The sequence below is a fragment of the Pelecanus crispus genome, chromosome 17 (assembly GCF_030463565.1).
Source record: "Pelecanus crispus isolate bPelCri1 chromosome 17, bPelCri1.pri, whole genome shotgun sequence".
Classification (NCBI taxonomy): domain Eukaryota; kingdom Metazoa; phylum Chordata; class Aves; order Pelecaniformes; family Pelecanidae; genus Pelecanus; species Pelecanus crispus.
Window position 1 is genome coordinate 4,360,588 of NC_134659.1, and position 139,511 is coordinate 4,500,098.

General features: G+C 55.1%; 1 protein-coding gene across 1 annotated transcript; it reads left to right on the forward strand.

The window, feature by feature from the left end:
• The first annotated feature begins 20,076 nt into the window (after positions 1 to 20,076).
• Positions 20,077 to 63,562, forward strand: GRM4 (glutamate metabotropic receptor 4). The gene is made up of 10 exons (XM_075722220.1): positions 20,077 to 20,595; positions 29,706 to 29,922; positions 42,387 to 42,522; positions 44,928 to 45,082; positions 45,402 to 45,542; positions 51,457 to 51,657; positions 52,584 to 52,720; positions 53,301 to 54,236; positions 60,044 to 60,290; positions 63,513 to 63,562. The coding sequence occupies exons 1-10, from the start codon at positions 20,077 to 20,079 to the stop codon at positions 63,560 to 63,562; spliced, it is 2,739 nt and encodes a 912-aa protein (XP_075578335.1).
• Positions 63,563 to 139,511: the final 75,949 nt, after the last annotated feature.

Below are 139,511 nucleotides of genomic sequence, written 5' to 3' on the forward strand. Positions count from 1 at the left end.
GGTATACGTGGGTGATGGCAGCCCGGCCGTGCAGGTGTCGCATGTTCGCGCTGTGCAGCACCCTTTGCGCGTAGCGCGGGAGGGGACGGTCCCCACCGCAGCCGTGCGTGCGTGGGGTGTTAGGCCGGGGAATTGCCCCAAATATCTTCCTCCCTTTCCCCTCCTGGCCTGAAGGGAGCCCGACGGGGCCGGATCTGTCCCGCTGCACGGCTGCAGTGAGGACGGCTGCCACAGGACGGCACTGGTGGCTTTCGCTGGAAGTCGGGGATGCGAGCTCTGCAGCCCAGATTTGGGACTCGAGTGCTGGGGCGGGGAGCGTGGGCTGGGGCGTGTGGCAGCCTGCGGGCCCGGCTGGGGGTCCCGGGGGCCGGCAGTGCTCCCGTGGGACCCATTCGTCCCCGCTCCCAGCCCTGGCCAAGGCTGGCCTTTGGTCTTTGCTGCACAGATTTCTCCAGATCATTTTTCATCACTCAGTAAAAATCAACCCACCGTGCTCAGCCCCCCCGCCTCAAACACCATCCCCTGCTGCTGGGGTGCCCTCTCCCCCTGGGACCCCTCAGCCCCCTCCTCTCCTTCCCCACCGCCGAGCCCCCTTGGAGCCGAGCTGTGCACCCACCCTCATCTCCCCCCTTGTCCCAGGGGATGGGGGCTTTGCTGGACCTTCCTGTGCCAATGCACAGGAGAACCCCCCTGGGATGCCTTGCCAGGAGCTGTGCCCCCCTGGCACGGCTGGAGCACCCGGCTCAGGGTGAGGTTTGGCTGCTGAAGGCAGGCTTGATGGCAAAGGCTTTTTTTTTTTTTTTTTTTTTAATTGGCTTATGGTGTGAGGAACTGTGAAACCTGGGCTGTGTTTTATTACAGCGCATATTGCACCGGATGAGATGGGAGTAATTAAATGTGCGCTGCTGCTTGGCCCCACTCGAGCAAGGGCTTGTCCCCGAGCAGTGGCGGTTAAAGGACCCCTCTGTCACCAGGCTGGGTGCTCTGCTTCAGTGTGGGTGTCCCCGTGTGCCCTGCTGTACCTGCCAGTGGCTGGGGAGATGTCCCCTCCAAGCCAGCGGTCCCCAGACCTGCCCACCCCAGGGCTTTGGTGCCTGGGTGCTGCTGAGCACATCTGGGTGCCAGAACCTCCCGTCGGAGCCTGGCCTGAGCAGGGTTTGACTTATTGCCTGGGAATTGGTCAGGTTATGGGTGAGGATTTTTTACTAGTTAATTTTAATAGCTAGGTCAGAAGAGTTTCTCTGTGGGAAGCTGTTCTCTTGGCAATAAAAGCATCTTTGGCTGATGGTGCTGACCCTAAATGCCACTGAGCATCCTGCAAGGGCTGAGGCTTCACCTGCTGTCGCTTCAGCAAAGCCACTGCCAGCAGCTTGTGCCGAGCTGATGCAAGCAAAGGAGAAAAGCGCTGCTGAGGGGAGGCTGCTCCGTGCTCCCCGGCTGCTGCCAGGCCGAGCACCGGAGCCAGCGAGAGGTGATGCCACACTGTGCCATGACTGGGGGCCTGGGCTGGGGACATGGGACCCTTGCTGCCCCGAAATGCTGCTCAGAGGTGAGCTCCTTCACGGCCGGCTGCTCCCTCCATGGCACGGCCCCTCCATCCCACACCCTTCTGGGCTCCTGGGACTGGACATTGTGGTGCTGGGAAAGACAAAAAGCAAGCAATAATAACAAAAAAGGGTTTGAATATCGTGCAGCTGAATGGGGCCATGGCCCCCTGCCGAACTCTGCAAATGGAGCAACATATGAAGGAGCCCTTAATGAATTGACCGGCGTCCAAATTGCGAGCAGAAAGAGGCAGGTAGGGGCTGGGGGGTGCCGTCCGCAGGCGTGTAACTACAGGCACGTTGGGCTGCGTGTGTGCGAGGGGTGGTGGACGTGACTGGGATGGGGCTGGATCGGACCTGGGGTGATGCTGGGGGCTATGGACCCTTCTGGGGTGGCTTTGGTGCAAAGAGATGCAGCCATGGGGATGGGGAATCTCTTGGGATGCCACTTCCTGGTGCAGCATCCAGCCTACCTCTTCCCAAGCCCTTTTACACCTCTTCCAAAAGCCACTTTTTTGTACGGGTGGGGACACACTGATACTGGCGGGGGAGGCCCTTCCTGGCGCGGCCCCTCTGGTTGCAGCACCCGATCGATGAGGAACATAATTACTCTTGCAAAGGCAAATCCGTGCCGGCCTTGACTGCTTGGTCGTGCTCCAAGGAAGACAGTGTTTCCTTGCAAAGTATGAGGCCATGAATATTTTATACCCGAGGAGGATATTTCTTTCAGGAGGTTGTTGCATGAATTATGGAAAAGTTGGGAGGAGAAGATGGGTATTATTTTGATGGGGTCGGCTCCGTGGTGGAGGCTGCCCCGGTACCATGGGGCTTTGCTTGCCCGGGGTCCCTTTCCCTGGGTGGGGGGCAAGGTTTGCCCCTCGCCCCCAACTACAGCAGCAGGCAGGGGGTGCTGGAGGAGCCCTTGGTGCAAATCCGTCCCAATTTGGGGTGGTTTGCTTTCCAGCAGAGCAGGCTGGTGCATGCACAGTGAATGGGGCAATTTTTGCACGGGGTCGGATGTGGGACGAGTGCCTTAACCGCTGGCTTGGAGGCCTTTGAGAGGGGTGCAGCGGCTTCCCCGGGCGCTTGGAGGGGAGAAGCAAGGCAACGGCAGCCTCGCTGGCCCGCTCCATGCTCTCCTCCTTGCTTTCCCCCACCTCCTGCCTATCCTTGTGCCTGGCTGGGGGCCCGAGATGCTGATGCTCGGCGGTGGGCCCCTCGGGCATCCCCCGGCTTTCCAGCCCTGGCCCCTCCCCGACGGCTCGGGGGTTCTTTCTGGCTAGGAGCTGGCGATGTGCTGCGCTCTGCTCAGCCCTGTCCTGCATCCTGGGCGCTGCTGCTGCTCTGCTCCGGCACAACCGCTTGGGAAGGACAAGGGGATTAACTCTCTGCACCATCAGTGGCTTTCATGTTAGTTAATACGTAAAGATTTTCCTCTAATTGTCCTGTTGGTGCAGAGGGAGTATGTGCTGTCTGGCTGTCACAGTTAATTTTAACACCAAATGTGCTCTCTCCTTCCTTTTTCTCCTTTTTTTTTTTTTTCTTTAAAGAAAGCATTTCCAGCTGCCCATGATCCCTGCCAGTGGAAAAACCCCTCCTGCATCCAAATGGAAACCCAGCTGGAGCAGTCTGCCCCCCTCTCCTTGGGACCCCCCCATGCCAGGGTTGGGGGACAGGGCTGCATCCCTGGGATGTTGCACTGGGGACAGGGGGACATCTCTGGCTTTCAAGAGAAAATTGAGGGGGGAGAAAAGGAAGGTTGGCCCACGGGAGCTGGGCAGCATCGCCAGGACCCCCAGCACCTCCAAGGCTATGTGTGGGGGTGACTTTGTGCCGTGCTGGGCTCTTGCTGCAAGATGAAGCTTTAAAAACAGGATGGGAATAAAAGCGCCCACTCATTGCCCTCAGCCCTGCTGCAAATGCAGGTGGAAGTGGCTTCTGCTTGGTGCAATGTTTAGCCTAAAATACACGGCTGCGCTGATGACACTGGCGTGTTGGGCAGCTCCATGTCTCGGGTCCTGCCCTGCATCCCTCCAGGGCTTAACAACTCTCGTCGGCCGCATGTCTTTGCAGCAGGACAGCGGCTTCGGCTAAATCTGCATCACCAGCATCCCCAAACCTGTACTCCTGCGGGATGTGGGGTGATCTGAGCACGGGTGTGATGAGTTTGAGCCGTCTCTGCACTGGTTCAGGCGTAGGTCCTGTGCTCTCCGGAGCACTAGCAAAAACAGGCGCTGAAGGTGCACAAGGAGACATTTCCAATGTAACATTGTGCCTTGGCTCTTCGTGTTTCTGTATTGTTTAGACCCAAAATCCAGAGTAATCGCTTGCCCAAAATAGCCTCTGGCTGCTCAGCCGCGTCTCTGGGCCAGCGCCACGTGAGCCTGCTCTCTCTGACATGGAGCAACTCCTCCAAAACCATTAAATCTGTCACGGCTATTTCATTTTTAAGGACTGTTTGAAGGGTTTTAGCGTTGAGGAGGGACGGCTGGATGTCAGTGGGAGGTGAGAGCAGGAAGGTGCTGCTGCTCAGCGTTAGCCGGAGAAGCATTGATGATTCTTTGTGCCGGGGCCAGATCCTGCCCCAGAGAGCTGCTTGTGGGACAAGAACCCTGTCTTCTCCCTTTTCCCTTCTTTTCCCCATCAGCTTTCTCAGGAGGGTGGGAGCAATGTGGGAGGGGAGGAGGGTTGGGTCCATTTTCCAGTTTTCTTTGCCTCTGGGTGAGGTCTGGCGTTTTGCTCAGCTGCGGATCCAAGTAGGGAAGGGGGAAAAAAATTGAATCGATGTGTTTTGTCAAAGCGTTTGCATGTGTGTCCATGGACGGCTCTGACACTTTCTGTCTGGAGATGTCCCAGCCTGTCCTATGCTGGTAGCGGGTAAAATAACTGAGCTTTTTGTGCCACCAGCTCAGCTGCTGCTCATGTGTGAGTTAGATCCAGCGAATTAGGTACCGGTTCCTTTTCATCCTCCTTTATAAGACATGGCTTCCAACTGGGAGAGAACCAACTCACCAGTTACACTGAGGGCATCAAACTGGAGAGCACGGCTGACAGCAGCCCTTGTGCTCTCCAGCAAGCAGCGAAGCGGGGTGCAAGCCTGGGGTGCGAGGCTCCCAAATCCCTTCTCCATTCCCAGCGTGGCAGCAGCCCTCATGCTCTCCAGCAAGCAGCAAAGTGGGGTGCAAGCCTGGGGTGCAAGGCTCCCGAATCCCTTCTCCCTTCCCGGTGCGGCCGTGCCGGAGCAGCAGCCACAAGAGGGAGGCAGGACATCGCCCAGAGGATGGAGCTGGCTGAAGGCAGGAACAGCGGGGTGGAAAATCCCCATTTGTGGGAGTTAGGGCTTTGCTGCGGCTCCCCGGGGAAGGGCTGCGAGCACAGGGCTTGGTCCCAGATGGGTATAACATGGGGATACAAGTTATGGGTCGCGCAGGGAATAAATGCAGCCCAGGTGACGCTGGCAGTGCCGAGCGGTTGCAAAGCGTGCAGTGAAGTGTCGCGCCATCCAGGCAACCTGTGCTGGATTAGCGTTGTTTCTATCACAAAACTGGCTTTCTTATTTAATGGAGCAAAACTCCCCGTTGCTCACGAGGTCGGTCCTGGGGGCAAAGCCAGCAGCTTTTCATTGACTGAGGTCTGAGCCCAGCTGGATCCATCAGTGCACTGAGCTGTGCCAGCCTCTGCTCAGCACTGGGGTGCGATGTGGGTGCCGAGGGGCCGTGGGGTGGGTGGGCCTGGTGCCGAGAGCTGTCTCCTCGCCGGTACTCTTGCCGTTAGGTGGAAGTGTTGCAGAGGAGAAGAGCGCTGGTGCTGCCCGACGCCGGGCTCGGAGAGCGGCGAAAGCCAGGCATGAGTCCTTTGTCCTCCTGAAATATGGAGGCAGTGAGGTACAAAGGGGAATTTTTAGGCTGGATACATTCAGGAGAGAGGAATAAATCCCTGGCAAGAGGCTCTAATGCTGCATCTGGAGGAGGTTTGGCCAGGGGTGGGTATTGCCACGAAGCAGTGGTGCCTGCCGCTGTCCTCGGCCGCTGGCGGAGGAGCGGGGCCGGATCCCCAGCACTTGCTCCGTCCCCTCAGTGCTGCCATGGAGTTGGTTTTTTTTTTTTTGGGAAAAGCCCACAAGCCCAGGGCAAGTGCCCCCTTGGCGGCCTCCAGCAAAGAGGCAGGTTGGGGTCTGGTTGCTTGGCCTCGAGCAGGGTTCTGCTGGGGGTCCTGCATCGCCTGGGGGGGACGCGGGCGCTGGGCAGGACTCTGAGCTGCAGCAAAGCCAGCGGTGGGGGCTTGGCAGCCCCCAATGTGGGCAAGGGGCAGCCGGAGGGGCTGCCAGGGAGCTGGCGCGGCCGCAGCAGCCTTCCTTGCAAGGAAGAGGAGGAGTTGTTGCTCCCAGCCTGCAGCCGAATCATCCCTCTTTCATTGCTAATTCCTCCCTGCAAGCCCGGATGGGATTTTTTTTTTCCTCCCCGTTTCTTTAAAATGCAACTCCTTCCATCAAAATCTGGTTAGTCATGAAGCGTATAATGAGTTTTATATATATTTAAAATGGTCTGACATTCGGCATCCCATTATCCTCACTCCTCGAGAGAAACATGGACTCGATGTGTGAATGTTGATCCAATAAGAGCGCAGTCAGTACCATTTTCGCTCTCTGAAATATCCATATCTATTACCCATATTCATGTGCTGTTTGTGTGTAGGAGTCTCTTTCTTGTGGAAAGAAATCCAAGGCCGTTTTTTTTTTTTTTTTTTCCCTTGGCCCTGTTATTTACGTATTATTTTTGGGCAAGCTGAATTATTTTGTCGCTTGGTTTTCTTTTGCAGTTGTGTTTATTCCTACTTCCTTCAGTAAATCCCATCTCCAGCTCTGATTGCCCAGCACAGGAAAGCTTGGTGGCTTTTTGCAAGCAGCTTGTGTGATTTCTGCTGGCAAATGGCTGGGGGGGGGCTGAGCCTGGGTCACCCCGCTTGATCCCGAGCCCAAACACCCTACAAACTTCCAGCAGAGCTTTCCTCATTCCCCATCCTCTCTCTCTGAGGCTCTTCTCTGCCTGACATCAGCAAAAACCTTCTCTTTGCTACAAAAAAACCCTAAGCAGCAGGCCAAAAGTGTCAATGTGTTCTTCTTTCTTTCTTTTTCCCTCTTAAATCCTTCTCCTCCTCTTTTCTTTGCTTGCAAACCAGCCTTTCGCTTCCTCCTGCGTCACCGGCACTGAGCAGGAGCCCTCGACCTGCCAGAGCCCTTCGCTGCCGCTCCTCCCGTCCACGTTTCTCTCCCAGACAAGTGGGACACCAGAAAAACATCCTCAGCTCCCCGCCGCCCTTACCCTGCAAACATATTTTTCTTTAAATACACAAGAAAATAGCTGTTGCTGGAACTCCTGCATTTTAATTGTGTAGATATTACAGCTAATTACAGTTCTATTAATATTTCACTTTGAATTAAAGATTTATTTTCCCCACTCTTCTATCCAGGAGGGAATTAAATCCACACCCAAAGCAATTGCAGGTGCTGGAAATGCAACCTGCGGATAAAAAGGACCGTGCGTGGTTCCCGTGCCTGGGTCTCTTTGACACGAGTGACCTGTGAAGAGGAAGGAGGTGGTGTTGGCTTGGCCATAAATTATTCAAAGCCCTTCTGCACAGCCGAGCTGGAGAGTCCAGTCCATAAGATGCGGTTTTATGTTTTCCTATACTAAAAAAAAAAAAAAAAAAAAAAGGAAAGGGCAAGCAGCATGTCTCCCTGATGGTGCTCGGTGGCTTTAGCAGTGGACACGGTGACCTTCCTCGCTGGAGAGGGGCCAGGGCGCTGGGAGGCTGAATGCTACGCAGCCGGAGCCGGGCTTGTCCGGGAGACAGCCGTGGGCTGAGCGGGCTCAGGGCACGGCAGAGCCTCGTGCCCGGGGGTGCGCAGGTCCTGGACGTCCAGGGAAAGGCTGCCGGTGGCCTTGGAGATGCTGGAGCATCCTGCAATCCTTGGCTGGACGTGAGCACGGAGCTGGGAATTGGCTTGGGGCGTACCCCTCCAACCCTGCCTCTGGGACGGGAGAGGCAGTGACTTGTTTAGTTCCTCTTGTTTTGAGCCTGATGAAGTGGTATTGATCCTGCGGAGGATGGTACTGCATCCATTTGCTGACGGTATCGAACTCTCCTGGAGTATTTGATCGTGTTTTGACCCACGCGCCGAGAAGGAGCGCTGGCCGCAGCAGCGACCTTTGCGGGATTTGCCGAACCGCTCTCAGGGTAACCCTGCACGTGGGCTGCTTCCCCGGTATCGCTGGGGCATCCCCCGTCCGTCCCCGTGCCCTCCCACCCGTCCCCCTCAGCCGCCACGGCGTGGCCTTTCCCGTTGTGCCAGGGGAAGCTCGGCAGCATTGGCCTGAGCCAGATTTCCAAATGTTAATTGTGTTTTGATGTTCTCGATGGTTACATGAGTGCTGATGATATTTTGGCTTCTGGCTGATGATGGGGAGAGGCGTGTGAGAAGGGGAGACGTGTGGTCCATGAGGCTAGGAGAAAAGCAGAGAGATGCTGCCAGCTGCAGCCGTGGCGGCAAGAGCATTCCCCGTGGCAAGAGCATCCCCCAAATCCCTGGGACTCAGCTCCCCAAGACTGGGGGGGTGTTGGGTGATGGTTATTTTCCATCAGAGCCAGGGGAGCGGTGAGCACCGAGCATCCCTCAGTGAGCACTGAGCGCTCCCCAGTGAGCAGGCTGCTGGAGCAATTCAGGCAATGCTTCAGCCCAAACTTCTGTGTAATTTAGCCCAGGCATCTTCTCCCAGCGACTCCTCGGGACCTGGGCAAAGCAGAGCCTGCTGGCCTGGTGTCCTCGTGCCCGCGGGCACAGCCCTGCCCCGGTGCCGGGAGACCCGAGGCTGTGAGCAGGATGCCCTTGTTTCTCCTCGAAGGCAGAGTGCGTCTTAGAAATCCCCTGGGAGCCGAGGGCTTCACCCAACCCGGAGCAGAGAGCTTGACCTCAGGGTGCCTCTGCGAGCTGCTTTTGGCAAAGGAGTTTGTGCCCGGCTTGTCCTGCAGTGGTCGGAGCCCCCGCAGCCCTGCCTTGTGTGTGACCCATGAGTGTGGGCCACTGGCTGGTGCCTCTGGTGTGCCCTGAGGCTCTCTCGGGCTTGGGGCAGGCGTGGGGCTCCTCTCCTCCCAGGGGCTCGGTGGCCCAGGGCACCGGTGGGTGCAGACCCCCCTCCTGCCCATGAATCTCGGCCCTACACCACGCCAGTTCAGATAGCCCCCGTGGGTCACCACTGGTCCCAGATGTGGGCCCTTGGTTGGGTCCCGGGGGGCTCTCCCAACCCCACTGCAGTGTTTCAGCTGCTGCTCGTGGTGGGGACAACGTGGCTCCTCGGCGTTTGGACCCCCCACCGGCTGCTCTGCTCCCTGCGCAGAAGGGCTGGGGCGAGTCCTCCCCCCCTGAGAGCCTTTTGGAAATAAGTCACGGACCCCCAAGACAGGCAGGCGCTGGGTGAAAGCCGCTGCCCTGGAGCCCTGCTCGGGGACGGGAGGGTGCTCCTGGTAGGGTGGATCGCAGCTGGGAGCTGGGCTGTCACCATCACCCACCCGTGTGTGTCCCCTCCCCATCAGCCACAGTGCAGAGGTGCTTTCGCTTCCACTCCTGGCATCGGTGCTGGTGTGGACGAGGGCTGCACGCGGGGTGTGCGTGTGTGGGGGGGCTGGATGGGGCTGGCCCCCCTCCTGGGTCGCGTTCCCCCACATCAGAGCGGAATAACGATGAGAACCACTCCGGCTCTCTCTGTAAACGAAATCACTGCAACAGCTCAGTCTCTCCGCAGGAGACGGTGCTCTGGGCATGATCCCGTGAGCATCTGAATCCACGGGAATATCACCACTTATTTTAATGGCAGGAGGGCGGCTGGCCAGCTTTTCAGGCGCGTGCATCTCGCTGGAGAGCACACATAGCTCCTTCAAAGGCCTGGCCAGGGCGTTGTGCTGGCAGCTGGGCAGCCCTGAGTGCTTCTGGAAAACCTGCTCGTCTCCAGCCTCCTAACCAGGATCTGGGCGACAGGGCTGCGATCGGCAGCCTTGAGCCCTTCGCAGCGGCACCCGTCCTGCCTGGGACCTGGCTGAGCCCGCACCAGGGCTGGCGTTTTGCTATTCCAAGCAAGCCACACAAATGAACCCTTAGGGAAGGTGAGGCTGGAAACGCGTGTTAGAAGGGCTGTGCTTTGCTTTTTGATGCTGGAGGGGCAGGTGGAGCTGCAGAGAGCCCTCCCCACAGCCAGGTCGTGTCCCCCCCCGGGGTCCCCGTGTGGGCTGGGTGCTCTCGCAGCCCCGGCGTGCAGGCAGGTGTACTCCCTAATCGCTCCGGTGAGCGATTATCTCGCAGTCATTACCGTGATGGATCGGAGCAGTTAATGTGTCAATGGCCATTACTAGGGGGCTGTGTTTTCTCTGGATTAATGAATCGACACACCATGGCAGGCTCCTTGGAGCTGCCGGGGTCTGGGGTGGTGGTTTGGTAGCAAAAGGAGGTGATGCACGAGCCGTGTGCCACGGGCACATGTGCGGAGCCGGGCCGTTGGCATCGTTTTGTGGGAGGCTGATGAGAAGGGCAATGGTTTGAGGCGACGTGGCTCTGGTGAGAGCCTCCTCCCTTATCACTGCCCCGTGGAGCTGCTCCCACCACGGAGAGGGGAAATTTGGGGATGGCTGTTAGTGCACGCAGTGGGAGCCGGAGCCTCTCAGCAGCCGGGCGTGGGGGGACCCTTCCTGTGCCCACGCCACACGCCGTGCTCCTTGCAGGGTCTCGCAGGGCTTGGCAAAGGCTGGTGTGTTTGCACCCACGGGAGCTGTCGTGGGCCTTCGCTTCCGCAAACGCTGAAATTGGAGGGTGCGACCTGCGGGAAGCTTTTGGGCATCGCGGGCTCTGGAGGCCCGGACGCCTGTCAGTCCTGCTGCTGCGTTCATGGCCGCGGTGACGGCTGTAGGTGATGGGCAGGGATAGAAGGAAAGGTCGAGTACAAGCAAAATGCGCCTCGATGCCAAGGCCCGGGAGGGGAGAGGTTCCGGGGCCAGCGGGCCAGCTCCATCCCTCCTCCCGCCGGCCGGGGCTCCTGCAGCCCTTCGTGCCCGCTGCTGCTCGGCGGGGGGGGGGGCTCGGGGGGCTGCTGCTGCCGTTCCCCCCCCGCCGGGAGCCGGGGGCGTGCGGGGCGGGTGCGGGGGGTCCCCCGCCACCTCGGCGGGGCGCGAGTGCTTTAAAAGGCTGGCGAAGCCGGCGGCGGGCTTCCCGGCGCCTCTTCATGCAAAACTTCCCCGGCCCCGGCCCTCCTCCTCCTTCTCCTTCTCCTCCTCCTCCCCCTCCTCCTCCTCCTCCTCCTCCTCGTCGCGGCTGCGGTGCGCGGAGCGCGGCGGGTCCCGCCCGGCTGCGGCTCGCTCGGCTGCCCGGGCCGGGGCCGGGGCTGGGGGGGCCGCGGGAGCCCCCGCCGCATGCCGCAGGGCCCCCCCGGGCTGCCGGCGCCCCGCCGGGGCCGGGGCCGGATCGCGACACCGGGCAGCGGCCGCAGACGGGGGCGGCGGCGGCGGCGACAACTTCGCGGTGCCCGCGGGTGAGTGCGGGGCGGCGCGGGAGGGGCGCGGAGCATCCCCGGGACGCCCGGGCCCCCCAAACCTCCCCGGCGGGGCTGGGGTGCCCCCTCCCTCCCCTCCCTGCAGCCCCGCTGCTCCCCCCCCGCCTCCCGCAGCGCTCCAGCAAATTTTCCGCCTTTTCTTCTTTTTTTTTTTTTTTTTTTTCGGGTGGGGGGGGCTGCGACAGCGGGGGCTGCAGCAGGGACCCCCCTCCGAGCCTCAGCCCGTCCCCCCGGCTGCCCCCCACCCTCCCGCGGCAGCTCCCCCCTCTCCCGCTCCTTGCATTATTCATCGTTGGGGGGCTGCGGAGCGCTGCCCCTCGCCCCCCACCCCAGCACCGCCCACACCCCACTGCACCCCACCATGGGGGGGGGGGCACGGGGGGACACCCCCTGCCCCAAGTCCCCCCTGCCGCCTTTGTCCCCAGAGGTGCCCGCGGCCCCGGCGTGCGCTGCGGGAGGGGAGCTGGGGGGCTCGTCCGGCTGGAGGGGGCTGCGCAGGGGTTTGGGGCAGCGGGCAGGGGCCGGTGGCCGTGGCCGAGGCGCAGGCGGGTGGCTGCCCTCGCCTCGCCTCGCCGCAGCGGGCAGGGCCCGCAGAGCCCGCCGCAGGGCAGGGCAGGGGGACAGGCAGCCGGTGCTTTGCCCAGGTCAGCGGGGAAGGGGCTGCCCCTTCGCTCTTGGAGGGGCTTTGGGGGGTAAGACCCTTCCCCGGAGCCGTGGAGGTATCCCCGCTTCGGGGCAGGGAGCCCCGCTCTGCGTGCAGACACACGCTCCCGGGCTTGTGTTCCTCTCCGGAGCGCTCTCCCGCTCCTCGGAGCTTTTTGGGAGAGCGGATCTGCGAGGCTTTGCGAACCGCTGGGGAAGTTGGCAGCCGTGGGAAAAAAGCAGAGAACTCTCCCACCGCCTGCTTGGGTGCAGCCCCGCCGCCCTCCTCCTCCTCCTCCTCCTTCTCCTCCTGGTGTGATGAGTTTGCCGTGCTCTGCCAGCCGGGTTATTTTTCTGTGGGCTGCTTCAGGTTCGGGGGGATGCCCGCTGCCTTCAGCGGCGGCGGCTGCGACGGAGAGGCTGCGGAGTGAGTCGCTGCCATCGCCGCTGCCGGGTGACCTGTGGATCTGGGCTTGGCAGGGGAATGGTGCGAAGACCGGAGGGGCTCACCGGCGCTGGCCGTTCGCCCGAGGCAGGGCCCGGGGAGGGAGGGAGCTGAGCCGATCTGTTGAACGCAGCGAGGAGCTCGGGAAAATGCCAAGAGAAGTGCCAAAAGAAGAAAAGCTTATTTCATTCCCTCCCTTCACTGCCTGTAAGCAGGGATTTATCCGCACCAGGGCAGCAGGCGAGGGGTGTGGGGGGACGTGCTGGGCTGGGGGGAGAGCTGGGGCGAGACCCTCATCCCCGTCACCTGCCGCCTCCATGCTGGGAGCCGCTGTCCAGTGGGATGTGCCGAGATCCTGGCTGCTTTTGGCCAGCCTGGCTGAGCCGGGGGGGATGCAGCGCCGGGGGCCGCAGCGAGGGTGGGCTGTCTCTGCGAGGGTGGTGGGTCCCCATGGGCAGCAGCGGGCTCCAGCTGCCCCAGGCTGGGGGGGCACAGGCAAACCCCTTTTGGGGAGGGCAGCGGGTGCTGGGCTGGCGGTGCTGAGCTGCACCCTGGGGTGTTGCGGCAGGGGAGGGGGAGCTTCAAGGGGATTTTTACAGTGGGAACTGAAGCTCAGGTGCAGCCGTGGTCCAGCTCTGCATCCCGGGGACCAGCGTCACCCTGTGGAGGAGCCTGCCGGCTCCCCGAAAAAGGGTGTCACGTGCTTCAACTTTGGCATCAGGCAGGAGGAGGATGGATTTGTCAGCTCAGCCACCCCCTTCCAGCTCTTCCCAGAAAGGCAGCGGCTTGAAAATGTGGCAGGTCCTAATTATAACATACACGAACCCGCTCCCGCCGCCCTCCCCGGCTTCACGCCCGCTGCGGGCACTGCCTCTTCCTCTTGGGCTCCGCATCTAATGGAGGGGTTTCCTCTGCGGGGTGGGCTGGTTCCCCGGGCCCCCATGCTGTGGATGGCCCTGCACAAAGCCTGGCTCAGGACGGGGGTTTCTGCCCCCGCCAGGGCTTTCCCAGGCTGGGTACGGGCAGAGGCTCGTGCTGCCGGACTGCGGTCTTGGGGTGTAGGTGCGATGGGGAGCAGAAACGCCGGGCAGTGCCGCGGGCACCGCTGGGCACCAGCAGTCAGGGCCACGCTCTTGCTCCAAGCCAGCGCCGTCCCAATTTGCCGAAGGTGATCAAAAATTAATAGCGGGATTTTGCTGCACGTGGCAGGAGCGGGGATGAGCGCTGGCTCCTTCCCTCCCTCCGGCCTCTCCCGGCTGGAGCTCTGTGCATTGGCCGCTGGCAGAGCCCCCGCGCCGCCTCCCGCAAGGTGAGCCGCTGCCGTCTCTGCTTGCTCCGTGGCCCGATCCTGCTCGCCTTCCCCTCGCCGCGCCATCCCGTTCTTCAAAGTGAAGGATTAGCTCTGGCCTGCTTTGCAGCGGGGAGGGAGGGGGAAGGAAAGAGCCTGCCTGCAGTTAAGGAGAGATATATATATATATATAAAGGAGATATATACATATATAGCATGATAAAAATTCCCTGGGTCTGATCCGCGCCCCTTTTCTCCGGACTTCAGCATCCTTCGGGGGATGCTCCGGGGCAGCGAGGGGGGTGGCCATACCCGGCTGTCCCCCCTGCGGGGCTCTGAGCCGGGCGCTGGCAGGACGCGGTTGCAGAGGGGTCAAGTTGGCACCTGGCGATGGGCTTGGGCTTATGCAAGCGTTGTAATACCGGTTCGTGCATCAATTGAGGGATCGCTGGGCGGGGGCTGCGTCCTGGAGCGCGTCGGGTGGGGTTTGATGGTAAAATCTGGGGTCTCTGCTCACCGCTGCCTGCTGAGCCACGGCCTTGCTTTTCCTCCGAGCAAATGCCAAGGTACTTGACCTGAATACTTAAGGTTTTGCCTGTTGAGAGACAACTTAACCTGGTGTTCCCTCCCTCCGTGTCTAAATTCTGCTGTACTTCATGGAGCTTTTGCAATTAAAAAAAACCAGGAGCCAAAGCGAAGTTCCCCGTAATCGCTTGGAAGTAGGGAAGAGCAAGCGTGCGCTAATTGGGATATTGTGCTGCGTGCCGGCTGGCCCCGCTTGCCGAAGCAATAGCAGGTGGGGAAAGAAACGGCCTTGATTTTCAAAAAGATGCCAGCGAGCTCGCGGCAGCCAGTGCGGCAGAAACCGTCAGAGCCCTCCCGGTGCCAGGGCTGGGCTGGGGAGGTCTCCTTGGTGGTGGGCTGGTGGGCGGCCGGCTCCTTGGCAGCCGGGGATGGGGTCGTGCAGGTGAGAGCTGCTTGCATCTCCTGGACCGCATCAGCCGCTCAGCCTTTGCCTGGTTTAACAAGCCCCCATGCAGCTGGGTGGGCTCAGTGCAAAACCAGTGAGTGCCTTGGCTCTGAACTGGAAGCCAACAGGTCCCGTGCAGCCGAAGGAGCCCCGTCCTGCCGCAGGCAGAGCTCTGCAGTCCGTGGGAGCGGGGTCTGCTCAGAGAGGGGTGGGATGCTCAGGTTGCCCTGCGTTAAGCCCTGGCTGCAATCTGAATAACTCGCCTCTTGGCTTTGCCTGCTGCCGGTGGTGATAAAGCTGCGGTGATTAGGGCTTAGCCAGCGCTTGGGTTGATGGCACATGAGACGTGAACTCGCCTGCCTGCAGCGGCATGGGCTCCACGGAGCTTATGGCAGTAAAAAGACTTGGTTTTGACTGGGAGTCCTGCGGGGAGCGGAGCGAGGGAGAGAAATGGGCCATTTCCTTCCTTATTCATTTATTTCCCCCCCAAAGGAGGTTTTTCATTGCTGCAAAATCCCTGTGTTGAGGGGCAGGTCTGGGGGGCTCCAACAAAGAGCCCCCCCTGTGCTGTGCAGCTGCGATGGGCCAGGTCTCCTCTGGCCCCAGGGCTGGGGGTCAGGCTGGGGGGCTGCTCTCTTGGGAGCGGTCGGTGCGATTTGGGGGGCCCTCTGGGCTGTTTGTTCTCGGGGCTGCAGCGGCACCAGGCTGGGGAAGGGAAATTTTGCAAACGAAATCCAGGCGATGCGTGCAGGGGGGGTGCTCCAGCTGCCCCTCCTGGAGATGCACCAGCTCTGGGGAGCGACCGCGAGTGCTTGCCTTGGCTCCAAAGCCCTGGGGTGCAGACCCCCGCGGCAGGACAGGCTGCCCGGCCCCGGGGCCGTGTGTCCGGCGGCAGGCGGTGGCGGTGCAGCCGGGGGATGTATCCCAGCACCTGCGAGCATCTCTGGCCTCTGCGGGACGTGGTGAGCCCGGATTATGTCTCGCTGCAGCCCCGCAGGTGCTGGTGCAGCCCTGGCCGGTGCGATGCTTGCAGGGATGCATGGAAGGAGCTGTGGGAAGGAGCTGCAGAGATGAAGCCCGGGATGGTCGGTCCCTGCCTCCAGGCTGCGGTCCCTCCTCCGGGCTCTGGAGATGGTTTTACAGCCGGAGCTCTGCGTGGTGTAGGGGAATTTTGAATCAGTGTTTGATTTCTCCTGCCCAGCTGAGCCCTTGCCCTGTCCCATCCAGGGGCCTTCGTGGACGGCGATGCTGGTGCTGGCCGGTGGCTCGGTGGCATGGCCACCGCTAGAGGGGAGCAGGATGCCACCGTGCAGGACCGGCTGCGTGTCCCGAGGTGCTGGGGACCCGCAGGGCAGGGGCACAGCCCCGGAGCCAAGTGGTGCCCGTGACCCCCTTGGCTCTCACTGTCCCGGAGCGGCAGCAGCCCCAGCACCCGCTTCTGCGGTTCCTGACCCTCGTTAGATCAGTCTGGCTCAGGCTGGGCAATGACTGTGCCCAGGGTCCGGAGATCTGCTTGGTTTGGTTAGTCCTTGCACCGCTTCCCAGATCGCGGATCCGGCTGTGGCATAGTCGGGATGAGGGCGATGGGAGAGGCTCATTCCTCACCGACGTTGCGCTTGTGGGAAGTGGGAGGAAACAGCATCGTTCCTTGCTTTGGCGCTGTGATAAATGCCACGCTGGGCATTTATCCCACCCTGTTTATTACCACCCTCGGGGCTGCGTACCTGCACCTGACTTGTTGCAAATCTGCAAATATTTCTTCCTCCAGGGCGGTGTTGCCCCCATGGGGCTCTGCACATGGGGCAGGAGGGCGGCTCTGTCCCCTTGCCGTGGGTAGGGCTGCTGCCTGCTCCGTGAGCGTGTGCTGTAGGCAGACGGCTCCCCCAGATGTTCATCTCCCTCCAGATGTGCAGGACCAGCCTGACAGTGGAAGGGCTGCCTTGGCAGGGGCAGGAGCCGAGCTCCCTGGGGACGCAGGGGCTGGTCCCACACCTTGAAGGAAGGATGGGCTTCCCTCCTTCTTGCCCTTGAGCTTTAAGGCCTGGGCTCCTGCCCCAGCCCCATGCACTGCCCACCCCTCCGGGCAGCACCCCAGGGCTGGGCACGTCCCCAGCACAGATGGGACCAAGATTTGGGCTGTGTGGGGAGCAGCAGCTTATGTGTGTCCATGGGGATGCTTGGGGCAGGTGGAGGGTGACAGGGGGAAGGGGCTGCTCCTCTCCTGCCCCTTCCTGATGAGCGCTCAGGCCGTTTGCAGCACAGGCTCATCATCGGGTAGTTCAGGCTGCATCTCCCCTAATGATTCAGCGAAGGATTCAAACCAGCTCTCCCCTCCCCTTCCCATTATTTGTGCTTTCTTCTTGCCTGCCGTGATATTTTTACCTTCAGTTCGTTCAGATTATATGATCAAAGGAGGCACAAAGGGGAGAGAACAGAGAGGAAAAAGCTTAAAAGAAGAAAGGGAGAGGCTGTGGGCTCTGGGGGCACTGCCAGCTCTGTGGGAGCTGCCGTGGGCTCGGAGGATTTTCCTGGGAGCAGGTCCACGTGGTGACCCATCGCACCTTCTCTGATGGGCAGAAATGTCGCGGCTCCTGGGGTAGGACGCAAGAAATGACCTGATTTCAGCTGGCATGGGGCTGCGTGGGGGGGCTGCGCTGTTTGAGCATCTCTGGGTCTCCTCATCATGTGCATCCTTGCCACGGGCAGAGCCTGACCCGCTTCCAGGCTGTAGCAGGAGCCACTTTCCCCAGCTCCGCTGCTGATGCACGGGATGTTTTTTTGCAAAGGAGACGGGACCATGTGGAGGGTTGATCCCTGTCCTTGCTCCCCATCCGAGCGGGGCCGCGCTCGCAGGGGCTCTCCCGGCGGCGGGGCGGGCTGGGGCGGGCGGGTGTCGTGCCGCAGCACTCCCAAGCTCCTGCCTTTTGAAGCAAAGAGCTCGGCACTGGGTAATTCTGGTTGCTTAAAAGCCCCAGCTGTCAAAAACGCTTTGGAGATGGCCCTTCAAGTGGCTCCGACGGGCAGGGACGTGCATAATTTATGGAGGTGAGTTGAGGCAAGGGCCTCCTGGCTGGGGCGGCTGCAGAGCTGGGAACCTCCTCCGTGGTGTAAAGGGGCTCGGCACGGCTGGCTCTGGCAGGCGGCACCCCTCGGGGCTGGCTGAGGATCCGGCCCGGCAGGCGCGGGCTCGGATGCCGGGCTCTGCGCTTGAGCTGAGATTAATTTAAGCTGTTTCTTCGCTCTCGCTGTTGCAGCCCATCCTGCTTGGGGAATGCATTTGCCTGCTCGGCTCTCTGCTTTTTGGTGCCTTGCATTAATCATGCGCTGCCCTTGCAGCATCCATCAGCGGCTGCTTGGAGACAGCAGGGTCGGGCTGCGGGGGAGAGTCTTCCCCCAAAGGGGAAACTGAGGCAGGGGGCCGTGCTGCTTGGGCAGGAGCAGCTCCGGGGTGCGGGGACGGGGGTGAAGGGCTGTCCTGTGGCGATCTCAGAGCCAAGGCTGTGGCAGCACCCTGTGCCCACTCGAGGGGCTCTGTGGTGAAAGCAAAAGAGACGAGGTGAGAGCACAGGGGCTTGCGGGAGGATGGTGAGAGGCCAGACCCCCCCGGGCTCCCCCCGGCTGTGAGCAGGAGGCTCCCGCGAGGGTGTGGGGCCGGGATGGAAGGGCTGGGGTGGGCTGAGCCCTCTCTGCCAGCTCCAGCGCTGGCTCTGGAGGAGCCGGCACCTCCGAGGTACGGTGTGGGCACCGGTGTGCTGGGGCAGTGGGGCAGGGTGGCACTTAGCGAGAGCGGGTGGGTTTTTTCCACCTGGTGAAAGGACCAAATCTCACCCCGTGCTGTTCGATGGTTAATCGGGTTCCGAAGGTGCCTCCCTGCCGTGCTGCAGGGCAGGGCTGCTCTTCGATCACCGCTTCTTGGGGGAGCCGGCGATGCCAAAATGGTGCCAGCGATGCCAAAATGGTCCCCGCGGGCCATGCTTGGTGCCAGGGCTGCCAATGCCCCGTGGCCCTTGGGAGGCATTGGGATGCGGGTGGAGATGCGGCGTGTGTGCTTGGCACAGCCTGCGGGCATCACCCAGGCACAGCTCCCGGTCCCTTCACCACGTTTTGCCCCCAGTTTCCCAAGGGACCGTTCGCTCCCTCCTTCCCCCATGGGCACCCAGCCTGGGGTCCGAGGGGCTTTGCAGCCTGACGCTCTCGGCACATGCGGACCCACCGTCCTGGCCACTTTTAATTTGAGCGGACCCTCGGGTTGCTTGCTTGGGGCAGCCAGAAAGCCAAACTTCCCCCATGGCTTAGGCGAGCCCTCGGTGCTGTTGATATTTGCTGCTGGAAGCTGTCGATAACGGATGCTTGCAAGGAAGAAGCTGCTGGTTCAGAAATCAGTGGCCCGAAGGAAGAGCGGCAGGAGCAGCAAAGCTTAGGGTGGCGATTCAGATCCATAACGCCAGGTTTCATCAGTGCCTGGCCACGTTGGCTCTCGCTTAAGACACAGAGCAGCTCCCAGCCCGCTTGGTTTGCAAGTGCGGTGCTCAAGATGTGGGGACTTGTGGCAGGTGATTGAAAAACCCATTGCAAGACAGCCCCCAGCTCCTTCGGCACCTCCCTTGCTTGAGCTCGGCGGGGCAGGGGCTGGGGGATGGCTCGTGTCGTGACCCCCGCCGAGTGCCTGGCAGACGTGGGAGGAGGCTTGGGAAGACCTTCAGCCTCGGCTTGCTTTGCTGGGGACAGGAGCTGAGTGTGGCTGGGCCATCGATGGGGACAAGGAAGGGGCGGGTGGGCGCAGCAGGGGCTGCTCAGGAGAGGAGGGGACTGGCCACGGCTGTTTGAAGAGCAGGTTTCTCCCCAAATCAGCCCAGGGTTTAAATCAAGCTCAGCTTTAAGGCAGCTGCTTGGTTCCTGTGCCTGGCAGTGCCCCGGGCAGGAGGGATGCTCCGGGCGGGCAGGGAGCAGGGCTGGGGGTGCATGTGGGGTTTGACCCGCTCCGAGCACTGTCCCTGCATCTGTCCTGCCACAGCAGCTCCCCGAAAAGGGGACAGGATGGGACGGGTCCCAGGGCCTCCCTCCAGCCCTGGTGCCGCTCCTCAGGGCAGAGTGAGCCGGGGGCCCCTGCACCGGCGCCGCTACCTGGATGCGGATTGGGCTGAGCCAAAGCTGCTGGTGTGAATCAAAAATCAAATATCAAATTAATCCCAAATCTTTTTTTTTTGCAATAACCCCCAGTGCTAATTTCTGCTGGGCTCCCTGATGAAAGCTCGGAATAGCTGATGTCCTCTTCATCCTCCTGCTTAATTTTCTCTCTCTCTCCCTCCCTCCTGTCCTCCCCGCCCCAAGGACTCTGGAGGAAGGACCTGAAACTTTGCTTGGGCTCACGTCTCCGCCGCCACCTCTTCTCCCGGCATAGCCATGCAGAACCCAGCACCCTCCTGCAGCCTGGCTGCCTGCTGCTCCCCGGGGACCGGCATCACCGACGGGAGCCGCTGACGGTGCCGCGAGCGGGAGCCCGCCGGGAGCCATGCCGCCCGCCCGCACCAGCCTCGCTCCCTGACCGCCGCCGGGTTTCGGGCCGTGAGCTCTGCCCCAGCACGGCTTTGGCGATGAGCGGGGGTTATTTTTGCATGGAGCGTCTCTCCTTCTGCCTCCTCCTGAGTGCCTGGAGCTGGGGGTGGGCGCCCGGGGGTGCCGCCAAGCCCAAAGGCCAGGGCTACCCACACATGAACTCCATCCGCATCGACGGGGACATCACGCTCGGGGGGCTCTTCCCTGTGCATGGCCGGGGCGCGGAGGGCAAAGCCTGTGGGGAGCTGAAGAAGGAGAAGGGCATCCATCGCCTGGAGGCCATGCTCTTTGCCCTGGACCGCATCAACAACGACCCTGACCTGCTTCCCAACATCACCCTGGGTGCCCGCATCCTGGACACGTGCTCGCGAGACACGCACGCCCTGGAGCAGTCGCTGACCTTCGTGCAAGCCCTCATTGAGAAGGACAGCACCGAGGTGCGCTGCGTCAACGGCGGCCCCCCCATCATCACCAAACCGGAGCGGGTGGTTGGTGTCATCGGCGCCTCAGGCAGCTCTGTCTCCATCATGGTGGCCAACATCCTGCGGCTCTTCAAGGTAGGGCTTGGCGAGGGGACAAATAACCACTTGGCGAAACCACCGCGTTTATTTTTGCAGCGTTTCTCCATGCGCGCCTCTTCCTCCACGGCTGGGGGTAGGCAGGAGCTGGTGTCTTTAAAACCCCTCTCCTGCCTCCCCTGGGTCCCTGGGGATCCCTTCCTCCATCCCCTTCCAGTGACAACACTTTTAGCAGGAGGATTTTTGTGTCTTTTCCCCTGGCCTCATGGCGAGGGGGGATGCTGATGGTCCCGGTGTCTGTGGGGCTGCGCGAGGGAGGTCGCCTTGCAGGGGATGGATGGGGAGGTGGGCTGAGGATGGGGTGGGGTGGGATCTCTCGGGCTGGAAGGGACCATGAGGGGCTCAGCCCACCACCTGTGCCCACCGGGGCCGTCCCTGGGGTCAGACCGGGTTGCTCAGGGCTTGGTTGTGGTGCATCTTGAAAACCTCCGAGGCTGGAGAGGGTCCAGCCTCCCTGGGAGCTCCCTGAGGGTTTTTGGGCTGCAGCCCTCGCTCCCCTCCCTGGCTGTTACTTGAGGGAGCTTGGCCGGTCTGCGGGAGCGGTGTCACCAGGGGGGTCAGCCCGGGGGGACCTTGGCCGTCCTGCTCAGCACCCTGGGTGTAAGATACCCTTTGCCATCGTATAAGACACGCCGGGCACCTCCCTGCCCGTGGCTGTCACCACGCACTCTGACTAACGCTCTCGACTTGCCTGCCTGCAAGCAGCTGATATTTGGGAGCATTTCAGTACAGACTACCCTGACACCAGCTATGGGGGATGGCTCGCTAAGGGACTGTGGGTTATACCCCCAGAATGTCAGGTCACACCTGAGCCAAATGGCCGGGGAGCCCCGGAGTTGCTGCGTTCACTGCTGGGACGGAGGCAGCTATCGCCGGTGGGCTGCAAGGACGGCTGTGACCCCTCTGTGCTCCAGCCCAGGGGACAGCAGCCAGGCTGGGGACATCTGTCCTGCGTCGCCGGCCCCGGGGGCACAAGCGGGGAGCAGGGTGCTCAGGGCTGCGGTGGGACGAGGGCTGGCTCTCCGTGCCAGCCGCAGGAAAGCCAAGGTGTTTATAATTACTTTCCCCCTCGCTGTGCATTTACTTATCCGCAGCAATGTCCCTGGGCTAGAGAGTGTTTGAACGAGAGCCCCCTCCGCAGCAAATGGCAGGGAGAAACGTAAATACTCTGCACGCAGCAGCAGTGGGAGCCCTGTGCAGCCCCCGAGCAGGGTCCCAGCTCTGCCTCCCCTCCCAGGACCCTGAAACCCCTCGGTTCTGCAGGGCCGATGCTGTTTTACTTTTTCTCTTTCCTTGCTCCTCTTCCTCCGCCGGCCCGGCGTGCTGCGAGCGCCGGGTGCCCTCCTGGGAAGGCTGGAAGCTGTTAGCGAAGACGGAAAAAACAGATCGCTGATGGAGTTTGATTTTTCTGGGTCCCTTTTTTTAAAACATGTTAATGTTCTAGGCAACGAGTGAGAGGGCTATTCAATAATTAAAATAATATAAATTAGAGGGAGCGGGAGGAACTTAAAAGCTATTTGCCAAGACAAAAAAGATTGAATGCTTGCCTCGGAGAGGAGGAGGGAGGCAGGCAGCAGGAAAGGAGGCAGGAGAGTGACAGTCAGAGGAGTGGAAGGTACCTACGTCCTTTCTAGGTTATTATTTTTCATTTCTCCCCCTTCTCCTCCAATTTTGATCCTTGGGCAAAGCAGCCCTGACCCGTGCAGGAAGGGTGTCACCGAGCCCAGATGCACCCGTGCCCCAGCCTTGCACCCGGGCACTGGTGCTGGGGTGAGGGCATGGTGGCCTGGTGAGGGCACGTCTGAAGCCCTGGGTGTCCCCAGCACCTTTAAAATCCAGAGCTGACCTCAGCCCAACGCGACAGTGAGGCGGGTAGAGGATGGAGCCCTCGAAATCCCTGGGAGGGGACGATGCAGGACGAGCTCAACCCTTCCTAGACAGCAGCAAATCCCTGTGTGTGGGTGACGGGGTGTGCAGGCGGGTGGGTGCGGAGTGGGTGCGCTCCCCGGCGGTCCCCAGCACAGGGACATCGTTCCCATGGGAGGTGGGGTCTCACCCCGCCTCGCTGGGCACGGCCGTGTTCCTGCAGTGGCGGGGGCTCGGGGGGCTCGAGGCGGCTCTTCCCCCCCTCCCTGTCACGACCTGAGAGCTGCTGCCGCTCTTTGTTATTCAAATAGTGGGTTTATGGCAGGGACATGCTTAAAATGAAAATAAGGCAACTTCCATTTCACGCTGCTGCTGACCTTTAAGCGCGGGTGACTCCGCTCTGAGGTTCAGCAAAGCGTTTGCTGCTGCGCAGGCGGCTGCCTTTGCCCGTTCCCTCGGGAATGACGCTCAGCGGAGCTCTGGCTCCTGCCGTGGCATCGTGGCACGAGGCGGGTACTGCTCACGTCCCCCTCAGCGCCGGCACCAGCAGCCCTCGGCGTTCCCCCAGCAAGGGGACGCTGGTGTGAAGGGCTGGGAGCCAAAAGAGGGGGACCCGCTCCCGATGCTGGGGGAGGCCCCCAAAAGAGGGGGACCCGCTCCCGATGCTGGGGGGGCACTGGGGCTGCCTGCCCTGGATGGGGCTCGGTGCCATTAGAAATGATGACAAGGTGAGGAGCAAACAGCTTCCCCGGCACCTGGGCGTGCGCTCGCACCCGCGCGCCCCTCGGGTCGCAGGCAGCAGCCGTCCCCTCCCTGTGCTGAGCCCCTTTTCAAGCACGGCTCCCCTCGCCGCTCCCAGCGGGTCTGCATCCCACCGTGCGAGCGCTGCGGAGCCCTCGCTGGGAGGGGGTCACAGCAGCACCCCCCACCCAGTTTATCCCCAGGAGCTTGGAGCGGCCCCATCTCTACCTCCGACCACGCGCGTGGTGGAGGTGGCCGTTCCTGCCCCGGGACGACGCCGACCCCCTCCACGGTCCCTCACCCCATCCCACGCTCCCTTCCTGCGCATCCCGCCTGGCTCCAGCCCGGCTCCCCTCCCGCAGCCCACCAGCCCTCCCCCGCTGGCGGCGAGCCTTGCCCCTCCCTGCCAGGGGTTTCGTCGCTCCCACGCTCCATAAATAAATAACGTGTCCTTCGTTAGATTCCACTGCCTAATTAAAGCTGTACATCAGTGGAACAACTTGCAGATGCGGCATCCTCTGTCCAAGCTGGTTTCATCACTCCTCGTAGCTCTGCCTGCAGAAAAAGCTTCCCCCAGATTCCCGGTCTCGGCTCCTTGCGATAACATCTCTCTGGCGTCACTGTAAGAGCTTTCTGGCACGCTCCAGCTCCTTCCCACCCCTTTCCGCTGCCTTTCCAGCCCCAGCTCTACCCGATTTCTCCTGAGCCACCACAGCAATGGTAGTATCAAAGGAACCAGGTTCGTCCCCTGCAAATGTGATCCCCGAAAAGCTGTGTCAGGGTCTGGGGTGCATTTTTCAACCCCATTTAGAAAGACCTAGGACACGATGGAGTTCGAGTGCTCGGCTGGGGTGAGGAGCATCCCTGGTGAGAGGATGGACTTGACATACGCCGGACACTTTGAGGTGCTTGTTTTCTTCGTGGCAGAGAGTGCAGCAGCTCTTTTTAGCGCAGGGGTGTTGTACAGCATGAATAATTCACCCAACGGAGGATGCTGCCCATCGCGTAGCCGGGCGTGCTCTGCACCTGCAGGCACGCGAGGTTTTGCTGCCTGGGGCCGGGTTGCTGCAGCCGGGGTGGGGGTACAGAGCTGGATGAGGCCCCCGGTGCTGAGCCCCCCGGGCTTGCGTCTGCTCCCTGCCACGGGGGATGCCCCAAAGGTTTGGGGGCGGTGGGATGGGAGGGGTGGTGCGTTTGGCACCACGCTTCCCCATTTAGTAGGTAAATAACCTTCATGAAGTCAGGAAGGTGGAAATCGGCCAGGGGACGCGCTGATTAATCACCCGCTCCACTCCTGCCACTTCATTTCCTTGTTCTTCACTGGGTTTATTAAAACAAATTGCAGCTGCCTGGCTCCCCCGGGCTGCCCCGACCCCGCAGCCCCCGGCCGCGGCGGCTCTCCCTGTGGTCCCTGGGCATGGCTCTGCGAGGAGGAGCGGGAGGCTGAAGGCAGAGGGGATGGCAGGTCCGGCAAGGAGCATGCCGAACGGCAGCGGCCGTGGCTCTCTGCTTTGCTCTCAGCTGTGATGGGAGCTGGTTGGCTTTGTTGTTTTTTTTTTTTTTTTTGGAAAAAGGGATGCAACCACCCTCTGGCAGCACTGGGATTTTCTGCTGGAGCTGCCTCCCCAGCACGGGAAGCCGGGTCCATGGGCAATTAAGAAAAAGTTTTCTTTCTCATCACTGGTTTTACGTCTGCCTCCGGCACCCCCGAGTGAGCCATCTCCTTTCAGCGTAAGCCCACACCAGGGCTGGCCAGGAGATCCTCCCGCAGCTGCCGTGCTTCCCGGTGCTTTATTTCTCGACAAGAGCCAGATTTATTGAAGGGACTGAGAAGCCCGTGCCTGGCCGGCGTCAGCGCCGGTGTTGGAGCTGCCTGATTTACACGCTTGCTTTAACAGGTCACGGGAAAGGAGCGGGCAGGTCGGGGAGTCCATTGCTCCCTGTCCCAAGCTGTGTCCCGTCGAGCGCGGCTGTTGTGTGTCACCCCGGAGCGACCGCCTTTCGGTGGCACCGGAGCTGGGAAACGGAGGAATTTGTTATCAGCCCTGCGTCATGTCGGTGCGTTGCCATGCCTGAGCGATTTGCTTGCCCTGTCCCCCATTTCAGCTGGGGAAACTGAGGCACGGAGACCTGGTGAACAGCCCAGGGTCTGCGGGGTGCGAGGAGATGCCGAGGGCTGGATCCTCTCTTGGCACTGGGCCTGATCCTGTGGCCCCAGGGAAGGGGCAGCAGGCCGGGGGCTGCAGCTCGCTCCGCTCTGCTGACATGGTCTGGCCATCCCCGCTCAGCCCCTCGCTCCTCCAGCCCCTGCGGTGCTTTACACTCTCCCTAATTAAAAGCTGCCATCCAAATGGCTCGATGATGGAAATTCTAATTAAATCAATTCCATCTTGTCGGTGAACCAGAGGTTTGCATAAGATATGCATGAAATTAATAATTATGGTTAGGGAATTAGCTGCTCCCGACCCTGTCTCTGGCGCGGGGGGGCTGGTGCAGGAGCAGCGGGGCCGGTGCAGGAGCCCCTTCTCATGGGGATGCTCGCAACCAGTGTGAGCAGCTCTGGCTGTGCAATGGCCCGTTTGGTTTTTTGGCTCCTTCCCTCCTGGCTGAGAAGGCTGATGTTCAAATTGATGGTTTAAGTTGGAGCATTGCAGCCCCCCCAAGCCTTGGCTGGGGCCGTGCTGAAATCGCCGCCTTTGCCTAATTCTCCCCGATCTGGAGAGGATTCTGTCCGCTGCCGGTAGAGAAAATGCCGCATCAGCTCGTAAGCCAGCAGTAATGAAATGGGTACGCAATCAAGGTGTGTTTGCCGTGCATTTGAGGTTGATCACACCAGCCCATTGACGCAGGGGCTGGGGGGAGCAGGATGAGACCCCCAAGCCCGGCTCCTGCCTGCTCTCTTACCCTGAGGGACGTTTCTCCAGGTTGGGGATGCTTCTAGATGATGCTGACTCTGGTTTTCAGTTCAAAATAAGGGAAGAAGGAGGTTTTTCCCCCCTGCCCTGGGGTTACTCCTGGGTCTTGATGGGACAAAGGAGACTTGGGGTGCTGGAGAGCTGGTCCCACTGATTTCTCCACCACCACCGTGGTATTTATCCCAGGCTGGTGATGAGCCAGGCAAGGCACCACTGGTGCCCAAATATGCAGCTGAGATATGTTTCCAGCTCCCCCTCCCCACCACATCCTTCTTCTTTCTAAGAACCCTGAATTCCCTGCCTGCATTTTGCTTTTATGGACCTAAAAGGCCTTTTGTCTTTTATCTGAGAAAATAGCTGGTGCCAGGAGTTAGGCCATTGTAGACCAGGAGATCAAAAAGGCAGAGGGGAAAAAAGGCAGAAGAAGTCTATGAAACGGTCATTTGGGAACTGGTATTTTATTTTTGCTTCCATCCAAGGCAGAGGAGAGACAGAGAAAAGCTCTTTCCATTTGTTTGTTAAAATACAGCTTCCAGTTCGTAGCCTGTAGATCAACAGGTATTTCCTAGGCTTTGTTTTCCAGCAGGGGTTCAAGCAGGATGGGCACTTGGGGGTTAAATCCAGGCGCATCTGGGCTTGGATGGGATGCTCCCATCTCCAGGGAATAGCTGGGAAGTCTCCATGCCAGTGCCCTGCTGAGGAGGCAGGGAATCTATTTAAACTAAACCACTGTGCAGAGAAAAAAAACCATCGGGGAAAGGATTCTCTGGACAGGCAGGGTTGTGTTCCTGCCCCTGAATCCCCTTTGACGTGGGCACTGCTGCTTTCCATGCCCACTTGCCCTCATCCGCGGGCCCGCTGCATGCATGGCCTCCAGCCCAAGCCCCCTGTGCCGTCCTTTGGCCCGCGCGGCTGCAGGCAAGGCAGGGAGGAGGGAAGGAGCGCAGGCATGGAGCAGCCACCCCCGTTCCCTCCCCAGGATGAATGATTGCCAGAGGAGCGCCGTGCCTGCTGAGCAGAATTTTAATCGAGGCTTGTGCACCGGCTCCCGGTCACTGATACCCAACGAGCAGATCACAGCCCCTCGGAAAGGAGCACAAAGCAGATTGTCACAGAGAGCAATCCTATTTGTGCCTTGATAAGGATTCCTTCCTTTCCCTCTCCCACTCCTTCTCCATCTCTCCCCTTTTTCATCTTATATTTTGCAGGTAGGTAGAAGGGTGGCTGCTCCTTTCCAGGGGCCGTTTAGCATTCAGGTGGAGTCGTGGGTTTATAACACTGGTATCGCATTTAAGAGAGAGAGAGAGAGAGGAGTGGAAGAGGGGAAAATAATTCAGAAACAAAGGAGAAGCAGTGAGATGCAACGGGGGAGCAGGAGCGGAGGAGGATGGGGTGGGTCACGGGGGCCGGGAGGGTTGGGAGACCCGGGAGGGTTGGGAGACCCGGGTGGCTCGGGTGCAAGACCCCCATCCTTGGTCTGCCACTACCCAGACGGTGCTGTGCCCACTGGGACGGGGGCTGCTCCCCGCCTCGGGGCAGGGACGGGTTGGACGAGGCATTGGGATGGGTTGATACTGATTTTTAACCAAGGAGCTGTGGTGGTGAAGCACCATCATTAAGAGGCAGGTACCAAAATTTTGGGCTCCCAGCAGGGTGGCTGGATCTTATAACATGAACTAGGATCCCTACAGACCCCAAGCCTCTCCCTGTCCCCTCCAAGCCCACCCAGATGTCTCTGCTGCTGGGAATTGGCTAATTGCTTAATGGGGAGCGGTGATGGGTGAGGCCAAAGGCAGCATGAGCTGATTTGGGCATCTGGCACGACCCAGGTGCCTCCTGAACCCAGGGGATTATTGGGATCCATTGCAATCCCCCATGGCTCTGGCAGCATCTGTGTTCCTGCAAGCAACAATTACTGAATTATTCCTAAACATGATTAGAAGGAGCAGGAGAGGGGGAAAGTCCTCTAAGAGCTGGGGATTGCTGCTCTGCACCCGCTTGCCCCAAAGGCACAGGGCAGTTTGGGATCGGCGACGCCCTGGGCTGTTCCTCCTCCTCCATTTGCTCTGTCCTGGCAGTAAAGCGGCATCTGAGGGAAGGTGAGAGGGCAGCGGGTGGCCAGACCCTTCCCCGGGCTGTACTGGCTCTGGGTAGGGCTGTCGCCATCTCTGCAGCCATGGGGGGGCTGTACCTGCAATTATTCAACCTGCAGTTGAGTTTAAAACCTCGCCCAGGCTTCGGGCAGGGCTCTGCCAGCCCTTGCAATGTGCCAGGGAGGTGTCGGGCTGCACCCGGGAGGGGTACCTGGGATGGGGGGACGGTGGATGGGGCTGTCCGGGTATTTGGTACATCTTTGGTAGGGAGCTTCATGCTAGTGGGGAGAACCTGCGCTTAGTAATTTATTAAGCTTTTTCCATTTTTAAGATAAATTAGCATCTGTGGGGTGTTTTGGAGATGTCAAGTGCTGTTTAAGTGTTAAGCATTGCATGATCCTCTGGTGCTAAATCATTCTAATGTGCTGTGTGAGGTGTGGCAGCTCTAGTTAATTTAAAGGACTTATTTATGGCTTGGGTGGACAGGACCTCGTGGGGTGGGGTCGGATCTGTCCTTCCTGGGGCAGGAACCCAAAGGGAGACCTTAGCAGTGCTGTCCGGGGCAGGAGCAAGGTTTTCTTTGGCCTCTCCCAGTCTGGGCACATCTGATGCTCGGGAAACCCTTCTGGGGTCCCACTGGGTGTCCCTGAGCTTCAGGTGGTCCCCGAGCCCTGACATCTCCAGGGGCTGGGCCAGCGTGGGCAGCCAAGGCTTGGTACCTGCTTTCCTCGGATGGTGCTGGTCCCCTTCGCCCAGGCAGCACCTAGAGGCACCCACAGCTCTCATTCTGGCCGGCACCCAGGGAGCACGGAGGGGACATCAAAGTAGGCAGGCAGGTGTTGTCACCTGCAGAAATGAAAGCTTGGGATGCTCTGGACCTCTCCCTGCAAGGCCTGGGGCTGCCCGGCTCCTTGGTGGAGCTCGAAGGGACTTAGTGGTGGCTGCTCTGCCCTGGGCTGGTTTCTGTTCTTCCTCAGGAGATCCTGGAGTCCTCCTGACCTGCTGGGCTCTGCCCAGCCAGGCACTTCTGTGGGCAGAAATGTAAAGCAGCAGCTCTGCACTTTCTGATGGTTTTATATTCCCCCTTCCCAGACATTGGTGTGTGTGGGTTTAGACTGGTCTGGAGGGCGCAGAGGAGATGTGTGTCCCGACATGGGTTGGGGTGGTTTTGTGTCTCCCGTAGCCAATTATGGGTGGAAATCGCCAGATCAAAGCCTTTGGGTTGCCACCAAGACCCAGTAGAGCTGATCACCCTCCACTTCGTTGTCTCCCCTCCATGAGTTGCTGGTCCTGGGTGCCGTGGAGCATTCCATGTCTGTCTGGTGGCACGTGCTCCCACCTGACCCATAGTCTTCCTTGATTTCCACCTCCCTCTCCTCCAGAGCAGGGCTTTGGCAGTATGGGCAAGGTGAGGGCATCGCAGTGGGCTGGAGATCACCTCTTTCTCCTGAAACTTTGTCTTTCTCCATCCCAGATCCCACAGATCAGCTATGCCTCCACCGCGCCGGATCTGAGCGACAACAGTCGCTATGACTTCTTCTCCCGTGTTGTCCCGTCTGACACCTACCAGGCCCAAGCCATGGTGGACATCGTCAAAGCCCTCAAGTGGAATTACGTCTCCACCTTGGCCTCCGAGGGCAGCTATGGCGAAAGCGGCGTGGAGGCCTTCATCCAGAAGTCCAGGGAGGATGGTGAGTTGGGGTTCCCCCCGGATGGGGGCTTGGCGTGGGCTTTGGAGCAGCTGGGGCTGGAGGAGAAAAGGCAATGGATGGAAATGGAGGGATGCATCTGGTTGGGCTTCTTGGCCTGAGCTGGGATGTGGTTGCGGTGCATAAGCAGGTTTGGGGGACAGTCCCAGGTAGTGCGGGTTTTGGGGCTGCTGTGCTGATTGCAAGGACAATGTGGAGTCCAGCAAGGATCCAAGCTCTCCAGCAAGGATCGGGACCAGCAATCGCAAGCTGTCCCTGCTCTGCAGGGCAGGCTGCTTTATTGCTGCCAGCTGCTTTTGGAAAGCATCTTGAGATCCCATTCCCTGCTCACCAGGAGACCTTGGATCCGCCGAGCCGGTGGCTGCCGAGCCGGTCTAACTCCCTCCCTCTGTGGCTGAGCCACTGCGCTGGGCGCGTTCCAAAAGAAAAGACTTTTACAAATACTCCCAGGTTTTAACAGAAAATAAAGTTGGCATCAATATGCGCTTTGCCCAATTTTAGTGGAATTATCCCTGAGGGCAGGTGCTTTAACTTGTCTATAGGCTTTGGACAGGCAGGAAGTCCTTGCTCAGCAAAACTCTTTGGGAGGATTTGTCTGGAGCCAGAAAGCGTTTTGCTGACGGGAGCGCTGGGATGCTTAGTGGGGATTAGCAGCCTCGGGAGCAGCGGAGGAGCTGGTGGGTACGCACTGATGGCTGAGCATCAATCCCAGGACCAGCTGGGATGGTGAGGACCCCCGGGTGTTGCTGTCATGGGTGCTGTTACCACGAGCCTGAAGCCCCCCCAAGACCCTGTGGAGGGACCGGCACAGCACCCGGCTCCCTCCTTGCTCCGGCTTTGCTTCGCCTCCGCAGCATCGCGTGCACGGGGCGAGACGGGAGCTAAAGAGTGTTTTCTGAGGCAGTTAAAACCCTGCAGCGCACAGGCTGCTGCCTATTACTGGCTTAACTGTATCTGAATGGCACATTAAGTTCTGGCAAAATCGGTGGGACACCAGCCTATCTGGAGCTAGTCAAACTGTGTTATGGCCTTATAAATGGATAAAGGGAATAAAAACTTCTAGGTGACGAGCTCCTAATCAAAGCCCTATAAATAGGAACAGCGTTAATTCTGTCTCACGCGCGCGCCCTGGCACTGGGAACCGGCTGTGCTTTTAATATGCAGAGAAACCCATCTGGGGATTCAACCTGGAATCTGCTCTTCAGGATTTTAACTTGAAAAGCAGAATATTTTCACAGGGCTGCGGTTTTGCAAGGAGGAGCGCACGGGGATGCTTCGGAGTAGGCGGGTGCGATGCTTGTCATAGAGCTGGGCTCAGGGCGTGCCGCCTGCGTGCCCCGTGATGGGGATGCGGGTGCGAGCGGTGCCTGCGCTGAGCCGGGGTTGTGTCTGCACGCAGCCGGGTGTGACGGCGCGTTGCTGCAAGGGATGGACGGGGCTGCAGACGGGAAGGTGCCCCGGGGCACGCGTGGTGCCCGGCGGGTCTGGGGGAGCTGGATGGGGTGCCCCGCGGGATGGGGTGGCCATGGAAGGGCTGCAGGGCTGCGAGCAAAGGGCTGCGTTTATGGCTCTGTTCACAGCTTCGCCGCCAACCCTCCCGGGGTTTGTAAATGCTAACAGCAGCCCCGTCTGGCTAGTGAGGATAATGAGATTCTCATCTCACTACAGGAGGAATAAGGGAAAGCAGCCTTTTGCCGGGGGGACACACACACACATTTTGCATTATCGTAAGCATTTTTCCACCCAAAAAAGGAGTTTCCTTGCCCGCCTTGGGCCATCAGGTCCTGGGCTGCTGGGACGGCTGGGTGACATGGGGAGGTGACAGTAACACCGGGCTAAGCAGCTTCGTTAGCCCATGTCTGGCCCTGTTGTGCCCTTGTCCTGCAGCAAGCGCAGCTGGAGGATGCTCTCCGGCCCCATCCATGGCTGCTGCTCCCCTGCGGGTCCGGGTGCCAGGCTGCACATGGCCGGGAGGAGTGGGTTGATGTATGGGCACGACTGGAACCCACGCTTCTCCTCCATTAAGCACCAGTAAGGAGTGGTTGTCATGACTGGTGGTCCCACTGCAGCACGAGCACTTCTTCTTTGAGATACCTGTGGTTACCGCAAATTCCTATAACCAGATGGTTAATGATATGACGGCGTAATTGCAGAGTAAACGAGTCTACATGGAGTCGAAATGCGCACGTATTAATCCGGGGCTGAGGCAGTCCTGTAATTTGTGTATCCACATAACCCAACGATTATGTGCATTAGTGATAATTTAGTTATCAAAAAGCATAATTCCACTGTAATTGCAGTATAACAGCGGCATAAGTGCAGCCCATGCGTTATCAGCAGTAACGCTGCTTGTCTGCTTGTGCTGCAGGAATACGTTTATTTGTAAGAGCCGTCATACATCAGCCTGAGCACGGGGCCCCGGGGAAGCGGCTCTCCCTTGGGTGCCAGGGTGGGCTCCGAGCTGCTCCCTAAAGCATCTCCCCTGGGAGGGAGCGCCGGGGGCCGGCCTCGCTGCTTTGCCCGCGGAAGGTAGCTCCACAGCCATGAATAATGGTGCAGTTGGACCAAGAATGTGCTTTTTCTTATTTTTTTTCCCTTTTTTTTTTTTTTTTTTTTTTTAATTTGAATATCTTGCCACCTGTGGTGGCAACTGTAAGGTTGGAGGAAGGCCCAGGCTGTGCCTTCTTCACCTTTCTATCTTCCCCCATAAACAGGGACAGCTCCGCTGACACCAAAAGGTTTTACAGCAGCGCAGAGCCGCTGGGAATGGGTGAAGGATCCGTCCCCTTCTTTTATAGCCTGTTTGTATACGCCTGGCTCTCATTTGCACTTCTCTGGCAGTGTAAAGGGTCCTGCGATTTATTGCTGCTTCGGGGTGCCTCCAGGCTGTCGAAGTGATGTAAAAGAGCTGTCGGCAGACTCAGGATCTGGCCTCTGCCTAGGGTTTGCCAGCAGTTTGTCAAGTGGCGGAGTTTACCCGGGCTGGGGTATTTATGCCGGGGGAAAGAGCCAGCCGACCCTGGGATCAGGGCGAGCGTCTCCCCGCGCTCCTCCCGAACAGCGAGCCGCTTCATTTTTCATGCCAAGCCTGAGTCTTCAGCGTCGGTTTTTATTTCCATCAGGCAATAATGCTCATTGCTGTAGTTAGCAGTTAGCATTCAAGCTGTTTGCTTTCTGATGCATTATCAACTTGACCTTCAGTTTCAATTTTTAGCAAAGCCTCGTGTTAAAGCCTTCGCTGTCGCCGTGGAAAGCGTTTCTGCTCAAGGCACAAACCGATGCCCTCCGCCGGTGGGGGGAGAAGAAATTCGCCCTGGGGACAGGTTATTTTTTGCAGCCGGGGCTGGCCCTGGGCCGCCGAGGCAGACTGACCTGGGAAGGCCGTTACATCTTATATATCGCAATTACTCTGGCAATTATGCTGTTGGCGATTGCTGGGGATTGCACCAATGGCCGGACAGTCCTTATTCACCAGAGTGAAGGTTTTTCGGGTGCAAAGATGTTACGTCTGCAAAGGATGAATTTTCTTTGGCCATATTGAAGTGTTTTAAGTGCTCCCCCAAAGCACCCTGCAAAGGCAGTGTGTCTCAGCTGTATTTACACCTTGACACCAAGGTGCAAGGCAGGGCCAGCAGCGGGGGGTCCCCAGTGTCCCCATCTTCCTCTCCCCTTGTACAGCATCTCCCCATCACCCTGATCCGTGGCATCATTTACTGGATGGGCAGACGCGTCCGCAGCCCTGTAGCTCTGCTTGCGTTGACATCTCTGCTGTCGCTGAGCTCTTAGAGATGAAGGATTAGATTTATGTTTAGGTAATTTAGGTGGTGAGCGCGGCACGTTATGCTGTGCGTCGTAATGTGCAGCGCTCGGTTTTGTGAAGAGGGTAATATTTCCAGCCAAATGCAGAACTCCTTAGTCATGTTTCTGGATCAGTTTTATGCTGTCATTTCCCCCCTCTATTGTTTTATCCTTCATTGAGTTTTCTGTCTTTTTAGTTAAGAGGCTGATATATATTTGAGATGCGTTTGTTCATCCCCACGTGACATTCACGGCCGTCTCTTTCTGGTTTTAATTGAGTTCATTACTTTTGGTTAATGCATCAGGTTGTCACCCCCCAAAAGCCGCTCCCAAGTCTTAAGGCATAAACAAGCATGGAATATGACTTTACAGCAGATTTGTATATGCAGTCCTGGAGGTTTGGATTTGTTAGCAAGTCCTGGTTATTTGCTGGCCTTGGGGATCATCCCATCCTGTGCTCTGCAGATGCCGTCCCCACGGGACAGCGGGGATGGATGGGAGGATGATGCTGGTGGGTACCTGCCCCTGGTACCTGCCCCTGGAGTTTTCCCCCGCCCCAGCAATGCGTGCAGGAGTTAAAGCAAGTGACCTTCAGCCCCGCGACAGCGAGGTGCGATGGGCAGAGCAGGGCTGGCGATCCAGCTCCCTTTCATCCCTGCGGATGGCCGTTCTTGTGCAGTCAGCACTCAATTACCGCGGCTCGCCGGAGGGCTGGTATTTGCTGCCGGCGTCTCGGCTCCCCAGCCAAATCCTCCCAGCTGGCACAGAGCTGGACGTTTTTTTGTGGCACGACGCTGAGAGCCTGAAGGGTCCCTGCTCCGGGGTTTGGGTGAACCTTTTCCTGCAGGTGTTTTCTGGCCGGTAACACCGAGGGTGGTGGCATCTCTGTCCCCTCTGGGGCTTGAATAGAGCATGTCTGAGCAGGTCCTTTCGCAGCGTGGCTCAGGAAGGGTCCCTGGCACCCAGCAGGTCAAAATCATGGTTGTACCCATCCCCTGAGTTTCTGTGCTGGTCTCTGTCATCCCACTCCCTGCACAAAAATCAGTGCCAGCTCCTGCTGGATGTGGCACCTCTTTGTGCTGGACGGGGAGCTGGAGGGACAGGTCTGGTCACTGAGGTTCTGCTGCCATTGCCACTTTGGGTCCTGAAACTCTTGCAGGCTCCTCGGAGGCTGAAACCACATTTCCTGGGTTATTTTCCTATTTCTTTCCCCCCGGTGCTTCTTTTCTTTTTGTACTGTCACACTGCGTACCCCAATACAGCCTGAAGGGAGGCGTGCCTCAGTTTCCCCACCTAAAAACCTTCCCCGCCCTCGAGCTCTTTGCTGGTGGATGCAAAGTGTCCTGCAGGCTGGGACTGGGGAGAGCCAGAGCTGAACTGGGGCTGCTGGGCTGGGAAAACGCTCCATCCAGCCCCACGCCTCACTCCGTTTGCTGGCTGCCATCTGCCCGTAAATAACGCTGCCCTCGCCTCTTCGCCCCGCTCCTTGCTTTGCCGCCTCGCAGCGCTCCCTCTGTGCGGGGGAAGCGGGGAGGGAGGCTGGACAGAGAGAAGCTATTAGTTGTGGTCGAGGCTGGCGCGCGGGCTCTGGCTCGCAGCCCAAACCTGGCCGTCGGAGGCACCTCGAGTCGATATCTCGCTCTTTAATATTTTCAGTGTGTGTTGGGGGGTGCCCGCGGGCTGGTGACCCGGGCTGGTTGTGCCAGGCAAATGCCGGCAGCTCCGTGGAGCTCCTGGCGAGGTCCGGTCCGAGACGGGGCGAGATGGGAGACGCAGCCCCAGGGGATCGGTGAAGCAGAGAGGGTATGCGTTTTCCATGTTGTGGGCTTGGGTTAGGAGAGATGAGATAAATGATTATGATAAATGAGATAAATGCAGGAAAAAGCTGTCTTTGCTTTCCGGACTCACCTGGCACTTCAAGCCCCAGCTCCTGGAGTCATGTGATGGACGGGGGTCTCTGCTGCAGAGAATAAACTCAAGCCTCTGACCGCAGAGCGATGCTCCCTTTGCAGAGCAGTAGATGGGGGAAAGACTGCAAAACCTTGCTATAAACCTCCCCCAAAATCCTAGAGTCTCCTGGCTCTTCCCGGTTCAAGGCTGGAGCAGGGTGAGGGGGAAGGAGATGCAGCCCAAGGGGCGGCTCGCCCGCAGAGGGGCTGCAGGAGCTGGGGGGCTTGACTCGCCCAAGCCCCCGATTAGGTCTTTAGGAGAAGATCCTTCCCATGGACACAGTCTGCGGTGTTCCCACCTGAGTGAGAAACTTGCATTTTCTGCTCCCTGGCATCCCACCCGAGGCCCTAGGTTTGAGCTGAAGACTTGCTTTTTTTTTTCCCCCTTCTTTTCCCCCATTGCAAATTCATTAATTACTGATTTAGCCCGGCAAGGCAGGCAGTTGAAAAGCAGGCGCAAATTGCTCAGATTCATAATGTCTGATGAGATTTCAAAACACTGAAGAGCAGCATTTGAGCCGGTTCCAGGGATGAGGGGAGCCGGTTCCAGGGACGAGGCAGGCGGCAAAGTGCCAGGAGCCTCCGGTGATGGGGACGCAGAGCCCAGGGCACACAAGGAGGGACCCACCGTCCCCGAAGTGGGACCAGGCTGCAAAAACACGGGGGTCAGGGAGCTGCCATCGCTCCTTGCTTTGTATTCCCAGGAGGGAAGGGGCGAGATGTGCACCCTGCAGTGAAGTGCAGGAGTCTACGAGCTGAGATCTGGCTGCACCAGGGGATGCGCTGGGGCTGGTTTTGGGTGACAAAGGCAGGTTGGTGTCCCCAGGCACACCCGAGCTGGTAGCGGAGGCGCTTTGCCAGCGGCGGGACTGGGACTCCTGGGATATTGCAGCGTTTGTGCCAGCTAATCTGGGCATCGCTCTCATTAGGGCTCCACCACAACAAAACGGGGATTAGAGCCGCGTGTGACGGCACCCGGGGTGGCCGGCGCTGCCGTTCTGCCTCAGCTCGTGCCATGGCACGGGGCCGTTTCCCCATCACACCGCTCTCCCCATCCGGGCTTGTGTGCAGGTACCCGTAGGATGTAGGGAGCCTTTTCCAAATTGCAAAGCCACTTGTTGCTGCATGGATGGATGGATGGATAGGTGGGTGGATGGACGGACGGTGCAAACCCTCACCCTGTGCAGGACATCCCGTGCTGTGTGATTACAACAAAGCACACCGGTCCTGCGATGGCACAGGAGCTTTGCCTCTGCGAGGCCACAGAGCCGTGTCCCTAATGACTTCTCCTCTAACGAGTTGGTTCCTGGAGGCTTTGAAGTGCCATGAATAATGAATCCCGGGGCAGGGGAGCAGCCAGCCACTCGCCAATTAAGACTCTGGGCTTGGGAATCTCATTTAAATGGCTGGGGTTAGGAAGGGAAGGCCAGGAGCAGGCAGGGGAGCCATGCAGGTGCTGCTTGCAGAAGCTGGGTTGTGCAGAGCCCGATCCCCTCCTCGGGGTGCCCAGGGCCGCCCGGCGAGCGCATCGCAGCGGAGGGGATGCGCACATCGCCATTCCCAGCATGGTTGAGCCGGGCCCCGCTTCTCCAACGCGCCGAGCCAGTGCTCACCCAGCGCTTCGCAGCAGCCAGCTCTGCGGGGAGCCCCGGCAGAGCGCTCCCTGATTGATGGTGTACGTTAGCGACAGCAAAAGCTTATTATCTACCTGCAATCAAGAGGGCACTTCAGCGTCGCGCTTCCTGGAGCAGCTGCGCTCCCACCGAGCACATAATGGTGGAGATTAAACCCTGACCTGTGTTTGACAACACGCGTTAACCCCACCTTAATAAGGAGAGTCCCCGAGGTCCCCGGCGAGTGGCTGGCAGAGCCGTGGGGATGCCGGCGGAGGCTGAGATCCCGCCGGGCTGGGGGTGATGCCGGTGGGAGGGATGCAGCCACGTGCTTGGGGATGGTGCAGGCAGTGGTTTGCTCCCGGATGGCTTTGCCCTGCCCGGGGTGGGGGTGACACTGTGTGCATTAAGAAGTCTCTGGAGGGCTGAGGACACGGACAGTGCGGTCGCAAAGCGTATCGGAGTAGGCACGCTGGGGCGTCTGTCGTGCCTTGCTCAGGAGTCCCACGTTTCCAAGTGGGTAGGTTTGGGTTAGAGTCTGGTGTCGTTGTGCTGTGGCAGCTCTGTGACAGCAGGTCAAGGGAGGGGATTCTGCCCCTCTACTCCGCTCTGGTGAGACCCCAGCTGGAGCACTGCTGGAGTCCAGCTCTGCGGCCCCCAACATAAGGACGTGGACCTGTTGGAGCGGGTCCAGAGGAGGCCACGAAGATGATCCGAGGGCTGGAGCCCCTCTGCTAGAAGACAGGCTGAGGGAGTTGGGGTTGTTCAGCCTGGAGAAGAGAGGGCTGCGGGGAGAGCTTACAGCAGCTCTCCAGTACCTGGAGGGGGTCCATGAGAAAGCTGGCAAGGGACTTTTTACAAGGGTATGTAGCGATAGGACAAGGGCTAATGGCTTTAAACTGAAAGAGGGTAGATTTAGATTAGATATAAGGAAGAAATTCTTCACTGTGAGGGTGGCGAGGCACTGGCACAGGTTGCCCAGAGCAGCTGTGGATGCCGCATCCCTGGAAGTGTTCAAGGCCGGGTTGGATGGGGCTCTGAGCCGCCTGGTCTAGTGGAAAGTGTCCCTGCCCATGGCAGGGGGCTGGAACGAGATGATCTTTAAGGTCCCTTCCAACCCAGACCATTCTGTGATTCGCTGACACGCTGACAGGCGAGCTTTGCGTGGCTGGGGTGGGTGCACAGGGCTGTTGGGTGGCACCAGGCACAGACCCTTCTGGTTTTGCCTCTGCAGCCAAGGTGGGACTTGGGTGCAGATGCGTCCCCCCTGGCCTGGCCCTCCTGGCAGGAGGGTGGGTCATTTGCCAGAGGACGAGCCCCGGGCAAACCCTTCCCTTTGCAGAGCCGCTCTCGCTGCACGGCCCGGTTTTGCACGGGAGATTTTCCCTCTTGCCCTGATGGGCGTCTGTGCTGAGACCCGCCTGGGCGGGATGGGGTGGCTGCCGCTTATTAACCGGGGTGGGCTCGTTATGGCGAGCTCTGGCAGGCAGCAGAGAAAGGGCTGCAAGTGGCAATGCTGGGCACACTTGGCCACCTCCCATAATTACATCCCTCCCATTTCACTCTCCCTGTCGGTCTCCGCTTCCCCAGATACAGGCTGCTGAATATTTCATCCTTGGCTCTTCCCAGGAGCCTCCCTGCGAAGCTGCTGGCTCTGCCACTGTGGGACCGGGATGCCACTGCCGCAGGGGCTCGGGCCAGGAGCCAAAAGCAGCTCCAAACCCTGGGACTGGGATGCCACCGCCGTGGGGGCTCGGGCCAGGAGCCAAAAGCAGCTCCAAACCCTGGGTCTGCAGCTCCAGGTACCTGGTTGCTGCCCCAGCCCACAGGAGGTTTGGGAATGGGTCCAAGCTGGGTTTTTTGAGGCTTTTTCTTGCTATAAGCACCCTGCATCCCATGCTGCTGCCCCTCAGCGATGGCGTGCGTGGGATCTTGTGTCGGAGCATCCTTAAATTGGGTGCCTGTTTCCGAGCTGTCTCTGGCAGCTGGCTGTGGGATGCTGTCCCGATCCTGGAGGCTTTCCCCACTATTCCTGCTCCTCTTTGGTCCTTTTCCAAAGCTGGGGGAGGAAAGGGGTGCCCGTTCCTCACCTCCTGCCTTCTCCCAGAGTCAGACCTTAGCCCAAGTTGGGGAGCGATGCCGTGCCGTCCCGCCGGAGGAGGGAGAGGGGCCGCCTCCGTGCTTTGATTTCTTGCTTTAAAGGAGTGTTTTGACTAAATGGATTTTTGTGCGAAGACAGTAGGAGCATCAATTGGCAAATCCCCCTTCCCGCTGTGGTGCTTGGGGGCCATGAATAATGCAGGTGCTGAGAGCCTGGGCTGCTGGAGGTGAGCGGGGCTGCCCTGAAACGCGCAGCTCTGCCCACCCCAGCCACCTCTCCCTGACCCCCAGCCCTCTTTTTTTCATTATTAAGAAGATTTCATTAATTAAGAAGATGAAAACGTTAAGCAGTGTTGCCAGCATCGATGCATGGGCTGGAGAAGGGCGCTGTGGGAATGCGGGGCTGCCAGACCCTCCGAGAGCTTTTAGCTGGGTTAGGGTTGTGTTATTTTTAAGCTGGAGAGCCCCACTGAGCTGTAGTAAACTGTAGGGCACGGGCAGACATCTGCGTCCATCCTCAGGGCAGTTTTCTCCAGGCATCCAGCCACTTTTTTGGGTCCCCATCCCCACTTTCCCCTCCTGCCGGCCCGGCCGTGTCCTGCTCACATGCTCCGCGCTCTCCAGCCGCCACGTTAATAAGGTCCTCATTACGTCCTAATTGCCCTTATCCGTTTTTTGTTACATTCCTCGTTAGTTTGATTTAACGGAGCTGCTGAGTAACTTGGTCATTTCTGAATTGCCATCGATTTAGTCTCCTTTCTTATTTATTTATGGGCCTGTCTCCTCTGCCACCTCCTCTTGCCATGCGTACAAGAAGACAGTGCCTGCCACAAGCTCACCCAAGGCCACTTGCTGGCCCTGCGGGGTTTATCCTCCCCCTGTGAGCTTGCTTTTGCTGAGCGTCCTCCAGGATGGGGTCCTGTGTACGCCAGCAGTGCGGGCAGAGCCAACATGGGACGGCCATGGGATCCTGGAGATGCTCAAAGCCACTGCTCAGGGCAAGGAGAATAAAACGCGTAGGGAGGATCCCAATGCAAGGACTTGCTGGGAAAGTCCTGAAGCTGGGTTTGCTCTGGCCATGCTGGGAAGGGGCCGGTGCTGCAGCCACCGTGTCCGTGCCTGGAACCCCCATGTCCCTGTGCCATGTGGTCGTGGGCACCCTCGTGTGCAGGGGCACACGACGTGGCGGGACACGCAGCGTGGTGCGCACCTTCCCGCGCTCACACGAGCCCGGAGCAGAGCATGGATGGCACGGGAGCCTCGCCGTGTTGGTGCTCGGTGGCGCGTGGGTGTGCATTTATGCCAGCCCTGAGCCGTCACTCGTGTGTGCGTGCACGCGCCCATCCCTGCGCCGGGGCTTTTGGAAGGCTCTCGTGTTTGCAAACTGCTGCTTTTGTTGGATTTTCTCCTTTTATTGCCATGGAAACTGTAATTAAGCTGCACGGGCTCCTTAGCCGGAGCCGCTGTCTCTGGCGGCACAGCCGGTGCCACCCTGGCCTGGCTGGGGGCTCGGCAGTGACCGGGGCTGAGCATCCCCCAGGCACGGACGTCCCAGTCCTGCCAGCGCTGCCTGCTGCTGCCTGTCTCGCCTGGCTGATCTGTCTGTCCAGGAGTCTGTTTATCCAACTCCCTCCTCTCCATCCATCTGGCTCCCCATATGGGAAACAAGCAGCAAATTGGCCCAATTTCTTACCATAGGAAAAAAAAACCAACCTGACCCCCCCCCCCCCTCTTTGTGGCTGGGCTGCGTGGGGCCAGGGTGGGCAATGCTCCGGCCATCGGGTATTTGCTGGGAGATGCTGTTATCCCCATCCCTGCAACCTCCCTTGCTGGGTGCTCAGCACCCATCCGATCCCGCCCCCATTGTGAGGCTGCAAGGGGCCGGATTACCCCATTTTCTTCCAGCCCTGCAGGAGGGAGCGAACCCTCCCATCCTGGAGGCTTCCGCCTCGGTGCCTGTCCCCGTCCCTGTCCCACCCTCTCCCTGCTCCTCTCCAGGGCTGTAAGCTGGGAAATCTCTCCCTGCCGTCGTGTGCTAATTACTCTGACCTTTGCTTAAGCGGGGATCTTTTAGTGGCAGGCGAGGTATCAGCCGTGTCATTTACTATGCAAATTGAGACCATCAATTACATCCAGAAGGTCCCACAATGTTTAATTTTCTCTCCCATCTCTCTTTTTATTGGCATCTGCAAAAATGCAGGAGCAGGAGGGCTCTGGCTTTTCAGAGCTGGAGGCTGGGAGCCCAGCAGCCATGTGTGGGGACTCTTCCAATTGCCAGCGTTCCCCTGTCTCTTTTAATTTTAATTAGCTGCTTTTGCAATTGCCCCGTGGAAAGCTGGGCTGGGAGCTCGGCTGGTGCCGCAGGGATGGGGACAAAACCCTTTGCAGGGTCAGGCTGCTGTCGCAGGGGCGAAGGGCTCGTGCTGGGGCAGCCCATCGCCTCCTCTTCCCGTGGGCTGGTTTTGCCAGCGTTTGACCATTGCGTGTGCAGATCCCTTTGCAAAATCCAGTCCTGGGCTGGGAAGGGGTTGGTGCTCGGAGCTGGCTGGAAAATCCTCTCTGAGCCGCCGGGACGGGACCTCTGTGTCTGTCGGGGGGCCGGGGCGTGGTGTGGCTGTGGCTGGAGCTGACAGGTACTAAGAGGAGGGGGTGGAAGGCAGAGATGAGCTGCGGAGATGTGGGATGGGAGGGAAGGCGACGCAGAAGGACTGAGCTGTGGGGGAGAGGAGCGGGTGAAGGCAGTGACTTGGGAGAGGAGGCGTAAGGGGAGGGCTTGGGGACGTGTCCCGGGGGGCTGGGTGGTGGCCGGGGGGCTCTGGGCTGTGGAGGTGGCGTGGTGCTGAGCCCCTCCCTGGGGCTGGGGTGCAGGTGAGCTGGGGAGACCCCTGTTTGCCTGTTGTGGGGCTGAGGAGCCCTGGGAGGGGGGCTGTCCCCAGGGGAGGGGGGCTTGCAGGGCTGTCTCAGCGCTGGGGTCTCTCTGCCGCAGGGGGTGTGTGTGTGGCCCAGTCCGTCAAGATCCCACGGGAGCCCAAGCCAGGAGAGTTCGACAAGATCATCCGCCGCCTCCTGGAGACCTCCCACGCGCGGGCCGTCATCATCTTCGCTAACGAAGACGATATCAGGTGCGGAGGGGCCAGCCTGGCTGCGGGGGGAGGCTGCAGGGTGGGAATGCACTTCAGGGCACCTGCACCGAGCCCGACGTGGGCTCTACGCGTGCTGCGGGCAGGGCTGTGGGATGCTAACGGCAGGAGCTGGGCACTGCAACAGGAGCCGACCGTGCCTGCAGTGTGCATATACATCTGCAGATGTGGCGTAGATGTTTCTGCAGCATAGAGCAGATGTGCCCGCGTAGCTGCCTTTGCAGCGTGGCATGGACACGCCTGCAGTGAGGAGAGGATGCGCCTTGCAGCGTGGCAGGGACGTGTCCGTGGTGGGCAGAGGATGCGCCTTGCAGCGTGGCACGGACACGCCTGCAGTGGGGAGAGGATGCGCCTTGCAGCGTGGCAGGGACGTGTCCGTGGTGGGCAGAGGATGCGCCTTGCAGCGTGGCACGGACACGCCTGCAGTGAGGAGAGGATGCGCCTTGCAGCGTGGCAGGGACGTGTCCGTGGTGGGCAGAGGATGCGCCTTGCAGCGTGGCACGGACACGCCTGCAGTGAGGAGAGGATGCGCCTTGCAGCGTGGCAGGGACACGTCTGCAGCAGGGACCCACCAGAGCTGACTTCAGAGCGGCTGCCTGGCATGTTGCTGCCATCAAGCCACAGCAATACAGAGCTGAAAGGAGGAAAAATCCACTTTCTGTTGGCTTTGGAAACCCCTGCTGTCACGACCCGGCTGCTTCACGCCGCTTGCGAACTGGGTCAGAGCTGGCGTGGGGCCTCGCTGAGCACCGGCCACGGTAGGATCCGGACGCTGGTTCTGCTTTGCTGTGCAGCCTCAGCTCCCAGCGTGGAAGAGGATTGGGTCCGGGGGAACCTTTCGGGGGCCCCCCCCTTACCGCCTTGCCTGCCCGGCGGGGCTGGGGACGCAACCATGCTTTGAGGTGATGAGCTGCTCTGCAGGCAAAGCGCCGTCTTGCAGCTCCCGTTGTTTATGGAGCAGAATGATTCACATGGAACTACCCCTGATTTCCTAAATATCTAATTTATTAATCAGCAAACATTATGTAAATGTGGGTAAACTGCGATTTTAAATCAGTTTACATCAGATGTGCAAACGCTCCGAGTTTCTTTTTTCCTTCCTTAATAGAAATGTCTGCAAACCTGACATTTACGCGGGTGTGTGGTGAGAAACGGGGGATTTACCTCGCTGTGTAAATGGCAAGCCCCATTAACTGGGGTTTGTAAACATTTACCCATCCAAATAGGATTACCTCCCGTGAACAGCGGTTTATGCACACCCACCTGGCACCGGGTGAGCGTGGGTTTAGCCCGGGCATGGAGACGGCCGTGATCCCGACCCTCGTGCCAGCTCGGGCTGTGGAGCCTGGAAGGTGGTGTGCTGCCTCTCCCGAAACGCGCAGGCTCATGCTGCCGAGCGAGACGGTCTGGGGATGCTCGGATTTCTGCCTGGTTCAGATTGGGCACGGATCGCCGATCTCACAGGAACATCCTCGATTTGCCCTGGGGAGACCCTGCCCCGCGTGAGGACCGCGGGCAGCTGGAGATGCTTGTGCTCGGAGCAGGACGTGGGCTTTGCTGACCCCCCTGCGGCGGGATGTGCCCGGAGCTCGGAGCAACCTGGGATGAGCACGGAGCAGCCGGCACGGCTCCCCGGCTGCTTGCTGGCCCTGCGGCTCCCAGAGCACGCCTGCCTCTTCCCGTCTTGTCTCCACTCTCTGCTCGATTTGTATGGGATTTTTTTTTCCTTATCACGCGTTTCAAACACCATCTGGACTTGAAATGATCAGCTCCCGACGGTGGGAGGTGAGTCACAAACCTGCCTCCTCACTGCATGGGGAGACAGGGGGACAAAGCTGCCCTGGGCCCCGCTCCCATGGGGCTGGGAACACACCCAAGCCCCCGAGGGGACAGCGAGCCTTGGGGAAAAAAGAGCCCGGAGGGTCAGATCCAGGAAAGCTCCCAGCCACCTCCTAAGATTTTCTGAACTGGCTGGCGCCGGTGGAGCGTGCAAGCGTGTGCGGCCGAGTGTCCGGCCATGATGAGGGATGCTTGGCAGGACGGACGGCATCTCCGGCTCCTCACTGCTGCTCAGCTGCCCAGTTGAGCCCAGCAGAACCCAGTTCAGCTCTGTCCTGGGCACTGGCAGCGCTGGCTGGCTCTCTCCCATGGTTTGCAGCACTGATCGGAGCTGAGAGCACACACGTGCTCTCCAGTGCTGCCGCTTTTGCTGCCTGCTGCAGCATAACCTGATATTTTTTTTTTTTTTTTCCTAATGTTGGGTAATTAAGGGGGACATATACAAATGCCCTGTGCCAGCATCGCTGCTTCCGTGGGGCCGGACATGAAGCCAGTGCCCCGGCCCCACGGTGCCGGTGAGTGCCAGCGCCTGTTGCTTCTCTCTGCAGAAGGGTGCTGGAGGCGGCCAAGAGGGCGAACCAGACAGGACACTTCATCTGGATGGGCTCAGACAGCTGGGGCTCCAAAATCTCCCCGGTCCTGCACCTGGAGGAGGTGGCCGAGGGCTCCGTCACCATCCTGCCCAAGCGGGTCTCTGTCAAAGGTAAGGGGCTGTGCTCGGTGGGTTCCCTCGGCTCCCCCCGGGGTTGGCTGTCCCCCCCCCCAACAGCATCCCCTTAACCGCAAGGTTTTGGCTGTGAAAGACTCCGTGTTTTGCAGCAGGTCTTCCCTGAGTGGGTTTTCCAGCCTGCAGCTTTGCCTGAGTGGCAGCTCGGACACAAACCCACCACACTCTTCTGTGTCCCTAGACCCCATCACTCACTAGACCCTCCTTCCCCTCTGCCTCGGGAGTTCTGGGCCACGCTAAGCTTCTCTCTGCCATCCCAGAGATTTATCCCCTCCGTCCCCTCTTCCCCGGGCAGGTTTCGACCGCTACTTCTCCAGCAGGACGCTGGACAACAACCGCCGAAACATCTGGTTTGCTGAGTTTTGGGAGGAAAATTTCCACTGCAAGCTGAGCCGGCACGCGCTGAAGAAGGGCAGCAGCATCAAGAAGTGCACCAGTAAGAGCTGGGGGGATGCTGCGGGCGAGCGGGGGCTCGTGGCTGTGTGTTGCTGTATCGCACGGGGTGCACAGGGACGTAAAGGAGATGGCAGAGAGCCCAGGGCAGGTGTTAGGAAAGTTTCGCTTGCTTTCCCCTTACGGCCTTTCAGCTTGGCCACCTCCTTATTGCTGCGGAGCTGCCAGCCCAGCTCAAGGCAGCTACGTGGCGATTAATGCTCTGTGTGTGGCGGTCTGGGTTGTGAGGGTGGGTTTTATTTTTTTTTGGGCTAAGCATCAAAGGCAGGGGGGAATTTGGGGAAGGCTGGAGAAACGCCGGCACTTCTGCAGCGTGGGGAACGTGGGTCATGCAGAGCTGCTCGCCTGCGTGAGCACTCGGGTGTCCGCTGGGGCTGTGATGGCAGCAGCTCGCTTAAAAGCGGACATGATTGTTGCACAGAAATGCTTTTGTGCATCCCGATGTGCTGTGCGTGATCCAGGAAGAGTGTGGAGCCTGCTTGGGTTGTGCGTGTGCGAAGGCACGGTCCCTGTGTGAAGGCACGGTCCCCGTGCAAAGCTCCCAGGGCTGCTCCCTCTCATGCACGCTTCTTGCACATCTCCCTTCCCTGGGCCCCGTCTTCCGTGGGTACAAAACCACGCAGCTTTGGGGGATTTGGGGATGAATTCTGCATTGTTTCACAGCATTTGGACAACTGCCCCTTTCCCAATGTGTGCTTGGCAGAAGCACCGTTTGTGTAAGGCAGGAAGCCACTGGTGCATCCTTGCTCCCTTGCAAGCAGCTCCTGTCTCACCTGAGCAGGCTAAAAGCTGGGGCGGCTGCAGAGAAATGTGGCCAATTGATAGCGCAGGGTCAGGATCTGGCTCTTGCTTAGCCAGCATTGAGGCTGTGGCCACAGCATGCCCATGCCCGCAGGGAGGGTGCTGCTGGGCACCCCACGGGAGGGTGCAGGGGTGCCCAGAAAGGAGGTGATCGCCCCGGAGCACGTGCTGGAGCGGTGTTTGCTCGTGTCTCATTGCAAACCGCTTTGCTGATGTGCCCCTTCGCCGCTCTTTTTCCAGCAAAGCCTGATCCCAGGCCCCCTCCTCACCCCCCCACTGTGCATTTTTTGCCATTTCCAGCTAAAAGAGGCTTGTAGGGATTAATGCAGTAAACAAGGCAACCAGGGGATCTGTCTTGCTGACAGCGCTGCTGCCGAGGTGATGGTTGGAGGCTCAAGGAGGTGATGTTTACTGAGAGATGGGAGAGATTTACTGCCTGCCTGGCACCGGCTGAAGACAGATAATGACATGGTGGCTCGCAGGCTGTGACATGGCAGGACCTGGGGACATTGGCATGTCCCTCCCATCCCCTTGGGAGGGACGTCTGCGGAAGCCGTGGCATGCTGGTGGGTGGATGGGCCTGGCTTTGCCTGGAAAGTTTGATCATTAAGGTTTGGGGTTTTTTTCCCCGCTTTTGCCGCTGAGGCTGAGAGGGATGGTGCTTCCATGTCCTCTCCCTTGCAGGCATTCCCCAAATGTTCAGCTGATGAGTTGGGGACACCTCCCTGTCCCCACGATGGCTTTCCAGTGCTCCAGCTTCCCCAGGTAGTCTTGTGGCTAATGCATAGGCACGAGCCTGGTAAGCAGCAGGGGCATGCAAGAAAACTTGCCTGTGGCCATGTGCCTTGGGTAGCTGAGAACTCCTCACCTTTCCTGATTGCATCAAGAAATCCCCTGGAAATGCACGAGCAGGTCCTGCAAACTGCTGATCTCTTAATCTTCATAGTAATGTAGCATTTAAACAAGCAATATTTCAGGGCCAAAGTATTAGTGGAGGCAGCTGAAACCAAGACATGGCAAATGTCCTAGGAACTGTCTTTAAATTGTCTGAATTTGTCAGCAAATAAATTCTCTCCTGAATGTTTGCTTGGCAGATAAACGGAGAGGGGAAATAACGCACGAGGTAGCAAATAACCTGCCCGTGCGGTTCCATGAGCTCCTGTGTTTTGCACGGCTTATGCAAATGTCCCGTTTGGGGCTGGTTTATAGAGGTACTGACTTTCCCCATGAGCTTCAAGTCTGGGTAGAGCCCAACATGCACAGAGAAATGCCAGCTCTGCTTGCTTTTGCCTCCCAAAAACCAAACCAAAGGGTCCCACCGATGAACACAACAGCTCATGGCTCTCGTTCGTGTATGGGATTGCTGGGAGGAAGGTGAGGGGTGAGGGCTGGGGTTGGCACCAGGTTTTGGGGCAATTCCTGCTGGTAGCTGCTCACGCTATCCCCGAGACCAGCCCTAGCACCCATCAGGACCTGTGTGCTCCATCCCCAGGCTGTCCTGCTGGGACCAGGATCAGGCCAGCACCCGTCTCCCAGCTGCTTTTGCAGCAGGATCTCCTCTGCGTCCTTCCCCACCTCCAGGTTCCCTCCACCGCGCTGCATCCCCCACCCTCCCGCGTTGGGCAGGCTCTCGTGGGGGAGCCAGCCCCTGCTCACGCCTGGCCGGCTGGGCTGGGAAGAATCCTGCCAGCCACCACATCGTTAATAATTCACACACGTGCGGATGCAGACGGGGAGGTGCTGGGGTGCCACGAGTGGAGACGGAGGAGCTGACGGCAGCGCCGGGTTTGCGGGGCCGGTGGGGTGGCAAGGGCAGGAGGACGGGGCACGGCTCGGGGCTGTGTCCCCCCACCTGCCACCCGCACAGGGACCACAGGGTGCTCCCAGGCCCTGCAGGCTACTCTTTTTCCAGGAGGGCTAATTAATGGCCTTCGTTTAGCAGTGCTGGATGGTAACTCTGCTTTGAAGCAGGGCTGGGGATTTCTCTGTGCGTTCACCTCCGCCCAACCGGGCTGTGGATAGATGTGGACTGGCAACGTGGGCGAGGGGGAGAGGAGCTTTTATTTGATTTTTCCTTCTTTATTTGTGCTTCTTCATACGCTTTTCCCTTTCTGTTTTGCTCTCCTTAATGTGGGGTTGTGTTTTTGCGGCGCTGGCTGTTTGCCAGCACAGCGTGCCCCAGCCAGGCCAACGGGGGAGGATTTGCACTGCTCGCCTGGTAGTTAAGATGATAAAAGGCTCCTGTTGACCGAGGCCGGGTCAGAGTGGGCAGGGACGTCCCAGCAATGCCTCTGCTTGGCTTTCCTTCAGATCCTCTGGCTGTGCAAACGGGCACTGCCAGCCTTGCTGCGAGGGCAGCTCAAGCCCTCGTTGCAGAGAGGTGTTTGCAGCGAGCATCCCTCATGGGGAGGACAGGCTCCGCTGCCCGGATGGGCTCACCCAGCCTGAAAACGTGGCGATGGGTGCCGGGTGCTGCTGCCAGCGCCCATGAGATTCGGAGATTCAGAGGTGACACCATCCCCCAGCTCTCCGGAGCAGCACTGTGAGTGATTCTGATTAACTCCTGCTGAAAGCCGGCACCGGCGATGTGATGGGAATTGATGCTAATCCTGTCTCATCCACCACTTGAGAAGATAGCTGCGTCCGTCCTCTGAGGGGTGCCCGCGGAGGCTCATCACGCACTTGAAAATTAATTATCAGCCCTGTAGAACAATGCACGACCCTGCTATTATAATCAGCAGGGTCACATCCCTTCTGCGGCCCTAATCTACTGTGAGTTTGGCGGAGATTTGTCGTCTCCATGTCAGGGGCGAGCCTTGGCTTTCTGCTCCGTGTTGCCCCCTCTGCGCACCAGCCTAATTCCCGTCTGCAAAAAGCAGCTGGGGCTTGGGGCAAGGTGCCTGACAGACAGCCCCGGAGATGGGCAACAGCCCCGGAGACGTCTGCTTATCAGCAATGGCTTGACTTTGGCACCGGAGTTGGCTTCTCCCACTGCGCCGGGCTGACGCTGCTTGCTGCAAGCTGGAGGGCTGTCTGGGGGGAAAATCCAGCCCCCGTGGGCTGTGTTGTCCCAGCGGGTTGTATTTTACTTGCTGGGACCTGTGTGGGATCTGAGGTGCCTGCTAGGAAGCTGAGGAGCCGGGAAGGGACGAGTCCTGGGTCCCGTGTGTCCCCTGGGCTCAGCAGCCTCTGCAGGGCGGCAGAATGGTGCCGGGGGTGGCAGCAGGGCTGGGACATCCCCGCGGGCTCTGCTCCCCTGGACAGTCTATTACACCCTTTCTTTTAATGGGTAATTATCTTGACAAGATAGAGTGGCTTGTCTGCGCCTTGAAAGATGAATGGGGGGAAAGGCCCGAAGTTGAGGGAGAAGATTAATAGCCCTTGTCAATAAAGTGGAAGAAAGGATAACTTGACGGATTTCACATGAGTAATCTCCACGTAGTCCAAAAGCATTTTTATAACTTTGAAGAATGGGCTATAAATTCACCTCCTTGATATCATCTTTTCTTGTTGGTCAGTTTGCTATCAATTTGTTTTAGTGTCTTGTCAGCAGCACGTTTCGCTCTCCGTCCCGGCGCGGGGACCGCCGGGTGCGTGGCTCTCGGGGATGTCCCTGCTCAGCGGGGGTTTGCGCCGCATCCAGTGCTGGCTTCGTCCCACCTTTCCGCAGCGCGGAGGGAGGGGATCAGCAACCGCTGCTTGCCTGTGCCTTTTCTGTCCCCGGCTGCACAGGCTGTGTGTCCTGGTCCCCTGCAGTCCCCATAAATCCCCACCTTGCATCAGGGAGCATCCGTGCACGGTGGAGCCAGAATTAATTTTTGGACACCCTTGGATGGCTTTCTAGGATGCCTCTGCCTCTCCAGAGGATGAAGGCTGCGCCTTCGGCTCCCTGAGGAGCCCTCCTTCCTTTTCGCTGTTGCCGAAGGAGCTGTGGCCTGGCGGGGTGCCCGGCCATGCCACAGAGGCAGCGATGGAAGTGCAGAGGCCGTGGCTCTCTGACGTGGCGTCGCCCCATGGGAGACGCTTTCTTAGCTGTAATTAACAACGTGCTACATTAATCGGTGTCTTTTGCTAAATGATTAACATGTTTCGAGTCCCATTAAGGGCGTTTATGACAGGAGAGGCAGACAGCTGTCGCTGGTAATTGCCAGATCCTTGCAGGATCCTGCAAGCCGGGATGGCCAGGGAGGCTGCGGGGTCAGCGGGGCGGGAGGGTGGCAGGGGGTGACAAGGGGAGCGGGGTGACAGGAGGCTTCGGCAGTGTGACGGAGGACATGCAGCCGGTGATGGATACTGCCTGGGTGGCCCCGTGATACCGCTGACAGGGACTGAGCCGGCGGGAGCTGCTGGCAAGATGAAGGAGGTCAGCCTGGGGGGGTGAGGACGGGACGTCCATCACTGTCCAGCCCGCGTCCCGCTGGGGCACCCGGGACCTGGGAGTACGGGGACGTCCCGTGGCACTGGGTGCGACACCCCCAGAGCTCTTGGCAGTGCAGCCAAGGTGCCAGCACCCACGTTTTCAGAAAGGCATTGCAGGGAGGTCGGTTGGATATTTCCCCAGTTAATATGTTGTTTTGGCTGCACATCACCATCCTCCTGCCTGCAGAGGCCACCTCACATGTCCCAAATCTTCCTGGTGGGCTGTTCAGAGGGGCTGGGGTGAGAGCCACAGCATCCCCCTGGCTGTCCATTCCTGACCCCTCTGGACAAGGGACACACGGGTGATGGGAGGACTTTCAGCTGGCCGAGAGGCTCGAGCCCTGAGCCCTGGCAGTGCAGACACAGCTGATGCCTTGGGCTGGCACTGCAAAATAAATCTGCAACGTGGGTTTCAGTTTGGGAGGAGTTTGGTGGTGTTTGAGATGCATTTCTGCCCTGCTGCTCTTTCCTAGGTAGCATAAGGTTCCTGCTGGGAAAGAGGTGCTCCGGCTGGCTGATGTGTTCATAGTTTTGGGAATGGGGTTGGAGTTTCCGGCTGCTTCAGTCCTGGGGATGAGCGGGTTTGTTTGCAAGGGTTCAGCTGCAGCAGAAATATCCCTGCGGGGCACAGCTGGGACAGCAGGGAGATGGCAGCCCCGCTTTACGTGTATCCGCAGACCGAGAGCGGATCGGCCAGGACTCCTCGTACGAGCAGGAGGGCAAGGTCCAGTTTGTCATCGACGCCGTCTATGCCATGGGGCACGCTCTGCACAACATGCACAAGAACCTCTGCCCCGGCAAGGTGGGGCTGTGCCCCAGGATGGATCCGGTGGATGGCATGGAGCTGCTCAAGTACATCCGCAACGTCAACTTCTCAGGTCTGTCCATCCCCGGGGCGGTGGGGAGGAACGGTCCCATGGGGCTGGGTGTCTCAGGTTGTCCCCTGCTATGGGTGAAACAGCAGCACCCACAATTTATTCGTGTTACCATTTGGCACCCGCCGCACTGCAAACGCAGGGTGCGAAGACGGGGTGGTTTCGTGGCAGATCAACAGATGAGGAGGTCCGAGCTCCCCCATCTCCTGGGAGCCTGTGGAGAGTAACCCGGCAGCAATCCTGCCCTCACCCTGCCGTCCTGCCCGCCCCGCGCCCCCCGGCCTCTCCCCTCTCCCGCTCCCCCCTGCCGCCTCCTCGTGTCGTGGCTGGCAGAGGTCCCCCCGAATCACGCTGCCGTGGCCTTGTCTGTCTTCCAGATCTCCTCTGGAAACTCATCTTTTCCTCTGCTCTATCTCCTTAATAAACATTTTCTGTCTTGTCCTCCTTATTACTTCTATTTATCTCCACTCTGTGATCTCCTTTGCAGTGTCTCTTTTATTTATTTTTCCCTCTTGCTTGATTTTTCTCTTCCTTCCTTTCATTAATGTTTATCTGCACAGTTCACTTGATTTAACTTTAAAGCTGGTTTTTTTCCCCCTTTCTTAAAAGAAGCAGTAACCCGGCTGGTGTAACAGTGCTCAGTGCCCGGCATCACTCGGTGAGCTCCGGCTCCTGGGGGGGTCGGTGGGTCAATACCATAAGGTCCCTGCACCAGCTTGGGTTTGGGATTGGTTTTTTTTTTTTTTTCCCCAATTGCTTCCTCCACCCTGTGCCCGTGCTGGCATCGTCCTGGCAGCTTGCAGCACTCCCAGCAGTGAGAAACCCCGCGCCGAGGGAGAAGCATCAAACCAGAGCCCCCTTCGACACCGTCACCCAGGGCACCCCATGCTGCTGGGTGCTGCAGGTGCTGAGCCCTCCCTCTCTTGCAGGCATTGCTGGGACTCCTGTGACGTTCAACGAGAATGGAGACGCACCGGGGCGTTACGACATCTACCAGTACCAGATCAGGAACTCCACTCCTGAGTACAAAGTCATCGGGCAATGGACTGACCACCTCCACCTGAAAGTAAGGCTGGGGGCTGGCTGGTGCCTGTGGCGTGGCCGCGCACGGTCCGTGCCAAGGGGAAGGTCCTGCAGATTTCTTCTGCACCCACTGAGGCCACATAGGGTGTAGCAAACCTGGCTGGGAGCCAGGGAGCTCATGGGTGCAAAGGTAGGCAGCCAAACTTGGGGGGCGGAAGGGTCAGAGGGGAGAGTGTCCCCTGAGTACCCACCTGGGGCTCAGCCACGGTGACCCACCATCAGCGTGTGTGACCTGTCCCACAGGCTCTGGGCACCCGACTTTTCAGCTCTGATAAGGGAAAGAGAAGCCAGAACAGAGCAAAGTGGGGTTTCCCAGGGAAGGAGGGACTTTGTTTTGGGTTTCTGGTGTCAAATCTTCCCAAAAGGCCAATGGAGAGCTTCACCTTCTCCCTGTCCCCATGCTGGGCAGGGCTGGGGTCCTTCATGGGCCATACTGATGGGGCGAGGGGCTGGATCTGGGCAACGCTGCCGCGGGCAGAGCAGGGCATCCCCCCGTGCCCCAGGGGTGCTCGGCAGATGCGCAGATCCAGCATCAGTGGGGCTGGTGCCATCTCACCCCGCAGGTGGAGAGCATGCTGTGGCCGGGGGGCGGGAGCCAGCTCCCCAGCTCCATCTGCAGCCTTCCCTGCAAGCCGGGCGAGAGGAAGAAGTTGGTGAAGGGCATTCCCTGCTGCTGGCACTGTGAGCGCTGCGACGGCTACCAGTACCAGCTGGACGAGTTCCACTGCAAGCGGTGCCACTTCAATGAGCGGCCCAACGAGAACCACACCAGCTGCACCCCCATCCCCATCATCAAGTTGGAGTGGAGCTCACCCTGGGCAGTGGTGCCCGTCTTCATCGCCATCGTGGGCATCATCGCCACCCTCTTCGTGGTGGTCACCTTCGTGCGCTACAATGATACGCCCATCGTCAAGGCGTCGGGGCGGGAGCTGAGCTACGTCCTGCTGACTGGCATCTTCCTCTGCTACGCCACCACCTTCCTCATGATCGCTGAGCCCGACTTGAGCACGTGCTCCTTGCGACGCATCTTTCTTGGGCTCGGCATGAGCATCAGCTATGCCGCCTTGCTCACCAAGACCAACCGCATCTACCGCATCTTCGAGCAGGGCAAGAAGTCAGTGAGTGCCCCCCGGTTCATCAGCCCCGCCTCCCAGCTGGTCATCACCTTCAGCCTCATCTCGCTGCAGCTCGTGGGTGTCTGCATCTGGTTCATCGTGGACCCGTCCCACTCTGTCATTGACTACGAGGACCAGCGGACTACAAATCCCCACTTTGCCCGGGGCATCCTCAAATGTGACATTTCGGACCTCTCCCTCATCTGTTTGCTTGGGTACAGCATGCTTCTTATGGTCACCTGTACTGTGTATGCTATTAAGACCCGCGGGGTCCCGGAGACCTTTAACGAAGCCAAACCCATCGGGTTCACCATGTACACTACTTGCATTGTGTGGTTAGCCTTCATCCCTATATTTTTTGGGACGTCGCAGTCAGCGGAAAAGGTAAGGGAGGAGGGGAGAGGTCTGGCTGGTGACCCTGTGGGCTGCAAGGAAGGGGGCTGAGAGAGGCTGACATGTCCCAAGCAAGGAAGGATGCTTCTCTGCAGTCCTGCTGGCTTGGGAATCGTGGTGGGAAGCGTTGGTTTGCAAACCTCTTGCTCTACCAGGGAGCAGAGACCACTGCCTCCAACCCTATTTTCCTTTTCCCATTTTTTTGTGGTTTTCCTCACTCTTCCCTTCCTGGCTTTCCTGTTTCATTTACTCCCTTTCCCTCTGGATTTCTGTGCCGCGTTGGCCCCGCTGCACCTCTCTGGACTGGGTAGCTGTGGGCAGCACAGGCTGCTGCCATGTGGGCTCGGGAGGATGAGTCCCCAGGGCAGATCCAGGCCCCCAGCGTCATGAGCACCATTCCTGCACGGAAAAGGGACCAAGCGCTGCACAGCTGGTTCCTTTTCCCAGTGCTCAGTCAGTGATGGAGGCTGGAGAGACAGATCTGCCCTCCAAAATCCCCGAAAGCTGGAAGTAGCGGAGGGCAAAGGCAAAGGCGAGGGAGCAGAGCAACCCCTCGGCCTGTCCCCTCCCTTGCCGGGGCGTGCGGCAGCTTGAGGCTTCTCACTCGATTACCGTTTCGCTGTGATTTTAATTAACACCTATGTGTTTGGCAACACAGACCGCTGACAAATTGCTCAGCTGAGCTGCGGCGGGCAGGGTGGCACAGAGCTGCGGGGGGAGCGGAGCGGCTCCGTCCTGGCGAGGGGCTTGGGGAGCAAGCATCTCCTGTGACTCCGAATGCGACTTTGCGCACAGCGTAGACAAGGCCAGGCCAGATAATCCCAGAGGTGGATTTGTGCTGTGAGACAACCTGTCTGTCTGTCTGTCCTCCCCCCTGTCCTTGGCTCCTGGAGGGTGGTCCTGTGCCGGTACCCAAGGGACCGAGGCCAGCCCGGATGAAGCTCCATGCTCAAGTGAGAGGGATTGAGAGCAAAGGAAAAAAAAAAATCTCATGAATGAGACCCAAATCCCCTTTGCCTGCCAGCCAAAACAAGAATCGCATTTATGTTAAATGCAAACAACTCATGCCTGCCAGCCTGGAGCCGCCTGTGACAAATAAACCTCAGTGTTGCTATTCCCTGGCAATCCCCGGGGTGACCCACCACCCGGATCCCCTCTCTGGACCCATCATGACTGGGATAATTTCCCCCGAGTGTGTCCCCTATGATGCTGAGCTGCTCTGAAGCCATAGGCTTTGGAAAAGGGCCTGGGGTGGTTTGCTGGGGAAGACCGGGAGATCTTTTGTTGTGGACACCAGCGTTTCACACGTGTCCTGGAGAGCTGCCTCTGCTCAGAGCTTGAAACCCTGGAGCTCGAGGAGGCTGGGTCTGCACAGACACCTTTAACCTTGGCTCAACCAAAAAGTCTCTGCCAAGCCAGCCCGTGCTGGCTGGAAGTGTGAAGGAGAGTTAAAGGAAATAAATGGAGCCTTCTGCAGCATTTCCATTTTGATGAGATGGCAGGGGAGATACTAACAAGAAAGCAGGTTTTTTAAGAAATTATTGCAAAACAAAAGCTCCTTTAAAGCCTCCTTAATGTGCTTGGCATACTGTGGGTAATAAAGATGGAAATGATAATGATTGTAGATTATGCGCAAGGTTGCTCACCTCTTCACTGCAGCTTGTCATGGGATAATTTAGGGCTGCCGAAAGCTGGCTGTCAAGCAGCAATTCGACAATAGGCTGTGCCTCACTTCGGGGGCTTGTAATGTGCAGGGCTTCTCTGTTATTAGGCTGCTAACAAGCTGATTAGAGGCAGAAAAAGTGATGTTCCGAACTCCCCTTGGACGCAGCTCTCTTTCTCAAAGCCTGCTGCTGCTGTGGCGTCCGCTGAGCCATACCGGGAGGGGTTTGTGGTGTTTTGGCTCGGCCATGCCGTCGTGGGATGTGAGCTGTGAGTGTCCCCGGCTGTGGCTGAAGGGCAATGGATGCGCTCCAAGGGGCAGCCAGAGGAATTGGGTGCTCCGTACGGCCTCGATGCTTTAGCTGCTGGTTTGCAGTCTTGAGAGGAAAAGGTCAAAAAGGTGTTGTTACGCAGCCTGCTCAGAGGATCAGGCTCTGAGCACGCCCTTGGGATGAAAACTGGGGGTGTTGGCGTTGGCATCACCCCGTGGTGGTGCCGGTGGTGGCCGGGATGCTCCGCAGGGCATCCCCAGGCACTCGCAGGGAGGGATCCCCTCACCTTCACCCTGTTGCTGCCGGGACCAAGGCCCCACTGGGCTCCGTGGTGGGTCAGCACGCCTGGGAAAAGAAAAGCCAGGAGCACTGGCCGGGCCGTTGTTCTCCCTATAGAGCACAGCTGGAGTTTTGCTCGAGTCCTGAGGATGCTACGGAGCAGATCCACACCTCCAAACGCTGCCCAGCACCCCTGCCCCAACCCATCTGAGCCTGCAGCCAAGGCTGCCTCACAGTCTGGAGGAGCTGGATAAAAATCTCCATTTTTATTTTATTTTGCTTTACCTCGTGCCTACAACTTTGCATGGAGGTGGCATCTTATTATAACAAGTCCCCCAAGCCTTTTCTCAAAAGAACCTCTTATCCCTCCCGATCCCAGCGGATTACAGAAATAGCAATAACAGAGGATTTAAAGAAAGAGACAATTTCCTGCGCTGATAAGGCGGCAGCTGAACAGCGGTGTCATTGTCTGCTGCTCTGTTTATCACATTTGCTTTCGGCGAGGGAAAAGAGGGAGAGAGGAAGGAACGAGAAGGACTGTCCAGTGGTTTGTTTAGCAGTGCTGAATGAGGGTTGAGCGGGTTTTTCCTTCCCCGGCACCTGTGGCGGTGCAAAATCTCTCATGGCTGGGCCAGGCCTGGATTTAGGCGGGGGGGTATCCCCATTAATGGCGGAGATTTGCTTTGGGACAAACAGAAGCTGTGCAGGGCTGTGCCTTGAGCCTGGGGCCGGGGCAGGGGGGGCTCATCCAGCCCCGGGGCAAGTCTGGGTGCAGCGCCAGGCCTGGGGACTTGTGCAGGGTCATTTAGGGTTGCTGCGGTCCCTCGACACAGCGTCACCGTCCTGAGTCGGTGACAGGCTGTGTTCTTTGATCCTACCCACGAAGCGGCGGATGCTGCTGAACTGGGAGCTGTAACTTCATTTATAACTGCGGCGCGCACCTCCAAGTGCTCTGGAGGAAGTTCAAGTGTTGTTAATGGCGGGGCAAAGTGGGGTCCTGGGTTGGAAACCTGTTAAGAGAGTAGGAACCAAAATCGTGAGAAATGGTCATTTTTTGATGTGGCAAAAGGTTAACTGAGCAGTGCTTCGTGGCTGTGTTTAGGCTCTGGGCTAAAAATATTTCTCAGCTGAAAAGGGGCTTGCTGCGGCATGGTGCCACGCCGTTGAGGTTAGCGTGGGCTGCAGAAAACGGGGCTGTTTGTGGCAAATGCATCATTAGGGTGAAGGTAGCCACGGTGGCCCCGTAAGACCCCAAAAGTGCTGCAGGGGTTTGAGGAGGACTAAGAGATGGGGGGAGCGTGGGGAGCCTGGAGCTGGTGCGGCTGGGGCTGCCCGGGCTCGCAGCGGAGGGGAGTCCCCGGCGGCGCGGGGGGCTGGAGCCCCGACCCAGGCGCGTAGGGGGAAGTGTGCGCAGAGACGGCTTGTCTGAGCTCAAGCTCAGCTGCTCTCTCCCTCTTCGCCGAAACGCCTCCGAGTCCCGAGGCACGGGTGGGAGTTGCTGCAGAGGCAGGAACTATGGAAATTGCTGAATTGAAAAGTGAGGCTCCTCCGAAAGGCATCTGCTGAGGACCAGGAGGGCGGGCAGGCGGGGGAGCCGGGGAGGTGAAGGGCTGCTGAGCCTCAGCCGTGTCCCACCGGCTGTCACGCCGGTGCCGAGACGAGTGGTGCCAGTCCCCGGGACAGGGGTTGAGATGCCTGGAGTTGGTGTCCCAGTGCTGCCCTCATTCCCAGCAAGTCTGGTCCTTGCAGTCCAGGACACCTGCGGCAACGTCTGGGAGTTTCAGCAGGGGGAAAATAAAAGGAAGAAAAAAAAAAAAGAAAAGAAAAAAAAGAGCAGATATTCTGGCACAGAGATGTGTTTTGACTTTCCTTGATGAAATGACATTTTTAATTTCCAAAAACTGCCTAGATTGACTCTGCATGCATATAGAGAGAAGGTGGAACAAACAAACCAGTGCATGTGACAGCAGTAGGTTTTATTCTGGGGATGAACGAAACTTTTTGGTTGACTCAGAACAAGCTTTGTTGCATTTTTTTTCCTTTTGGGTTGAGTTGAAACACTTTGGGACCTCTGCATTTGTTCCTGAAGCAGGAGAAGAGAGTGAACTGTATCTTTGCATGGTCACTCCTGGGACCCGCAGGTCCTGGGGTGGGCCGACAGCCCCGGCTGGGAGCTGTTGCCTGCAGCTGGCTCTCACGGGTCAGAGCTGCCCCCGTGCACCTTTCCCAAGGGAGCCGTGCAGAGCCTCTGTGCTCAGCTTCTGTCCTTGGCCAACTTTTTGCCCTACTGACTCCAGAAAGTGAGCCCCCAAGTTAAGCACGTGCAGCTGGGGACCCCCTGTCCTCGCTGACGCTGCAGACCCCGGGCTTCCCCTGGCTCCTCCAGGTCCTGCCACCTTGCATGGCATTAAATCCTACACGTGAAAGAACTGCACAAGGAACCCCAGACACCACGCTGTGACTGAGTCATGGGATAAAGTTCAGAAATTGCCTTAAGCCTCCTTCCAAAACCTTGTTAGCAACATGCAAAACAGCCCTGGCATCTGAGCACAGCAGGAAAAGAAAAAAAGGTGCGTACAAAGGCACCCAAAGACCCAGAGCCCTCTCCCTGCTCAGCCTGGAGAGACCCAACAAGTGAGCGATGCGGTAGAGGAGAGGATACTGGAGAGGATGGATACCTGTGCCAGGAGCAGGGATGCTGACGGAGCTGGGATGCTCATGGAGGAGATTGCCTGCCCGGCCTCCCGTGTTGCTCCCGAGGTGGGGATGGGCAGAGGGAGGGGGTCGCTTTGCCTCCCGTTGCTGCCTGCTTCCGATGCCCCCGGCTTGTGAGGAACCTGCCAAACGCTTTCCGTAGAAAAATGGATTATTCTACAGTCAGATTAATGGGCTTTCATTTTGCAAAACATCTGTCACTGTTAGTCCTGGACAGTGAGCGTGAAATTAGTTTTGACTGCAGAAAGGCAACGTCGGTGTGTAATATGTGACTTACATGACAACAGCCCAGGGAGCCAGCTGGGGAATGGGAATTACCTGTTGAAGGGAGATGGGAGAGCCAGGGGTGCCCCGGGCCGGGCCCTGGGAGTGGGTGTCCTTGCTGTGCCCATCACCGCAGCATCGGAGCTCCCGCCCTGCACTGGTGGAGCGTGCTGCGAGTGCTGGGGAGGAGAGAGGGAGGGTGAAGAGGGCGCGGGGGCTCCGTCCCTGGTGATGTTTTTGTGTTAGGATGCTGGCAGGTTGCTGCCGGAGCGTGCATGAGTGCTGGGAGGGCTTGGCATGGGGAGGCTGTGCCAGGGCCCCGAAATGTGGGTCAGGGCACCAGCACAGCCTCCCTGTGTTTGCAGGTGGGGAAAGAGCAAAAGCGAGCTGAAGGCCTCTCCGGGTGCACCTTGGCCCATGTAACAAGTCGAGTCTGATGTTTAAGATCCAATACTGCCAACATTTCCAACCCTGGCTCCCCACCCCTTCATTTATTTAACCCCAACATTTCCATGTTCCCCTGTTTCCTCTCCTCCTTTCCCAGCTGACCCTTCCTGGATCCTACAGAGCCGTGGTGAGTCTCAGCTCGTGCCTTGTGTCTTGCAGATGTACATCCAGACCACGACGCTCACCATCTCGGTGAGTCTGAGTGCCTCGGTGTCCCTGGGCATGCTCTACATGCCCAAGGTGTACATCATCCTCTTCCACCCGGAGCAGAACGTCCCCAAGCGCAAGCGGAGCCTCAAGGCGGTGGTGACGGCGGCCACCATGTCCAACAAGTTCTCTCAGAAGGGAGGTTTCCGCCCCAATGGAGAGGCCAAATCAGAGCTCTGTGAAAATCTGGAAACACAAGGTAACATGGCTGCAGTGGGCCTGGGGAGCTGGTCCAGCCAGGGACCGACATGGTGCTGGGAAGCCCAAAGCCCTGGCTTGCCGGTGGGCCATAGCCGTGTTGTCCTCCGTGGGTGCAAGCAATGCCAGTAGCGCTGCTCCTTGGCAAAGGGACATCTCGGCTCCCTTCTGCCCGTGGCGTGGCCCGCCATCCCCCAGGAGCAAGGCAGTGTGGAAGGGATGCATTCACAGGCTGGGGGCCACTCTGCTCCCCGCCGTGCCCAAATCCACCCCGAGGAGGGAGGTGTGCTGTGGTTATCTGTGCTCCAGCCGGGGCACGAGTGGGGATTCCTGGCTCTCAGCAAGGGGACAGCATCACCTCCTGTCTGCGGGCGGGGGAGATTCCCCCTTCTTTAATTTATTCCCACTCAAGAAATGCCGTTTTCCATCACCACAGCCAAGTAGCTGAGACAGGATGTGTCCTGCCTCCCTCTGATCGGGATTGCTCCTGGCGCTCCCATCCCTCCCCGGGCCTGTTTGCATTATCCCATGGGAAATGCTGCTGGGTGGGTGGCAGGGGAAATAACGCTGCAGACACGCTCACGCCACTGCTGGGCAAGACGCTGGCTGGGGCACACAGAAATCTGCTCAAATACCCAGAGAAGGATCCTAATGTCAGTGCACCCTGAGCGCCCCGAGCTGCTCCCGGGAAGGCTCTGCTCTGGCTGATGGGGAAAAGCGTTCGCTGTCTGCCTGCGGGCTGTTCCCAGGGGCCGGGCTGGAGCTAAGGCTGACGCAGGGACAGAGCCGCTGGTTTCCCCTGGGAAGAAAGGCTGGGGGCTTGGGAAACCCTGGGAAAGTGGGTGCATGCTGGTTCTGTGTTTGGGTTTTCAAAAACAGAGCCTTGCAGGAGGAAGAAATGGTTGGAGCCAGTGCTGCTGGCGTACTTTGAAGAGGGAAATCCCATTTGGGCTAAATCTGAAGGAAACCCTGCAGAAATACAAATGTTCCTCATGTACCAGCAGAGTTTCTGGGTTCCAGTGTCAGTGGGATGGAGACCAAACAGGACTTCCATGGAAAGCCACGATTGTCTTTGTAATCCCACACTTGCTCTCTTTCCAGCCTGAGCTATTTAATATCCCTTGGCATCTCTGTATAACCTCCGTATCCGCATCGCTCTGTGTAATGGCTCTCGCTGGCGGTAGCTCTCTACGCAATATCTCTCCGTAGGCAGTCTCTCTGCATAATCGACTCTTTCATCTGCCTATCTGCATTGCGAAGGGCAGCTACACGCTCAGACCCCCCATGCTGCCTGTGCTGGAGGTGGCTTTTGTCAGCTGCTATCGCAGATCTGTGTGGTCTGTGGTCCTATCCCAAAGTGGCAGTGGGTAGGGGTCCCTCCGTCACCCCCATTTTGTCTGTGCAAGAGATGCCCCACGCAAGGCTGGGGGTATCTGTGGACTTCCCGTGGTAAGGGCTCACTGGGAGCACGCCGGCCCCATCCTGGGCAGCCCCCCGCTGCCAGAGTCCGCACAGCATCGGTGCCGCAGGCTGTGATTCTGTGCACGCGTGACCTTGTCTCCCTCCAGCCACACGCGGCTCCGGGCCAGGGCTCTGCCAGCACAAAGGGCTGATGCTCCCTTTGCAGAAGGGCTTGGAGGCCCAGATGCAGTGAGCACCTCGTCTGGGACCTGAACCCAAATACTCCCATATGTTCTCCTCTGCACTGAGCATCCTTCTCCCCCGCGGGACTCGCAGCAGGAGCCTCTGAGGATCGTACGTGCCAGGAGCAGGGAGAGCTGAGCCTCCCGTCTGCCGCATCTCCGGCTCCGATGTGTCTCGCATGGGGAATACGGGAGCTCAGTGCAAACGGGGCTGGCGGTGCGCTCCTGAGGTGTGCCAAGGCGGGAGCCGGGCTTGGCATCGGTGCCGGGGGCAGGAGGCACGGTGGGGTTGTCAGTGCAGGACCAAGGGGCCGTTTTTCACTCTGTCACTGGTGGGTCACGTATCCTTAAATAAACAACAGAATAAATAATTCACAGGGCTTTGATATGGGCAGATTGGCTATGAAAACATTGCGGCTAACAAATAGCACTGTCAGCTCTAATTTCTTATGGCTTATCTAATTGTTATCTGGGAATACCGGTCTGAAATCTGCAGCAAGGTTCATTTGTCAGCAAGGCACCGAGATGGAGGGAGAGCTGCTGGGCGTCCCCTCTGCGCGGTGCCGTGGGGATGGTCTCCTCAGAGGACACATTGGTGCTGCTCATGGTGTTTTGGGCTTTGCTGTCTGTCCCAGCGCTTGTCCGTGTGTCTGCTGAGCCCCACGGTACCTGGGGACCTCATGATGAGATCTCCACAGAGCATCGTGCCCAGCTGAAGCGCTGAGACAAGCCAGGGTGTTGCAAGCTGCCACTTCCACCTCTCCCTGAGCCGTGGCTGCTGCTAAAAGCAAGTGACGTGCTGCAGCCTCCGAGCCCGAAGGCAGCGGTGCAGCCCTGAGGGGAGCGGGAGGATTTATGGCTATCTGGCGTTTTCCTGGCTCTGGGCCTCGCTGCGGCTCCCCTGGTGTCAGGCTGGGACGCGTGGTGGCTTCGTAGCCATTGCTGCCTCCCCTCCTTGTGTGTTCAACCCCGTCCCGAGGGCCGGTGTGTCTGGGGAAGCTGGAAGGCGGCAGCAGCGTAGGTGCTCTGCTCCTCCGGCACCCAAGCACGGGCACAGGGATCCTCGGTGAGGGACGCAGCTGGGCTGGCTGGCTTTGTGCCACCTGTGCCGGCGCTGGCAGTGCCCTGCTGCTCAGCTCCCGCCGGCCATGGAGCAGCGTGCAGGGGTGTGGGGTGCCCAGCTCGGACCCCAAATCATGCTCTTGCAGGGCTGGGTCAAGCTGTGCTCTTGGGAACGTGGAGCATCTGCGGGTTTGTCTGTAAGAAGTTGCTGAGGGAAGTGAACAGGAGCCTGAGAACACATCCCCCATCACTCTTGTCACATCCTGGGCTCTCTTTTGGGGATGAACTGTCTTTAGAGAGCCCCCAAGGGCTGCCGTGGGGCTCAGCCCCTCTGCCACAGCTCCGTGCCCTGGCAGGGAATGACCCCGAGTGCCAGCGCTGGGCGCATCCATGAGCAAACCCCATGTCACGTCCCCGCCAGCACCTCCTGGCACGACGGCCAGGCCAGGGTGACGGGGCAGGAGCCAGAAAGGGTGGACTTCATTAATGATACATGCGAGGTTTGTCTCTCTTTCCAGCACTGGCTACCAAACAGACCTACGTCAGCTATAGCAACCACGCGATTTAGCTCCAGCGATCGCAATTGCCTGGCATGGAGGGAGGTTGCGGATGCCACGACGCGGGAGGGAGCTGAGTCGCATCGCCCGTCGCAGGATGCTGGAGGGGGAGCTGGACGGGACGGGGAGGTGGCAGCGGGGGGGACACGCTCCTGGTGGGGCTGCTGGGCAGAGCTCCCGGGGAAGATGGCGATCAACAGCAGCAAAAAACAAAATCAAGAAATAACAATAATAAACCACCGACCACCGTGACAATGCATGCCTCCCCACGGAGGAAGAGGAACAGTTGAGCAGGGGGGACGTAGCGCAGGGAAGAGGTGACGGACTTCGGCAAGTCTTCGGGTTTTTTTTTTTTTTCCTGTATCTTGGCAAAAAAAAAAAAAAAAAGAGCCAACAGTTTCCCTTTTCTGGAATTTGTGAGATTGTTTGTGGTAGTGCAGAACCTTCCGTTTTCTCTTTCTTTTTTTTTAATCCTCCATTTTCTTTTGTTCCTGTCTTCCTCCGTCCCTCTTCACTCTCTCTCCCATATCCTACCAAATTCTATATGTTGCAAAAAGGAAAAATAAATAAAAATACATAAAATTTAAATAAAAAACAGACAACAAAATAAAATAAAATAAAACCTAGACTGTGTTCAAAGTGCTGATTTCTATAGGTGGTTAATTAATGTATGTGATGACCATATGGATTGAAATATGTCTGCTTTATGTACTGACCAGTCAAAAAACAAAAACACACAAAAAAAACAAAGTTCAGTGCCTGGATGTTTATGAATTATTTGATGACTGTGTAGAGCATGATCATTTTTATACGAGGAGATTTCTAATAAAAGACCATGGTTTTGCACTCAGCGTTTGCTGTCTTTTGGTGACTGTTCGTTCCAGGCTCCAGGAGGTGACTTGGTTTCGGCTGATGGGGAAGGTGTTGGGTGGCCACGCGCTCCAGGACAGGCCGGGGGCTTGATGCCCTTCCTCTCCAGGCCATCCTGCTGCAAACAGCGTCCTCGTGAGGGGATGGGACGGGGAGAGGAGAGCTCAGCATCACCCTGGCACGGCGCATTTGGGCACACGCTGTTGCCTGCACCGCCCCAGTGCGCAGGGCTTGGGGCAGGGTCTGGGGCAGAAGGGGCTGATTCCTCCTCGTTTGCTCTTCCCCAAGGTGTGGGCTGACGCTGGAGGGATGGAGCAGAGAGGAAGGGATTTTCCAGGGTTATTTTTTTTTCCCCTGTCAGAGGCAGGGCCAGATCCACCCCCCCATCAGGACCAACCTGGGCTAATTAGGGAGTCACCAGCTAATAAAAGCAGCTCTGCCCTTCCTGGGGGGTGGGTTTCTCTTCCTGGTTCCAGCCTGCTCCTTGGGATACTTGTAGCCTGGTGTGCAAGGTATGTGGTTGTTCTAAGAGTCTTGGTTTTGCCTGTTTTGGGGGGGGTTGGTGTGTTGCTGCCGGTGCCTCTGTCCCTGTGCTCTGGGAAAGGCTCTTGGAAGAGGGGGTGGCTGTGCTTGCTTACTGCTGGGTAAGGAGAGGATGGTGCAAGTTCTTCTGGGGAGCAGATGGGAGGTGGGGAAAGGAGGCAGGGGAGGGTGCTGGTGTCTGCCCCAGAGGTGTGGGCTGCCTCTAGCTTTTGGGCAGGTTGTTGCTTCAGGTGCCCAGGAAAAGCGCTTGGAGCTGGCAGCGGTGTCCTGACCTTGCAGAGGCAATGAGGGTGCTGGGATGTCTCCCCATCCCTTTGCGTGTGTTCCTCCTGGCCCAAAGGTGCCCGTATATTCCTTTCTCTGAGCATGGGTGAAGTTACCCCTGTGTTTTGCACATTTCTAGATGTATTTGTGTATTAATTGCAGCTCTGCTCTCGCTCTGGTGGGTCGCCCAGGTTATGTGCCCTGGGGAGGGGAGATCTCGGTGCCGCTTTGAGCACCTTGGGGAGCTTCAGCCATTGATCAGTGCTGGAAGGGAAACACGACTGTTCCCTGCAAGCACAGAGAGGACAGAGCATGGCTTCAAGGCAGGAGTTAGAAAAAAGAAATATAATGAAAAGCTTGAAACTTTGATAAGATCATACTTGTCAAAAGAGCTTCTCAGGAGAAAAAAAACCTGCTTTGTTCCCACCACATCCATCACTGTTGGATTGGATGTGAAATGCCGCCTGGTTCAGAGGGCTCCCAGAAAACCTGAGCTGACGTCTCTGGCGCTGTTTCTAGCTCAGAGATACTGCTCTGCTGTTTTTACAAGCAGCTTTCCACCCCGAACTCTGCCTGATAATGACTGGAAAGGCTGATTCTACCTTAATTACAGCATCCCCCTCCCTCCCCTTGCGGTGTGTCTGTGAGGAGGGATGCTCCGAGTCCTCTGGAGAGGTTGTGGCTGGGGACTGCGTGCTGCTGCCGAGCAGATTTTCAAGGCTCATCTGTCCTCTGGTGGTCTGGGGAGTTCTGCAGGGCACAGAGCAGACACCAGAGCTGGATGGGGTGCAGGAAAGAGGGGACCTGTGGTAGCAAGGTGGTCTACCTGGGTTGATGCTTTCTACCCAGGCAGGACACAGAGCTGTGCTGATCTAACTGCTCTGCTTCAGTAGCTGAATGAAGTATCTCTTTCAAGCGCAAATACTTCTTCACGGTGTTGCTCTTGTTCTCAAACAGTTCTGACTTCAGACTGCTTCTCTAGAAATGCAGCCAGCCCTGGAACACGTCCTGCCAGCCTCTCGGGCTGCCAAAAGGTGTGCTGAGGTGAGAGTTGTGCTAACGCTGTTGGCAGCCTGTGATGCACAGCAGCTCCAAAAGCTGCTGCTTGGTAGGGGGAACGGTGGGGTCTGGGCTTCGCTGGCCAGGATGGCACATCCTAAAGGGGTGCCTTTGATGCTTGTTTGGTGCTTGGAAAGAAGTCACTTAGCTAAACTTTGAAAGTGGTTGCAAGTAGATTCATGTTCCCCTCTTGCATCAGGCCCTATCTAAACACAATAGCTACCCTGATTTCTTGATGGATCTGTCGGAGTGTTAAATCAAGAGAGTCCTCATGTGGGTACTTATTTTGGTGTAAGTGTGCTTTACAGTGATTCAGTCTTATTCCTTACCGACTTTAGCTTAAATGATATAAAGATGCTCTTAAACAGATATGCAAAATATTTGCACAAATCCATCCTCGCTGGTCTGGGAACAGAATTTTAATTGGCCCCATTTTTTCCTCAGTTAAAGCCTACACTTACTGGCACTGTTCCTGTGCGCTGCTAAATAGACCTGCATCCCTCCCAGTGCCGGGTGTGTTTCAGCAGATGCAGTGACCTCTGAACATGGCTGGTTAATTTTATATGGCATTTCATGATACAGTGCTGTTTAATTCTAGACACTTATTTGATTATGAAAGCTAATTAAAAGGGAGCAGTCTATGAGCAATTGAGATGGATGTAGAGTGACATGGATCTAGGCAGGCTCTGGTGCTGATATCTGCGGAGAGGTGATAGCTGCTGCTGGGGCAGTTTTGAGAGCCAGCTGGTGTCTGTTAGGATCAGGTTTCTGCTTTGCTTAATGCTTTTGAGGGCAATTCTACTGCCTGTGGCTCAGCAGAAGAGCAGAGTAGATGCTGTGTGATCTGCTGAGGGAATTCCTAGTTTTATGTACTCTGTGTGGTTTGTTTTTTTTTTTTTTTAAATAAGGTGCCTGTCCTGAAATCGGTGCTGCTGTTTCTCCTCCTTGCCTCCCATACAGCTTAAAAGCACTTGTCTGATTTCCCCTTATTTCTGTGAAGAGTTGTTGAATTTAAATACCAATAATTGCCTGAGCTCCCTGAGTGTCTGACCTGTGTGTTTTTCACTTTTTTTTTTTTTTTTGGTGAATCTGAGAAGTGGGGGGTAGAAACCCAGGCTGGTGCCGCCTCTCTCCATCGCCTGCTTGTATCTCACCCCTCCTCAAACTTTCTGTTGGCCTTAGCTGCTGTTCCCAATCCCCAGCTCCTCTCCCGAGCTCCCTTCTCCAGGGACAAGCAGGAGCTTTTGGGGTCCTGCTGCCCTCCCTGCAGCACGGCTGGGGGCTGGAGCGGGGGGCTGTGTGCGGTCTCATCTGCCCAGCCCTGTGCGGAGCGGCAGCAGCGTGGAGCCTGTCATTAACTCTCTTCTGCGAGAGGCAAATCACAGACTTTAGCAACACAATTAGGTCGGCTCGATAGGAAATGGGAAAACAAAATAATTTCTCTGTGAATTTCTTGGTCTGCCTGCCACCTTGTTTGTCCATAGCATTGACTTGGGGAAAAACCACTCCCTCACCACCCGGGTCTGGAGACCTCCCATTGAAGCCACGGCAAAGCTCCTGAGTAAGCAAATCTGGAGGAAGGGGATGGAAAGACCAGGGCTGGAGGAGAAAGTGGCTTGTTCCTTGCTCTGAGACAGGTCTCCATCCAGCTCCTCTCCCACAGAGCCAGAGTCCTGTTTTGGCCCCAGGAGAGCTGAGTGCTGCTCAGAGCAAGGTGCAACTTGCATTTAGAGCAGAAGGCGGCAAAGCCTGTGACAGATGTTGTGGCTCATTACCCAGTGGGGGACCAGCTCTGCAGCGAGCAAGTTGAGCTCATCTCTGCGCTAGGAAGCATTTCTCCCCATGAGACCTGCAGCCAGCTGAAGCCTTTGGCCTGGAGCATCAGGACCTTGAACTGAATTTTCCTGTGCTGTGGGAAGCCAGCAAGAAGGGTGGAGAGCTGTGATGAGCACATCAGTGCCGCTGAGAAGATGGGTGATGCCTCTGAGTGGTCTCGGGGTGGGGGGCAGTGGGTGCCCCAGAGGGAGGTGGAAGCACCCAAGCCCTGCGGTTGGGGAAGGACCAGTGGCAGAATGGAGCTGGACATGCCGACTGCCTGGCTTCCCCTCGGCGAAGTGGTCCCTGTGGCTGGAGCCTGCAGCCGTGGATGGAGGGGGGTTGTGGCGCAAGTGCGAGGGTCTCTCCCCAGCACCAATGTTCTCTTGTATGGCCGAGCGAGTCAATGGCAGATTGTGTTGAAATCTCACTTCAGCGGCGAAGGCTGCAATTAGCATTTAATGAAGCTTCTTGCTTTTATTTTTAGGTAACCTCCGATTCCCTGACTGTGTAATTTAGTCCTCCATTGCTTGGAGATAATTAAAGTATGTCACTATAATTTGCTTTTTTTAAAAGCCTGTAATTATGTTTTTATTGAGAATAAAAAAGGGGGGGGAGGGGGAAATGAAAACAGTGTTAGGGGAGGAGAAGGCTTTGGATGGGCAAGGGGAATTTCTTCCAGTTTGAAGGCTTAGGTGATCTTTCCAGGATGCTGGGTGGACTGGGGACAGAGGAGGGCTCCTTCGGCATTAGCGTGGGTAATAGCAAGGTGCAGTGTTTCAAGTGGAGGCATGAGAGCTTCGCGTGTCCACAAATCCTGATCGTGCCTGCACGTGGTTTCGCTGCGGCATAACCGTGGTGTGTGCGTGGGCTGCATGAAGTACCGACGACTGCTTCCTCTGCTGCTGTGCCTGTGGTCTTCAGCATTGGTCTCCTTGCAGCGCCCTGGGAGAGGGGGGGCAGACCTGCTCTGTCTGCACCCCAGCCTTCAGCCTCGGGGCAGCCGAGGACGGGCTGAGCCTGGAGCAGAACAGCTGAGGCCTCATCCCTGCAGCCTCCCACTCCCAAGACCGCCCTGCCAAGCCTAGCACGCATCTGCGCGCACTCTGGCTCTTCGTGTTTCAATTGCAGGCATCTGGTCTCCGCGACAAAACATGCTTTGCTGATGCAGGGCTACGTAGCTCACGCTATATGTCCTCCCTGCACAATAACAAATTAACGGGGAGGAATTAAATGTATCTGCCCAGGCCTGGCAGCACTGTGCAGCCTTTGGGGGATGCTCCTTGCAGCCTGGGCTGTACTTGCATCTGTAAAAGCTGCTGCTGGATGTCAAAGAACCTACGTCCCTCCAAATCCCCCCGGCACTGTCTAATGCCGAATGTGCCAGCTAGAGCGTCCTGCCTTGCTCCAGCCCGTATAACGCTGTGCGTGGCCCAGGGCCAAGTGTCGCTGCCAGGCAGCCCAGCGAAGCTGCTTTGCCTGCAAACTGGTCTGAAATGAGAGCGCGGCCATCGCAGGAGGAACTGCTCAGCTACAATTCACAGCCTGGAAATTGGCTGTTTGAGGGAAGTTGAATAACGAATAAATTCAAGATAATTGATTGGCCTGTGGCCAGCTCACAGCCAGAGAGAGCTGAAATGAGGTGGATTGTTGGCTTTTTCTTTAAGTTATTCTCGCTCAAATTTTTGAGCGCTAAGAGGTTACATTTAGTTTAGAATATATTTAATTCATTAAAACGTTGATCTTCTCTGCTGCAGAGTTCAGATCTGATCCCAGGCTTTATTCCTTATCTAAATGCAAAGGTTTCTTGCCAGAAATACAAAGCAGAAAAAAAAAAAAAAAATCTCGGTGCTTAGGAAAAGTGACGTGATGAAGGGAGCATGGACTGGACTTGACTCAGTGCTGGGAACCCACTGTGTCTTGAGCTGATGTCCTCACTGGCATGTGCCTGGTTTTCTTCTTGCCCATGCTGGGGTGCAGCCTTCAAGGGCTCTCGCCCAGTCCCGCAGGGTTCAGCATGTCCTAGTGCTGCACGCAGCACCCAGGGTCCCTGCAGCCAGCTGCTCATGCAGGGTGCTTGTAAGCTGGGATGCTGTGGCGCAGTCCCCTGCGAAACTTCTCTCTGGAGTTGTCTGTTCCTTATGGAGATGGGGCCCAAGTGACTCATAAAGTCTCTTTGACAGAGCACTATCAGGTGAGGGGTTTATGTTCAAGGCTGTGCATCTACCCGCAAGATACCTGCTCTCCAGGTGTCTGAATTGAATGGCACCCCGAGTAGGATCCGTCCCCTGGATCCTTGCAGCACGTTCACGTTCCTCCTTGCTGTGCAGAAATTCCCCCTCCTGAGCGGGGTGTCACACCACCTTCCTTGCAGAGGCTTTGTTATCTGGTGGGGATAACAAAGGGAAGGAACAGCACTTAAAACCCAATAAAACCCACACACCATCATCAGCTTTTGTACTGGTTGCTATGGGAACCCCATACACCGGAAATGCTGGAGTATGCAAATGAGCTTCTTAATTAGTTCTACTCAGTCTTTCATGCTCCTGGTGCAGCGATTTGATCATTAGATGAACATGCCACTTAATTATCAGCAGCTTAACCAAACACAAGCTGGGGTGACCTTTGGGGAGGGCAGGGTGTCTTGGGAGCTGGCTGGTGGCGGAGGGAAGACAGAGGCCAGCGGCTGCACGGAGCTGGGAGTCTTCTCTAGCAGCTTTCGTACTGGCAGGAGCTGCCGGTGTGGTTTCTGTTGCCTTTGGAGAGGAGCAGCAAGCGAGGGTGGGTCTGCGTCTCCAGGCTGCCCCAGCTCTTCTTGGAGAGGGCTGTCCAGTTGCTGGGGGCTCAGCGGTGTGGTCGCGTGTGCGGCCGGCTGAGATGGCGTGGTTAGCTTGAGCAGGAGGACCAAGCTCTTCCTCTTGCTGTGGGGCAGTGGTGGAGTGGAGGGCTGGCTGGAAGACCCGAGCCCTGAGTCCCTCTGAGCCATGGGGCAGGTTGCAGTGTTACCCCGGCTCTGCTGGCCTCCGGGGTTGGGGTTGGGCTTCTTGCCTCCAGTCCAGCGTGCCGGTTTTGCAGAGCCAGATGCCAGCTGGGTGCATGTGTGAGCTCTTGCTGTAAATGCTATGAGTTTTTCACCAAACAAGCTTCATTAATTGTCTAATAACCGGATTAATTAAGGACACTGAAAGTAAACAGCAAGAATGTAATTTGCCTCTGATTGCCATGTAATTGCAGGAGTATGGTCCTATTCGCATATGCAGAAAGTGTTGTTGACAGAAGCAGTGGGACCAAGAATAGCAATTTATGGAGGGCAAGCATGCCCTTGGGGTGTCCAGACCCCTTCAGCCATACTCTTTGCTGCCTTTGGTGCTGCCTGCATGTGTTTTTGTCTGTGGTTTTCTGACTTCTTCCCAATTAGCCAACTCTCCTGCTATTTGTGGAGCTTTCCAAGCTATTTGCTTAGGCAAACATTGATGCCCCAAATAGACTGGCAGATCAGCTTGGGAACACTCTCCTGTGTCCTGCAAGACAGTAGAAATAGCTGAGAAGAAACCTCTTTTTCTCTCAGAGCTGTTCTGCTAAGGGTTAGGACAGCCAGTTCTCTCTTTGACCCTGTTTATTCGGGACTCGGGAATTTTGGTTGCGCTTGGAAGAACTTGCCCTTGCAAGCCCCGGAGAGCTCCCAGTGTCCCAAGAGGAGAACTGAGGGCATGCAGAGAGGAAAGCAGATGCTGTGCAGCTTGGAGGCAGAGCCAGCGACTGAATACCAGAGTCCGAGTCCCACACCATTTTGTGTCTCTCATGTCCTACACCCCTCGTCAGCTGGTCTTTTTTTTCCAGCATTTCTCTCCCTGCAAATGCAGACATCTGGATGGTGACTCATCTTCCAACTCTCTGCCTCCCATTAGCCCTGGGTGAGCTTTCTTCTTGCATTTGACCTTGTCAACAGTAGAGCTGGGCTGCTTGAGGAATGGGAGTGTGTGGTGCTCTGCAAAGATGACTATGCACTCCCTCCACGCATAGATGCACGTGCCCAAAGGGGAGAATTTGCAGGCCTAATTCAATCTTGGAGAGCCCTAGGGTTACATTTTTCTCTCTCCCTGACAGACACGACTTGGTGGAAACCTACAATGTGGAGCGACCTGACCTTTCAGGAACAGACCAGCACATCTATGGCAGGCATGATTTCTAAGTGTATCCATTTCCCCCCTGCCCCATGGTGGTGATGAGGTCTGTACGCTCCAGCCGTTTCAGCCTGTTCTTTGTGTGTAGATGGACTTGGATTAAATCGGTGTGTGTTGTTTGCTTGAGAAAGGTACGTGCTGCTCACTTACGTGTCTTCACACTCAAGCAGGATAAGAAGCAGCAAACACAATCCTTTGAGCAATTGTTTTAGAAGAGAGCTTGCTGGCAAAATGGATGGGGGGCCAGCCAGAATGCTGTTCACAAATATCTGTGAAGGAAAATGGAAACTTGGGACTCCCCCCTTGCCTGTCTGCAGGCATCTTTCTCATCAACTGTTTGTTTCCTTGCAGCATCTGAAGGTTTTGGGCCAGTTTCCCATGGCTTTAAGTGCCATACCTGTCCCAAACAGCTGCCAAACTCCATTCATCACAGACAGTGTTTTGTTTTCTTCTTCTGGAAACTTGAAACGTTTAGAAAGAAATCAAGTTTTCCCTTGAAATTCAGTGGGGAGAGGGGTGGAAGGAAAGCAGCCTTCTGTTTATTTTGCGCTGCCTTTCTGTAAGCTGCTATAAACAACCTGTCATCATATCTCCAGTGAAGCAGTTGAGCAGGCTCCCCAGGTGTCTGTGTTTGGTTCCTTGCCATGCAAGGTCTTGTTAGAGGTGGTGTTTGTTTCTGGTTAGCCACGGACTCCCTTTGAGCTTGAAGAGCAAGACAGGGAAATAGCAACAATTGTGATTAGGGCTTTATTTTGAACTTCCAAAATCTCTATTTCCTGCGGCGAACATCATCCTAGAGCAGCTGGAGGCTGCACCCCACTAATGTTTCACAGTGAAATTTTCAAAGCGACAAACAAGGGAGGCAATCAGCCCCTCCTGAATATCAAGGGGATGTGGGTGGTGATGCCTGCTGTGCCTTTGAGACCTCTCCCATTGTCAGCATGCTTTCTTCAGGAATTGAGGCCAACATCAGGGTTCTGCCACTGCTGTTGCCTGCTTTAAGCTGTATCTGAATGCCTTCAGACCTTCCCTACACCTTGCACTTCCTTCTGGAGCTGCAGTATCACTGCCTCTGTCTACAGTAGGTTGGTGCTTCTCAGTTTTGGGAGCAAGCCTTTGCTCCCTCTGCATGTTGGCTCCTGAAGATCAAGTATGCGGTTGGTTTTGAAACTTAGGAACATGAGGTGGTTGTTAAGGCTTAGCATTGTTCTCGCAGATGTCTTTCCCGCACCACTGTCCCTCCTTTCTTTATGCAGTTGGTGTGAGGGATCTGCAAGAACTTGACCTTGAATAAATGTTGGTGAACCCAAAAGGATGGGCGTGTAGGCCTATTACCGAGTCCTGGCTTGAGTGATCTTTGGTTTTGAGGATACTGAAATTCTGATTTGATTCCCATGTGACCTTGTTCATCTTTCCCTGGTCTCGCTCTTTGAAATCTCTCTCTTTCCAAGTGGGCTCTGTATTCTGATCCTGTTTTTCAAGGCTGGTGGGGAAGCTGCCTCTGGTCTGATTGTCAGTGCTGCTGCTTTTCTATTATTTTTCAGATGCCTTGTGTTTTTTTGGGAAAATAAGATTCCAAACCCTGCTTTGTGATTTTTCTCTTCTCTGTAATTAGATGTAACACTGATCAAAATATGTTGCATTGCACTGCAAGCTTCTCCAGGCAGATGTTTCATCACCGGAGGAGAGATGACTTCATCCTTTACATTTGGGGAAAATTAAAAGAGAGGAAGAAAGAAAAAGGCAAAGGAGAATGTTGGATTTCCTGTTATGTGAATACATCTCACTAGGCTCCAGGGGAGGGATGTGTGAGAGAAGAACCAGGGCCAGGAGAGAGAGTGAGGGCAGATTTTTTTTTCTTTTTTTTTACCCTGATGGCATTCAGATCCTGAGAAATGCACCCCTTGGTACTTATTTTGCTGCAAAAACTGGGGACGGTGGCTGTGACCCACATCGCTGCTTCCCTGCAGCCTCCCTTGGAGAAGGCTTTTCAGCGCAAGACAGGCTATTAGCTCTGCATTTTGACTTTCTGGGGTGCACAGAGCCCCTCAACTGCTGCTACAGCTCTTATATACGAGCTTTGAGAGCAGCTGGGGAGGTTGCAAAGGTGGCATAAAGTCCATTTTCTGCCCTTCAGTGTATGGAAGTCTTTGGTGCGTGGTGCTTTGTATTGATGGTAAGAATGGATTGATTCCCCAAATGTGACTAGTAGAGGAAGGTGGGGAAGAGGAAAAATGTGAAAAGGCCTGTAAATGGCCGTCTGTTTGGGGATGCCAGCACCAAATATCACCACAGCAGAGACTTGGGTTTGGCTGGGGAGAGGGTGAGCATGCAGGGAAAAAATGTCTCCCATGCTGGGAACACCGAGCACAGCTCCTGAAGCTCAGCTCAATAAGAGAGCCATCAAAAGTAAAAATGACAGCAATTCTGCAGTCAATATAATGTGGCTGCAGGTTAAATAAATAATGTTTGAATGATAATAATTGCAAAATGATACTATTTCATCCACCACAAACATGTGGTTAAGCTCTCATTAGCTGGGACTACGAGCTTTGCAGGAAGCACAGACTCTTTGAAAGGAGATCTCTTTGGATTATGCTGCTATAGAAATTCCTGGACTGCTTTTGCAAGTGTTTAATAATGTCTGTGAGTAAGTTTGCTCTTGGGATTCAGAGGATAATCGGAAAGGCCAGCACCCCAAAGTGAAGCTGGATTTTTATTTATTTACTTGAGGTCTGCTTTTTTAGCTTCTCAGGGCTTCTGAAAAACTGAGTTTATAATTAATGGACTATATCATAGTCCTTGAGGTCTGCAGAAAAAAATGGTATATATTTTTAAGTGTTTTTAACATACAGAGTTTTTTTTACTTGTAGATATGTGTATACAGGAAAACTCAGCTACATCTAGCATAGTTTTGTCCGAACTTCAAGTTTTAGCAAAAAGCTGCTCTGCCCTATCCCACCACGTTCCTCCATCGCCGCTTCTTGGTCCCTGTGAAGCCATCCTGGAGCGACACTGTCTGTGCACCCCAGGGACAGTGCTCAGCCCCAAACTGGGGAAACTGGTGTGCTCAGAACCTCGCCAGACAGGGCTGATGTCAGACTTGGCTGCAATATTGATCCTCGCTTAACATAGTAATGAGAATCTGCTTCCCTAATCAGTGAGGGAAAAATCTTATTTTCCAGCCGCTAAAAGGAAATGAGCTTTGTTGAATCATGTTGGATGTGGGGTGGTACGGAGGTGGGTGATGCTGGCTTGGCTTCGCTTTGGTCTTTTTGGTGTGGACAGGAGCCTGTTGTGATCGCTTCGGTCGTGTGGCCTTCTCGTCTTGCCTTCTCTCGTACATCCCGATGTTTGGGGAGAGCCTCCGTCTTGCTCATCCTGAAGCCCAGCTTGGGTTTTTAGGATGAACGCTATCACTCATATTGCCATCTTTGAACTCCCCAGGGCAGGTGATGGCTTTCCAGACCTGCTGCATTGCAGGGACGTGGGGCAGTGTCCATGCCAGCTCCTCAAAGCCCAGCCTTGCACCTCATCTTCCTCATCCAGTGCATTACTGAGGGAGAAAAAAAAGCCTTATTTCCCCTCCATTCCTGGTCCGGGCCTCCCGAAACGTGGGCGAGCGGCCTCTCCTCCCTTCCGCAGCTCTCCCCGGGCTGGGTGCCTCGCCGGACCGTCTGGCTGACGGCAAATTGTTTTTTGATGGCTGACTCGGTATAACTGAACTCAATTTGCCTTTCAAAAGCAGCTAATAGTCGCATTAAAAAATCCATTTTCACTTGTGATTGAATTTGACGGCGGCTCAATCAATAAGCGAATGGAGTGTTTCACAGGCTGTACCGAGCAGGCGTTACCACGGTAACAGTGTAAGCGAGCAGGGCCGGGTGAATCCCCCTCAAACGGGCGTCACCCGGCCCTGTCCCCCAGCCCTGTCACCCTGCCAGGGGCTGTCCCCACAGGTGCCATGGTGGGAAGGGAAGCCCTCCTGGTCCTTGCGGCAGTGATGCCAGCCAAAATTGTCCTCGTTTTCCCCTTCTTTGCCGCTGTGGAGGGGGATGAGGGCTTCGTTGGTAGCTGGACGTGGCCAGCCTGACAGGGACTGGCTGTGGTGCCGTGGCCAGGCCTTGTGAGGGGACGTGGCCATTTTGTGCTGGTGCTGGCACTGCTGGCATGGCCCTCGGGGTGGGGACCTGCCCATTCCTGTGCTTTTCCTTCCCAAATCTCTCAGATCTGGGGAGGAAGGCAGGAACAGAGCAGCCGGAGTGGCTCTGGGGCAGCAGATGAGGGCAGCAGGGCTGGGAATGGAGCTGGCAGTGAGCTGTCCTGAGGGGACGGTTTTTCTGTGGGGGGAAGATAATGAAGTGAGGAAATAGATTTTTTTTTTTTTTTATTTTATTTTTTTTTTTTTAATCGGGTTCATCCGCATTTGATGAAAAATGAACATGGCACTTTGCTTCATGACAATCAGAGTGTTTCCTTTCAGCTATTATTTGCGCTCCTCCTATTGTAGTACAAAACGAAAATGAAATGGTTCAGTCAGGAATTTTGCAATTGTGATTTTTTTTTTCCCCCTTTTTTTTTTCTTCTTTCCAAAGCAGTTTCTTGGGGTATTTTAATTAGAAACTCTCCCCCTGCATGCTCCACAGCAGCTCAGCTTCTTGCTGTCGGTGCAGGGAAGCCTACCTGCACGCTGACGTTGCAGCCATTTTGCTAGCGTGGAGCAGGGGAGCCCACCCGCACGGTGCCACCTGCAGCCGCTTCCAGGCCCGTCTTCACCGCTTTCCTTCAGCCCAAGGGGGGGTCCGCATCGCAAAATTAATAAGCTGCTTTACAACACGTTGGTGTTTTCTCTGCAGGGAGTTTGCCTGAGGCTCCAGGATGCCGTTAGTTGCCTTATATTGCATTTCTAAAGCACATGCAAAGAACACAATCCTGTCTTTGAGCTTATTTCCATAGATTGATCTGCACTAGAGGAAGAAAAAAAAAAAAAAGTCTGTACTGAGTTTGAGCTAAAAGAAGAGGAAAGCCAGGCACCCTGGGCTTGACTTGAGCTGGCAACTTGAGCTCACCCCCGCTGAGCACTGAACGGGGTTGAGCTTTTGCTGCCCACCTGAATTAAATCCAAGTCCTTTGCCTCCCCAGCTCGCTCTCCCGGCCATCCCTGCCACCGCTCCAGACCCAGATGGTTTCTGAGGGCTGCCCTGGACCAGGGAGTGCTCCTGGCCCTGCCTGCCATGGCACTGCATTTCTCACCTTCCTCTCCTTTGGGGTGTGCGCCGCGTCCCGTGGGGACCCGCAGAGCTGGAGGTCAGGATGTGGGGCTGGCGCTGCGTCGGCTCAGCCTCTTCTCTCCCGACATGCTGGAGGTCGTGGCACTCTCGCTGAAGAAGGCAGGAGACTCTCGGAGTTTCCAGCCCTTTTGCAGAAGGCTCCTCACAGAGGAAAGAAGCCATTTCCATTAATTTCGCAGGCTGTTTCCACCACGTCTGTGTTTGCTGCTGCTGGTGGCTGAGGATGATTCTCTCTTCCCACGTTCACAAGAAGAAACAAAACCTCTAACAATGGTGCCTGAGCAATCTGCAGAGCGCTGGAGACAGCCTGGAGGGTCAGGGCTTTGTTTCCTGACAGGTACAGGGCTCCCCTAAACTGTAATTTCATTGTCAGTGGGAGCTGACATGTCTTTGTTTTACATACTGGAAGGAACTGGCGGCAAAGCTGGTTTCAGCGTGCGGAGGGGAGCTGCAGTCTCTTCCGCCTGAGAGAGCACAGCTCCGCTGCACGGAGGAGCCGCTCCGGATGCGACAGGCCGGGCTTCGCTCCCTGCCTGGTGTCCTGTGGGCGATGGAGGGACCCGGTCCCGCTTCCGACTGCTCTGCTCAGTGGCCTGAGCCAAACCGCTGTGCCCCAGCTTTGCCCCCCATATTTCCCCCCTAGGGCAAAGAGTTTCCCCTTGTGCCTGTGCCTCCCCAGAATGGGGCGATGGTACTTCAGGGAAATCGGAAGCAGTTGAGGGGTAAAGTTGGACTCCTTGTCTGCGTCCACTCTGTGCAAGTGGGGATGCTGGCTCCTCTCCTGGGGCGCACAGGGGAGCATCTGCGTGGCTCCCTGGATCGTGCCTGCTCGGAGTATTGATGGGCTGCCTGACCTTTTTGCTGGTAATCAGAAATCTTTCAAAGGCACCGTGTTGTCCCTGTGAAAAGCTGAACTGAATGGGCTGGTAACTGCACTGACAAGATGTGCATGGGGCTCCTGCACTTCCGCTGCCTGCACAAAACTCTCGCGGAGATAAAGCAGCCACCTGACCCAGAGGAAGCCGTGCCTGTGTGTCTATCTGAGCTTTTTGCTTTCAAAGCCATGCCGGGCCCTGCTAGAGAGCTCGGTCTGAAATGGTTTCTCAGTGCTCCTTTTTCCCAGATACAAAGCCGCCGAGGCGTAATAAGCTGAGGGGAAGGCGATAAGCCATTCGGTCAGCTCCGCATGCTGCAGCAGCACATGTGCTGTCATTAGCCTTCGGAAGCTGTCTCTCATGTGAAAGTCACTTGGGAATGAATCGGCTGCTGGTGTAGCTCCTTTGGGGAGATGGCTGTTGCATCCTGGCTTGTCTGGGCTTGGGAGCAGGGAGACTGAATTGCCATTGCAGCTAGACCCCCTCTGCATGGCCAGGGACCCTCAGTGCTAAAGGCTGTACCTAAAGCTGGGGATAGTCTTTATCCCAGAGATGAAGAAACAGGAGAAACAATCCTTTGGAGGAAATGAGGTACCAAGATTAAATGATTTGCTTGAGTTGTGCAGAAAATATAACAACGCTTGGGTGGCGTGCTTGAGGCGGTGATGGGAGCTCTGGGTTGAGGTTTACAATTTGTGATGAGGCTTAACAAGCATTGGCTGGAAGAGCTCAGAGGGAGAAAGCAGCATTGCAGAGGGTGCTAGTGTGGAGCCCTGAACTAAATCTGGTCAGACTGGGTTGTGTCATGTTTTGGGCCAGGCCATCGAAGGCCGGAGGCTGTTAAAGCTGAGAACTGAGCCCAGGTCTGCTGAATCCACTTACGGAAGTTCTGCTCCTGGGTGTTAGTGTTCCCAGCACTGCTGTCGAGATCTGCACAGGATGGGCTTGTGTGAAAAGGGATAAATCTTCCCCTGATGCCAGCTGGCATACCTCCATCAAAGTCAGCGAGGACAAGGGACGTGTTTCCCAGTACAGGGGCTCCAGGAACTGTGGCTGTGGGTACTGGCGTGGCCTGAAGCAGGAGGAGGATACCTATCGCCCACCTACGGTGTCAATACCACAGCCAATTGATTTGTGTTCGTTTACACGAGCAGCCCCAGAGCAAAGTGGGCTTTGCAACTTGACGTGTGAAACGATTTCCTGGCTTACGTGGCTGTGCAATTATTTCCACATCCTTCCCCTTTACGATCGCGTGGAGAAAAGTTAAGTCATGAGACTAGCAATATTATAGAAATAAATTAAAGAAATTAACATGGAAGGAGTGGAAGAAGTTCAGGGCTGAGTTGGCATTATGATTAATTGCAGATCAGTTGTTGCTATGTATGTGTGACAGGGAAGTTGTCTTCCTTGCAGAGGGCTGTGTGCGCACTGATGTGGGGAAGCCTAGAGACAGCCTGGGACAAGCTGTCAGTGAAACAGGAAGGCACTGATCCTGGAAGGCATTTTCCTTCTGTCTTCCTTACTGCTACCCTTTGCTTTGGGCTTATCTATGTGCAAAAGGGCTTCTTGTCCATTAATAGAGCTTCTGAGAGAAATGAGGCACTTGTGATTGGATTCTGTCCATTTATCCTACTCTTTCTACCCCAGTAATCTTTTAACACATTAGCCAATTTGAACTGAATTTGAGAAAAGAATCAAGGTCTTGGAGATGTGCTATTTTGTAACTTAAGTCTTTCTGTTGACTTTTGTTCTTTTTTTTCAGTGCATGCTCCATTTACTCCTTCTCTATCCCTGATAAGGAGCAATAGAAAAAGAGGAGCCAATCACCGAGATTGCTGGGACAGGGACAGTTTTCCTGCTCTAGAGTTGTTCTGCAGCCAGTATGAAGGAGTACTAGTTGCCTGCTGACATCCATGGCCATATCTCAAAGCGATTGATAACCAGGGGTCTGAGAAATAAGATGATCTAGAAATAAGGGTATATTTTTCCCCTCCCTTGTGCTTTTTTCTTAGAGAGCCCTTACCTTGACAGTCACTGCCATAATCTTTCCAACTAAAAACTGCTGACAACTCCTGATCAAGCAGCCCTTGCCTTCTGCCCAGTTGTTTGTGGGATGGATGGCTCACTCTGCAGCCTCTTCCCCTGGAGTTGCAGCCTGTCCTTTTGCCAGCAGAGCCCTTGCAAAAACCCCAAGAAAAGCAATTCCTCTAGGTCACCCCTGCTGAGGAGGAAGAGATGTTGCTAACTATGTCTTGTTCTTCTGTGGAACGCATCAGTCTGTCAGCAAGTGGGTTGGAGATGGTGCCCGGATCCTGAGGAGCAGCATGCACGAGTGGAGGCTGTGCTCCTTCCCTGCGTCCCCAGCTCGCAGGGACGTGCCAGGCTGCGGCAGGGATGTGAGCGTGGTGACTCAAGACTTTGGCACCTGCCTTTTGCACAAAGACTGGCTGCACAGTGCTGCAGAGCTGTGCCGGGGCTGACAGATGATAAGACATGCTTGGAAGGAAGACCTTGAAAGAGGTGGAAGACAGCAGGGTTGGTAGCCTGTCTCTTGTGAGAAAAGGTTTGCCAGCCCTGCTGTACCCACAGACTCTCCTACCACTGAGGTAGCTGTGCCAGGAGAGCTCTTGCAACCCTCCAACCCACTGTTTATTTTGTTTGGCTTTTTGCAGATTACGTCCTTCAGGGGTTTTGTGAGAGCAGAGATGTTCTTCTGGGACAGGGCAAATCCTGATGCTGACTGATGTTTCGGGACAGGGCAAATCCTGATGCTGACTGATGTTTCTGGACAGCCAGATGGATCATGCTGCCCATCAGCTCTATTACCAAACCACCAGCAAACTCAGAGACTTCTAGCTCTTTAACGTCCTCCATAGACAGGAGACTTGCATTTATTATGTTTACCAGCTGTTGTTAAGAGTGCTGCAGCTCACCAGTTTAACTCATGGCCTACTGCAGGGCCATGGAAATGTTTGGTGCTGGTGCCTGCTGCACTTTTGCCGTCTGTTATCCGTGTAAGCGCTAGGAAAGGAGCTGAGATGTGCTGCCTCCTCAAGAGAAGAGGATGGAGGCAGTGTTTATGCAGAGGAGACTGGCTGAGGCACAGTTCAGCTTGGCCTTGCAGCTCTAATTGTGCTGTTAATGGCAAGTTAAGGCAAATATTGCTAGGAACCTTTTCATTAAAGCAAGCGTGTGAGAATTTATCACTGTTACTAAATGCCTTAAAATGTATCTGGAGGAGGAGCGGGACAGGCAGCTTCCAAATGGAAGTGTTGGCATGTCACTAACCCAGCTGCTTGGTGCTGGCTGGGAGCATTGCAGGGGGCTGTGGCACCACTTTAAGATGATGTTCTGTATTGCAGCCATGGTTGTTGGATCTGAATAGCTCTGAGGAATTCATGAAACACCGTAACTATGTGTCTGTGCTGTGTATAAGCTCTCCCCAGGGGGAGAAGCGTGTGTGTTTGAATGTCTGGTTTTGATATGGCTTTGCTGCTGGTTTTTAGCATGCACAGAACCACAGTGTGGCATCTGCCTTTGTATGAGGATCAAGAGAGATGAACCAACCTCTTATGTGAGCTTCAGAAGAATAGGCCTGCCTTTTCTTTGCCTTTTTTTGGTGTGTGTATATGTGGGAAGGGATGGCTGTTGTTTTTATTTACTATCCTTGCTTAAGCACCAGTCAAAGATCTGGTTCTCTTTTGCATGCCTAGTCCTAATTACAGCATGGGCACGTTTGTTTTCTCTGAGAGGCTAAGCTCTAAAGCAATTTTCATCTGTGCCTTTGTTTTCATCCCCCTGCAATGTGAGAGATCTGAGCAGTTGTGTCGGGTGCTTTGCTCAAAGTGGAGAGAACAAGCCCTAGTGAGAAGGGCAACTGGAAAGAGAGATTAATTAACCTGGCCTTGGTTGGCCTTGTAAACAGGGGGAGAAATCTCTCTCAAACTGCTTGTTGCTTATTTAGCTTGTAAAAAGCTGCTCGATCTCACACACAGTCTTAATCCAATCCACCTTCCCACAGAGCTAATTGCCAGTAATTTGCTTGCACGTCTCTAGTGCCCTTCTCTTCCTGGGTGGCTTTACCAGCTGTGGACCAAGGTGATGGAGAAGTACACTTTTCCTTTCTTTGGCTACAGAACAGACATTAAAAGTCTGTTGGCTAGGTCCATTTATCTTGATAATCCCAGGAAGATACTTGTCTAAAACTGGGGAGAGGAACACAGAGCAGAGGTGGTTGTGGAGAACGTCTCTCCCCTGCTCCCGATGTATTTACAGCGTGATCTAATTAAATGAAGGCTGGGTAGCTCAGATCCATTGATTTTCATCAGTGGCAACCTTGCTATGTTATCAGAAGTGAGTAATCCCTTCTCTGTAAAGCAGACATTGATAGATCAATAGGAAAGAACATGCTGTACCTCCTGGCAGCTCCATCAACCTTGGAGGGAGAGCTATCAAGGGCATCAGCATTCCTGTTCCCCTACTTCCAAAGCTTCATTGCTTCCTTCCCCACAGTTGCTGCACCCTGTCTTCTCCATCATTGGTATGAGCTGCCCATCGGCCCCCAGACTGAGATTCCTCATCTCCTGGAAGAAGTTCTGATATTTTCTCCCTACCCCATGGGACAATCTGCTATTAAAGTAATCTCCCTCTTGGTCTGGCTGTGCCAATTACTGCGTTAAATCTGTTTGTAAGGGCACAGCACAGGAGAGTGCCTTCTAGCTCAAACTTAGGCAGGCTTTAGAAGGCAAGTGCTTGGCTTTTTGGAGAAGACCCATGGATGAAAGGAGGGAGAGAAGTTAACCAAGATGGGCCAAAGGTCTGGGACTGTATTGGACCTGCTGCAGCACTGAGCTTCTGTTGTGAGACGCTGGGTGGACCTGGGCCCAGAGGTCTTACCAATGACAAGACTCTGGTAACAGTGAAAGGTACGGATTTTGTGTATGGTTTGAGCATGTTCTGGCTTCCTGCTGGGAAACAAGACTCTGAATGCAAGACTGAGACTGAAGGCTTGTAGGATGGGGAATTGAGATGGATAGTGGATTTTGATTTTTAGTAAACACACTTAAAGAGCAGGTTTTTATCTAAAGATGGTAGTCAGCAGAAGTTTTTTATGCCATTAAGCGCTAGATACACAACTCAGCTGCAGCAATGCACAGCCAAAGCTCGAAGTAGAAGGCACTTGGGACAGAAAGGAAAGGCGGTGGGGTGAGAAGAATTAAAAACTATCAAGGCTGTTACAACCCCCTCTGAGCTCTGCTGTTGAGACTTCTGATAACGTATTTGGTTTTGAAGATTTCACGCAATGCTGCTCCTGGCTGGGGAGTCAGAAGATGCTATGTTTGCTGCAAATTGCCTGATAGAAAATAGTGTACTAATCGCTTTGCCTATACATAATTTGGTGCCTAACACACCACTGCAAATACTGTGATTATTCTTAGCAGTCATATACAGTACACATAATTTGAGGGTGAATGTGGGAGCTGTCAGAAGGAAATGTCTAGCCTGTGAATAGCTGAAGGTCATGTCACTACTCGTGTTTGCAGTTAGGTATGTGAAAGCAGATTTGCTGTGCCAGGAGATCTTGATCTGTGTGGGACAAACAGGTAGGCAGGAAAAGGGAGAGCACGTGTGGCAGGAGCCTGTGGGATACGAGTGTCTGCTTCCATCAATGTTCGTTTTGGAGAAGTGTGGGGCCCAGTTTTGTCCTAGGGAATTTCGGCTGTGGCTTTCTAGTGGGATGCACTTGATCGGTGACGTACGGAGAGCTCTGCACTCCTGCGTGGGTGGGTGATGGGTGGTGTTTTCCTGGCAGAGCACTGTCCCACCTTGCCACTACAGAATGAGAACGTGTCATGAGCATGGGGAGCTGAAGCTTTCCCTTTGCTATGGGAGCAGATGAGTGAGTTTGAGGCTCACTTGGAATTAAAACATGACAATCAGCTTTGCCTCATCTTGAGTTTATAGGAGACTCTGTGTGTCTCATTCCATGTGAGGATGGGGCTTGCTGTCCCTATTGCACAATCTAGATCTCTTTTCTACCTAATATTCCTTCCTCTATTCTTGAGCAGATTAATAAAATGCTGCAATCCAGGGGTAGAGTCCTAGGAAGCATCAAAAACCCTACAACAAATAGCTTCTGAGTGGTTCTTCTCTCACACATCTTATCTTCCCGAATTAGACACAGAGAGACAATCAAAGTCAATGCCACGCTTATTGTAAAATCTTTACAGCATGTCTTTGTAGAAGTTACAAGAGGAGCGTTGAGTTGTTCCCTGGCTAAGTGAATTTTTTTTTTTCCTTTGCTTTGAAGCTTGCCAGCTGGGACCTGCAGCTGGTAGGACTTGCTGGGACCCATATTACTCAAGCAGGGGAAGTGCTGGCCACACTCGTGTTACCATACGCGGCTCTTCCCCCTTAGCTTCTGCCTCTGTGAAACTTGGGAGAGACCAAATGTTACTAGTAAGCTTACAAATGCTTGGAATGAAAATCCAGTCTTTTGCCTTGACTTAGGCATTACTGAAAAATGAAGCTTTGGGAATGTACTTGATGCTGGGCACCTGGAGAGCTGGAGGACATTTTGGGAGGTGGGTGGGAGAGGAGGCTCCCACTGGGACAGAGTCCTTGGTGTTTCTGTGCAGCAGTCTCTGAAGGTTCAGTTCAAAACCCCAAAAAGCTCCTGTGCGCCCTGTGCCCAGCCCAGGGAGCGTGTGCGTGCCTGCAGAGCTTGACTGAACCTTCAGAACATTTCCCGTCATGTGTATGGAGCTGCAATGAGGCAGAAACACCCCCAACACACACGCGCTCCCTCTCCGCGCTCTGCCTGTCTCCGGCTCCCACGTGCGCTTTGCAGGCGAAGTTTCTCATATGCTGTGCGTGCCGTGTTGGCTCCCTACGGACCCCTCCGGCTCCTCCCGGCCCCGTTGGCTGGCGCAGGGTGGAATACCTGGTAAAACAGTGCTCCTTCAACATCAGGTGTGCCCAGCGAAGGTGAGATAAGGGAAGGGTAGATACGGAGAGTGAGTAATTGGAGGCCAAGAGGCAAAAGTGTCTGACAGAACAGGATTGATTTGAAGCTTTTTCACTGGAACACTTGCAAAAAAAATCAATGCTTATTCCCTGGACTTGAGAGTGTGTTTACTGTATTCAGCAGCCAGCATTAAAAGTGAATTCCAGCAATTGCAATTACAGCTTTCTCCTTCGTTGCCATCCCCCCTCTCCCTCCCCCATTCCCCACTCCCCCTCTCTTGCTGGCTGGCTTTCGTCATGTTTGGAGCCTAAGGCAAAGCTAATGCAGTCAAACTGAAAGTGGTTTTATAAATTGTAAAGCCCACCTTCCCCCTTCCTTTCCTTTCCCTCGGGATCTTCTTCTCCTGAGCACTGTCAAACTCTATTCAGCTCAGAGCCACGGAGGTGCCTTGCCGAGGAGATGGCGAGACGCTGAGCACGGCTCAGTAGCGAGGCAGTGGGCCAAGGCATGTTAGTCCTAATGCTCTCTGATAAGACCATTTGATTTCCCACTGCCTGATGGCAGAAGTCTTCAACACAGAGTTTCGGGGAGGGGGCTGTGCGGGGAAGCGACGTGACGCGACGGCGATGGGGAGCAGTGAGGAAGGAGCCTGTGCAGAGCCCGGGGAGGGCATGCTGCCTGCCAGCCTGCAGAGTGGGTATCGCACCTATCCTGCACCGAGCTGGGCTTCCCAAGCCTGGGCACCTCCGGCCCTTCTGCTGGGAGCTGCACAGGATGCCCAGCACTGCCCCATGAGCCCTTCTGACTGGTCCCAGTAGAGGGCACTGATGTCTGCACTCTGATCCTTTTCATTAACCTTTAATTAATGTGCAGGTCCTCCACTGGTCCCAGCTCTGGACAGAGCACGGAGGCCGGGGTTGTCCTCCCTGCCGCAGAGAGCCTGCGGCTAAAGATTGGGTGCCAGGGTCCCCAGGAGCAGGGTCCGTAACAAGGGTGACTCAGGGAGTCATCCCGAGTGAGACAAATGAAGTTTTCTTTCTTTTTCTTTTCTCCTTTTTTAATTTTCTTCTTTGCAGTGTGGATTGCAGCTGCAGAGGAGGGAGACAGAGCCTCCCCTGCCCTGTGTGTTAACGAATCGGTTGCAAACGCAGCCCTGATGTGAGGATCTTGTATTGGGGGTTCGGTGGTGTATGAAGTGGAAAGAGCTCAGCTTGACTTGCGGACCCCAGCCTGAGCTGGAGGGGGGGCAAAATGCGCTTGCTGTTGCTTGTAAACTGAGTGGTTTTGATCTGGAAGTTGCTGATGGGGAAAATAAAATATGGGAAATCAAGCATTCATTGTTCCTGCTCTGCTTTCCTGACTGTAATGTTTTTTGGTGGTGGGGTTTTTTTGCATGTGATCCTGTGTGGAATAAGACAAAGGACTACTGACTGTATTTTGCTTGTGCTTTCTATCTATGTATTGATCTAGTCTGCTCTTCAGAGGAAGTGCTTCCAAAAGTGCATAAACCTGCTGCTTTTAGGTGTAAGAGAAAGCTTGTGATCATTTGTGGTGTCTTTTTTTTTTTTAATGCTTTTCCAGTTTAATCCAAAGGACCAAGCTGCTTCCCACCGAGCAAGTGGGTTGCCACTTGCAGGGATTTCCTGGGTGTGCAGCCAAGACCCTGCCCAGCCCTTCGTGCAAACCTGCCAGGAGAGGTGGTCTGCAGCTCTAATCCTACTTCGATGTGAGCTGCTTTCCCCTCCCCCCCTGCAAAACCAGGGTTTAACCATCTCTGAGGGAGTGTGGTGGTGGTGGGTGCCAGTAATGCCTGTACACAGCCTCTGTGAGTGGTGCTGGTGTTGGGTTTTGCTCTGCTTGGATGGATTTTGCTTCACTGCCTGCGACTCGTGTTGCAAAACCCCCAGCAGCGTCCAGTGCAGAAGAAAGCGCTTTGCCAGATAAACTCCTCATGTTCAAGTGCTTGGGTTTGTAAACGCCTATGAGAGGGCTGTTAAGCAGCGGCAGTATTTATCCAGCTTGCTTTGATAAACCCACTTCAGAAACTTCCCTCGTGAGCTCTTGCTTCTTGACCCTTGGCTGACCGCAGCCGCGTGGGGCTGGGCTGGCGACGGGAGCCCTTGGCTCTAGCCCTGCCTTTGCTGTGGACTGCCTGCACCATCTGACAAGTTGTTTCAGCTCCATTTTCCTCCGGTCCCATCTACTATATGCATTCAGAATAGGAGTTGTTACTGGGAGCTGTGTTGGGCTCAGGACCACATACCGAGCTTTTGGTAGGCAGTACCAGATCTCAGCATCTCAAAGATGATCAGCAGAGATGTCCAAAGTGTGAGATAGTTTGATGCATGTAGGCTCTGTTGGCCTCTGTTCCCTTCCTCACATGTGTGCAGTAGCTATGAGAGCAGCATTTTGTCTTCATGGGGGCTCGTTGGCATGACAGTGAAGACATGCTGGGGTTTTTTTTGATATTTTTTTTTCCCCTCCTCCTTTTAAATTGGAAAGGAGGAGCTGCTCTGAAGAATAACTGCTGGCCCAGCCAGGGGTGAGTTCAGGGCATGTTGTCCCTCACTTGTAACTTGAAAAGTTACATGGGAAGAGGCTCTGGGCAAAAGAGGGGAGACTAGTAAAAGGCCAGTGTGTGCTTCTGTGGCAGCCAGAGAAAGCACTGGTGGCTGCGAGCAGCCTGTCTGCCCGGGACAGCCTTTGGACAGGCAGCTTTCGGAAGTGTTCAGCCCCTTGAATTTGCTCTGGGTCCCAAGTGCTTTGCAAGATCTGGCACTTAATTCCAAACCCAGAGCTTTAGGGAAATAATTTTCTTCTTGATTTTGAGGGACATTGAGCCAGGGACTAGGAAATAGACTCTGTGATGGCCTGTCATGAATGAATTCTGTGCTCTGTTTTCCTTGGAGATACTTTAGAGATGGAAAATTCACGCTGAGCTTTCGAATGAAGCCATTGTGCCTATTTGCATGTATAAAGCACTGAGCAGGAGCGGGCTAGGGTGGCTGGCTGCAGACCCTTTTGCTCAGTGTAAATTGCCGGCGCTGTGCACAGAAACAAACATTATGTTGATCTTACTGACTTAAGTCAATAGCATGCAATCCCCGGGGTTGCTAGCGCGAGCAGCGCGTGCTCCGGACCTTTCCACAGCAAGTCGTTGGAGATGTTGCTAAGTCAAAACCCGCTTTTCCCAGACAGTGCGGTGCAGGAGTGTTTGTTTTCTTGAGTACCTAACTAAAGTTGCCACATACAGCAAATGAATATTGACTTAAACACAGTTGCTAAGACAAGACCCTAGCGAAGCTGAGAAATTCCTTTTCCAGCTGTTTGCAGAAGCAGGTGATGAATATAGAGAAGTGCGAGCGGCTGCATGCGCCCTTTTCACCACTTTCCCTGGGTATTTGTGACTGGGGACAGAAGTGCCACCATGGCCTGTCTGGCTTTCTGAGGCTGTGACAAAAAAATGCTGCATGAAAGAGTTTAAACTAGGAGCTAGGATAGCCCAGTGGTCAAATCCCCTTCCAGCTTGGAAGAAACATCTTCATTTGTCTTCAGAGGGGAAAAAAAATAGACAGTCTGGGGACTAGATTGCTCAGCCAAGGCAAAACTGCACGTGCGTGGAGAAGGCGGCTGCCTACCTGCCACCGATCCTTCCCTTCCCGGGGATGTTCCTGCTCCCTCCTGGAGAAGCACACAACAGACAATTCCTGGAGGGGTCTGCTGAGCCCACATAAACATGATGTTTACTGGCTCTGGAATGGATCGGGCAGGGATTTAGAGACTTGGAGATCCCCCTGCAAGTAAGCTATCCTCTCTGCTGACGCCAGCTTTCTCTTCAGGTCATGCTACTAAACCTCTGGACCCCAACATAAATTACTTCCTACTGTAGTTACAGAAACTTAGTTGTCTGTGATTAAGCAGTTTGGAGGTGTTGGAAAGGTGGGTAGCTGAGCTCTGCCCGGTTGTGCTCTAATTAGGATAAAAGGGCTTCTTCTCTTCCTCCTGCAACTCTCTCCGGGCCTTCCACCAGGTCTGATGAAGGCAAGTTACAGTTGGCTTGACCCATTGCTGACTTAAATGAGTTCATTCAAGGCAGTGCAAGCTTTAGGATGTAAATATGCTTTAATTATACAGCCTAGTGTTTGTACTGGCATGATTACTCCTGTCGCTGCTGGGCAGCAGGGTGTCCTGCACCAGCTCTCTGCAGGTCGCCTCTCCAGGGACGGAGGAGGCTATGAAGCAGCTGATGGAGGTGAAGAAAGGATGGCCTGGAGCTTTGAAGCACTGGTGAGCAGGGTGTGAGGCAATGGAGGTTCATCCCTTCCCCGACAATTGACCCAGACAAACTTGTGCAGGTCCCTTATGCAGACCCAAAGCAGCAAGGGAATTTGAGGATGTACAGTCCCTGTGGACTTGATGGGAGCTGGTGTCTTGACGAGGCTTGAGATCATGCCTGTGTTTTCTGTCTGACAAGGATGGTAACTGTGCTGCCCGGTCTCCTGGGGTGGTAGCGTGTTGGATAGAGGCTGTGAGGATGGCCAGGCCTGACCTGGAGGTGATGGGAAGGGCTGAGAATCAAAGATGGGTCTGTCTTTTGGCAAAACCGAAGAGTGGAAAGAATGCCCTGAGACAGACTGTGTGAATGGAGAAAACCCAGCTCCTTCTGGGTGAGACTTCTCTGGCCTTCCCTGGGAACTGGGAGCAAGCAGTCTTGCAAGCAAGGAGAAAAACACTACTCTCCTGGTGTCAACAAAGCAATCTGAGTTTCTGTGCTTGTGCAGAGCATGTTCCCTTTAATGTCCCACACTCCCCAACGGGAGCCCGGGGACGCTAATTGCTTGTGAAGGCTCTCTGAAGTGTTTTGCTTGGTGGATGTATTTGTGAAAAGTGGCAATCCGTGTTGCCAATGAACTGCCTGATTCATCACGAATCGATTTCCGTTGGCCGTGGTACATGACTTAGAGATTGTCAGAGCCCGCAGCGCAGGGGGAGAGGAGAGAATTGCTCTGGGTTGAGATGGGGAGGGAAGTTGTTAGAAACCAAGGCTCAGAAGCGTCAAGAGAAAGCGTGGTGGTGTAGTGATCCCTCTGGGTCCGCTGGCTTTTATTTCTCTCTTTCCCCTCTCTGTGCCGCTGTTTGTTCAATGCGACACAGCTTTACGCACAAAGGGGCCACCAACCATGAGTGTTTTCTGTGTGTGGGTCAGCCTGCAGCTCTGCATGAAGCTTCTTGTTGGGGAAAACCCTCTGTAGGTTGGAGAGCCTTGCAGCTGGATAAATGCAGACCTGGGTTGTGACCTGCTCCCAGCCTTTTCCCAAGGATGGCAGTGTACAGGGTTTGCATGTGTAACTGGGGTTTTGACAATGGAGTTGCAAGAGGTGGGTCTAAGAACGCAGCCTCGGGGTACGTGGCACCTCTTTTGGACAGGGGCTGGATAATGTAAACTGAAAGAAGCTGCTGGGACAAGCAGAAGAGTCATCCTCTGCGTCCATCTGGGAGGTTCGTCAAGGACTCTGGTGTTTTTGTGGCCTGTAGTTTACATCTGGCCAGTGTGGGCAGGTTTCCCTGGATTTCATTTTCCTGCAAAGCCATTTGACTTTTCTAGCTAATAAAATCTGTGTGTTTTATTAGAAGGAAGTGTGTTGTTTTCCTTCCTCGTCTCTGTCCTTCCCCTCCTCCCTGTGGCCTGGACCAGAGCCCTTGGCGGCCTTTGCAAGCTGTGCTCTGCTGACGTGCGTGGGTTGCTCCCTTGTCACGCTCTGTCCTTCTGCGTAACCCAGCTGCAGAGGGCTGAAGAGTTTGGACTTGAACAGGGCTGTGAGGTGCTGTGCAGCTCCCTGATACGTCCTCTCCCAGCCTGTTGTAGGAAGCTATGGAGCTGGGCTGTGAAGATAGGGGAGGAGGAGAGATGGGATTAGCCCTGTTCAGTGTAGCAGGGCAGTGTCTGATGCTTGCTGGGACCCGGGGGAAATGCTTTAACTTCCCTGGCTCTTAACTTTTCCTTACCCTGCGTGCTGGGCATGAACTGTGCTGGGTGTGAGGGCAGGATTCATCCAGCACTTGAAAAGTGCTTGGGATTGGTTTCTCAGCCTTTGGGGACAAGAAGGTGACTGTATAAAACAGCCCTTTCTTCCTTTGTCAGCATGGGCTCCTCTGTACCAGTGTCGTCCAGGTCTGGTGGCTGCAATTTGTTCGTCCCACTGGCCCTGTCGAGCCAGCCATAGGTGCCAGCAGTGGTGCTGGCTCCCTGCGAGCCTTCTGCAAAGCAGCCAGAGTAACTTGCTTTTGCATGGCAGGATACCCGTTACAGGTGGCTGATCGGAGCCAGCAAGACCAGCCTCTGGCTTTCAGATCCCAGCAGGAGCACAGGGCTTGGGCAGCAAACCTTACAAATGCAGCAGTTTTAAAGCAAATCTGATTTGGAATTGCCAGGGCAAGAATGGCTCTTGCAAAACCTAGCCTCAAAGCTGGGTTGCTTTTGAACACCAGTTAGTCAGTAGTGAAGTTGCTTTCATCCCCTGCAATGGTTTTCGCAATTTGTGGTTCACTTCTAATTCATCTGAAGCCAGGAGTGTGTTTTCTGTATCCTAGTGTGCCCTCTGAGCTTTCCTCCGAGTCAGGCTGGATTGCTGCGTGCTGCTGCTTCTCTGGGATTGGGAACTTTCTGTTTGCTCCTGGCCGATTGCACAGGGCAGAAACCTTCGCAGTTCCGCAGAACTGCACAGAGACTGTGACCCTTTGCATGGGCTGACCAGCTGCTGCAGGTGCAGGGCTCTTGAGGGTGGGTAGGAAACCAGTGGGAAGGTGGTTGCCTTTCCCCCTTCTTCTTATTTTCCTTTTTATTTGTACTAACAATTCAATTCCAGCGGCCCTAACAGGGATGAGCCAGCCTTCAACTGGAGCTATCCATGGTGGGGGGTGCACTCTTAGTAGATGTGAAAGATGCTACAATCTAAATGGACAAGATAGGCAGAAAAAGGATAAGAGCGAAGCCAAGGGACAGCAGATCAGTGACAAACCCAGGACGTGACCCTGAACCGTGGCTCAAAGCAGCTCTGCTTCCATCTGCCATGGCCCAGATGCTGGCATGGAAATCTCTTGCTTGTGCCTTGAGTCTGGGGTTAAGGTGGCTTCCTCCTCCTCCTCCCGCAATTCTGGCCTCGTTCAATCTTCTGCAGATGAAAAACCTTTTTAATAGTGCATGTGCCTGTGCTGTTGTGGCATGTTCACGCTGTCAGCAAGGCGAGAGAATCCCTTTGGCTCTAGAGTAGAAAGAGACCTCATTTTGTGTGGCTGCGGGACGTGGCTGAGTCACCAGTGCTGTCTTTGAGCACCCTCCTGCATCCTTCACAGCTGCCTCCTCGACCTGATTTTGCAGTGAACGGATCTGGCAGGGACCTGCCTGGGGACATGGGCATCGGCAGTGCTGCCCGCTGCCCTGCGGTGTCCAGGACCAGAGGATGAGGCCAGCGCGTTCCCTGTTACCTAGCAGCTGTAGGATGCACCTTTGCTTTCCCCACCAGCCCATGGGTCTCCTTGTGTTCAGGGCTGGCGGGAGGGGATGGGATGCATCGGTATCTTGGCACAGGGAAGCAGGGTGAGAGGCAGAGCTGGTTCCTCCCTCTTGCTGGTGACAGCAGTAAAAAGAGGGGAGGTGCGAGCTGTCTTGCCGGCTCCCTAGATCGAGTCCTGGCAGCAGCGCCCAGCCAGCCAGAGAGGGCAGAGCGTAGTCTCCCTGCATGAACACCAACTTGATTTGCCATCCAGGGCCTGCCCTCAGAAAATGCCCACCCTTTCTTCTCCTGTGAGCAGGCTCCAGGCTCACTCCAGCTCCTGAGAGGTTTAAAAATGCTCTGCTCTCCCAGGAAGAATCCTCGTGGCAGCCCTTCCCAGTGCCGGCGAAGCCAGCCCTGCTCGTGCCAGCACGGGAGCTGCTGACCGTGCCAGGGGACGGGGAGAGGATCCCATCTGTGCTCGGATCGCGGCCTCATGCTGGCTCTGTCCCTCCTGTCTGTCTGTTCCAGAGGATGTTAGAACTACACGTTAAATAACTTTGTCTTTGGCACCTCTCCCTTTTATTGGCTGTAAAATGATGGCAGAGAGAGAATAGGTGGTTGTTTGCAAAAACAAAGCAGCACCCTAAGAGGGCCAATCACTACAGGAACAAAGGGGCATAGGAAGTACATATAAATCTCCATACTGTGTTTAAATGGTGCAGGTTTTTTTTTATGCCCCCGTTCTTTTTTTTTTTTTTTCCCCCAGTAAGGATTATATCCTAACAGATGGGCAACATAAGCTGGAACATCAGTCACTAGGCACTGGAGAAGGGCAGGATTTCGTTAAATACCTCGAAGCTGAAGTCTGTGTCCTAGTAGCTCTGTAATTTGATTTTTTTTTTTTTTTTTTAACCCCCTTTCCTTTAGGACTTGCCAAGCCAGGCTGATGGGTGTGGGAGGGTGTAGGAGGAAAACTCTAGGAGGTAAAAGTCCTTGTTGAGGCTCCGGCCGTACCTGGGTTGGTAGGATCCCTGCGGCACTGCAGAGCACAGGGACGGTGACTATGGGGTAAGGCGCTGCTCCTGCTCAGTGCGCAAGACGAAGGTGATGGACCCCCCCCACCCCAGTTTTCCTTGGGATTGACGCTGGTGCCTGGCTTTTGTCTTATCTCTGCTCCTCCCTCCCTTGAAGCAGCAAAAGTCTGCTTTATGCGTGTCATTATTGTCAGGCCGTTCAGAGCAGCCTTTCCAATTAGGCTCCTTGTCTGGCTCCAGGAGCCTCAAAGGGCTACGTGCTTTCCTTATCGACCTCCAATTCTGTTATGCCTCTGTGCCAGCCTGGCAGGGTTTGGGACAAGAAAGACTCTAGATTGCTTATTATAGATTACAATGCTATATTGTGAGTTTCTCTTTGAAGGCAGAGAGTTGGATGCCGTGGACTACTGTCTGCTGAGGAAGCATCCTAGGATACGGCTGGGGCAGGGTTAGGGCTGGCTTTAGGGTACCAAGGGCTGCAGATCCTGTGGCCTGATGCTCTTGGCACTACTGGGGCTGGTCCTGTTCAGGTTAAGCAAATGTTTTGGGTTTTTTCCCCCCCCCTCTTAATACGGAGCTGAGGGAGTTGCCAAGCTGATGGCAGTCTCTGGCTATCTGTACCCTTTTCCTCCTGCCCATATGAATGGAGAAGCAACTCAAGGCTTGGGCTTGTTATGAGAAAGAAGTTCAAATCCCCATTGTCCCAGGTGCTGGGAGGATGCAGAGCTCACACTTGGATGGGACAGGAGAGCCGACACGTGGGAGAGCAGCACTAGCATCATCCTCATCCTGCACATGTGCAGGGATCAGGTGAATTTAGGGGCTGGGAGCAAGGCCAGCCTCTTCCCATGCTGTTGGTCCTGCTCCCAAATCTGCATGGGAGCCCTCAGCTGCGAGGAGTGGGTGGTTTGTCTCTGCTTTTTGGAGACGTGGCTTTCAGCCAGTCCTGTTGGGTTAGAGTGAGCCCGAAGGGCCAAGGAGGCGGAAGCGGTATTGCCTTGTTTGTGTATCCATCATTGCCTGTAACAGCCTCCTTCCTATCTTTAGCTGCAGGAAGCATCTGCCCTGAATCTGCGCAGTAAAACCCCAAACCTGGGTCTCTAGTTTCTGTTAGCCCCCTGCCCCATCTTCCCCCGCAGCCTGTCGACGTTTGCATTGCTGCAAGGGGAAAGCTGCATTTCCAGCCAAGAGCCAGGTCATCGCTGTGACCGCAGGGAACGGCAGCCAGGGACGGAAGCCGCAAGTCCCCAGCGAATACAAAACAATGTGTAAACATGTTTTAATGTCAAGTTTTTATTAAAAGTGGTCTAAGAGATTAAGATTTCATCTGCCTTACAGGGAGTGACTTTATAAATCTCAGCTTGTGTGCACTCACAGAGTGTTGCTGATCTCCATCCTAGATCCAGATCACGTGTGCATGGGCTGCTTGTTTGTGGAAACCTCTCTTTCTCCCGGCAATGAGAGCTGGGGCTCAGTGAGCCCTCCTTGGGTTTAACATAGCTTCCCACCAACACAAAGCTCTTGGGTCTCCTTCCTCTTTTCAGGCTCCTACGCTCTCCTATGCTGTCCGTTTATGGCTAGTGACTCCATGGTTTGGAGGCCCTGCCAGGAGCTGTGCTGGGATCAGCAGACCCATGGCTGATATCTGCCATATCAGCAGACCCACAGCTGATATGAAACCCTGAGATCTTGTACTGGATGTTGTTAGAAGATGCTCTGAATGCTGCAAGAATGGCAATGGCCATTGAGAAGGCCTTTGAAAGCAACTGGAGTGTTAAACTCTGCCATGCTGAGTTGCAGTGGTGGAAGAGATTTAGGAGGGTCTGCAGATCTTATCCTTTGGCCCCTTTCTTAAGCATGCAATCGTTGTAGAAGGATTTGAGCTGTTTTGGCAAGAGGTGGTTTGATTCCTGGCTTTTCTTTCTTCCTCTCTGCTTGTTTTCTTCTCCTATAAGCATTCATCTAGAAATTCCCCTTGGCCAAGGCTGGATTGATGGCTCTGGGACAATTGGTTGTATTCTGCTGCTGTTAGTGGTTTTAAAGGCAGTAAAGTTGGGTCCTTGAAGTGCTGTCAGTAATCATTTTTATGGTGGTCAGATTGCTCATTAGCACACTTGTTTTCAGATATTTAAGCTGGAAAGAAATCTATAGCCCTTGCATTTTTAACTTGATAACCACTCAATAGAACAAATAGAGTTGGAAATTAGAGCAGAGCTGGACTGGAAGAAATAGTCCTGAACACTCGCCTTTTACCCCAAAGGTCTACGGAGACAAGTGCTTTGCGAACACAGCTTGGGGGAACACATACATTCTCAGCGTACAGAGAGGCAATAACAGCTCAGGCTTACAATGGTGATTAACCTGTGGGATGGTTGGGAGCTGGAGGTAGCCCTAAAACAGGTACGTTGAAAGCTTCTGCTCTGAGTCTGGGAGAAAACTGGATCAGAGCATTCATCTTCAGGTTGCATACCAAACGAAACAGCCCAAGAGGTCCTAAATGATGGTTCCCAGAACTTGGAGGCAACTGGCTGGAAAAAAATTGGAGGATGTGGTGCAGGAGTGGCTTTTCCTAAATGCAGGGGCCTTGGTGGCTGGTTGGAAACTGGTCGTGTCCTGGTACGCAGCGTGGGAGATGTCCTGGGGGTAGAGGCTGCTCTGGCCCAGACCTGGGCACAGCTAAGCATTGGGATGAGGCAGTATCTCCCCCGCCACACCTTCAGGCAATAAAAGAGTAAAGGGCTGGGGGATTGTGTTGGGATTTTTTTTATTTTTTATAAAGCATTTTAGGATTCAGTTGGAGGCAAGGTGCTGTGCAGATGCAAGCTCGTTAGAAGATCGTTATCATTATTTACCTGCTGTGTCTGTCTGTCTCTAAAGAGCATTAGCTGTCAGCCTATTTATCCGTGTTCCCCTCTTACCATTACAGTGGCAAAACACCAGCTTGCCCATCTCCCAGCCCCTCTGCACCTCCTCCCTCCCTATTTCCCATGCTCAGCAACACCGGTCGCACCGGGCTGCCTGCTGTGGGAGCTTGAGGGGCTTGAAGCCAGGCTGCCCTGGGTTCAATCCATCCTGTGCTGCAGGATGTTGTTGTTGTTTTGGGGTTTGGGTTTGTTTTTTTTAAAAACATTGAAACTCAACGAGTGTGACCAGGCGAAGTGTGTTCCCCCTCGGCAGCCAGCCTTCACCCGTCCCTGCGTGTCCCCTTGGCAGCCTCTGTGGCTGAGTGCCGCTTTGTGTAGCGTTGTGGTCGTGTTGCTCAGAGAAGATAATTAATATAAGGAAGCTAAAAATTTTGTCCTGCACTTTTTACAGCCTCTAACCCTATTAGTCAGGCCATTTGGAGTCCGGGGAGGGTTGTTTCTTGCCAGAATAGATTGCAAATGTATTGAGTTCCATTACGTTGTTAATTAAAAGGAATAGAATTTAAAAAAAGGGGAAGGAGAAGCAGCAATGGAGTTGTCTGAAACTTTGGAAGGAAAATTAAAGCCTCTTGGGTATTTTCTACTTACGCTTTCATGTGCATTGCCTTGGTGCTTTGTCCACCCTGCGTGGTTTTTTTTTTTTTTGGAACCCCAGATATCCCGGCTGTGAAGCACAGCAGAGCCCATAGCACAGCGCAGAGATGGCAGGGCTGAGGTGGTGCAGCCAGCAGGCCCGGGATTGCCACAGAGGAGCCGGAGCAGGAGGCACCAGCCCCGGTTTGGAGAGCCCAGTCCCACAGCCGGGCTGCCGCAGGGGCGAGGGTGCTGCGAGGGAGCCGTCCCCTCCATACATCGAGGCAGCGCTGGTAGACTTTCATGAGCGCTATCAGTTCCCCAAAGCGCTCAGTGCACTTACTTATTTTGTAACACGGTCCCGCAGCCTGTGATGTGCCAGACGTGGCGTGTCTAAGAAGCTGGGCTGTTTCTTATCAGCCGTTCGCACTGTCTCAGAACCCTTCTGCTAAGTGTCTTTTGTCCCCTAATAAACTGATAAGCTCCTGGTAATCCGCCGATCGCTGATAGGCAGGGCAGCCCTGCTCTCCCGTGCCTGCGCAGATAAGGCAGCTCTTTGCCAGCGGGCAGCGGGTGATACAGCAGCAGCAGCCTGCGGAGCAGCAGGGACAGGATGGCTTTGGGGGGAGCGTGTGGCCTCATCCAGCACGCCCCTGGCTTGTGCTCGGAGAGGGGATGGGACTTGGTTACAGAGCAATGAGGAGGGACTTCTTCAGCCCCTGTCGTAGACTGACGTGGGGGTTTTGCATCACTTGGGCAGGTGGGCCCATGTCCTGGGTCCCTCATGCAGAGCATGGGTGCAACCCACCCTCCCAAAGCCGCTTCCCAGTCTGCTGGGAGCCTGGAGTGCCACTGACTGCCAGCACTGCAGCGGCTTAGCAGAGGATAATTGAAAAGAAACGAAAGGAGGGAGAGAGCAAGGGAGAAAACATGCATTTTCTCCTCTCCACTTGCTGTTACAACACTGTTTTGCTCGTTGCTGTCAGGAGATGGGCAGGAGGGAGCTGTGGAGCTGCTTTCAGTGTTAATTATCTGAGGTCTTCCCTTTGCATCCGAGCTGCTGCAGTACAAACCGCTCCCATCCCAGAACTGTTGGCCACCTGGCACGTGGGGGGAGCAAAACCATCTCCAGTCTCCCCACGTCCAGAGCCAGCATGGGGCAGGGAGCTGAAACGCAGCATCGCTTCTCCCTGGGTGCCCTGGCCCGGCTTCCCAGGGGCAGCACGCTGCTACCAGTCTGCCTGGGGCATCGGAGGGTGCAGCAGGGGAAGCACCCCAGCTCCAGCGAGGGACCGCCGTGCCTTTTCTAGTCACAGCAGCGTCATTTAATTTGCCACGCTGTAGGGAGGAAGGGAAAGGAGGGTTTCATTTCATGTTTTTACCACCTTGTTGGCATTCTCCTTGGGGGCAGCTGATCTTTGGCCTGTTGTAGCCACAGCCCTTGTATAGCAGAATCTGGGCTTGTTCTCCTTGTTTCTTACAGTGGAAAACAACTCATTAGCACAGGGTATGCCGGAGCCCTGCAGACTCTCCTATTCTCCTGCTTTTTTGCACAGTGCAGGGATGGAGTGTCTTTCTCCTGGCGCTGAGCAACGTTATGGGCTCACCTCTGTATCCCCCTTCTCCTCTGCTCGTGTGTTTCAGGGTTAACGCCAGCTGCTCCTTCTCTTTGATACCGGGTTTTGAGCCGGGGGCATAAAATCAAAAGTAGAATCAATTTTCCCCCTGCCTTCTTTCCTTAATTGCGTGCATTTATGTATCTGTTTGCTGCTGCTGGAGCGAATGGGCTCAGCCCAGCAGCCTGCTGTGTGGGGATTGGAAATGAAGTATCAAGAAGATGCTGACAGCCTGCTCGCGAAAGCTTGATCAATCAGTATGTAATAGAAAAATGGCTCTGGCTCCTAAAGGGAAAGGGAAGCAAAGGATTTGATTAAAAAGTAAGAGAGTAGCTGGTTGGAGGGGACATCTCTTGGAGGCAGGTGAATCATCAGGTAGTTAGAGAGGGGTTTTGGTTTGAGAGCAAAGTGGGGGGAATCACCTGCACCTTTTGGCCGAGGAGCAGAGTTGCACATCACCGAGTCTGTCGTGGATTTAGCTGCCCTTTTCCTGATGGGGGTCTTGGGGTAGGAGGCGTAAAGCTGTGGGTGGGAGATTGCCCAGGGGCTGTGGGCAGAGCCAGGGGTGGGTCTGCACCGCAACAGAGCGGCGCTGCCTGGGCTGGCCCCTGGGAGCAGGGCATGGGCATTTAAACTGGGAAGCATCAAACCCAAGGCCTGAATCCACTTGAAAAGGAGACCAGTTGTACCCAGATGGCAAACCCCAGCATCTTGGGTTGGTGTCAGAGACTGGCTGTGGGTCCCCGCTGCTGCCTGTGAGCTCTTGGGGATGGAGCTGTGCTGGGCTCCTCGCTGCAGGCAGAGGCTGGGTGCAGGCAGCCCCGTGCCTGCCCTGCTGGCATCTGATGTGGGCAAACAGGCACTAAATAATCGGTAGCCCATCGATCCAAGGTCACCTGTGCCAAGGTGTGATCGATAGGAATGGACAGCTGAGTGGTTCTGTAATAAAGTGCCTTCACCTTAGTGGATTTGGGAGAGAGCAAGGGTATGGGAGATTAAATCCTCCTGCCATCAACAGCTCATCAAACAAAAGATATATTAGTGAAGAAAAATTATGCTTCCTGAGCCCTGATGGGAGGAATCGAGCTGCTGGGAACTGTTTGTGCTCTTCAGGGGAACATCAGCCAGGAGAGCAGCTCTGCTACCTCCCACCACCCCGCTCCCAGCACCAGCTGGCGGGGAACTTCCCGAGCAGCAGCAAAGGCTTTGAGGGCTTTGAAGGGATTAGGGAACCTGCGAAGGAATTTGCCATGGTTGCTGCTGCAGCCCAGCACGAGGCTGCTGGCCAAAGGGCTGGTGTGGCTCCGGCTGTGCCATGCTAAAACCCAGCCGCCATCAATGTGTTTCCCAGGCCGGTGGGCTGTGACAGGCAGTGAAGGGCATCACACTGTGACCTGACAGTGCCTGGGCTGCCCTGGAACCCATGGAGAGAGAGGGGCTGGGAAGCACCACGTTCCCAGCCGGTCCTGGGATCTGTCCCCATCCCCACATGCGGAGGGAGGGGAAGGCAGTCTCTGGAGGATGGCAAGGTCTGGTGGGATCAGGCTGCTGCTGTCTGAAGCGTACAAAATCCACATGCAGCAGAGAAATGAAAGGCGTGGGGTTAGATTCCAGGCTGCCCTGTCCAGCTCCTACCCGCTAACCGCGCTTGCCTGGCTGTAACCTTGCAGCAGGAAGGAAAGTGAATAACGCTTAAACCCGTGCAGGCCTGGGGTGACAGCAGCCTTCTGACATCTCCTCCACCTGCTTTTTCAAGACAAACTTTCCACTGTGATCCACATGCCACTTTATTGAGCTCTATTTTCTCCAGTCTAACTACAGAAAGAAATTGGCAGCGAACGCTCTCGCGGGCAGCGTGGAACGGCAGCGGCCGGCTGTCAGGGCCCCTGGGGTTTTATTGCCCTGCCAAACACCTACATCATGGTGACATGTACATAATTACATATCGGACTGGGGAGGATGAAGCGCCCGGCACCTCCTAAACATGTCAACATGATTTGAGAGGTTTGGGCTCGGCTGGTCTTCTCAAGCATTAGATTTTAGACTCCAATCACACGGGCATCCGGTGGATCAATAGCTGTGCACCTTAAAGCAGCTGGCTGGAGGGTGAGGGACTGGGGCGTTGGGTGTCAGGGAGGACAACTAAGTTGATGTATGGGTTGGGTTTGGGGTTAGTCACTCTTCCTTCTTACTGAGAAGAGGAAATCTTGTGGGCAGACTGTGTCTCAGCATCTCCATCCCATGTCAGCAGTTGGGAGCTGCCTGTGGATGCTCCGTGACCCTTGTTATGCAGCAGAGCATCTCCCAGATTCACCGGTAATCCCGTATCTCAGATTCAGGCACACCATCTCATGCTGACAGCAAATAGCTATTGGTGAGAGAAGCAGGCATCCGCTAGCTGGGCTCCATCCGATGGCAAACGCAGACGGCTGTCGGCCGCACTGCCGGCGCAGGGAGCATGGCGTCGTGGTGGAAGATGCTGCAGGTTGTCTTGTCTTTGGCTCGAGGTTGAACAACGGGAGGGAGCAGATGGAGCTGCGATTTCAGGCCCTTGCGTGGGTTCTTGCTGAAGCTGTGCGGGATGGAGCTGCCGTGCTTTGGCTAACACTGCCCTCCATGCACGCCGTATGAGCTGCCCTTGGAAAACGGGGCGGGGCTGGGGGTGATTTGTGTTATTGAGTCTGGGTGGGAGAATAACAAAAATCACAAAATTCTTGAACAAAAGAAGTTGAGATTTGCATTGAGTTTTCTTGTGGTAAGCTTTGGGAATAACTGATTTGAGCTGCTCTTGCAAGGAGCTGTGGTTCCTGGAGTTCTCGTCCCCTCCAGCTCAAACTTGTGGCATGAGGCACGTGGGACTTTCTAGTGACTGATGAACAGTTAATTAAAATATCCATTGATTACTCGTTAACCACACATGCTCTGCTTTGGGACAGCCCTGCTCTCAGCCCCTTCCCTTTCTCACCCGGGGCAGCCCTCCTGCAGCAGGACCCCTTGGCCCCTTCCCCCTCTTTTAAACTTTCTCATCTCCCCTCTCTCAGATGGGCAAAGAGACGAACGTCCCCCGCGTCCCTCTCCGTCCCCCGCGTCCCTCTCCGTCCCCCGCGTATCCACGGGACCAGGGTCTCCCCTCCGCACCGGGGAACTTTTGCACTTGCACGTGCGTGAGCCCCTGTGTGCTGGCAGGTTGTTTAGCCCAGCCCCTATCTCACCCCATTCCTTTGACATGACAAATTCATTTCCCCGCTGCAGAAGCTCTGCTTTGGCCCCGTGACTTTCCTGTCATGTCTCAGAAACCGTCCCCGGATGAGACGGTGCCGAGGTTTGTGGCACCTGTCTGGGGCTCCCCTGCGCGCTCTGCCAGCCCCAATTACCCAGCATGACTTAAGGGGAAAACACCTGCAAACAAATTGAATGTTTCTAAGTGCAAATTGGTTTTTCAATTGCTTAAGATTTAAAGTGGCACTACTGCAAAATAACATTATTTTTAGGGCAGGTGTCTTTGGAATACAGATTGGGTTTTTTTTTTTTTTTGGGTTGTCTTGGAGGAGTGTGTTGTGTAGGGAGGGCGAGGGAGCTGGGAAGAAGCACATGGCTTGGGTTGTTTGGGGACACCGAATAGAAACGCTGTAAGTTTTTAGCTGGCTTCTGACATTGTACAAGGAAGGCAGGTCCTGGGAGGCTGGTTGCATTGGGATGTCTTGGATTGCAGTCTGGAAAGAGCCAGTGGATGAATCTCACACCCGCGCTACTGGCCTCATCTGCTTCCAGACTGATGCTCACGTCGCAGGGAAGGGAGGAAACGTGGTACCCTGGCACAAAATGAGCTGAGAAGTGCCTCTGCACGGTCTCTCTCCTATTTGGGGGGATGAGAGGATCCTCTGCTCTTGAGGGGGTGACCTTGGACCTGTACTTGATAGATACAAACTGATGGATGCCAACGCTGCGGCTCCTGGCGAGGCTCTGAGTGGAGTTCAGCACCACTCCAAACTTCCCCTTCTCTGCGTGCTCTCCACAGTCTTCATTTCCACTAAATCACCTAAATCGGTTTCACTCAGTGGTGGGAAAGCCATGTTTGGAACATAATGGTTGATCTTTTATGACATTTACCGCCACTCATGTCAGAGCGAGCGCCTGTTTAATTCACTTGTTGCTATGCCATCCGTCAATCACTATAAATGTTATAACAGCGATCTGTCACTGGAGGGGCGTGCGCAGGAATGTGTGTGGGGGACGCTGGATGGGCCTGAGAAATGATGTGCCACCTCTGAATATTTTGGGGAGGGGACATCCATGTCTAACCAGCACTGTTGGGTCCCCTGCCACTAACGCACCTTTCTCGGCAACGAGCTGGTGCAGCAACCTGATTTATTTGCTGTCTCGGCTGCTCTGCTGCTCGTCCCCGCCCCCAGCAAACACCAACCCTTTTTTTGGGGAGCGGGAGGCTTCTGATGAGATTTCAAGCGGTGAAAGTTTGCGTGGTTTTGTGGCAGTTTGCATCCCCAACAGCCCGTGTAACAGCAGCTATCAACAAAAAGCCCAGCAGCAAAACAAGTGAAGACAAGGCTACTAGCCTTAGGTTTCACTTCTTGCCCTCTGCAAGAAATTATATTAATACATCAGCGACCTTGTGTAATAACAAAGATGAAATTCCAGTGACGCCTTGTTTGGGTGAAGGCGGGCTTGCAGGAGATGTTTGAGCTCGCTTTTCCTGCGAAGAGTCAGCATTTGATTGATATTTCAGCAAAGATATGAAAATGCGCCAACTTTGTGCGACTCTTATTTTTTTGCGGTGACATTTTGTACGGCTCCCATGCGTGCTGGTGTAAAATAAATGACAAGTGATGATTCCCACTGCACGTGGCTATAACTCCACGGGGTGATTCCGGTGACGTTATAAACAGCCGCTTAAAGCTCAGCATTTCCTGCAGCACCAATCGTGCTCGAATGCGGATTCCAGCCGGCTCCCTGTGCCGAACTAACTGGGGTAGGGAGAAGCCCGGCGCGGGTGAAGGCAGGTGAACCGGGCTGGCAGCGGGACAAGCCGCAGAAGGCAGATCGGAGCAGGGTCCTGCTGTCAAAGGAGGTGTCGGAGCCCAGCGTGACAGGTAAAAGCCCTGCGCCTTCCCCTCCTGACTTCAACACGGAAAGCGTTTCAGAAGCTCCTTTCCCCATGCGCAGAGCGCTTTATTCGTGACAACTTAATTAAGAGTGGTGAAGTTCATGAAATAGTAATTGTCCCCAAACTCACATCTGTGCAGGTCGCTCCTGGTGCCTTGTCTCCCTGGGTCCCCAGAGCTGCCCTGTTCCCCAGGGAGAGCTCCGACTGCTGCCTGCGGACAGTGGGAAGCTCTTGGGTGGAAGGCTGGGGAAATCCTGCGCTTTGGGAGCCAACAGGCTCTCCCCTTTCCCCTCTGACCCTCACCGGTTTGATTTTGGCCTCGATGGGTCTTGGATTGCCTTTCTGTGAGTGAAATTTTCCTTCCCTCTGCTGCAGTGACACTGGCTCCTCCGGCCCCGCTTGGGTTTTATTCTCTTCTCCATAGAAGTGCTTCAAGGCACTTGCCCGCGTCGGAGGCTGATGGGCAGCACGCTCGGTGAGCAGGGACAAGGCTCTTCCTATTAAACCATGGGAGTGCAAAGGCAGCTCTCTGCTCCCCTGTTATTATCCTGTATTTCTTCCTTCCCGCTTCCCTCTCTGCCCTCCCAGATGATGCTCAGCTCTGTCATCCCCATGATGCTGTTGCAGCTGTGAGCAAATGGAGGAACAGGGCTGGGAGATGCAAACAAGGAGACGCTCAGCTCTGTGTTCCCACCGGGATTGTGTCTGCACCCCAAAAATCTCCTTTCACAGGGTCTTTGTGGGTCTGTGGCCAAGAGCTGAGCGATGCCCCCGGGATTCAGCCCCATGGGAGCTGCTCTGAAGGCAGGTGGGCCAGCTGCCAGGGCTGCTGGGCAAGCTGCAGGGCTGGCATGTTGCTTTTGGGGCAGGCACAGGTGTTTTGTGCCCTTGCAGATGTTTTGAGCAAATCTCTAATGCTCACATCTGGGCTTTGAACCTCGAAGGCTGTTCTTACTCACCGGCACTTCAGATGTGAGGCTGGCTTGGGAATGAGCTAACGCGTGTTTCTGCTTGGTTTTGGAGTCTCAGGTTTTGAACCTCTTTGAGCAATGGGTTCTCCTTTGCTCCCCAGTCCCAAGAGACAGACTCGCCACCTCCTTCCAAATGAAAAGCTGAGACCCTCGCCCCTTGTCTGGGGTTTCACAGGTCAGCCGTGCCAATGCAGAATTGCCGGGCAGTGGCGCAGGGCACGGGTGGCTCCAGCGCAGTGCTGGCACGGGGATGCTTTCATCCCCTCAACCCAGTCCACGTAGGAAGGCACCGTGTCATGTTTGGCTTGCAGGTAGCTGGGATTTACCCTCCGGAGCTGCTGGTTGATGGGTGCTAAGTGTGCATGGCGGGGCATTGCAGGGGAATGCAAAAGGGGGAGGAGAGCGTTTATGGGAGCGGGGAAGCAATCACCAGCCCAAGTAGGGGGATGTGGTGGGCTCCAGCCGCACAAAGGGGGCTGCTGGAGCAAGTGCTCGTGGCTGATTCTCTAAACCCTTAAACATTGGGATTTATAATGGAAAGGCTGCCGGAGCAGGAGCCTAGCAGGGTGAATGGAGCTGCTCTAATGGATATTAAGTGATTTGCAAGCCTGCTGCTTGCAAACACAGCTGTAAATAGAACAAGAGGAGGGGGGAGCAGATGAAAAGAGGCTCAGGCTCTTTAGTGGCATAGTGTGAAAAATGGGGAAAGGTTCCTGTGCAGGGCTTGGGCAGCGAGAGAAACAAAAGCCGCGGCATCTATTTTCATATCTTTTATGTCTTCCTTGCACTTAATCTTGTTTAGCTCTGCAATTAAATTTTAAGACGCATAAGAGTGTTCGCTTACACACTTGGATTCTTCGCAGATTGAATTATTTAATAGAGTGTGGAGCGGCTCCATGATCTCAGAGCTATGGCACCAAACGCAGCCAAGCAGAAAATTAATAAACACTGCCTGCCGTCTCCGCACCTCCCGCACTCCCCTCTGCCATCCTCCCTCTCCGGCATGCTCTCCTCCTGCCAGCCGCCCCCTCTCCACCCCCTTCTCCAGCCTTTCCTCTGGGGTTTCCTCCTTCCCTCCCTCTGCTGCGTTCTCCTTTGGTTTTGCCATTTGTCCTCCCGCTCCCCCTGGCTCCGGTGTCTGCGTTCCAGCCCCTCGGTCGGGTCTATGGGCTGCTGTGCCCATGGGTGGAGGTGCGTGCAGGAGGAGAGGGGATGTCCAGCCCACGCTGCTGCGGGCGGGCATGGGGGCTTGTTGGACCCCATGCACGCAGGAGCTGAGATAGCCGTGGCTGATGGGGATGGAGCTTCTTCGCCTGCACTGGGGAAGCCCCTCTGCAAGAAACGGGACTGGTCTGCGCCTTTCTGCAGTTGCATTCCTTGGCCTAAAAAAATTTGCCTTTCAAATGCCATCAGCTTTCTCTCTCTCCTCCCTTGCTACCCAGCCACCAAAGTTGCTCTTCTCTCCCTTCCTTTCTTTTTTGGTAACCTTTCCAGGCAACAAATTGCAGGGGGCAATTATGCTGTGTGCTAAAGAGAGCATTAAGGCAGCCACAATTTCCGTAGAGGATGTTGCTCAGTAAACAGCAATACAAAAGCAGTCTATGAAATTCATCAAATTGCCTGTTGGATAAAGGCATACATTTATAGTGCACTTGGAGCCCTTGTGAATTATCTGAAGAGAAATCAGTTTGTTATTTTTTTTTCCTTTTAAGTTCCCCTTTTACAAGGAACCAAATAAAAAGGTTTGAAAATTGCTGCTAAAGAAGGGGTCTGGCCTCTCCTTCCTTGGAGATGCTGGCGGTTTTCCTCCATCAGTTCTTGGCAGGGGTGTGCTTGGGGTTTTATGGCTTTTAATGCCGGTCTCCACCAGTTTTTTCCGCAGAGCCTCCCCGCTCCTGCCCTTCATGCTGCTCTTGCGACGGCTCTTGGACATCACAGTGGCATTTCATGGGGCCACCCAGCGCGGGTGACGGCAGACGGAGGCACCAGCGGGTTAAACTGCGTGTGCCCACGGAGCTCAGCCATGTCTGCATCCCGGCCCCGCGCCCAGCACCTTCACGGAGCCGCGATCCCCAGCGCCACTCTCCTTCTTCAGGGAGGTATCCGCTAAAGAGTGGCCTTTCCTTCTTAACAGCCAAGGGGAGAAGCTTCCCATTGGATTGAATTGAGATTATGTCTTGTCCTTGCCGGAGTATTTTTCTTTTTCCAAAAGCTGCCTTCCGCACTCTCCTCCCTGAGGCTTTTTGGCTGGAGAGAGGGCTCGGGCATAGAGCTGTGGGGTTGGGCAGTGCTGCTCCCCGGCCCCGCTGCAGGGTGGAAATAGGTCTTGTGCAATTGAAATTCTGAAGGGAATAACAGGGACACAGCAGAGAAGCAGCTAAAACACCTCTCTAATTGCTAATCAATAAACTAAAGAAATGTTGCCCTGGCTGAAACCTGCTCCTGGAGAAAAAAAAAAAAATCCACATGATTTGTTTCGTGATTAGAATGAGATTTAGTTTGTCTGGCTTCTGGTCTGGTTTTCCCCCTTTTTTGTTCTTTCGGGCCCCCACCCCCCATTACGCTCAGGTTTATGAAGTTATCACCCGCTCCTCGTTTCAAAACCTCACTGAGAAACTTTTGGCTCCGCAGACAGACCGACACTAATCTTCTGTGTAATTGAATCATCGTCGTGGATATTATTTGGCTGCTTTGAAACAGTTCTGTTTCTCGAGTAATATTTTTATTAGCTTTTGGTGCGGTTGCGGAGTGGGGTCTTTTTTTTTAGTAGTAATATTATTTCCTTGCTTTCAAATGCTGTCTACAGCGTAGCTCTTTATTGATGTGTTACTGGGATTTCTGTCTGTCTTAAAAAATTCTCCGCAGGCGTGTGAAGCTGTGAATCCCCCCGCTCTCTAACAGAGGCTGTCACCTCTCCAACGATGAGCAATTAAGGGACATGACCAAGGAGAATTTGCCTGCACTTAGCAGTCACCCATCTCCTAACCCACCAGTCTGCAGCTTGATTTGGGCTAGTTTGCAGCTCAGTGGGGTTGCCACCGTTCCCTGGGTGTTGGATAGGATTTCCCCCATCCTTTGGGGATGGGAAGGCAGATGCATGGGGCTCCCCTAACCCCGGGGGCTCTCTGCAGCCTGGAGAAACCTCTCCCAAAATACAGCTCCTATCCCAAGGGAGGGATAATCCGGACACCAGCCCCAATGCTGCTGCCATCAGGGATTGCTCCTGGGGAAGAAGCAGCCCTGGGTCAGTGCAATGTGCTTTGACCCAGAGATGGTTCGTGGCAGCTTGGAGAGAAGAGTGGGGAAGGGGCCAGAGGAGCTCGGGGGGTCGGGCTGAGCTGCTGGAGGGATTTGTTGAATCCTGCAATTGCCTGAATTCATTTCAATTATTGGCAGCGCTTCTCTATAGAACTAAATAAAGTAAAATAAATAAGGAAAGCAGAAGGCAATATAAAGTAGTTAGAGAGGATCAGTGGTGAATTGAATAATTCATTCAGGAAAGAAAAGGAGCTATTTGCAATGTCAGTCTTATCTTGATTGTATTTATAGACAGGAACTTTTGACAAGGAAATTACCTGTAAATTCTTCTTTTTAGGGTTGGGGTTTTTTGCTTCCTTCACATCCCAGAAAATAATGGGCAGGAAGATTTCCTGCAGTGGGTTTTTTTTTGTTTTGTTTCTCTGAGGTGGCTTGATGGGTTTCTGTAAAGAACACGAAATCTTGTGACCTCACCGCGAGCCCAGGGGAAGCTGCTGCTTTGATGGGAACCAAGGTAGCGGCAGCTGGAAACTCAGGAGGGAAAGGAGACAAAATGTTCCTTGGTGCTTCCAAAAAGGGGTGGAGGCCACATGTTCATGTTCTGCAAGCTGGGTTTTGGAGCAGGAGGGGTCCCTGTGTCCCTGTTTGCTGGTAGGTGAAAGTCACTGCTCTGAGTTTGTGTCTCTTGAAAATGGAGATTTCAGGATGGGGGTTTTGCAGCAGCGTTGCCGGTGGCAGGGAGGTTCCCAGCGGAGCACCCAAGCCAGCACCCATCACTGCCAACGGGATTCTGCCCATGGTCCAGGTACCCAGCAACGGTGCCTGGGGGTGAACGGGCGCTTGGCTTCCTGGGGCCCTGAGGATGCTGACGGGAGGAGGGAACGGGCAAAGGGCAGCCGGGCCAGCCTGAACGCCTCTGTGAGCACAGCTTTTCCTCCTGCAAAGCTGCAGCCAGCCAGAAGTGTCATTTTATTTCAGAAGACATCATTTGGAGTGAAAGATGGTTTGAAAAAAAATTAATGCTACTGAGTTCCTTTGGCAGAGAGAGACCCATGGGCTTTAAAAGTTTATTTGCAGCTCTCGTGCCTTGTATTTGCTCTTCCCCTTATTGAGAGGTGGGGGACTTTTGGGCTCAAACTCTGCTTTTCCACCCTAAAATGTGGCCCTGGAGTGAGCTCACAGAAATCCAACCCAGGACAGACTCTGCTGATACAGAAGCTCTAGTCCTGCCTCTGAACAGACGTTGTAATTTGTTTTCCAAGCAGTGTTGGGGAAATGAGTGTTGTTTGCTGAACCTCCCATTTGCATTGAAGGGAAGTTATAATTTGAGTGAAGCATGAAATACTCACGGCAAACTTCTTGTCTCTGCGAGTGCGCTGGAGCTCAGCCTCGTATATAATTGAGTTGTTGTAATGAAGTCTGGGTTTGGTTCTTCAAGAAGGAATTTGTTTCGAAGAGAGACTCTCGACTTAATTTAGATTTCATGCTATTTCCTAGCGCTTGCTGTCAGTGTTGCAGGTCTTATGGGCCAATTTCTCCCTGGGGTAATTCCACAGAGGTCAAAAGGTGCCGGGATGTGGCTCTCCAAGGAGCTTAGGGATGTAATAACCAGCAAGTGGTCCCTTGGCAGTAATTGCAGCGCTGCAGAGGATCTGAACGCAGGCAGCACCGGCCACAAACAGCGGCGTGCTGAGGTCTGACCCTGCAAAGCGCTGGGAGCTTGACGATGCTGCCGTCTCCGTGGGACGGTGACAACCTGGGGTCCCCAAGGAAAACAGAGCTGGGGGTTGCGTGTGTTTCTGCCTGGCGGAGCACGCTCTCGAGGCGGACGTAGGGCTGGGGGAAAGAAGAGTTCTCCCATTGTGTGAAAACTGAAACGGAGGAAATATAGGGATGGAAGGGGCTGACCCTCCAATGCCTCCTCACCAAGGGAGACAACACACCACCTCCAAAGTACCAGGCTTTTTTGCTCTGCTGCACTTCTGGGAAAGTCCCCCTCCTGCAGAGCTGGTGGTGAATACTTTACAGGCTCCATAACTCATTAGCATCTCTCAGCAAATGTAAAAGCAACAGGCAAACAAGCTCCCTTTCCTTCATTTGTGCATTTTGGTTTTCAATATTACGTTTCCAGGGATAAACATTGGCAGCACTTGAAATAAGATGTATTAATTAATGAACGAAGCACTTAATTTAGGTTTAATAGGATAATCCTTTGCCGCATGTTACATAAATAGTAATTGAATATTAAGAATGTGTTGAATGAAAATTAACTACTAGGGGAGAGATGCAGTTTATTGCATTCTCGTTAAACACGTGGCCCCAGCCTGGGTCTCCAGTGTGAGAAAACCGGATTGAAAGGCTTTCAAAGTCAATGCAGAAACCGTTCCGAAATGTATGTGGAGGGCGGGGTGAGAAGTTCAGGATTAGGCTTTTGTTCTTTACCAATCCATGGCCTGACCTGAAGCTCAGCTGAACAGGAGGGACCTCCTTGCATTGACTTTGAGAGCAGCTGGATCACTCACCAGGTGAAATCTGGCCATCATCCTAAATGCATGCCTAGGATAACTGTAACCTCTAGCATGGGGGATCGACAGGTCTGGAGGCAAAGGGCTGCGTTAGTCGTTGTCCAGGGCCATGAGGCTCTGTGCCATGGAGAGCTCAACAGCTTTGCCAGGTCTGGAAGCATCAGACCCGGCAAGGAGAGGGTGACTGAACACCGGCGATGGGCAGGATGGGACCCTGACATCTCTTCTTTGCAGCTTGAGCTGGGGGAGAGCTTTCCCTGGGCAGTGGTCCCTCGGCCCCTGGTTCGTCCCGATCTCCTGCTAACCCACAGACTAGAGCAGCCGTGGGAAATGTGGTCCTGCATCCTTGCTCTTGGAGGGAAATCGGCCACCTTCATTTTATTCTGGGATTTATTTATTGCCACTCACTCAATTACATGATTGCAAAGTGTGAGTGATAAAACCCTTAAATTACTTATAGCTCATCCTTGTTTAAGGGAATAATTAGTGTGCTTCTAAACAGGGAACAATGCTTCACAATGGGAAACTTAGTCTTTAAGGATTTTTCCCCTGTAACTTATGCTACATAATTTAGCACTGATTACACAAGTGTTTTATTCTGTCTAGCCCTAAAACTTTCCTTCTCTCCTTCCCATGCCAGTTTACCTCGGCACTGCAGGTCATTGCACACCGAAGGTTCTGCAGATCCTGCTTAGGGGACTTGCCAGGGGCCGTCCCAGCGACCCGTGGCAGGGCAGAGAAACAATATCAGGTCCCCTAAATTCGCCACCGATGGAGCAGCAGACCCCGAGATGCTGCCGCTGGCTGTATCCCTGCGCTGTGCCCACCCGCAGCAGCCGTGACAGCTCCACCAAAACCCCAAATGCGACTTCTCTCGGCTCAACCCTAGCCTGGCACTGGAAGTCAAGTTGATCACAGAGTTTCTCTAGCTTTTGTTTTAATTATTTTTATCCCTAGCCAGAAAAACCACCTCAAACCTCAGCTGTTTGCCCGTGTCACTTCAGGCCGGCTGGGTGATTTATGTAGCCGAGGAGAGGGAGGTTATTTAGCTATTGTTTCAAAACCAGGTGCAGGGGAGCGGGGGGGATGGAGACATATTTCATTTGTGATTCAGATCCTGCCAGCTGGGAGAGGCTGGGTGACAGGTAGGGAGAGCTGATGTAATTCATCTCCTGGTCTGGGAGGAGCTGGAGCCCGAAAACAAATCTCACGGCAGGAGTTTGGAGCATCCCTGTTCTAGCTGGGGATGACGGTTCAGCTGGCCCAAGGGGTTTTTGGGTGAGAGGAGAGGTGACAGTCCCGCAGCGGGGGGTCTGAGCTGGGGGAGCCTCTGCCCCGAGCCAGTGCCGCTGCTCCTGCGTCGAGGCCGGGAGCAGGAGACTCTGAGCAGCTTTCTGCGATGCGTGGTGAGGCAGAACGCAGCGATTTCCAGTGCAACCCAATTCTCCCTCTATGTTAATTAAACAGGACAGGAACACGGACCTGGCTTCTCTGAATAAGAAATCAACTGGAAGATGGCTCCTTTCCCGAGCCCTGCTGCTTCAGCAACCGGACTGCGAGGGGGAGGCGGGAGGAGAAGAATATCCCTGGATTAAATTTAATGAAAATAAATATATCAGCTCTGCTAGCAGCAGCCGGGGCCCTGTTTAGGGAACAGCAAGTCCAGCTCATTCTTCAGGAGCTGTAACTTTTGTGCTGGCTCAGAGCCCATTTGGTGGCTTTGCACAAAGTGTTTCGGGAGGTGCAGGAATGATGCCTGGGAGGTAGGGGAGACAGCCTGGGAGACAATGATAGATGAAGTAATGCTTCACGAAGCTGGCATATGCCTGACGATGAGCCCATTATGCTGGATGCTAAATACCAAATGGTGATTAAACGGTGGTGGTGCGCAAGGAAGGGGGTGGAGGGTGGAGAGTTTGACCTGTCTGACAGCTCCCAGAGTTGCACAGAGGTGTGGGGGCTCTACAGGTCCGTTTGGCCCTTGGTTTTGTTATATGACTATTTTTAAATAGCCTAAGCAAACAAGGTATTTCCATAAATAGCTGAAAGTCAGAAAGTTGTTCTCCTATGGTGCTCTCCCAGGTTTGGTTTCTTTAGCGTCCCATAACAGCTGGCACAGGTTCCTCCCCGTGGTGCGGAGACCAGGACCTGCCTTCTCTCCCCCATCGCTGTTCCGACGAAACATGCAAGAGGTAAGAGGTGACCAGGACGGGAGCTGACCTGCCCCGAGCCCAGGTTGCGTGGTCAGTCCCTGCCCTGGCAGTTTTGCAGTGGGGAGTTAAGACATACCTGGACTTTGATCTGCTGGACTTTGCTTTCTTAGCTGCACACAGCCAGCACCCTGGGCTATTTACATGTAGGGATTTGATTTCAGGTCCATCTCTAAGCCTCGTGGTGTCTCATGGTGACATTTCCCTTGCTAAATATCAGAACAAGTATGTTTGAAAGCCAGAGCGAGGAAGGACAGAGCGAGAGATGCAGGGTGAAGGATGGGAAAGGGCCGGAGGAGAGGATTAGGGGAACAGTAATAGGAAGTGAAAGGAAAACGAAGTCCAAATCTGGCCCCGTGGAGGAATAAATACCAGGATGGTTGGGTGGTCAGGCGAGGCTCTTGCAGAGGCTGTGGGATCATTTCAAAAAGCAATTAAATGCTTTCCTGGGGGAACCGGCTTACTGGAAAGAATGAGCCACTTCAGAACTTTTCCAGTCCCTGCTACTTTAATAATCTTCCAGAAACTTGAGCCAGCCGGTGGCTGAAGGCAACAGCCAGGAATTCCTAGAGGAGTTGGGCAAAGTAGCGAAGCGTGCGGCTGCAAGCGGGTTGTTTGGTATCCCACAGCTCTGCAAGGACGGGGTGTTATGGGGAAACGCTGCAAGGGAGGAGCTCCCCCTTGAATCTCTGCCTCGGTCCCTAAGTGTCCCAGAAACCCAGAGCCCATGGTATCCCGCTGAAGACCAAGGCAATGGCCTTGCTTTAAGCCATGCGGTGAGTGGATGGAGGGTGCCGGCTCCCCCCGGCCCTGCAGCTGTTCCTGCAAGCAACGGTTGTGGGTTTTGCTCTCCCCCACTGTGTTGGGACTAAGCGCCTGGTTGCAGCACACCACTGCGGGAGGGTCACTGGGGGAGATGGGCACCGTGAGCCTCTGCAAGCATCATTTGGGTAGGTTGGAAGATTGCAGGGATCACCGCTCATGCATCACTGGAGAAACCCGGTGAAGGGTCTGGAGCACAAGTCTGATGAGGAGTGCCTGAGGAAACTGGGATTGTTTAGCCTGGAGAAGAGGAGGCTGAGGGGAGACCTTATTGCCCTCTACAACTGCCTGACAGGAGGGGGTAGTGAGGGGGGTGTTGGTCTCTTCTCCCAAGTAACAAGTGATAGGATGAGAGGAAATGGGCTCATGCTGTGTCAGGGGAAGTTTAGATTGGATATTACGAAAAATTTCTTCACGGAAAGGGTAGTCAAGCATTGGAGCAGGGTGCCCAGAGAGGTGGGGGAGTCCCCATCCCTGGAGGGGTTAAAAAAACCAGGCAGATGTGGCACTTTGGGACATGGTTTAGTGGGCATGGGGGTGTTGGGGTGATGATTGGAATGATGATCTTAGAGATCCTTTCCAACCTTAATAATTCCTAGTTTTCACTTTCATTAAAAAATAATCCAGCCACCAAGCCAGGAAACATGAAATTACTACTCTACCCTGAACTGGTTTAGTGGTGGACTTGGTAGTGTTAGGTTAATGGTTGGACTGGATGATCTGAAAGGTCTTTTCCAACCTAAACAATTCGATGATTCTATGATTCTAACCCAGCATCAGTGAGGCTGGAGACCCTCACTGTGCCTGTGCCGTGCTTGCTGCAGGATCCACGTTAGGGGTTTGCTCCGTGCGATCACTTCTCCCCTCTCCCCGTGGCTTCACTGACCTGCGCAGGACTGAGCCCTTCAGGTCTATGGGCTTCTTCCAGTGGTAACTTGTGTGCTCGGTGGCTCTGCAACACAGCAATCATGAATCAAACCCAAGGTTCTAGTACCAAGGGTGTTGCTGGCCACAGACCTACCCTTGCTACAAGATGCAAGTGTCTCTGCTTTCCCTGGCACCTATCCTGGTCACTTTTTTTTTTTCCCCTTTTCCACTCCTATAGGAACAAATTATCTGAAAAGATCTCAGGAAATGTGAAAACAATAATTATTCACTTCAAAATAGCAGTTCTGGGACACCTGATCTCCACATCTTGTTAGAAAATGAGGCTGTGGCAGACTGACACCTTTCACAACACAGAGCTCAGAGGGAAGCAGTCAGGCTGGGAAACGCGCCGTGTGCTGGAGTGACTCTTTTCTCTGTGCCATGCTTGCTGGGGCTGCGCCTGCCTGGCTGCTCCAGAAGGGCCCAGCTATGGCACCCTGTCCCCTTGGCAGTCACCGCGCCGGCTCCTCTGCCAAAACGCCGGGGCAGTGGCACGAGGCGCCGTGTGCCGTCGGCACCCGGGAGTCCCGGGGCTTCGACTGGAGCTGCTGTCGAGCAGCCAGGGAGACGTGCAGGAGGCAGCGGGCTTGAAGTGCAATTTGCATGTTAATAAAGTAAGTTGTATTTTTTTTCAGTAATTTGCATTTAAATCAACCGTGTTTCATAACTGAACATCCCTCTTAAAGGGGCGCGCTGAGTTTTACCTAACCTAGGGGGAAGGTTAGAGGAGACTTTTTACTTATCCTGCTCAAGCTGGGGGCTAATAATGTCACGTTTTTGCTCACAGGTGGTACCTACTGACCCTCACCCGCATGTTTGAGTCCTCTGGAGCATCCCAAAGTCCTCCATAGTGCCGACAGCGTCTGAGCAGCCCTGGCGTGAGCAGGCCGAGTGCAGGTAGCACAAAGGGATGAGGGGATTTGCCCGGGCACAGGAAAGGGGGTCCCTGTTAGCCACCTAAGCAGAAGTGGGGCAGGTGCAGGCATGCCCAAACCTGGGTGAAACAATAGCAGAGGGAAACATTTGTAGTGCAGAGAATGTAAGGAAATTATAAATTTTTAAAACTGTTTTGGATGAACTGAAGTATTCTGTTTTTAACAAATTTGAAGCTTTTCTCCTTTCAACTCCTTTTTGTGTTAAAATCATTCATGCTCCAGCACAAAACAGAGCATTTTGAAAAGAGGTGGCATTTCTGAAGGCAAAACAAGAAGGAGATGTTCTGTTCCGAGCATGCTGGAAAGCTTCTCCATCTCCAAACGTAATGAGCTTTTACTGCTGTTGAGAAGTTTCTATAAAAAAAACACTTTCTAATGCAAAAAACGTTGCACTAGAGGCCTGTTCCGCTGGGTCTCCGGGTGACGGAGCTGAAGTTACTCGGTGCTGCCTGTTCTGCTTCCCGAGCCTGCCCGCAGGGTCATCTCCCCTCCCCATCACCCGGGGATGCCCGGGGCCCCCCTTGCACCCCGAGGAGAGCACTCTGCAAGGTGCCATTTGCTTCCAGGCACTTTTGTTTGCAGACAGTGAGTTTTCTATCAAAGCCGCTGCTGCCTTTCATCCCCGGGGAAAGCTGCTTGTGAGAGCAGCCTTTTAACCGCAGCTGATTTAGGGGATTGGGAGCCTTTCATGGTCCTACTTTTATCTTGGGAATGGGGCAGCTCTCCTTGTAGGACGTGGATTTGAGTGTTTGGAGAGGGAGATGGATGGGGTGTGGGCTTTGTCCTGACCCCTGCATGCTCCAGCCCTCGGTACCATGAAAATGGGCTACAGCACCTTCACGCTATTCCCTTTGGAGCAAAACCTGCCTGCGATGAGCTGCTGCTATTCATTCGTTGAAGGGCAGAAAGCTCCAATGCTGTTTCAACGTTTAATGCTTTTGAACGAGGTGAAAGCAGGAGGAGGAAGGGGATTGCTTCCTATTCAAGCACCTCTGTTGGATGCCAGGGGGTTTGGGTGGGAGGGTTGTGGGCTAAATCCCACCCCAATTAACTTCCACACTGCAGAGTGAGCCCCGCACCCTCTAGAAGAGGGCTGGGGAGTGCAGGCGCTGAGCTGAGCACCGATCTCTCTTATAACCTGGACGGGGCATACACGTTGCTGCCGACAACGCGGTCGCTGGCCGAGGAGCTGCAGGGTCTCTGTCCAGGAGGTGATGGCCACGATGATGTGACCTGGCCGTTCCGCACGTGCCGCTGAGCCCGGGGATGCCGAGATGCCCCAGCGGTGCTGTGTCACCGCCACTCCTCTCCGTAAAGGATGGGAGAGCCGTGAAGGGGAGGTTGAGTAACAGCGGGTATAATTCAGGCTGATTTCTTCCCAGACTCTTCATTTGCTGAACATGTCACCAGCCGTGTAGTATATGGGGTGTTCCGTATCAATTTTCTGCGATGTCAGGCCATAAATAAAGAAAATAAATGTTGCAACTGTTAATCAGTCGCTGCTCACCCAAATGAGTTGCCTATACATTTTCCTGTTCTATAATTACTTGTCACCTATTGCTAGTTTGTAACTTTTCGGTCTGTGGTTCTGTTAGGTGGCTTTTTCCCCTTCTTTTGTTGACAGCATTAATCTGTTAGTTGTGAGCTTGGTTTTTTGTTTTGTTGTGGTGGTTTTTTGGTGTTTTTTTTTTTCCCCCCAGGCAGAGGGAGTTAAAAGCCTATTGACAGGTAGCGGGGGTTTCTTATGGGTTAGGAGCTGAGGGAAAACCACCTCCAATCAGAGCTGTATTTTTAACGTCCAGAACAAATACTCGATGATACCTGGTGCTGGCACTGTGCAATTTGTCCAAACAGACTTTTTGCAAGCGTACGTTGATTTAAGCCTGGTGTCGTTGCTGGGAGGTGGCTGCAGCGGTGCTACAAAAGCGAGAGCGGATCCTGAGCGCTCTCCCCTTTTTCTGTCTTGGTTTCCACAGCTTTCCAATGCTCTGGAGATGCTGTGCCTTGCAGCTCTCGGCTCACCACCCTGGTCTGCGCTCCCCCCGCGCTGCCTCTCCTCTGGGATTTGGGTCGGTCGCCCCGTTTCGCAGGTGGGGAAGCGGAGGCAAGGAGCCTTTGCTTGCAGCCGTCCTCTGCATCAGCCTCTCAGACAGGAATCCTGACTCCCCGTCCGGCGAGCTGGGGCAGGAGGTGGAGGAAATCCCCTGTGAGCGATCGCTTCTGGTGAGGACTGCTTTAAAATAGATAAGTCTAATGGATGAGAAACAGCTGTGAAAGCAAAGTGTAATTTTTCAGCCAGGCCCTCCAAGCTGGCAAACAGAGCTAACTTCATCTCCCTTCGCCTTGCACCGAAAATAATTGTAATTTACACACCAAAGGGACAGATACTCTGGAACATCTCGTGGCAGGAAAGTATTAACTGCAGCTGTCATGTGGAGCCGCCGCAGGGATGGGTATATTAGGGGGGAGGCTGCCGAGATGGATTTTTGGGGACGAGTGCAGGGAAAATGAGCACAGGTTTGTGGTGAATGCATCCCTCGTGCCTCTCCGGGCTGCCTGGCGGAGCTGCCTGCCGCACGCGGGGATGCCTTGCGCTTTATATCCATTGAAACCTTCCTGTACATTCATTTGCCTGGCAGCCTCTGCTTTGAAGGCAGAATAAAAGACTAAATTTCTAATGCAGTAAAGGATAAAACACAATGGGGAAGTCGGTCTGCTATACAGGAGGAATAATAGGTCTATTAGGTGAATACATTCTCTGTGCACCCAGCCAAAACGTTTCATTAAAACAACGGGACTCCTCCCTCCCCTGCTAATAAATTAACCTCTGCAGAGGGGACGAATCTGCTGAAAGGATTCATTTTCTGAAGCAAAATGTGAACCTGCATCTCTTGCAGGGAGGGCTGCCTGTTCCTCCCCTTCGGGGCAGAGCTTGGGTCCTGGCTGGAGCCCCCGGCACGGGATGCTGAGCTCTGGGGGGGATGCTGGGCTCTGAGCCTACGGTAATTCACGTAAGGGGCTTCCTTCTTCATTTTACGTCCTTCCCCCCAGCTCAAGGTCTGTCCTTGGTTTCAGGCGGTTGGGTACCTCTTATCTTTGCTCTGGGTCCATCTGGGGTCCACAGCAACCCCACGGCAGGAGCCCGAGGGACCGCAGTGCCTACCTGAGCCTCCAGCCTGTCCTCTCCGGCCGTCCAGCGGCGAGCCAGGACAGCGTCCTTCCTCCAGCAGTTTATGATCTTGCAGGGTCTGAGGATGACAGACATGGATTTGGGGCCTCTAGTGGCATTTGGAAGGACAAAGCCCAAACATCCATCTGGCCATGAGCTCGCCACCGTCTCCCAACCCTCAAAACGCCTCCGGGCCTTGGCACCTCCGAAAACAAGGCGTTTTTGTGAAAGGCGCATGGGATGGAAGATTGTTGTTTGCGTTCACAGAAGCTGGAGATCGGATGCTCCGAGCCGTAAACCAGCCTCATCGCTCAGGGCAGCGCTGGCAGAGGGAGAAGGGATTGCAAAAGTGTCTTCTGAAAGGATTCAGGTAGCTTTCCCTGCTGAAGCAGCCGCTGCTGCAGGGGTTTTGGTAGCTGAGCTTGGTACGGCGATTCCTCTCCCTTCCTGCACAGCCGGTCCCAGGGTCACCAGCAGATCGCTGAACCCAAAATGCACAAGCAAAGCAAAGCTCCTACAAGAGTTTCCATCAGGGCCGTGCTAACGTTGCCGATCTCCCCGCGTACCTGGGGACAGCAGCCAGCCACTCGCCTTTCACGGGGGACTGGGAACTGCGTGGTTATAAATACAGACAAGGCTTTGCAGTAAGCAGACTCAGTCCAGTTGCTGAAAAGATCTTATTGCAAGTCTAGTGCAACCTTACATTCCTCTGCAAATTATTTATCAGGATAAATAAGTATATATTAAGGCCATAGTGGATGCAAATGATTTAATTAATAATACACGCTTCAAGAGAAATTTGCAATTTAAAGTGCCGTATAAAAGCCTGGTATTAGCAATACTTATTTTTATTTATTAATTGCTGGCTCTCAAAATTTCCATGGTGAATAATTTCCCATCTTTTTCATTTTTAATTTATTTCTGTGACTCTGGGGAGAGGAAGGGAGACCTTGCAGTGACCTTGTATGGAAGGTGATGGACTGGGAGTCCTCGCCATGGCATGCCCTTGGCTGGGTTGTGGCTTGTTTGTTTGGCCTTTGGTGCTGGAGACTTGGGAATTAGGGCCTGTGATCTTATGAATAGGGTTTGTTCACTTCTTTTAGCTTGTAGCTGTTACCTGGGAATGCCTTGCTGCTCTTTCAAACCATGCATTTGGCTGATGTTTGGTGAAACCCTTTCCAAAATAGGGATGCGGTGCTTGCGCTGATTTCTTCAGCGCAGCAAAAATGAACCCTGGCTGGGATTTACGACCTCAGAAGCCCCACCGTCTGCCTCGCAGCAAGTGCTGTGCCCCAAAAGCCCGGTCTCTGCTTCCCCCTCCAGCTAATGGCTCCAGTGCAAGGAGACCAGGACCTCTGACTCTGCCTTTCTGGTCTGGGGAATGCAGCTGCCCTGGTATCGCATCTGCCTTTGCTGCTGGAAGGGGCTTAGCTGGTTTTAACATGAAGGCATAAAGGTGCCGAGCACCAGGACGGCCTTGAGGCGGTTGGGAGGGGCAGGAACGGGTGCCTTTCCCCTTCGCAAGGCGTCCTGAGAGCTGGTCTCTCTCCTGGCATCCCCCTTGGCTCAAGCATCCCACCGAGCAGGACCCCGGGCAGGCTGCCGGGAGGCACGTGGCAGCTTTGCCCTCTTCCTGATATTGAAGCGCTTCATGTAACATGCGAGCCCTGACACTTTGCTGCCTGTTTCTCAAAAGCCAGCAGAACCTGGTGGGTGCTCGGATCCGCGGCATATGGTGTGCGTCACTCTGAGTGCACCCAGCAAAAGCAGTCTCGGGGAAATGGGTCTGGGAGCGGGGGAGGATGGAAGCTGTGCTGGTGCTGCCGGAGCCGTCCCGCTGGCAGCCGGGAAGCGATGCCGTAACTCAGCCTGGCGGGGAGCATGAGGGGAGCCACTTTGCGGGTTCGTCAGTGGGTCCGTCCAGTGCCATGGGGCTGCCGGGGGGTTTGCCAAGTCCCTGGGGTGGGAATGCACCTTGGTGATGGGTGCCGGCCACCGCTGCTGAGTGGGTGCCGGAAGGTGCTGGTGCCTCTGAGTGCTGCAATGTCCCCCTCCTTGCAAAGGTGGCACCCGCAGTCGAGGGCTGTGTCTCTGCACATCCCACCCCGCAGATTGAGCAGCAGGCTGCAGGCTGACCTGGCCCACAAGCAAAGGGCATCTGAGCCCCAAAACTACCGGATCCAGGCGCGCTCTGGGTCATGAAGTCCCACAGCCTCTGCAGCAATGCTCTCTGCAGGAGCCATTGCTGCTGCGGTGCAGAGGATCAGTGCCGGCTCGGCGAGGGAGCGCAGTGGGACGGGGGCTGCCAGCGGGTCGGTGCCGAGCATGGCGGTGGTGGCGACACAGCTGCTGGCCCATCTGGCAAAGCAGCTGCCGGTGGGAGCTGGGGCTTTGCACACAGACGCGCAGGTGGCTGGAAATAGAAACCGGGGAGAGAAGAGGCGCCCAGCGTCGCGAGGCCGGCCGGGGAGCCGGGGGAGGCGTGCGGACTAAATCCTGCCATGTGTCGGGCTGGTTTGGCACTGGTGATGTGCTGACCAAGCTGGTGGCTGTGGGGGTGAGCGGAGGTGTGTGACCCCAGGACAAGCAACAGCAAAACCCTCTTGGGGTTTGGCAGATCGTAGGATACCTGGTTGCTGCTTGGTTTCTTGTAGGACTTCTTGGTTTTTCTTAGGACCTTGTTGCAGCACAGGGGATGCAATGCTCTGGGCAGGGTAATGGTGGGACCAGAAGGAATCTTGGCAAATGTGTGGCTTGGAGCTGGGGCACAACCGTGCTCTCAGCGCTGCGGGCTGGGGGAGCTGGCATGCCCGAGGAGCGCGTGGCAGGCTTGATTACCCTGATCTGGGTGCATGGGTTAAACAGCGCTGGTCTGGGCTAAAGCGTTTTAATGCTGTTTCTGTGTTGGCAAGGAAAAAAACAGCATGTCCTTGTGTTTCCAAAGCCCTGGCAAGGACGCAGCTCTGCCAGGCGTGCCGTGTCAGAGGCCAGATCCATCCCTTGCAGGTAAGGGTTTCCATGCGAGCAGGGTGCAGTGCTGCAGGTATCTCAGCATGGGCTCTGAAGCATGAACGAAACCGTGGGGAAGCACACTGCGCACGGTGCACGGTAACATCCCCGCTCGCTAGCGAGAATGTGGGAGCGGTGACGGACCTGGGTGCCCAAAATCAGCCCCCTCATCCCTGCCCCTCCGCAGGTCCATCCTCCGAGCTGCCGCAGCACTTCGGGCGCTTGTGCTGAATCACAGCGTGACGAGGACACCCGGCTCGTCTCCATGGGGCATGGGGGGAACGTGGCAGGCGCCAGGCCTGTCAAAGCGCTTGGGATTAGAGCCCGTCACAGCCGGCGCGTTGACATTTTCATTTCAGACAGCCGCCTGCCGCTCCTGCTCGCGGCCCCGGGGAGATGGCTCAGCTGGGAGCTGGGGCTGGCATGCTGCGGGCTGTCCCTGCTCCACAGCCCGTCTGCGCGCGGGAGCGCAGGCAGGGCAGGACTGTCCCTGATCCGAGCCCCGGCATTTCTCAGAAACCCAGCATCATCAGCCCCCGGCTCACTGGGCAATTTTTTCCTTTTCATCTGGTGCTGCGAGCAGGTCTGTTAATCCTCCAGGAGCTGAAGCATGGTGTGATTTTCCAGGTGGAGTTTGGGCTGGGTTGTGAGGGCCCGATGGAACCTGGAGGGATGGATTTGCCCAAAACCACCTGGACGCAGAGCTCCAAAGATCCAAAAGTGGTCCCCAGCCATTTGTCAGGCAGTGGGGAAGATGATTTGCCTCCTGCCACCAGCCCAGCTGCTCTAGGGAGGCCAGAGATCAAGGAAAATCTCTTTTTTAAAATAAGTTGGCTTTGCCCATCCCAATTTTCCAAAGTTGCTGTGTAAGCTCAGTCAGATTTCCGTAGGGATGTGTCTTCTGCAGCCTGTCTTCTGGGAGCTGGGATCTCTTGGCTGGATCCTTCTCACAATTTGTCATCACAAGTATCATTTACCCTCCAAAGTCACGTCTTGCTTTTAATCAGTTTTTACCATTCAGGCACGCTGCAAACTGCTCCCTAGATAGCAAAGTGTTATCCTTCTTAATGAGCGGGACTTGGGGGACACGGGAGAGCAGAGCAGCCCATTTCTCTTCATCACCACCAATAGATCAGAGCAAATCAGTTTTGCAACAACTTTAATAAATTGATTCAATTTGGTGAGCCAAAAAAAAAAAAAAAAAAGAAAGAAAAAGAGGAAAAGATTAAAAAGTAAAGGAGGAACTAGCATGAGATGCTCCCAGCAATTGTAGTGGATGGTAAATCTCTTCTTTATTACTCCTTTATTATTTCCAGAATCTGAAGTTTAAATAATTAAGCAGAATAAATGGTGGATGAATATTATTTTCAAGTTTTATTTATTGATTCTCAAAGGACAGATGTGCACAGAGACCTAGGCATAGAGGAAGCTAATTTCTCCAGTGGTGTAAATCAGGGGAGGATCATTAACATAAATGCCATTTAAAGGAGATTTACACTAGCTGAGCATCCAGCCTCCTAATTTTGGGAGGAAAATATGGAAGACTACATAGATTTTAATAATTTTTTGTTCTGTCTTCTGTGCGATTCATTTATTTTCCAATTTAAAAACACATCAGGTTTGCGTTTGGGTTTTTTTGTGTGTGTGTGATTTAAATACATTTGTTGACAGTGCTGCTCATTCTAAAGGTCTTTTCAGGAGTCTGAGACTGGAAAAGCTCCCGGTGCCTGTGGGTTTGTGCTCGCAGCATCTGCAAGGCCGGGGCTGGTACCCTGGAAGGGGAGGATGTGCCGCACCGTGCAGCCGGTGCTGGACCCCCGATAGCCGCCCGAGTCACGAAATCCCAGGGGCTGCTGGCAGCAGGTGAGGGCTGGGAGCGCTGGGGGCTCTCGCCTGGGCAGGCTGTGAAGGTCGGGGGTGTTTGCAATGCCTGGGCAAGGATTTCCCAGGTCCAAAGGCTTAATCCCTGCTTAAGTCTGATATGCACCTTGTTCTTGCTAATATCCACTTCAGCAGCGTATTTATTCTTTAAAAAACACACATGAAACCCCAGCCGCCCGGAGCGCACCCCTCTGTGCGGTCGCAGACTGCCGAGGCACCAGGTTGTGTTTGGGGGTGAACAGCTCATCATGCCTTCACTGTTCTTAATCGCAGCTTCAATCTCAGACCGCCGCTGATCCGTCGCATGCACGAAGGGGGTCTCGCCTTCCACAGGAGGTCTCCGGTGCTGGGATATTTTTGGCAGACAAAGGAGAAGGAGGTGGCGGCTGCTGCAGCAAGAGCAACAGAGGCCTCAGAGAAGCAGGCGTGCGAGCTGGTATTAGCAGTGGGGCCAATTAAGGAGACCAGGAATGAAGTCAATCTGACACCTGTAAGTAAATTAACCCAAAGGAAATACGACATTACATGAAATTTCTGCTACGCGGGGAGCGACACGGATAAAGCAGCCCTGTGAGCAGATAAATAGGTGGTTCCCTTCGTTAGCCAACCTTGCCTGTGTGTTAAAACCAATTAGGGCCCATCACCAGTGCAGTTGTAGCTGATGGTGATGGGCACCGGAGCGGGAAGCACTGTCAGTTTTCAGGATTCCCCAACTCGGCTCACTCCGGGCGAGTTTCATTGTGCAAAGTCTCAGCATCATGAGAAGGAGTTTCTCGTGCTTAAGAGAGTCCTGAAAGACAAACGCTGGGAATGTGGGGCTGGGTGTGCGGCTCCAACTTTTATGGCTTAATTCTCCACTGACGAGCTTGGATGGTGTTGTGGGAAGTTATTTTGTTCCAGCAAGATGGGGAGAGTCTCAGGCGTTGGGAGCTTGGCTTGGGTCCCTTCTCATCTATTACCAGCCTGGAAATGAAAAATCTGGCTGTGATTTGTAGCGATTGCAATGGAGCAGAAAAGCTGTTGACACCTCCGATCCATCGCCGTTCATTTTATTTCTGCGCTCGCTGGTAGGACTGGCAATGGGTATTTGGGGACCGTGAGAGAGGTGGTGTGCGTGGCCCGCTCAGCTCCACCAGTAGCGAGTGCACCGCGGCGTGCCGTGAGGTTTGTTTGGGCAGACTGAAGAAAAAGTGAGTTTATAGGATGTTTCAGAGGAGCACCTGAAATTTGGAAACCGCTATCGCAGGGTGCATTTGCTACCAAATGAAGGAGGATGCGCCATTGCCCTCGGAGATGTGTGGGTCTCATATCTCCCTGCTTGGGAAGCAGGCTGGAAAGCCAGGAGGATGGGCTGCATTCCCGTCTCTGCCTAAGTATGTCAAATTAATCTATCTAGCATCTTCTCGGTGAAAATTTTTGCCCGGCTTTAAAATGGGGACAGTCGTCACCTGCCTTTTTTAGAGGAGGTTTGTGTGTTTAAGAGGAGCTGTGCGTGGGACTGAGTTTTGCTCCCATGCTCGCAGCAGGGGTGAGATTTGGTCCTTCAGAAATGTCACTTGACAAACAACAAGTAATGATAAACACTTATTGTTATTCTCCCTTTTTTTCCCCCCCTGTGGGAGCGGATGATATTGCTAAGTGACCGAATACTCATTTGACCCTTGAAAATGCAAGAGTCATGTTTAATTCATGTCTTTTATTTATAGATTTGGGCTCCTCTGGTTTCTCTCCTGCGATGCGTGGATGCTGCTCTGGAGCAGAGGGAGGGTATTTGGCCGCAGCCTCTCTCGAGGAACAGCCTTCAGGACCACGCCGCAGCAGGAACGTGATCGGGTGCTGTGTCAGCTCCCTGCATGCTGATGAGGGCTTGGAAGAAAATAAATATGGGAAGTTTTGCAGTTGAACCGCATGGATGATTTTGGTGGAGCCAACCACAGCTTGCTGCCCACCTGCCTGCCATCAAGTCAAGGGTTTTCCAGTGGTATTGGCATCAAGCAAGTCCCTCCAAGAGACCAACCCAGCAGGATGGGGAGGAATGGAGCTGTGCCTCCCTGTCGTTCACCCCACAGCGCCCTGCTGAAGCCAGGGGTTGAGCCTAAGGGTTAGAGCGAGCCGGGCAGGGGGGGAAGCTCTGCCCCCGTGACCACAGTCCAGCAAAGCCATGCAAGGAGCAGAGTGCAGCGCAGAGATGCGTGAAGCCAGGAGACCGTTAGTCAGATTAACGAAGACATGATCGAAAAGCCATATATCAATGATAAAAATGATTGAGTGGTGCTGGACAATGTGGGCAGAGGTGGCTCTAGCGTGGCTTCTGGGATGAACACTTGTTGTTAGCAGGGAAATGCAGTCCTGGGATGTGTGACCAGGGGCACCTGAGCAGAAGGCAGGGACGTAATCCTTTCTCCCAGCACAGCGCTGGTTAAACCACTGTAATGCAGATAGCTGTGGGCAAAGCATCACAGAAAGGAAATGGAGAAGCAGCGAAGGGAGGGAATTGCAGCCGGGAGGAAGATAAAGGGTTTAGAGAGGATGGCTGTGAAGAAAGCGATTAGAGGAAATTAAACATGGACAGGCTGGAGATGGAGGCTGGGGAGGGGGAATCTGGCCGTGCTGGTGCGAGGGCACATTGCAGAGTGGGGGAATTGCTCTCATCGCTGAACCGTGCAGGCACTGGGAAGAAGGAACGACATTAAAGGGAGCAGGAAGCTTATGCATGTCAAAGGCCGGCCAGGCATGCCTGGCGCTGGGACCAGTTCTGGGCTGAAACCAAGTGGCACAAGAGCACCGGGGCTGGAGCAGGCAGGAAAGATGTTAATTCCTGCCTGGTGAGGCCCTAATGTCTACGCTTCAAGAACCTGAAGGAGCTTTTGATAGAGCTCTTCTGCCTCTGGTTTTTCAACCAGAAACATCCAGCACGAACATGCCTCTTCTCTTGGACAAACCTCTTGCAAGGGACAGACAACCGGAGACTTAGTTAGTCGCCTTGAACTTGGCACCTTCTTCAGCTGGGAGATGCTACAGGCGATAGATGTGTTGTCTCCAGGACTTTGATGCACCGGCTTGAAGCTTACCTTGCTCTAGGATCTCTGAAGATGCTGTAGGACCAATCCTTGTAGTGCAAATACCGTTGAGGCGGGGTTGGAGTTTGGGGAGGGATGAGGGTGCTCTCGTGTGTCCTAGCAGTGCTGTCAAATGCACGCGTGTTGCTTTGGTGAGGGAGAGGACAGATGGGCTCCCACGTGCTCTCTAGCTCGTTGCTGCTGCTCCTGGGAGGACAACTTGCTTCCTCGAAAATGCTGCCAAACCGTGGGAGCTCTGACAAAGGCAGTGTCACCAGTGCTGTTGTGTTGATCCCAGGTGGCCGTGTCATGTCTCAAGAAGGATGAAGAACAACTAGGAGAGTTGGGAAGTTCACCACAAGCCTTGCCTGAAAAGGATGCTGCTGGGAGGGGAAAGTGCCAGATCGTGGTTTGACCCCTGGTTCTCCTCTCCCACTGCCCCTTTTCTTCTTAATAAATAGAAAAGAATTAAATCCCATCAGTGGCTTTTAAAAGCCAACTGAAAATGTCCTTTATTAAATTACCACCCTATTGATCCAGCAGTCATCCGAAAGGGGATTGATTGAGGACTTAAACAGACGCGTAGCCGGGCCAGACGTTAAATTACTGTGCATAAACGGGCAGTGGAGAAGCAATTTTCAGAGTAAGTCAAGCAAAAGATCAATCCTGTTTTGCATTCCATGCCAAAGTTGCTTCTGTATTTATTTTTATGTTATTTCATCTTTTTTTCCCCCTGTCCCTCTTATGATAAGCATGTCGTCGAGAGGCAGCACTCAAAGCACAGCTCACTCCACTCACGGAGCCGTCGCTCCCTTCCTTCAGGCCTTGGAGAGGACACTGTTGCAGAAGGGTCAGGGAAAGCCATGTTGTCTCCAAGGACTCGCACCTGAGGGTGTTTTTAGTGATGTAAATCCCAGGTTCTCCATTAAACTCCTACAAAGAAGGCAGTATGCACCAGAAGACCTGTCACCTGCTTTGAGTATTCACATGTCTGATGAACTTTGAGTTGCTCTTCCAAGTCTGGGGAAGATTTTTTTTGGGGAAAAAACATCTTCTTTATTGATGGTTTCCTCACACCTCTTCACCATATGATAATTCCAGCTGGCTGCCAGGGGCAAAGCAGCCGTGATGGATCTACAAATATTCAGCTTTGCTTTGGCCTTTCCTATGAATGCTCCAAAGAGAGCCCGCGGACATGGCTGAAGCGTGGGCCAGAGGAAAGCATTTGAAGGCAAATCAGTGCTCTGTGTCTGGTCGTTCTGTGAGTAAACTGCAAGAAGTTTTTTTCTCTAGACTTAGCAAGAATCCTGATAAGAAATTCTGGTCTCCGATGGCCACCAGCCCAGCTTCCTTGGCTCAAGGGCTTTGCTCCTGATCTCCCCTAAGCCAGAGGTAGGTGGAATCCCCCCAGGCACATAGAGGGGATCACCTGTGCTTTGAAGTGGTCTAAGGAGAGCGCAGAGCCAGGCCGCCAAGCCTCGGCATGTGGGGAAGGCTGAGATAAGGTGTTTTGTGGCTCCAGGCAGATCTGAACCACAGACCCAGTGAGCTGGAGGTGCTGAGGTTTCCCTGTGCCTGATGCACCATCAGTGCAGACCCCCCCAGTCCCTCCCTGGGGAGCCAACGGGAATTCTCATCAGTGACACTGGGGACCTTGATTGTACTGCTGGACACAGAACTGGAGCCCAGTCCCCTGCTCTGGTTTCTGCTCACTCAGCTTTTGCTAAGCAATGGCCAAAACCACTGCATCTCTGTCAAGCAGCAGAGTGGGAATTTGCTGGGGTGAAGGACTCTTGATCTACTGCGCTTGGAGAATATGGGCTCAAAAACGTCCGTGTGAGCTCTTCCACCTTCCCTTCACTCTTGTGTTTGTCCTCTGCTCCTCCTGGTTGAGTGGACATGGGGGCCCCAAGATCTACGTGGTTTGGGCATATGGAGAAGGGTGCTTTCCCCTCGCCGACCCGAAGCCGAGCAGTCTCCTCCTGCCCCGCCAGACTCAGCCATCTCCTCGTGCTGCTGCTGCTCCATGCGACAACGTGGCTTTGAGCATCTGCTCCTGCGGGAAGGGGGGACCATGTCCTGACCTGGCATCACCACTGAGTTGCCGCAGCAGATAGCCTTTCCTTAACGGCATGGCCCTGCCGCTCGCAGCTCCTTCCCCCGTGCTGGCAGGAGGGAATGCGCTCGGAGCTAAAGCCATAATTAGCAGGAGCTCATTGCAAAGGCTGGGACCGAGGGGCTTTTGCTGTCTGTTACATCCTGAGAAGCCTTTCATTATGTGGATGGAGAAGCGTTATTCCTCTTCCCCTTTGCACGCTGCGGGATTTCCTCTCCCAGACAGGCTGCGCTGGTCGGAGAGCTGTGCTGTGCAGAGGGGTGAGGGTGCCCTAGGGTTCGCTCTCCTCCTCCTCCCTGGGGAAACATGGTTGGAGCTGCTTATGGCTTGGGAAGGAAGGGGCAGGAGGAAGGGACAAGGGGGGGCCATGGCGGGGACCATGGGAGGAGAGCTGGAGGGATTTGTTCGGTCCGTATTTGTTCAGTCCCATGACTTGGGAGCAAAAAAAGAGCTGGTGGGGGCAGCAGGAGCGCAGCCCCTCTCCCAGGTTTCAGGTCGGGGTGCAGGGAGGGTGAGCGGAGCGGGGGGCTCGGGGGTCCCAACCCATCTCCTCTCCCAGCCTGCGGTGCCCATGGGGAGCGGCAGAGGGGACACGGAGCTGGCAGCTCCTTTCCCTTCTCTATCTGTGCAATACAGTCACTTTTGAGGAAGATAAATTATTGAATGGGTGAAATCTTCTGTGAAGAGTAATAAAAATGTACCTTCAATTAGAATGTGCTGGGGCTTTTTACAGCACCTGAATGGGAGCTGCTTCTGTGGTAGATGGAGACCTCTCATCTTTTCCTTTTTTTTTTTTTTTTTTTTTTCCCTTTTTCTTTCTCCTTTTTTTGGTTTCCTTTTTTTCTTTCCCAAGATCGTTGTTTCTTCCCTGCTCAAGAATAGCTGTGCAGGAATAGATCCGCACCCCAGCAGCAGGCAGGAGCTGTGCCAGCGGGGGGGAACAGATGATCTCTTTTAAACCAAGAACTGGTCAGCAGTGAAAAAGATTTTTTGTGTTTGTTTTTTAATTTTTAATAGCTCTGCTTTTTGGATTTTTGGAGCCAGTATTTTATTTTAGCGCATTACTTTGTCCCTGGTAGTACAGGCTGTAATTTAATGTGATTCTGTGTTAATAAAAGAATATTCCTTCTTTCTCTCTTACTTGTTCTTCCTTTGGTAATAATCAAATAAGTGGAGCACGTCATTAACAGGCTGTGAGCACCAGAGCGTGCCTGGGTGCCATGGGTCCACCATCGCTGGAGCGACGGCTTGCTCTGGCCGGTGCTTGCATTCCCTTTTCCTCTGTCTTTACCGATGTTGGGTGTTTTTTCTCCCCAAAGGGTGGTCCCTGCAGCATTCCCACCACTCCAGGACAGAGACGCTGAGCACTTCACTTTGTGGTCTGCTTATCCGCCACGCAGCTCTTGGGATTTATCCAGCGCCCTTCCAACCACCTCAGGCAGCCCAAGGCGTGGGTCGGTGAGTGCCGGGGTGCTGGTTTAGATGCTGCCCCATCACCCAGCAGCCTGGCAAAGGCCCACAGCTGTGGGAGCACCAAGCAAAGTCACTGCTGGGGGAAAAACCCCTCTGCCGGGGTCTTCTTGGGGTGCTGAGATCATCCCAGCTGCTCCTGCGATGGCGAACAACCAAACCGCTTCCCTTCCTAAGGGCAAACTCGCCAAAGCTCATCCGGAGCAGCATTGCAGCCCTTTCGTGACTGTAAATTTGGGGGGCAGGGGGGAAGAAGTGATATATATGTATAGTTGGGATTTTATTTGCATTTTAAATCACTCTCTCTGCTAAACTAATGGACCCCCTATTTATAGATGACTCCAACATAAAGTGACTGCTAATTACTACAATTAATATAGCGTTAAAGGCTTGCGAGCCAACTCCAGTGCAACTCGTATCGCCTACTCATTTTCAATTAAGGCACATTGACAAGTAAAATACGCGGTTATTAAGAGCAGAGCCCTGTTGTGTAATTACATTTTTCTAAGGTCATTAATCTCCTGCAAGATTCAGTTTTGCACCTGATGGCCGGAGTGGGGGCAGTTTTGAGGAACAGCCCATCAGGGGACAGTGGTGGCATTTAGGGAAAGTAAAAAAAGGTGAGTTGGTTTTTGGTTTTTTGGGTTTTGGGTTTTTTTTATATTGCGGCCTCAGGCTGTGGGTGCACATCCTGGGATGAGCATCCTTGGATAATCCATAGGACCATCGTAGCTGTGGCCAACGGGTGCCCTGCTCTAAGCAGACTGTCCCTGCCGTTTTCTGCGTTAGGGTCAGGCAGAAAAGCCTTGTGTTTGTGCAGCTCTCAGGTAGGAGCTATCCTAATTTAATCGAGTTTCCATGGTTCATCCCCACATTTATTATTATTTCCTGAGCTCTTTGTGGACACCCAGCCTGGGCTGCCTATCGAATAGGGATTTTTCCTCCCCCATGACCAGGGAGCAGGACGGGAAGGGCTCCAGGCCGTACCCTGTGCACTTTTTGGAGAGCAGAGGAGCTGAGGGGATGGAGACGCCCCTGCGCTCTCCCCGCTGGGGTAGCGTGAGCAAGGCAGGGATGGGACCAGCTGCTGCACACCACGCTGGGCCAGGGATTACAGCGAATGCCAACAACAAGGCTGAATCCTCATGTTAAGTCCATGTACGTTAACTCGAGCCCGCAGCAGCACAGTGCTGAGCCTCTCCCACCCTGGGTCCAAGCCTTGCTTTTTTGATGTTTTGTGCACTTTTTGGCTGAATGTCAGGAAAGGCGCTACCAGCCATGCAGGGGGCAACTGTTCTGTAAAGCAAAAGGAGAATAAATAAAGAAAAGTCAGTATATAAAGAGGCTTAACTGCAAACAAGCAAGCAAACACCCAGAGCAGCGAAGGAGCATCAGCTCCGTAATGCCTCCAGCAGCAGCTGGTGAAATCATGCGCAAAATATTGCAGCATTAGGGCACACGCGGCGACAAGGTGTAGTGCTGTGATTATAATAAAGACAGACACAGGCCTTTAACACTTTCAAGCTGATGCTTTGATTGACTGCCTGAGACTCGGTGCTGGCAAAGCGGCTGGAGCCCGCTGATTGCCGGCGTCTGCCCGCTGCGGGCAGCGGGGACGGAGGGCTGGGGAGGGGGCTGGTGCCGGCACGGGGCTCCTGCCGTTGCTGGATGTGCTGTGCGAGGCTCAGGGTCTAACCCAGCTCCCACCCGTCCCGTGGGTGTCCAAGAGCTAAAACTGTTGAGCTGCTCCTCAAGCACCCCTGCAATAAAGCACCTCGGAGGCTTTGCAGGTTTTGCTTGGTTTGTGGGTGGTTTTCGGTTTTCTCGGAGCTGAAGCTGCTTTTCCAAGCTCTGTCTCCTCCCTTTGGTCTGTGGTTTGGGCTTTGTCTCTGGACACTCTGGGGTTCTGCATCTCCTCCAACTCCCTGGGTATTTTCCGAGCCAGAACTATTCACCACGGCAGCTGCTCATCTGTGTCTAGCCAGGTATTACAGCCCTCCGCTGATTCCCATAACTCCAAGGTTTAAGCACCCAGCATGGCCCTTCGCGCTGAACAGCAGTAAATCTCCAGATCCTTGTTTGCCTCCAGCTTTATTGACAGCACAGAGGAACGGCCGGGGCCGTGTGCGAGGAATGAAGATGTCCGAGGAGCTCTGTGCAGAGGGATGGCCGGCAGCACGGGCTCTTTGTTTGGCCCTTGGGACACCTTTCTGCTGCTCCCTGGAAGGGGATGGCTTCTGCCTCAGACAGCAAATACAGGAGCAGGAGCTCATCCAACCCTTGCTCACCAGGTGGGGCTTTTTGATGTTTAGATCCTTGCAAAAGGTGAAAGCACCGGGCATTTTTAGGGACTGCACTGTGGGGCAGGACTACCGTCCGAACAAGGCTGGCCGCTCCGGTGTCTCCCCTGCAACCCCGCTGTCTTGCAGAGATATCCCAGAGCTGGGCACGTGGCTGTCACTGCAGCTCAGCAGAAACTTCCCCAAACCCCGTGGCCCTTCCCAGCCAGCTGCCCGCCTCGCTCCCCATCCCCAGTGTGGTCCTGGTGTTTCTGCGGGCTGGAGCAGCCCAGCCGCGGGCACCGCGGGGCTGTGGCTGTGGTGGCTGTGCTCCCCCACCGTGCCCTCTCGAGGTTGCTGTGAATTACGGATGAGCCCAGGAGAGGAGCAAGATGGGCCCGGCATTCACTATGCTGTGACAGGCTGCTATCTGTTGATTTGCCCGGCATTTTTCCTTCTGCAGTGATCCCCTGGCTCCCCTCTATCCTGCCCGTACACAAAAGCATGTTTGCTCTTTCATAGACAGGAACGGAGTCTCTGCATGGGCTGTAGCGAAACAGGCTCTTGCTGAGATGGGGGGAGCCAGACCCGAGCCGGAGGGGCAATGCCACCCGGGAGCACCAGCATGGATGAGGAGCATCCGTGATGGGAGCAACAAGGCAGAAAGCCCACCCAGCAGACCGCGGAGAGGTAGGGTGCTCCATCCATCCCCAGCCCTCCTGCTTCTGTCTCTTCTCGCTGCTTTGTAGTAGCTACGGCTAAGGTTTACTCGGATTTATGGTACTTTTGAGAAGGTTTCTAGGAAGAGATGCCTTTTGCCCGCTAAATTACCAACATCTCTCTCTCCTCTCCCCAGGGCTCAGCTCCACGGCTTGACTGACACAAAAGCGTTCCAGCATTGTAGACTGAGAGAGACAAATGAGCAATTTGCCAGGAAATTATCCTTTGGGATTCCTCCTCTCTCCAGTCAGTTTAATTGGGTGAGCTCAGGGTGGCTTTAATTGCTGTGCTCAATGCGCAGCTTCACCCCCTCCTCTTTTTTTTTTTTCCCTCCAATCTTTCTCCTTCCCCCTCCTCCTTCCTGGCACCATTTATCTTGCTCCTCCTACAGCATCTCCTCTTCTTGTTTGTTCCCCAATATCTCTTGGAAATGGTGACAAGCTGAAAGCTGAAATGCAGTTCCAGTCCCTCACAGCTGACAGGTTCTTTAAGACTTTGGTGCTTCCCAGAAGGTGATGAACTGGCACAGAAAAGCCTTGGATTCACCCGGGGGATTTGTGACGGCTGCGGCAGCAAGCAGCAAAGCATCTGTCGCTGGCTGCGTGCCGTTTGGTGAAGGTGGTGATGTCCGGCGGGATGGGGGCTGTGTTTTCACACAAGCCGCCTTCGTGCCCATGTGCTTTGCAGCTGGCATCTCCCAACAACGTCCCAGCATGGGCTGAGGTTGTAGAATAGGCTGTAACAGCCCAGCGTGGGACTGGGAGCCCTTGGCCTTGGCTGGAGCCTGGAAAATGCTCCCTTATCCCTGCTCCTGCTTCCCAGCTGCTTTTAATATTTTCAAGGGGTTGGAGACCACGCAGGGTTCGTGGTGACCAGGTTTGCATATGGCAACTGTGGTGCGCAAGCTACACCCACTTAATTTGTCTTGGCTTTTGCTTGGTCTCATCCCAGAATTACCTTCGGGGCATTTTCAGGGTCAGATTCTCAGTGGCGTGAATCGGGAACATCCTGGAGTGCTCCGTGGTACATGAGGGCTTGCCTGAACGGCTCTGGGGAGGGCTGCAAGGGCAGGGAGATGGAGACGTTCCAAGTCCATCTCCCTCTCCTTCCTCTGTGGCCTGGAGTCCTTCTACCTCTTGCCAACATCTCCCTCCTCTCTCCTTTGCCTTCGCCAGAAGACCCCCGCGCGCCCGGCCCGGCTGCAGCTCTCTGCTGCCCACAAAGGCAAAGCTCATCGCCAGCAAGTTTGCAGCGCATTTCAGTTCGGCGTCTGAATTTTACGTAACGTTTGGAAACAAGAGGGAATAAGCAAGCCTACTGCCTGGCCAGCAAATGCTAGATTTGTGGCTCACTCGTGGTCCCTAAGGACACAGCACGAGCATCCAAGCAGCACGTGCAGCTCTGTGATGAATGAGGGATAATTTTAAATGGCAGCTGAAGTCCAAATTCTGTCTGTAATAAATACATAAACTAGTTAAAAATAAATTGATTAGCCAAGGATATCCTCTTAACACTCTTTAAACTCTAACATCTGTTTGTAATAAATAATTCAACCGGTAGATATTAACGAGGAGGCCAGGCACGGTGGGAGAGAAGGCTGCTCAGAAACTCCGCAGAGACACAGGGCTGCCAAGAACCACGAGCCGGAGGCACGGCTGTGGCTGCAGCCCTGTCTGCGTGCTTTCCCGGGGGCTCGCCGTGCGCGCGGCTGCAACACGTGCATCCAGCCGTGTCCCAATTGACACAGATACGGTTGCGTAGGCGGCGAAGCTGTGCGGTCAGGTGCACGCAGGGTGGCACGCGTGTGCTTAGCATGCACCAGCCCGCCCGTGTGCTCACGCCCTGCGCTGGCACAGCTGGCCCATGCCAGGCGTGGCACAACCTGATCCTTGGGTGCAGCCCCGTGCGGCCGCAGCCTACGCGATGCTGTGTCCCTGGAGATTTATATGCTATACGGCCTGCAGGTTTATATGCATGTACAGCCACACGCAGATGCTACATTACGGAGCTTGTTGCACGTGCACACTGTGGGCACAGACGCAGCTGGTGTGAAAGTTGCACACATTTGTTTTCTGGCATATCCCTGTCCCACTGCAGGATCCCAGGGAGCAAGCGGGTACCCAGCCCCCCTGCCCGGACTGGCTGACCCCCCCTTGCCTCCGGCAGCCCTGGCTGCGGGCAGCAGATCTGGCTGTCACAGGCTGATAATTGTTGGGTTTCTCCTTTTTTAATCAGTGCTAACAGCTGCTGTGCCCAATGCACCGGGGGCCGCTCCTGGCACTCACGGTGAGCTGTCAGCCCAGGGCCGTCTCCCCAATCAGCTGGAGGAGCCAGCTGGAGTCGGACCAAGGCTGAGAGTGAGTAACACGCTGGGGGAGTGGGGGGCACCAGCAGCTCCAGATGGGGAATGGGGATGAGGGATGGACCCACTGGTACCCAACCCGGCTGCTCGTAGTCCTCCAGCTGAGCCAGCACTGATGGCATCACTCTGTCTCTGGGAAGTACAAATCATTCTGCATGGATGCATCAGGAGAGGCCGTCCAGCTCCCGGTTTAGCTGGTTCTGCACCAGTCTTGCAGGCAGAGGCACAGCTGGATGGGGCCAGAGGCAGGCGAATGCCAGACCATCAGCCTGGGCGAGGAGGGAAGGTGACGGGCGCCGTGGCGCAGCCTGTCCTGCGCCGATCTCCAGGACCAAGTTTCAATTCTCCCTCTGCAGATGGGGAGCAGGCGGGTGCCAAGGGGCTGGGATGTGCTGCAGGTCGCTGGGGCAGAGCTGGCTGTCGGTGTTATGGGTCTGAATTGCTGTGGTAACGAATTGCTCAGTCTGACGGTTGGTTAGTCTGATGGTTTTGCTGCTGTCCCATGGCTGTGCTGCGGTCGCAGAGCCACATCCCAGACAGCATCTCCTGGATGCCTCCCATGGGGTCAAGTCCAATCTTGGTGTAAGTCGCTATTGCTGCCCACGGTCCCTGCTCCTGTGGGCTCCAGCTGCCGTTGGCTTTTAGCTGAATTAGCAAGAACCAAGTTTTCTGCTCTAAAAACTTTGTTCAAAACGCATCGCCCTTTCCCTCTCCAGGCTAGAGGATATGTTGCCCCATGCAGAGAGGACATCCAAGGACATCCTGAGTGCTCTGCCATGGGTTTTGGGGACAGGACTTCCCCAAACTTCCTCTTGGCGATGCAGTGGTGCTTGCACAGAGATTTCCTCATTGCACACGTGGCACCTTCTTGTTCAAACCTGGTCATCGCTGCACTGTGAGGCCACCCAAAACTAGCAGCAGCTGGGGCGGTTTATTGTTACTGTGAAATAGCGGCGGATGATTGCAGAGTTAATCAGGCTCTTTATGGCCCTCTGTGCAGCTACCCACATGAAATATTTTGCCTCCCGTATTTTCTGCTGTTCTTCTAGCTGCTCAGCTTCAGCCATAGGGCCAGCCAGCAGCCTCCCGCGGGAGCAGGCCATCCCGTCGCTGGGGGTGGCTTGTTCCCTGGCTGGCATCTCCCCCTGAGAGCAACAGGGTCCTGGAGCGAGCGTGCACCCACCCCAGGCGTTGCAATGTGTGTGTTTGATGGGGTAAGAGGGAGAGAAGAGGACAGGAGAAATGACTGAAGGGTCTTATCCTGCCCGTGAACCTCTGGGAGATGGTCAGGGGGACAGCATGGGCTGGAGGGAGATGGGCTTTGTGCATGGCTGTCATCTCCTGTCCCCTGGGTGCGAGGCCGGTCTCTAACTCAATTCCCAGCCTGACGCCTCCAGGCATCCGTGCCTGCTGCTCCGTTCTCCAGTCCCTGCTGCTCCATCCTCTGCCAAAACAGCCCTTTGCGCTCCTGAGGTGCTCCTCCCATTAATCACCCCCTCCCATCGGTGTCTGCCCAGGAATTAAACTCATTTGTCACTGCTGCCCTGTTCCCACCCGTCCCTCTCCCAAAGTGCTTGTCTCGCAGGGACGGCTGCTCACGGCAGCCCTGCAGCCTGTGTGTCCCGACGTCCTCAGGCACCGCAGGCCTTATCCTGTCTCCATCTGCTTAGACATGTCCTAGGGTATGCACGGAGCTATTTCTTCCGGCCCCCCACCTCTACAGCCCCATCATGAATTGGGACCCCCCAGAACCAGCTGTGTTCAGAGGCAGCCCCTGAGGCCTGCGCTTGCTGATGCCGATGCACCAGGGCTGAGCGAGGCTGGGATGACCCATTTGCTCCACCAAAACCCACCGGCAGATGCCAACGAGCCTCTTATGTCCTCCCTCTCCCAGGGTTGAAGTGGGAATTTGGCCTGAGTCATTTTGCAGCCCACCCCTTGTCCCTTTCCCTGCCCCAGGCATCTCAGCCCCCTGTGCCCCGTGCAAAACCTCGGCCGGGAGCATCACTCGCAGTGCAACAGGTTCATTCCCAGGCTCCTCCATCCCCCCGTGCTGCACTGCCTTGACACGCTCGCTCAAACCTGCTCTGCCAGCGTCGCTCTCTGGCTTGCAGCATGGCCCCTGGGAACGTTCCCCCGGCAGCAAGCAAGAGCTGCTTGTTAATTAGCCGCCCGTTACTCCTGAGCATCCTCTGCAATAACACACAGCTCCTGCCTTTTAACTACCTACAAGTAATCACTCAGTCTCCAATAAAGAGGGAAGGAACAAGGCCCTGTTCGTGTTGTTAGCAATGATTTTCCTGGCTGTTAACCTGCTCCCGTACTCTAATTTTTCTCTGCGAAGCCCCAGATGCGGTGGGGAAGGACAGGAGCCAAGCGCGGCTCCGATCCTGCCGCTGACTTGCTGCCAGCCGCCCATAGCTGCACGTTTAGCGGTTCTTATTCCTCGCTGCCCATCCCACGTGCTGATTTTAAGGGCACGGAGGGTGCATCCATGTAGGTCTGTGCAAGGGAGAATTCCCATTGTCAGGCACTTAGGTCAGGCTACAAATTTGTATGAAAAAAGGTGGAAAATGTGAATGACTGTGGCTGAGGTTTTTTTGCATTAGTCCTAGAAATCCCGTATTGACCTTGGAATGGTAGTCACTGCCCCTAAACATCTTATAGCGCAAGGAAAATACAGTCCTGTCTGAGATGTCAGCCTTGCCGGGCTGTTTCCCAGGAGCCAGCTGTTTTCTTCTCTTGTTGCCTGTAAATCCCCGACACGCTTAAAGCCTCTCTCCTGATAGGGAGCCTAACGCCTGAGCCCTGAATAAACCTGCTGAAACTCTCCGGCTTAGCATGCCAAATGTAATGTTCTTAGCCAGCCTCATCGCAGCAAATCTCCATATTTCTCAGGGATAAACACTCACCTCTCCTCCTTCTGTCTTCTGCTTTATGACTGATCTTCCACCGCGGGTGCGGTGTCGGGCTGTAATTGCTGGAGGGCTGCTGAAGCCACGAAAAAAGTCTTTTTGCTTTGCCATCTTGCGGGGGGGTTACACACCCAGCGTGGTTTGCAAACAGCTCGCTCTTTAACGGGAGAGGGGTTTGCAAAGAAAGAAGCTGGGGGAAATACCCTTGAGCCCCTTTCAGCTGGCCTGGTCCCATCCGGCCGTGGGGACAGGAGGACGCCGGTGAGGCTGGCAGCGAGTGATGGCTGCCGAGATCGCTGCACCATGGACACAGCGACGCTGAGCCAGGGAGCGGGATCTCCGTGGGCTCCTGGGCACTGCTGTAGCAATAAGCAGCCATCGGTGGTGGTGCAAAAAGCTGTCCTGGGTGGGCTGCTCTCCTCTGCGGTTCATACCGAGGGTTTGGGATCACTTGAGCTGGCTCAGGCAGGAGCTGCTCAGTTTTACATTAATTTACCTGCGTTGCTTGTGCTCCCTTTCAAATTTCAGATGCAAACGGAGCTGAAATCCCCACCCTGGCCAACACTGCTGCCTCTCCTGAGCTGTTACTGGCGCAGAAAACCAAACAGGACTCGAAAACCAGGCACAACAGCGGGAAGGATGCATCGAAGCAGGGCCAAACTAAGCAAGCTCAGAGCCATCCCAGTCTTGAAAACATCT

Coding starts and splice junctions, on each gene's coding strand:
- GRM4 (XM_075722220.1), top strand. CDS start 20,077: ATGAGCGGGGGTTATTTTTGCATGGAGCGTCTCTCCTTCTGCCTCCTC. Junction 51,658..52,583: donor CCGCAACGTCAACTTCTCAG/GTCTGTCCATCC, acceptor CCTCTCTTGCAG/GCATTGCTGGGACTCCTGTG. Junction 60,291..63,512: donor TGAAAATCTGGAAACACAAG/GTAACATGGCTG, acceptor CTCTCTTTCCAG/CACTGGCTACCAAACAGACC.